Source organism: Ornithorhynchus anatinus, chromosome 7, assembly GCF_004115215.2.
Source record: "Ornithorhynchus anatinus isolate Pmale09 chromosome 7, mOrnAna1.pri.v4, whole genome shotgun sequence".
Classification (NCBI taxonomy): domain Eukaryota; kingdom Metazoa; phylum Chordata; class Mammalia; order Monotremata; family Ornithorhynchidae; genus Ornithorhynchus; species Ornithorhynchus anatinus.
This window is the reverse complement of record NC_041734.1, coordinates 35,840,132-35,979,407: the sequence shown is the minus strand read 5'-3', so window position 1 is coordinate 35,979,407 and position 139,276 is coordinate 35,840,132. Positions and strand designations below refer to the sequence as shown.

Below are 139,276 nucleotides of genomic sequence, written 5' to 3'. Positions count from 1 at the left end.
AAGATGAACTGGCAGGATTTAGTTATAGATTGAATATTTAGGTTGAATAATAATAATAATAATGATGGAATTTGTTAAGCACTTACTATGTGCCAAGCAGTGTTCTAAGCACAGGGGTAGATACAAGGTAATCAGGTTGTCCCACGTGGGGCTCACAGGCTTCATCCCCATTTTACAGATGAGGTAACTGAGGCACAGAGAAGGTAAGTGATTTGCCCAAAGTCATACAGCTGACAAGTGGCAGAGGTGGAATTAGAATACACTACCTCTAAATTCCAAGCCCCTGCTCTTTCCACTAAGCCATGCTGCTTCTAGAGAGATGAGTCAAAGATTAAGTCAAGATTACAGGCTTGGGAGACAGGAAGGATGGGGTGTTGTCTACAGTGATGGGAAAGTAAGAAGAAAGCGTGATTGAATAGGAGGCAGTAGGGACACTTTCTACCTCAGGAGGAAGGAAAAGAAAATGAGAAATCATGAAGGGAATTCTAGATGTTTTTGTGTGTGTGGGCAGCGGGATGGGAGTGGATGGAGGAAAGTGGGTCTAAATAGGCTCCTGGACCACTCAAAACCAGGAGTTGGGAGTCTGTATGTCAAAGCTAGAGCTAGTTGGTAGGGACACAGAAACTGGGCATAATTTTGGTTAGGGGTAAACTCCTTCTCCCTTGAATAAATTCTCTGAAAACTGAGAGCTGATCTCACGTGTTGCTCTAATCCATTAGGGACTGGATGTTGGAGCACCAGACATAATACCTAATGAGTAAAGCGGTGAAACTAATGGCCCTAATGATACCGCTAGCCAGTGGTCGTTACTATACCTTATGGACCAATTGTTACCCAGAATATCATTTCCTGGTAAAAGTAGGTACATAAATCCTTTCTGTATGATTATGCATGAGTTTCATGGGACGGAAAATGGCTCTTTTTAATCTTTTGACTTGGACTTATATAATCACAGTACTCTTCTTGGGTCATGGTTAATGTGTTATAATGGGATATCCATTTTAAAAATCAATGAGAAGAATTTGCATTAAAAATAGAAAGGCAATTAGATTGATTTGGTATGACCTATTTTTAATCATCCCATTATTCATTGGTCTATCAGGACTTAGGACACCTTTCTCTGAAATCTTCCCAGAAAAACCTCTCTATTATGTGTGAATAATAGAGATGCCAGGTTAATTGACTCATCTACAAACTTTTTTCTTACCTTCCTTAGAAAAGCACTGGAGTTGATGTCTTTTCTAACATCAATTCTAATTGTTTCACCTTTAAATCTCATGATTTATCAGTTTCTTGTCAAAGTTTTACAAGTTATTCTGATCCAGAATTTCTAAAAAGGAGCATCTTGTCCTAACCTCTATATAAGTTTTTATTTTAGTCATCACTGTTATTATTATCAGGTTCAAGGAATCCTGGTCCCTTGCAAAAACTATTATTTTAAAGTCACCTATAAAAGACTCAAATAGTCAATTAGCCAAACATGAAAAAGTCAGCTCCCTTTGTCGTGGTACTTTATAATAATAATAACGGCATTTGTTAAGTGCTTACTATGTGCAAAGCACTGTTCTAAGCGGTGGGGAGGATACAAACTGATCAGCTTGTCCCACGTGGGGCTCACAGTCTTAATCCCCATTTTACAGATGAGGTAACTGAGACATAGAGAAGTTAAGTGACTTGCCCAAAGTCACACAGCTGACAAGCAGCTGAGCTGAGATTTGAACCCATGACCTCTGACTCCCACTACTTCTCTATAATGATGGTATTTGTTAAGCCCTTATTGTGTGCCAAGCATTGTTCTAAGTGCTGGGGTAGATACAAGGTAATCAGGTTGTCCCACGAGGGGCTCACAGACTTTACCCCCATTTTACAGAAGAGGTAACTGAGGCACAGAGAAGTGAAGTGACTTGGCCAATGTCACTCAGCTGACAAGTGGCGGAGGTGGGATTAGAACCCACAACCTCTGATTCCCAAGTCCATGCTCTTTCTACTAGGCCACGCTGCTTTTCCTCATCATCCTTTATCTTTTATCATTCCTTTATAATCATCATCATCACCATCATTATTATCCTCACCAATTAAGCATACCAAGTTTGTTCTACCATAAATTTATCCTATGACTAACACTGGGAATTTTCTATCTTTCTTTTCAAAATTCTAGTCCTGTAGTTTACACATTTCACCTGAAATAATTAGTTCCCGCCCTCACACCTACTCTTCTCCTAACATTTTTACCTCCAGTGTACACTGCCTTCCAACACACATATATAGGCACAGATTATGTGAGGCAATTAGGTGTAGTCTCCCAAGGTTTCCAGCTGTTGAAGCTAAACTGCTCCAACTGGACTTCCAGCCTTGCCCATCCCAGGTCCCCAACAAGGCTGATATTTTCTGAGTGGGACTGAAAAGATGCACAATCGAGTCTTTCCTGTCTGTTAGCTATACAAAGTCCCCACTGGGATGCCCACCTCCCTAATCCTTTCCCCCACCTTCACTCTTTCCAACCTAATCTTGAAATGAATGTTGGCATTTCTGTTCCCTCACACTTGTATGTCAAATGGAAAAGTTCTGAACAATGTTTTATGCAAAACTCTCCCTACACTTTGTCTGAGAACCTCCTCCTACCCACATGTATTTCTGGAGTGTGCCTAGTAGCATAATCTTCTATCCAAATTGATTAGAAAATAATATAGATCAGGATACTCACATAACCACTACCAGCAGAATTTTATCCAGTCTGCTTCCCCGCAGTCTTTACTTTTTTACTGAAAATAGATGCATCTCTAGAGTCTTTCTATTGGCAATTTCTCCCTCCTGTAGTTTATCTGATTGTGTGCTGTACTATATGATACTGTACTGAACTGAGATCACAGTAATATGGCTTAATATGTCAAAATCGGAGGAGACTTGTCAGACTCCCCACCATTAACAGTAAAGCAGGGTTGTGAACCAGAGCCAAGCTTTGTCAATCTACTCTACACAGCTAAGCTCATCATTACAAGGGGAAATGACTTCAGTCAACCTCGAGGTGACAGTGGGAGATCAAAATGTAGCTCCTGATATACGCATAACATAGCACGCTATAATGCGAGTAGGACAAAATGTAACAATGTCACCGGCATATTGCATGATGTCATCAGGTCATGTTGTTTCAACACAAGGTGCAATAATGAGCTTCATACTTAGTCAATCATATCTATTGAGTACTTAATAATAATAATTAATAATTATGGTATTTGTTAAGCTTTTACTATGTGCCAGGCACTTTACTAAGCACTGGGGTGGGTACAAGTAAATTGGGTTGGACACAGGCCCTGTCCCATGTGGGGTTCCCAATCTCACTCCCCATTTTACAGATGAGGTCACTGAGGCACAGAGAAGTGAAGTGACGCCTAAAGTTACAGAGCAGACATGTGGCAGAGCCAGGATTAGAACCCATGACCTTCTGACTCCCAGGTCTGTGCTCTATCCACTGTTCCATGCACTGCATATTGTCATCTTGTCAAGGAGGTCGGATACAGGTGAAACTTTGAATGCTCAAAGTGGTGGGCATCTTAGGAGTGTAGGAAACGTGCCAGCTGCCACTCCTGCTGTCTAGTGATATTCACTTACCTTCCTTACCACCTGACATTGGCACTGGCAAAGAGGGATCTGGAAGTTCATGTTGGAATATGGTTCCAAGCCTAGGGGAAGCTTTTTAAATGCAGTAGGATGAGAGCCACAACCATAGGTCTGAAATTATTCACCCAACAGTACCTCAACACTCAAGATAGTGCTTGAGTAGCACCCATATAAACGGGCAAGCAGGTGATTATGAATAGCTGGTTCTCAGATTCAAGATGCACAGAAGAAATTTTTTAAGGACAGTGAGGTCATATCTCAAGCAAGGAAGCAGAGCAGTGGTAACTTGTGAAACAAGGCAGAAGCAGATTGCCTGGTATGCAGCAGTCAGAAAGGGGACAGTTGTTTTGGAGCAAAGGCTTTGGGAAGAATAATGAAGAGGAACAAAAATAGCAAAAGATGCTGAGGCTAATAAATACAGAAGTGTAGCAAAAGATGATCTTTACACACCCAGAATACAGAAGGGATGAATATCAGTCCCACATTGGTCTTCTTAGACATAATTGTACTCACTGATAAAATCTCCGCATCAGTAGAATCATCCTCAAATTCTAAGGAAAGATAGATATTGGGTTGATTTATCATTTTGCCCCCCCCTTGGAGACTTAGCTTAATGTCATCCTTAGGTTAATTTAAAAAAATGTTCTTTTGCAAGTGAGATTGTACCATCTTGGAGTGATCTCACTTCTAAACTACTTCAGTCAGACCAGAAAACCTGATGGATTGATTATGCTATTGAAATGTGGCTGTATGGCTTGCAAAGTGAAAATTGAAATTGAGAGAAATATGAACAGGAACTTTGGATCATTAACCTAAACAATTTCATGTGAAAAAATACTAAAATACTTTTTGACTGAAAAATTACAGTTTCCTCCTCCACGAAAGTTTATAGGGCCCACTGGCATATATGCAACACTTTCTCTCTCTCTCTCTCTCTCTCTCTCTCTCTCTCTCTCTCTCTCTCTCCCCCTCTCTTATAGCAGGATATCCAAGTATATACTGTATGGGAAATGATAAGGAGAGCAGGAAAGCTGGGTGGAGAGAATAAATTATTTACAGACCCAATAAAGCATAGTCACAAACAATGTGACATAGCACTAGATTATCGGAATGGTATATGATAATTCTGCAGCTTGCCAAACTATGACTCCCAAGGCAAATGAAAGGCTTCCAGGAATCTTTCGTTGTTTGGGTTCTTCCAATTAAAATATTGGTTTATGATCTCCCTCTCCTACCTGCTCTTCTAACTAGTTGCCCCAAACAGGATTTAGTTGGTGGGCTCATATGCTTGACACTTGTTGGGAGACAACTGGAGAAGACAAGCAGGTCTTGAGAACAGATGTCAGCAGAGGGTTGTTCTCTTTGACCAAGGTGTTTCCTGGATTGGGACACCAAGAGGCACCCTAAAAATCATAGATAGGATCTCTGATTTAGATTAAATCATTAGCTAAGCAAGAATCCATGTTGATATGCAAACAATGAGGAAGGGAATTTCAGTCTAATTTCCAAATGCTCAGTCTCACTCTAAAATCTCACCATCAGTACTGTAATCTCCAAAATGAAGAACAGTTTACCAAGCACTCAGGTGCTCAGAAACCTATCCCAAAGAGTCATGTCAGGCAGAACTTCTGGCTTAAATCACCCACTGAAGTGACTCCTTCTCAAATTAGTTCTTGTCATTGACTTCTGCTCTTAAAAAACTGTGCAAATGCTTTCTTTTCCACATACATTTCATATGTACATTTATCATCCATTTCCAAATATGAATACCTATGTAAACACTCTGTGAATGTGAAAACGTTAAATGTCAAATATATACCAACATTTAACATTTTCACAATCACAGTTTGGAAGTAATCCAATTTAATAGAGAGCTTTACCATTAATCGATCAATCACATTTATTCAGCACTTACTGTGTAATAAGCACTTGGGATTGTACAATATAATGGAGTTTTTATACATACTCCCTGCACACAAGGAGCTTATAGTCTAGATGGGGAGACAAGAGGTTAAAATAAATGATGGATCTCTACACAAGTGTTGTGGGGCTCATGGTGGAGTGACTCTAAGTGCAAAGGCAGCACAGGAAGACAATACAGGAGGAAGAAGGAGTAGGGGAAATGAGGGCTTAGATAGGAAAGGTCTCTTGGAGGAGATGTGACTTTAATAATGCTTTGAAGGTGGGGAGAGTGACGGCCTGTCAAATATGAAGGGGAAAGGAGTTCCAGAACAGAGGGGGAAGAAGAGAGGGTTTAGTGGCTGAAAGATGAGATCGAGGTACAATGATTAGGTTGGTGTTAGAAGAGTAGAGGGAACATGCCAGGTTGTAATAGGAAATCTGTGAGGTAAAACAGGAGGGGGCTGGGTGATTGAGTGCTTCAAAACAAACGGTAAGGAGTTTCTGTTTGATGCAGAGGTAGATGGGCAGCCACTGGAGGTTTTTGAGGAGTGGGGAAATATGGGCAGAATGGTTTTGTAGAAAAATGATCTGAGCAGCAGAATGAAGTATGGACTGGAGTGGGGAGCAGCTGAACACAGGGAGATCAGAAAGGAGGTTGATGCAGCCATCAAGGTCTTGTCTTGTCTTATGCTCTCGAGTTGTCCCTGACCCATAGCGACTCCAAGGACACAGCTCTTCCAGAATGCCCCACCTCCGTCTGCAATCGTTCTGGTAGTGGATCCATAGAGATTTCTTGGTAAGAATACAGAAGTAGTTTACCATTGCCTCCTTCAGCACAGTAAATTTGAGTCTCTGCTCTTGACTCTCCCATGCTACTGCTGCCCAGCACAGGTGAGTATTGACTTGTAGCAGATTGACTTCCACTTGTTAGCACTGGCCAAGCTAGAAATGGAATGGGTATGCCTCTGCTTGACTCTCCCTCCCATAGTTGAGACTGGTAGAGTACTGGAAACTCTCCAGGTGCAATCATGAGAGGGATAGTAGTCAAGGTAGGGTAAGATAAATGATTGTATCAGTGAGGGAGCAGTTTGGATTCATTCATTCATTCATTCATTCATTCAATCGTATATATTGGATGAAGAGGAAAAGGTGGATTTAAGCACTATTGTGAAGGTAGAACAGAAAGGAAATGGTGACAGATTGAGTATGTGAGTTGAATGAGAGTGATGAGTTGAGGATAATGCCAAGGTTACAGTCTTGTGAGAAGGGGAGGCTGGAGGTGCTCTGTACAATAATGGAAAAGTCAGGAGGTAGACAGGGTTTGGGCAGAAAGATGAGGAATTAGTTCTGTTTTGGACATGTTAAGTTTGAGATGTTGGTGGGACAGCCAAGTAGAAACATCCTGAAGGACATTTGACATAAAATTCTTAGGTTCTAATCCTGACCACCCTTTGTTGTCCTATTGAACTATTGAAATTGAAAGTTGCTGACAATTTTATTTGTAGAGAGCATTTTCCCTGTCTTCTTTAGAGCCACAGTCACTGTTATCCTGCTATAGACATTTTTACTGATATAAAGATATAAATAATAATAATAGCTATAGTAATAATAATTGTGGTATTTGTTAAGCACTTACTATGTACCAGGCACCGAACTAAACGCTGGGGTTGAGATAAGCAAATCGGGTTGGACACAGTCCTTGTCCCACATGGAGCTCACAGTCTCAATCATCATTTACAGATGAGGTAACTGAGGTCCACAGAAGTCAAGTGACTTGCCCAAGGTTACACAGCAGATACGTGATAGAGTAAGGATTAGAACCAATGACCTTCTGACTCTCAGGCCCCTGCTCTATCCACTATGCCATAAGTATCCCCAAATTTACGAGTATTTTTTTCAATTTAAGGCCTACCATTTATTTATTATTACATGTTTAGAATATTTTGATTGCTTTAGTTCCAACAATCTTGAATTCCCAAATGTATTTAGCAACCATCTGTAAAAGGGGACCGTTCTATTTCAAGAGATTATTCTTAATGAGTTTGATCTATTAGTTTACCTTTGAGATAATGCCAACTCTACCAGATACACAACTTTTCTAATTCAAAGGGAAACAAATTAGTTATTATAACTACAAGGTCTCTCTGATTCAACTGTGCAGGATTAGGGTCAATTAATTTCTAAAATGTTCTTGAAAGATGGCTGTAAGTGATTTTCCCTTAGACCACAACATCTTTGTATCTTCATATGTGTCAATTTATTGCTCTTTTCGTCGGCTTTCAGGAGGCACCTACTACATTTGCAGATGATGCCTAATGGAACTTCTGCTGGAAGAATGCTCTCAACATTCTGGTTTGCTTTTCCACTGTTTCTAATTGCCAATAAAATGAGGGTATGCTTCCTTTAATGCTATAGCTTTTCCCCTGACTGAAATGTGAGGTTCTAACTTCGTTTTCTGATGGCTCTGATGATGTTATCAAGGAAATTTCTAAACCGGATTTTCTTGTCTAACCACTCAAGCAACCAAACTTTTAGGGAGAGCTGAGACTCAACTCATGTGTTTCTTTAACATGGGATAGATCCTCCCATTTGGATGATCATTTATGCTACAGTAATCAGGAAGAGTGCTTAGTACATTGCTTTGTAGAGTAAGCACTCAGTAAATATGATTGAGTGAATGGATAAAGAGTAAATATATGATAGATATTTGTGCCCCTCACAAATGTAGCTTTTTTTAATTAAAAAAATGGTACTTGTTAAGGGCACCAGTCTGAGTTCCCATTTTGGTGGAAATGGAGCTTGTTTGTCAGCTATTGGGAGAGGAAGGCGAAACCCTGAAAAGCACTCAGATACTAATAAACTGGCTGCTAATGCCATGTGGACCATGTGAGAACTTTCAATTCTACACCTTTACCTACCTTCTCACATGCACACAATTCCCCACTGCCCTGCTAGTTTCCTGGGTGATCTTGAGCCTAAGAAGGAAGAGAAGGGAAAGGTCTTCCCCATCCTATTAATATTATTTTTCATTATTAATAATAATGATAATAATAATAGTGATGCCATTATTAAAATAGTAGTGGCAGCAGCAGTAATAATAGCAGCAGCATTTATTATTACTATTATTATGGCATTTGTTAAGTGCTTACTATGTGCAAAGCACTGTTCTAAGCACTGGGGAGGATACAAGGTGCTCAGGTTGTCCCACGTGGGGCTCACAGTCTTCATCTCCATTTTACAAATGAGGTAACTGAGGCACAGAGAAGTTCAGTGACTTGTCCAAAGTCACACAGCTGGCAAATGGCTGAACCCGGATTTGAACCCATGACCTCTGACTCCCAAGCCCATGCTCTTTCCACTGAGCCAAGCTGCTTCTCATTTATTTAGCTTCCACTAGGTGAAATGGTTTTAGACTGTATATTCTGAGGGTATCTCTGGTAAAGTAAAGAGTAAGTGCCCTTTGGGAGGATCCAGGAGCCGGCTTCTCCCCCAACCCCTCCTCCCCACCCCACCATTCATTCGGTAGTATTTATTGAGCACTTACTATGTGCAGAGGACTGTACTAAGTGCTTGGAATGTACAATTTGGTACACCACACCGGGCTGGGTCACAGCAGTAGGTGTGGTCCCCAAACTCCAGAGAGATGAAGTGAGCACCAGCAATCACTCCACAAGGCAGGGGTGACTTGATTTCCCATAGGGAGCTTCCCCTCCCTTCCCAGTGTCCCTTGGTCCTGAGGCTATGAGTTGATCGCCCATCTCTGAAAATCACTGTACAAGACACAAATCAGACTAGCCGCTGGTTACTCTGGGGAATTGAAGGAGCACTCCAACTACCTGGGCAGACCACACACATAAAGACAAATACCATGGCCTAGTGGATAGAGCATGTGCCTGGGAATCAGAAGGACTTGGGATCTAATCCTGCTCCACCACTTGTCTGCTGTGTGACTTCAGGGAAGTTGCTTAACTTCTCTGGGCCTCAGTTATCTCATCCGTGAAATGGGGAGCAAAACTGTGATGCCCATGTGGGACATCACCTAGTATGATCACCTAGTATCTACCCCAGAGCTTATTACAGAGCTTGGCACATAGTAAGCATTTACCAAATGTTAAAAAAAAAAAGCAAAAGAAAAAAAATCCTCTGGCTATCTAGTTTAAATTTCCCAGAGCAGAGTACCTTCCTTCCCCAGCAAAAGAGACCCAGAGTGAAACATGGGGTATAGCAAAGGATTAAATGTCTGTCCTTCAGGATAAAAGGTATGAGCGTAAATATGTCTCCATCCCAATCCTGATTTCCAGGCAGGACATACCCGAAAGAGCTGGTCCAGAAGGCCATAGGAAAGTCCTAGAATGCTTGGAAAAGTTGACTGCCTCTTCTGTAATGAGGGGAAACTGAAGAGAAGCTAGCTACTCTACAAGACAGTGAGAGATCCTTGAAGGTGGGAAAGGGGACTTTGTAGAAGAGCCAAGGTCCTTTCTCTAGAGAAACGGGGAAACAGTGTGGCCAGTGGATAGAGCATGGACCTGGGATTCAGAAGGTCCTGAGTTCTAATCCTGGCTCCGCCATGTATCTGGTGTGTGACCTTGCGCAAGTCGCTTCACTTCTCTGTGCTTCATTTACTTCATCTTTAAAATGGGGATTAAGACTGTGAGCCCCATGTGGGACATGGACTATGTCCAACCTGATAAACTTGTATCTACCCCAGCCCTTAGTACGGTGCCTGGCGCATAGTAAGTACTTAATAAGTACTGCCTGGCGCATAGTAAGTACTTAATAAATACCACTAAAAAAAGACACTTTTTGAAACTTGGTAGTGATCTGTTCCACTGATGTCAGAGAAGAACACCTTTAAGCATAAACTGATGAAGCCTTACCCATGTTTCCAGGCTTCTTGAGAAGCAGCATGGCCTAGTGGACAGAGTACGGGCCTGGGAGTCAGAAGGACCTGGTTTCTAATCCTCTGGGTTCTAATCCCGTCTCTTCTACTCGTCTGACTTGTTTAGGTGGTCTGCTGGGTGACTCTGGGCAAGTCACTTAATTTTTCTGTGCCTCAGTTCCCTCATCTGTAAAATGGGGATTGAAACTGTGAGCCCTTTTTGGGACAGCGACTGTGTTCAACCTGATTATCTTGTATCAACCCCAGCTCTTAGAACAATGCCAGGCACATAGTAAGTGCTAAACAAATATTATCAGCATTAACATCATCATTCTTTTTGAAGAAACATCGTGGCCTAGTGGAAAGATCAGGGATCTGAGAGTCTGTGGACCTGGGTTTAAAACTTGGGTCTGCCACTTCTCTACTGTATGGCCTTGGGCAAGTCACTTAATTTTTCTGCATCTCAGTCTCCTCACCTCTAAAATGGGGTTTCAAAACATGACTCTCTCCCTTTTAGATATTGAGTCCCATGTAGTAGAGGGGCTCTGTCTAATCTGCTTAAATTGTGTTCACCCCAGTTCTTGGGAGATAGTAACCTCCCAACCTCCTGTCTCTTCTCTCTTCAGTCCATACTTCACTCTGCTGCCCAGATTATCTTTCTACAGAAACGTTCTGGTCATGTCACCCCCCTCCTCAAAAATCGCCAGTGGTTGCCTATCAACCTCCATATCAAGCAAAAACTCCTCATTATTGGCTTCAAAGTTCTCCATAACCTTGTCCCTGCTTACCTCACCTCCCTTCTCTTCTTCTACATCCCAGCCCACACACTCCATTCCTCTGGCACCAAACTTCTTACTGTGACTTGTTCTCTCCTGTCCTGCCGTCAACCCCTGGCCCACATCCTGCCCCTGGCCGCAAGCCCTCCCTCCTCAAATCTGACATTCACACTTCCCCCCTTCAAAGCCCTACTGAAGGCTCACCTCCTCCAAGAGGCCTTCCCAGACTAAGCCCCCCCTTACATAAATAATATAATTTATTTATATTAATGCCTGTTTACTTGTTTTGATGTCTGTCTTCCCCTTTTCTAGACTGTAAGCCTGGTGTGGGCAGGAATTGTATCTCTTTATTGCTGAATTGTACTTTGCAAGTGCTTAGTACAGTGTTCTACACACAGTAGGAGCTCAATAAATATTAAATAAATGAATGAATTAAAAAATCAAGATTATTATTGCTATTATTAGTAGCCTTATTAAAAGTAATGACTCACTCAACAACTGGTAGGGGAGTGAAGGAGGAGGAAGAGGAGAGCATTGATTTTTTTACTCTAGAGGATAAACCTTTAAAATAGTGTAGCTCCATAATGCTTTGTATCCATCTCATTCTACCAAGCTATTATTTACTCATTTTCAATTCCATCCTTCTACTGAATGTTCCTCTTATTTATTCATTGCTTTGGTCACCCTGATAGACAAGACAGACTTGTTTATGTGGAAAAGCCCCTCTAGCCATCTCACTTATGAAGAGCTTGATGTGACAGGCCTTTAAATAGACAGCATATATAAGTGAATGGGGAAATGGTTGTGAAGTAAAATCAATTCTCACTGAGGTTTTTTAAATGAAAAAGAAATATATAGAAATGCCGATCATCAGTGGACATTAATCTAACTAGTAGAATTTGCTTATACTCAAGTGTAAATAACTTTTTATAAAGCCAATCAGATTATAAACTCGGACCAGCCAAATCTTAATAGGTAGCATCCACGTTTACCAGTCTTCCCTGCTTTCTTCCAACATTCCTTGCCAGCTTGTCTTCATCCCTGGGGGTTGAGAACATAATCATAATAGTAATTATAATTGTGGGATTTGTTAAGTGCTTGTTATATGCCAAGCACTGTGCTAAATGCTGGGGTGGATACAATGCAAGCATATTAGACACAGTCCCTTTCCCACATTGGGTTCCCAATTTAAGGAGAAGGAACAACAGGCATTTCCCATTTTATAGCTGAGGAAACTGAGGCAAGAGAAGTTAAGTCATTTGCCCAAGGTCACACAGGAGGGAAGTTGCAGAGTTATCTGACTCCCAGTTCTGTGCTCTTTCCACTAGGCCACGTTGCTTCCGTATGTCTGTATCGAATCTCTTGTAACCGACTTAAGAAATCCAACATAGAGGTAATTTAAAGTTTTGAGCAGATTTACTGCCTTTACATTACTAGGTTTTGCTCTGATTTTAGTTTTTGTGGAGCATAGCCTAGTACAAAGAGCTTGGGTCTGGGAATCAGAGGACTGGATTCTAGTTCTGGCTCCACCACTTGTCTGGTGTGTGACCTTAAGCAAGTCACTTCTCTGTGTCTCAGTTACCTCGATGAAAAATGAAGATTAAGACTGTGAGGCCCATGTGGAACATGGACTGCATCCAACCTGATTAGCTTGTATATATCACAGTGCTTCGTACAGTAAGTGCCTCACAAATACCATTAAAAAAATAAATAACTTGGGCCAATAGCGGATCTTCATAGCTGCATTAAACTAATTTGGAGAAACATTTGAATACTTAAGCATCAATTCACCCAGGAAAGAGAACCTAATCCCCAGAAAGCACCCTGGCTTGGAAAAACTCCTAGTTCCAGAGAGTTTTCACTCACCTGTGAAGTCAGACTCTCAGATCATCAATTTACATTGGTAAACATTCTCCCGGTGATCTTACGAACAAATCACTTTCATGGGAGGATCAGATTGATTTTGCTGAAGAGTCCCTATTCTCTTATTTTGTGTCAGTCACCCAAGAACAGAATTTCTAAGTGGAATCCATAGACTAGCCCTTTAAAGAACACATTAAAGCAAATCTAAGTGTTTTTACGCCTAAGGCATTGCAGTAGTGCTCGATAAATAATTAATATAAATTAATGGCCAATGAAAGAAACATATCCGCACTAATCTATAATTACTGGAAGAATCCTCATGTATTTTTCATGGAGCTCTCATTTCTTTGCAAGTTTTTTTTTCTTAAATTCAGTATATTTAGCATTTAAATGGCTTTAATGATTATTTTCAATTGCTTTCAATGGTGTGGTGTACGCCTGTCAATTCACATGGCCAAGAGCCCCATGACTTTGAAAGTTGCTTGCTTTTCTTCAGTTTTGGTCTGATTTTCAGATCAACTAACAGTAAGAACGGAGTCCTTAGTAGCAAATTAAAGTCAGATACACTGGCTGGGCCTAGTTCTGTCAATGGAGATTTCATGATCAACTCCCATTGATTTCAGGGAACTTCAGTGGTGCAGGGAGATAGCTAGAGTGTGATTGACAGTCCTGATTATCGGAGGCAAAGGTTCAGAGTTCTCTCACTGTTTATCAAAGACAGGGGTTCTCACATCTGTCCATTTGAGGATCACATTGTTGGTGGGGGCAGGGAGGAATCATTCCCACATACATCCCCTGAGAATGGAGCACACATTCTGAGAGGAGAGGGAAGCAAGGGGGGGGTAGAAAGATGGAGCTGTCAGATTTTCCCCTTCTTTGGAGAGTCAGTCAGTCCAACTTGATTGGCTTGTATCTACCCCAGTACTTAGAACAGTGCCTGGCACATAGTAAGTGCTTAGGAAATAATGCAATTATTATTATTATTATTTAGAATGGGAGCGTGTAACTTCAGCCACTTCAAAAGCAAGGTACTGAGGAAGGCCCAGAAACAGACATGTGCACGTGCCCAGCCCTTCACACTCACATAAACACATCCACATCCACACATCCACACATCTCTTTATACACACAGAGAGATGAGTTGGGGAGGTTCGGGGTAGTTCAAGAGGGTGCTGGTAGCAGACACAGAATAAGTCAGAAGAGTAACTTTCCCATTAAGAAGGAGCTTGAAACTTTGTGTAACTGGAAGTCTTCTATGAGAGAAGGAGCATGACCTAGTGGAAAGAGCATGGGCCTTGGTGTCAGAGGACTTGGATGTATCCCGGCTCTGCCACGTGTCTGCTGTGTGGCCCTTGGTCAAGTCAGTTAACTTGTCTGTGTCTCACTTCCCTCATCTGAAAACTGGGGATTCAGAAGTTGTTCTCCCACTTACTTAGACTGTGAGCCCCTTGGTGAGACCTGATAATCTTGGATCTACCCCAGCATTTAGTACAGTGCTGGACACATAGTAAGCACTTAAATATTATGATTATTATTATTACAACAACAGTGATTTCTGGAGCGTGCTATGAAGAGAACCTTGCTATAGACTCTGAGCTCAATGTGGGCAAGGATTGTCACTCTTTATTGCCGTATTGTACTTTCCCAAGTGCTTAGTACAGTGCTCTGCACACTGTAAGTGCTTAAGAAATACAATGGAATGAGTGAATGAATAGCCCTAACTAGGTTAGTCCTTTCCTTAAAAAGGGACAAAACCCAGAGGTTTCTAGAGCAGAGAAACTGCTCACTCCTACGGAGCCTCTCCAAGCTGTAAGCTTGCTGTGGTCAGAGAACTTGTCTACCAACTCTATTGTATTATACTTTCCCAAGTACTCAGTACAGTGTTCCGCAAAATAAATGCTCAATAAATGCCAGTGACCGATTGACCATCCTCCCAGGGCAAAACCTCTTCTGCCTAAGATGTCAGTCACTCATCCAGAGACAACAGCAGGAACACAGTTATTGACAGAGGAGGAACTGGGCAAGGAAGAGGGGGCTAGGAGAATGGGGAGTCATGGAAAGAATCCATTTTAGGCTCCCAAAAGGAGCAGATGAGGGAGCTCCTTTGAGCCAGGGAGGCCATGGATGAGGCGGGCTGAACTAGCAGAGAATGATCAATGGAGGGTGTGTACACAGAGAAGAGATGCTGAGGAAAGTATATCAGTAAATTCCCATGGATGGCAACTCCCTGGAGTTAACTGTGGAACAAATTCTAAATCAGTGTTAGAAGGTTATGGATGGATTTCATTTGAACTTCTGTTGCACAGCAATGGTTGCAGGGGAAATTCTGAACTAAATATATGCTGTTTTTTCTTAATGAGCAAAGAGTGAGGCCTATGGGTGGCGGACTCTGTTCATTTCTTAATGTTATTATTATTACTGTTCAGAGATTTGCTGTCACAGGGGAGAGTGGCCATCTGATACTCCTCTAAATCTCAGCAGTTACTTCTTCAGGTACAGGATGGGCTAGCTAATCCTAGCTGTTTTCTGAGTCTTCTGGGGGTTTCAAATTTAAGAATCACAGAATGGAGGTAGAAACTACTATTACTGCTGCTGCTGCTGCTGCTGCTGCTACAGCATGGTGTAGTGGATAGAACACGGGCCTGGGAGTCAGAAGTTTACAGGTTCTAACCCCGCTCCTCCACTTGTCTGCTGTGTGGCCTTGGGAAAGTCACTTTGCTTCTCTGTGTCTCAGTTCCCTCATCTGTAAAATGGGGATAGGGACTGTGAGCCCCACACGGGACAGTGACTGTGTCAAACCCGATTTACTTGTATCCACCCCAGCGCTTAGAGCACTGTCTGGCACATAGTAAGCACTTAACAAATACCATGATTATTATTAATATTTTTACTACTAGAAATTCCTTAGCCTGGCTGCAAATAACTATGGGCACTTGGACACTGGGGCTATACCTGAATATCTGACTCAAATCAGTCAATTCACTCTATTGAGCACACACTGCTCAGGGTGCTGTGCTAAGCATTTGGGATAGCGCAGCACAACAGAGATGATAGACAAATTCCCACCCAGAATGAACTTGAAGTCTAGAGGTGATTGGAAAGGTCACTCAAAGTGACTGAAAATGTCACAAATCCCTTGAAGAAGTCTCACTTTAAAAGTCAACACTACTAGTGAGAGTCCAAGAGAAGCTAGAGTCAAATATATTTCCGTGAATACACTTTTAAAACATGTTGATCTTATGTTCTTAATTCACTGTACTAGAAGTGATATAGAAAAAAGTTCCAAATGATCTTCTGTTACCAGCTTAGCAAAATGCATTTTATGAAAATGAGGCTGGAAAATTTAGACTGATGTCAAAGGAGATGAAAGGTTGGTAAAGACAGCATGTTTCAGGAAGAACACGGTGATAGGGATGAAAAAGGACTCAGGCAGGAATCATGTTGAGCAGTAAATCTGTGTCTGTATCTACATCGGTGCAAGGAAGGACATTTTGCTTCATCATTTTCAGGCACACACCAAAATGTTGATTACACACTGACAAAAATAATGCACATTATTTATTAATTTATTTTCTGTCAAGGTTATTGTTCCGGACATGCTGCTGGAATGGAAACTCCTTGAGGGAAAGGAAAATAAATAATAATAATGATGATTGTAACAATGATAATAATAATAACATTAATAATAGAGGAACAACAATGCCTAGTGAAAAGAGCACAGGTGTGGGAGTCAAAGGACTCAGATTCTAATCCTGGATCTGCCAATTGCTTGCTGTATGACCTTGGGAAGTCTCAACTTCTTTGTGCCTCAGTTTCCTCATGTGTAAAATGCAGATTCATTTAGTGTCCTCCCTCTCTCAGACAGTGAGCCTCATATGGGAGAGGGACTGTGTCTGATTGGATTAATTTTTATATCTACCCGAGATCTTAGAACAGTACTTGACCCATAATAAGCAATCTACTATGCTATAATAAATTTAAAAAATAGTCGTATTCATTAGTTTCTTACATTGTACTAAACTCTGTATTATGTGTTGGCATAGATACAAGATCCTAAGTGAGGCTTACAGTCTAAGGGATCATGTCTACTAAATTCTGTTTCACTCTCCCAAGTACTTAATACAGTTCTCTGCCTAGAGGAAGTGCTGAAAAACACTACTGACTGATTGTAAAGAGAGTAGCTTTACCCTTGATTTCATGTATCAGAACCGGTGTGCACCATGGCTGGACTCAGCTAGAACGACTCAAGAGGATTGAACTTAATACTAACGTTACAATATCTCTACAGATGACGCCTCAGCATAGTTCACCTTCCCTGAGTAGTTCCATGATAATATTCCTTCTGTCCTGAAATGACTCACAAGGCTTTGCGTAGGTATCTATAGTATCAGTTTTCTACAAAGTGGTAGAAAATGAGGAAAAAAAAACCACTGCCAGATTTCCCAACAGTCCTCTTTTTCTGTGATCTTCCTTTTATCCCCCACAAAAAAAATACAAAAAAACACACCCATTGCTGACTGGAGTATGTTGCTGGGTGCTACTTAAGAGAGCAGGAAAAATGCCCACGAGCTTTACAGAACACTCCAGAGAATGCATTTCTAAGGGATGAGGAGAGGAGAGGGGCGGGAGGGGAAGGAGACAGAATCTGTGGAAAGAGCCTAACTGAAAGAAAGCCAATAACTAGTCAAGTTAACACCCGGATTGTCAACAGGAAAGTGAAGATCAGACGATCCCTGGGGACTGGCACACCTACAAGGTCAGAAAATCAGAATGAATCCTGCAGTTTGTGATTGTGGACAATAACAATAGCTTAGTCAACGATATATGGGTAAGTGATGATTTCCCCATTTTCTAGACCCATTTGTTGAAAATGCTGTTTATACTAGCCCTAAACTTCTGTGACTTGAGGTGGATACAGTTGTTTTAGAGTTGCACTCTAATATTTTCCTTCTGCTTTTTGCTTTTCAAGTGGCTGATCTGTTGCAAATTCCACATCATAAGTAGAATCTATATTTAAGGGTATCTCAAAGAGTGAAGTGCCTATAACCCTCTGCAGATGGATCGCATCAGAAATTTTTTTCCATTATTTGATGTTTTCTTCATGGAAGCGCATGTGATGTAACTTTGATGAGAACTAATGGTGATGAATTGGCAAGAAATCAGGACTCAGTTTATAATGCAAGAGAGAATCTGTAAGTTGTACTCATTTAGCGTAGTCTTTTAAATTCCCTGATATATGTTATTTAAACACAAAACATCTTTGCAATGCTTATCTGGGAAAGACATTTCTTCATTTATTGTGTATTCATAGAGATAGCATGCTTACTTTCAGTGACCCAGTGGAGAAAAGAAAAACGTCAAATAAAAAAATAAAGAAAATAAGTAAAAAATATGATTGCTAAGACAAATGGAAAGTTGTTCGAAAAAAATTGTAAAGTTGGGTTATAATTTTATAAATTTTGACTTCTTTCCTGGAAAATAAATGTAGTTTTTGTTTTTCACATGACGTAGTTGTTTTTCTTTCTTACTATTTCATCTTCCCAAGTATATTATTTTTTTTCAAAGTCATCTTGTTAAATTATTTGGAAAGTGCAGTATAAGCATGTCCTTAAGACCACATATTTTACAGTGAGTGCAGTTTTAAAAATATATAAATATAATGAGTGAATTGTATTGCAGAAGAATTACTAAGTTGACATATGCTTACATTGGTTTTAAGTGTACATAATGGTGAAAGGGTTCTATATTGTTTTAGAGAAGCAGCGTGGTTCAGTGGAAAGAGCATGGGCTTGGCAGTCAGAGGTCATGGGTTTGAATCCTGGCTCTGCCACTTGTCAGTTGTGTGACTGTGGGCAAGTCACTTCACTTCTCTGTGTCTCAGTTATCTGTAAAATGGGGATTAAGACTGTGAGCCTCACGTGGGACAACCTGATTACCCTGTATCTGTCCCAGTGCTTAGAACAGTGCTCTGCACCTAGTAAGCGCTTAACAAATACCAACATTATTATTATTCTATTTTAAGGAAAGTTTTCCCAATGTATACCACAGTTAGCTTTCTGCAAGATACATTGAAAGGACTATCTCAACTCTTCATAACAATAGCCAGAGTGGGATATTTTGTCAGAGGAGACTTCAGCCTGACATAGTGTCCCCACTCTGTTTAGTCCTTTGAGACTTGGACCTTAAACAATCAAAAAAGAAGCCCTTGGGGATCTGGATTCTAACCCTGGCTCTGCCACTTGCTTGCTGTGTGACCTTAGACAAGTCCCTTAACTTTTCTGGGACTCAGTTGCCTCACTGTAAAATGGAGATTAAATCTCTCTACCTCTGACTTCTACTACGAGCACCATGTGGGACAGGAACCGTGTCCAACCTGATTATCTTGTATCTATCCCAGCACTTAGAAGAGTGTTCCACAGATACTAAGTGCTTAACTTTTCAACAGATTCTGACTAAACTTAATTCTGAAGGACCTGTTAGAATAGCAAGCAAGGATGGAATTGGTCAAATTCTAGACTTAAATCTTAATATAAGAAAAACAATTTATTTCTAGTCCTTGGTTCAGAGAGGTCTCAGTCCCTTTAACACTCTTAGGTATGTGTTGAATTACTTATTAGGAGCAGTGGTAGGATCAGAGCACTGAGCAACAAATTCAGGTCCTCACGCTTGGTGTGAGAGGTTCCTGTCATGCATCAGGTGAGAAGCAGCATGACCTAGTGGATAAAGCACAAATCTGGGAGTCAGAAGGACCTGGGTTCTAATCCCAGCTCTGCCATTTGTCAGCTGTGTGACTCTGGGCAAGTCACTTCATTTCTCTGTGCCTCAGTTACCTCATTCGGAAAATGGGGATTAAGACTGTGGGTTCCATGTGGGACAGGGACTATGTCCTGAATCTATCTCGGTGCTTAGAACAGTGCTTGGCACATAATAAGCACTTAACAAGTACCATAATTAATTAGGTGCTGGGCTTCCAGGGCAGGTGACCTTCCCTGAGCTGCAGGGAGAGGGACCAAGAGGAAATGGGGTCACTCTCAGGTCACTCTGAGGTCACAGCCCAAACCCAGCCTGTCCCACCCAGCTTGGGAGTGTGGGAGCCTGGGAACCTGGAAGATGGGTGTGTCAAGTCCAACCAAATGATCCTGAGCACCCCAGCCTGGGGAAAGAGGGATGTGGTTGTTCATCCACCACCCCATCCCCCTTAAACAACATCACCAGGTCAGACCAATGGGGGAGTTGATCCTAGCACTCAGTCATTGAAAGTACCAACTCTAGACGTGGAGCAACCACGTTTTTGAAAGATGGAAAATCTAATATCCTTAATTTCTCCTCTTATATCTCTTTTGTTCCTCTTAGTAACCCATATGGAGTATGTCTCCATGAATTTGTCCAAACTCCCTCTTGAACTTCCGAATATTTTCTGTCTGAAAAACAAATGTCATAAGCTTGCCACCTGCTGGGGGAAGAAGCATTTATTTCCTTTTGTTGCTTTGGAATCTACCATCTTCAATCTTCAGCAGATTTCACCTCACCCTGACATTGTGGGATTTGGTGAAAAGCAACATAGAAAAGCATGTTGCCTAAAGGATAGAGAACACAGGCCTGAGAGTCAGAAGGATGTGGGTTTTAATCCAGCTCCACCATTTGTTTGCTGTGTGACCTTGAGCAAGTCACTTCATTTCTCTGTGTCTCAGTTACCTCATCTGTTAAATATGGATTATGACTGTGAGTCCCAGGTGAAGACATGGACTGTGTCCGACCTGATTATCTTGTAGCTACCCCAGTGCTTAGTACAGTGCCTGGCATATAGTGTATGCTTAACAAATACCATTACAAAAAGCAAAACAAAACAAAACAAAAACTTCTTGTTCACCTTATCCACAAACTTTATGATATTGGCACACATAAGATTTATTATTCATTTTATTTCCTATTTATTTCAGACATTTATTAAATACTGGAAAGGAACAAAGCACTGTGCTCAATCCCTTTGGGTTTATTATTTCTCTCTGTCTTCATGTTCATTCATTCAATCATATTTATAGAGTGCTGACTGTGTGAAGAGCACTGTACTAAACACTTGGGAGAATACAAGATGACATTACTCAGAAACATTCCCTGACCACAACGAGCTTACATTCTTTTACCAATTGGATTTTCATGACTTCACATCTGCTCATCTTCCCCACGAGCTCCCCAAGAGGCAGGGATCATGTCTCATCCATCTTTGAATATCCCTCGAGAGCCAATAAGGGGTTCTCACAAAGTAGGGGCTCAATCCAGACTGTTGACTTGGATGAAGTTGTCCAACTCTTGTTAGAGATACTGTGTGTCTTCTATTGTGTGTGTGTGTGTGTGTGTGTGTGTGTGTGTGTGTTACCTATACGAATAGGGATGTGAGAGAGGGCAGCTCTTTCCTATGTGACTAAGAAAATTGGGTTGACACTGTGTTCAGCATTGAAGAATGATGGAATGGGCCTTCATTTCTCTGGGAACTGTAGTTGTCTTTAAATACTCTTAAGGGATTTGTACCCTTCTGGATCTAAGTATCCTGGAAATGCATTCTTCAGTAGTCCCTTCATCCGGCAGTCCCCACCAGTTTGGAAATGGGTCTTAAAAGGAAACAGAAAAGCTCATATTGGCCCTTTGGGTTCATGAACCACCTCACATTTAGAAACCACGCATACCTCATGATCCTCACATCTAACCAGAAATGGAGCTTCCTTGGCAGCTCCTTTTAAAAGTTGGATTTCATCGCCCATATCTATTCGCTTTTAACATCATTCTTGTCATCCATCATCTGGCACAGAGACTTAGGGGGGTACTCAGCCCCTGAGTCAGAGACAGTATGAAATAGGCTTTGCTAGCAGAGATCTCAAGTGAGTGTTTTCCCTGTGCACTGAGTGTTACCACACAAAAGTGGTCAGAGGACATTTTGAAGTTATTCCCTCTTCTCAGTCTAAGTTTCAGTAATTTGGATAAAAGGGCAGAAATGGGCTCTTCTTATGGTTGGCAGCTATAAAAGGGGATAAAGGCTTAAGGTCATATAGGGCAAATGAGAGGCAATGTGAATTTTTTATAAACAAAAGTAATTCCATTTTGGACCTACTTATAAGCCAAAGTGCTAAGGGACTGGAGTCAGAACGAAAATATTTTCTCAGAAGACCCACCACAATTTCATTTCTATGCTAATTCAGGTTCTGAATTGTAGAGATGCTCTCTGCTCTCAGGCTATTTGTGACAGACGCTGTAATGGTTTCATTATTGGTTTCCAATGCCATTGTTGTTAACATGATTGATGAACATTGAATCGATAACTTTATCATACAGTCAGAAAGGGTGCATACTACTGCCCTGATTGCTCTAGTTACTCAGGCTAATTTCCACAATTAGTATTATTTATCAAATTGAAGGTAACCAAAACACGAGAAGATGAAACATTACGAAAATATCTGCTGGCCTGTCCGTAGAAGCTACAATATGACTCTCATGTATCTGGCATTTTGTTACTCATTGCTTCTGAACAATAATCCTTTTGTGCTATTTAATTCCAAGTACAATCCTATGCTAGTTGTATCATTCATTCATTCATTCAGGCAAAGCCAGGCAAGGTTATCAAACTATTTAGTAGTAGAAATGATAGTAATAATAACATTTATTAAGCACATACTATGTTCAGAGCACTGTTCTGAGTACTAAGAAAGAGTACACAGGAAATTAACTCACAGTCTGTGAATATTTTGGTGGAGGACTGGAGACGGCACATCGGGAGCAATGAAACAATAAAACACTGAAATAGCGTAAGAGACAAGGAAAAATATACCATACATAAAATAAGAACAATAGTCAGTAGGATGTTAGGTCTAGAGGAGCAGAATTTCAGATTTCTCATGATTCAGAGCCATTCACAGGAATGGCTACTCTAGCCACTAGCTTTCCTTAAGTTTAATTGAGGCCTGATGCTCCAGGTGTTGCAGGAGAATTGGTTCTCAAATATAATACTGTAATATTATTTGTATTTGTATAGCACTCACATCAAATGAAGCAAGGTTCTCTTTACACCATGATTCTAGTAATTCCTGAAAGAGTGCAACAAGCCAAAGTTGGGATAGAGATGCTAACCAGGGCTTCACTTGTCCTTTGTCATTGAGAGTTCATAGCCCTGGCAACTCTAATTGCCAATTCAGAAAGTAAAAATATAATGTTAGAAATTGTCATCTTGGTAATAAGCATTTATTACATGCCAAACACTGTGTAACTAAAACACTAAACTCTGTGGTAAATATAAGAAACTCAGGTCAGACACAGTCTCTGTTCCAGAGTCTAAGTAGGAAGTAGAGCCGACATTGAGAAGCAGTGTGTCCTAGTAACTAGAACATGGGCCTGGGAGTTGGAAGGACCTGGTTCTAATCCTAGCTCTGCCACTTGTCTGCTGTGTGACCCTGCACAAGTCACTTAACTTCTCTGTGCCTCAGGTCCCTCATCTGTAAAATGGGGATTAAGACTGTGAGCCCTGTGTGGGACAAGGAACTGTGTCCCACCTGATTAGCTTGTATAGTAAGCCTTTTTCAAATACCATAAAAAAGATATAATAATAATAATGTTGGTATTTGTTAAGCGCTTACTATGTGCCGAGCACTGTTCTAAGCGCTGGGGTAGACACAGGGGAATCAGGTTGTCCCACGTGGGGCTCACAGTCTTAATCCCCATTTTACAGATGAGGTAACTGAGGCACCGAGAAGTTAAGTGACTTGCCCAAAGTCACACAGCTGACAAGTGGTAGAGCCAGGGTTCGAACCCATGACCTCTGACTCCAAAGCCCGTGCTCTTTCCAGTGAGCCACGCATTTCCACTGAGAAAACTGAGGCAGAGAGCAGTTACGTGACTTACACAAGGTGACCCAGTAGACAAGAAGCAGAGCTGAGACTGGAACCCAGGTCTCCTGACTTCCAGCCATACTGATTCTCAAAAATATAATATCCTTTTTATATTGGGCAACATTTTAGATTTGGCAACACCCAACATTCTTATATTACTCTACTGGCAGGCTGAATTTTCAAATAAGCTTGCTATGACATTGTATAGTATACTCCCCAGCAATAATAACACAATACCACCAAACATTTGAAGTCATTACAGATTTAAAATGTAAAATTCTGCAGTCTTTTGATTCATGGCATGGTTTTTATTGCAAATTAGCACTGAAGCTATGTACTGGCTCAAGGTCCCTCAAAAAGTCAGAGATGAACGAAGATTCACAGCCAATGACCTTGTCTCTCGAATTAGGCCGTGATCCATTAAATCATATGGCCCATTAGGTTCTAAGCCAAAACCCAAGAGAGGACAGATGTCAGAAAGTGAGTTTAGTGCTTAGTCAAGAAATTTAGATAATTCCCTGATTAAGTTTTTTCAGAAAAGCCAGAGTACAGTAAATCAGATGGGAATAGTCTTCCCTCAAACCAACACTGGTTCTCACAGTTCAAACGACAGGTGATGATCAAGAAGTCAAAGTGGAGGAAACTAAAAGCATATTGGTCTAACATGCAGTTGGGACCAAGATTGTGGAAGAGAATGGATAACTTGGGAAGATCATCAGGCAGTGAAATAGAGAAAAATGCCCTTAGGCCAAGGGAAGCAAAATGGGAAGAAGACTAATCATACTGAAAAAGCATCATTTCTAATAGGATGAAGGTTTATATTTCTGAAGAACAGTGTTATCTTTGTTCACAGAATTAATTCATTCAATTATATTTATTGACTGCTAACTGTGTGCAGAGCACTGTACTAAGTGTCTGGGAGAGTACAGTATAACAATAAACAGAGATATTCCCTACTCACAGTGAGTTTACAATCTAGAGGATACAGAGTTTAAAATTCATTTTGTGATTGACAAGAGAGGATTCTTCAAGAAAGGGTGATATCACCTGCTTCTTCAGAGGATCTCAAGAAATTTATCAACCAGGATCAGCAGTGGTACTAGTGTTCTTTCTGGCAGATAGATTAAACATCTGGTGCAGTATGGAACTGGAATCCAGAACTTTCCTACTGTTCACAAAATGTTTGTATTCAAGTACATTACCCAAATCCAAATTCAGAATCTGGAACAATTTCACCAGTGCCACACACAAACCATACTTAAATGGCTAAACACTTATTCTTAATGGTATTTGTTAAACAATCCATCAATCATATTTACTGAGGGCTTACTGTGTGCAGAACACTGTACTGAGAACTTGGGAGAGTACAATATAACTGAGTTGGTAGAAACGTTCCCTGCCCACAATGAGCTTACATTCTAGAGGGAGCGCTTACTATGTGCCAAGCCCTAGACATAATTATCAATGACAATGTCCTGAACCCCAGGTTGTTTACCTACATTGCAATAATAATTATAGTAGAGAAGCAGCGTGGCTCAGTGGAAAGAGCCTGGTCTTGGGAGTCAGAGGTCGTGGATTTGAATCCCAGATCTGCCACTTGTCAAGTGTGTGACTGTGGGCAAGTCACTTCACTTCTCTGTGCCTCAGTTACCTCATCTGTAAAATGGGGATTAACTGTGAGCCTCACGTGGGACAACATGATTACCCTGTATCTACCCCAGTGCTTAGAACAGTGCTCTGCACATAGTAAGTGCTTAACAAATACCAACATTATTATTAATTGCTTACTATGTGACCAGCACTATTATAAACTCTGGGGAAGGTACAAGTTAATCAGGTTGGACACAGTCCCTGTCCCACATGGGGCTTACACTCTTATTCCCATTTTACAGATGAGGTAACTGAGGCAAAAGAAACTAAGTGTCTTGCAGAAGATCACACAGCAGACCTATGGCAGAGCCGGGGTTAGAACCTAGGGCCTTCTGACTCTGAGGCCCATGCTCTATCCACTAAGCCATGCATTGTAGGGATGCTCACCCCTGCTGAGCTCCTCTCTCATGTCTATGAGGAGAAAAGATGGCAACAGTATGCCACGTTTAAGAACACAACAGTGTCAAACAATATGACTTCACAGTAGGCTGAACAAGATCACCGCCACCGAAAGAGTGGCTTGTGGGCCGGAAATCAGGAGAGAGGTTACTTTTCTTGAGCAAAGACTTTGGGAACATGCTGGAACCAAGAGGCAGGGTTGAAAATGGAGGTCCAGAGAAGACAAATCTACTGTGCATTAAAGATGTATCAGTACATCTAAGCAACATGAGAAGGCTAAACTCACATGCATGGACAGGATCTTTTTGTCAGTGGCATCATCTTTGATAATGACAGACCGCTCTACAGTACAGAAATACAATACTGGGTTCTGAGCAACTGTGGCAATCATTCCCATTAGGAAAACAGCAGTTAAAACTAATTATTATAATTGTGGTATGAGTTAAGTGTTTACTATGTACTAAGCACGTTGCGGGCAGGGATGTGTCTGTTTATTGTTACATTGTACTCTGCCAAGAGCTTAGAACAGTGCTCTGCACACAGTAAGCGCTCAATAAATATGATTGATTGTTCTGAATGACTAAGCACTGGGGTAGGTACTGAGGCTCATGCTCATTCTCCTCCCACTAGGCCACAAGAGGACAGATGGTACTCACTGCTAGCCACAGGGCAAAGGAAGCAGCAGAGCTCACAGGCTGCTTAGGCAACAGCTGGCAATCAAACTGAGTCCAAACCAATCAGGGGGGCCCATTAGCCAACGCCGAAATCCTCAACTTTCCCCTTGAACCCACTCTCCATCCTGACTTTCCCATCCCAGTTGACGATACTATCATCCTCCCTGTCCCAGATGCCTGCCAGATTGGTGTCATCCTCGACTTTTACACGATCATTCAATTTTCATCCAGTCTACTGCCAAATCCAGTGGTTTTTATCTTTACAACATTCCCTGGATCCACCCCTTCCTCTCCACCTAAAACATTACCACCCCGGAACAAGGTTTGATCTCCCCTTGGCTAGACTGTTGCATTACCTTCCTTGCTGGTCTCCCTTGCCTCCAGCATCTCCCACTTTCAGCTGAACTCCACACTGATGCACGGATTATATTCGTGCCCACATCTCTCCCCTACTCAAAGTCTTGCACGGCTGGTTGCCTGTGTCACTTTGCAGGAAACACAAACCCTTCACAATTGGCTTCAAGACTCTCCACCTTCCGGCCCCACTTTACCTGTCTGCTCTCTTTTTTTATAGTACTTGTTAAGTGCTTACTATGTGTCTGGCACTGTTCTAAGCACTGTGGTAGATAAAAGGTAATCGAGTTGGACACAGTCTCTATCCCACATAAGGCTCACAGTTTTAATCCCCATTATACAGATGAGGTAACTGAGGCACAGAGAAGTGCAGTGACTTGCCCAAGGTTGCACAACAGATGAGTAGGAGAGCCTGGATTAAACCCCAGGTCCTTCTGACTCCCATGCCTGTTCTCTATCCACTAGGCCATGCTGCTTCTCTTCTCCCACTATTCCCCAACTTGTTTGCATGTAGTAAGTACTTAACAAATACCATTATTATTATTATTATTATTATTATTAGGGAACAAGCCAGTTCAGTAACCTGTACTATTCAAGCACCTAGTATAGTGCACCACACCAAAGGAATGCTTGAAAGCAGCATGGCTTAGTGGATAGAGCATGGGCCTGGGAGTTAGAAGGTCATGGGTCCTAATCCTGGCTCTGCCACTTGTTTTCTGTGTGATCTTGGGAAAGTCACCTCACTTCTCTGTGCTTCAGTTCCCTCATCTGTAAAATGGGGAGTAAGACTGAGCCCTCTGTGGTACAAGAACTGTGTCCAAACCAATTATCTTATGTAATAATAATAATAATTATGGTATTTGTTAAGCACCTACTATGTGCCAAGCACTGATCTAAGCCCTGGATCTACCCCAGCACTTAGAAAAGTGCCTGGCACATGGCACTTAAGAAAATACCATTATTATTATTATTATTATTGATAATGCTACTTAGTCCACAACCTCATTGTGGCTTAGTGGAAAGAACACTGACTTGCGAGTCAGAGCACTTGGCTCTAATCTCAGCTTTGCCATTTCTCTTTTGTGTGACCTTGAAAAAGTCACTTAACTTCCCTGGGCCTCAGTTTCCTCCTCTGTAAAATGGGGATTCTATACTTACTCTTCCTCCCACTTAGACTGTGAACCCCATTTGGGTCAGGGACCGTTTCCAACCTGAATATCCTGAATCTACCCCAGTGCTTAATACTGTGCTTGGCACACATAGGAGGTACTTAAAAAAATACTTATATTATGATGATGATGATGATGATGATGATATGATCATGAAAAATGTCAATCTGTGTCCTATTAAACAAAGAGCTTTTAGCAGAATGGTAACATTTGTAACACTATCCCTTTGGTAAGGCAAATCACCCTTCCAATTGCTGAAACTTGGAGTTGTCGACATCTGGATCATTTATAGCAGTGTCGGTTGAGGATTTTTTTAAAGGTTTTTTTTTTCCTGGAGAACACAGCCATTATGATGGAATAAAAACTTTAGAGAGGGAACACATCTGATTGCTCTTGATTGAAATAGAAAATTTTCATTTTCATTGAGGCCGTGTTCCTTATAGGCAGATGATTCAGCTCATTCATAGAATCCAAATAAACTTTATTTTGACTTCTCTCATGTTTCAGACAGGAGCTGGGAACCAAAAATGCAATAGTATTTATTGAGCATTTACTGTGTGCAGAGGACTGTACCGAATGCTTGGGAGAGTACAATATAATAATAAATAGACACATTCCATGTCTGTAACCATCTTACATTCTAGAATAGTGGAACCAAAGTAATTTTAGCCTTTAACTTGCATGTGATAAACTTAAAGCTTCTGGATAGCAGGGATCATGTCTACCCACTGGTTTGTTTTCTCTCAAGTGCTTAGTACAGTGCTCTGCACAAATACAGGACTCAACAAATATCATTAATTGATTGATTGACATGTGAATATATCCTGAATTTTTTAGTTTTTTGGGGTTTTTTTGAGACAACAGTTCACATGACCTAGTGGTAGAGCATGGGCCTGGGAGTCATAAGAACCTGGATTCTAATCCCAGCCCTGCCCCTTGCCTGTTCTGTGACCTTAGGCAAGTCACTTAAATTCTCAGTTCCTCAGTTACCTCATCTGTAAAATGGGGATTAAGTCTGTGAGCTCCAAGTGGGACAGGGACTGTGTCCCACCTGATTAAATTGTATCTACCGTAGAGGTTAGAACAGTGCTTGAGACATAGTAAGTGCCTAATAAATACTATTATCATTATTATTATAATCATCATTATTATAATAAACAAAATGGTGTATAAGCAGAATTTCCATAAAATGGTTATAGGAGAGGTACTGCTAAAATAGTCTTAGTCTCACTGGATTCTTTTTGATACTACTGCTTGACAGAGAAGATTGCCCTAATGCATACTATATTCTTACTATAGCCACGCTGGATAAATTCCATTTCTTTCTTTGCCCAGTCACTTTCTTTTTTCCATACAGTTTTGCAAGATAATTGCTATCAGACAGATAACTGCTCTCCCCCATTTTAAAGCCTTATCGAAGTTACATCTCCTCCAAGAAGCCTTCCCTGATGAAGCCCTCCTCTCCTCTTCTCCCACTCCCTTCTGCACTGCTCTTACTTGCTCCTTCATTCATCCTCCCTCCCATCCCCATAGTACATATGAATGTATCTGTATATAGCTGTAATTTATTTACCTGTTTACTCATTTATTTATATTGTCTGTCTCCTCCTCTAGGCTATGAGCTCAGGGAATGTGACTTTTTGTTGTTATATTGTACTCTTCCAAGTGCTCAGTTCAGTGCTTTGCACACAGTAAGCGCTCAATAAATACAATCGAATGACTGAATTGCTGAAATCCTATTCTATTTAAAAGTCATTGATGAATGAGTTATTTATTTCAGATTACTTTGAATGGAATATCAGTTAATCTTGGCAGTCTACTTTCAACAAGGATTGCCTAAAATACAGCTTTGAAGACCTCATGAGGCAGTTTTTATTTCAGAAAGTTCTCAGGATGATATGGAGCTAATTTGTGTAATAGCTGGGTCCCATTTGCAGCCTCTCTGGCTAATTCAGGCCCACTTTGGACTCAATTATCTGTATAGTTCATGCCCTAAAAGTTGGTAGATTGAGACCAGAGGGGAGTATGTGGTTTTTTATTTTCTAGGTAATTTATAAATTGCAAAATAATATAGTGCTAAAAAAAGCAAATAAACTCAGTGGAAAAATGAAAACTATGCTAGAAAAATATGACCTTGAGGTAGTGTGGTCTAGTGGAAATAGCACAGTCCTGGGGGTCAGAGGACCTGGGTTCTAATCCCAGCTCCCCTACTTGTCAGCTGTGCAACTTTGGGCAAGTCTCTTCACTCTACTGTGCCTCAGTTACCTCTTCTGTGAAATGGCGATTAAGTCAGTGAGCCCCACATGGAAAAAGGACTAGGTCCAATCTAATTAGATTTTATCTACCACCAGTGCTTAGAACAGTGCCAGGCACAGAGTAAGCTCTCAGCACAAGCACTTAAGCTTAAACACTTAAGAAGCAGTGTGGCTTGGTAGTCAGAGGATCTGGGTTCTAATGCCAACTCTCCCACTTGTCTGCTGTATGACTTTGGGTAAGTCACTTAACTGCTTTGTGTCTCAGTTCCCTCATCTGCAGAATGGTGATTCAACACTTTTCTCCCTCCTACTTAGACTGTGAGCCCCATGTGAGATCTGATTATCTTGTAATGACCCCCACACTTAGTAGAGTGCTTAGCACATATTATGTACTTAACAAATACCAATATTATTAACAATTACTATTTTTTTTAAAAAGTTTCTGATCAATGCTGAGATGAAGCAAAAATAAAAATTAATGGTAAAGGTCAATCTAATTTCATGGGAAGTGAAGCAAGGTTGATTCCTACACTACTTCCAGTCTGCCCCATTAATGAAAGATTATTGGGTTCATCCCGAAGGAAGGAAGACAATGTAGAAGAATCCTCATTCTCACTGATTCTCCAGCTGTGAAACTCTCTGTCCTTTGTCTTTCATTCACGGCAGCAGCAGAGGTAATTTTCTGGAGCATTCAGGAATGCATTCTTCAAATCACTCATTACAGTTTCCTGGCTATTCTGCCTTTAAGCCCTGATCTCTTTTGAAAAATCAGTTCAGCACACTGATACTTTGAATTTGTATAGATCTTTCTAACTTCTCCAAAGAGCTTTCATATTACTTTTACAAATAAGGAAGCTGAAACGCAGTGCAGTTAAATCACTTAGACTAGGTCACACAATAGAGTAGCAGAGATTAATCAATCAGTGGTATTCATTGGGCACTTGTGGTGTGCAGAACACTATTCTAAGCACTTAGGAGAGTACACTATAACAGAGTTGGTAGAGACAGGACAAGAACTCAGGTCTCATCCTTGTCAGGCCGGAACGTGTACGGCTCTAGCTCATGGATGGAAGATAAAGGAAAGGAGATTGTTTTGAGTCCTGTGTTATAGAAACCCTCTTTGATATACATATTTTGCATTTATGGATTTTTTTTTTTCAAAACAGGCAGCTGTAGAGGCAGCGGAGCAGCTAGGGCAGAAATCTACTAAGTGTAGCTCATGAATGCAATCTGTACTCTGGCATGCATTTATTGACATATAATAATAGTAGAAAAACTCATCAACTGAAACTTTGGGAACAGATGATCCAATTTCATATTCATACCGGAAGCTTCCATTTGTAGAACACATCTGTCTATTCTTTCTCCCTCATCTTTCTCCTCTAGACTATAGGCTTCTTATGGGCAGGAAACATTTCTGCTAAATCTATTGTACTGCACTCTCCTAACCACTTAGTACATTGTCTCCACATAGTAAATGCTCAATAAATACAACTGATTGATCTTTCCTTGTGATTTTCTACCAGGATTATATGTATCCTGAACTGGCAATTATAACTGCCACCAAATCTTTGTCCCTTTTTAAAATATAAACTTGAGAATCATAAAACATTATTACCCTATAAAGGAGTATTCAGAAGTTTAAGAACCATTTGGTTAGAACTTTGAAGTAAAATTAAAGAGAGCAATATTCTAGAAGTCCTCTTACCCAGAGACTTGTGACCTAAGGAGGTAACCCTGAATTCTTAATAAAACTATACCTTGACTTCATATGGTATTTTCCATTATCCAAAGTGTTTTGATGTTGCTCATTTTCCTAATTAGGAAATTATTGTTCTTATTTTGCAGATGAGGAAACTGAGGCCCAAGATGACCTATTAGGTTAGTGGGAATTGAAGCTTGGGTTCTTGACTCCTAGGCAGTCTGTCTCATTCCACTAAACAGTGAGGCATTGAAACTGCTGAAACAGGTTCAATTATAGAAAGGCACTTTTAATTATTTTGTTGAGCACTTACTATGTGTCAAGAACTGTTCTAAGATCTGGGGTAGATAAAAGTTAATCAGGTCAGGCACAGTCGCTGCCCCACATGGGGCTCACTATCTAAGTAGGAGGGAGAACAGACAAATTTACATTTTGCAGCCGAGGAAACTGAGGCATACAGAAGTTAAGTGACTTGCTCTAGTCACTGAGAAGGCAAGGGAAGGTGTCAGGATTAGAACGCCACTCCTTTGGCTTCCGGTCTGTGTTTTATTTTTATCTGTGCCAGCCTGACTCCCATATCATATCTAACTCGGGATTGTGCCTGTCCATAGTAAGATTATGTAAAATGATTTTTCCTGAAAATAAATAAGAAATGTCTTAGCTTTGGGGGAATTTTCTTTATTACTGATTTTATTTATTTATTACTGCATTTATAAATGAAATGATTTTGTTCAGGTAATATAACTGAAATATTCTCATAAGATTTCTACATATCGGATGAACTTCAATTCCTTTTTTGGATAAATGAGTGTAACAAACTCATTCACATAAACAGTGATACACTTGGAGTCCCTTTGTAATTCCCTCATCACTGGGTAAAAGCCAAATTTAAAAAAAGTTTCTTCTCAGTGTCACCTGCACATACAGCATCGAAATAACAATTTTTCCCAGTCCTGAGGGAATTACTGTAAAAGATTTCACTGCATTAATTAAGCACTCTCATTACTTTCCATAATGAGTATTTCCTGTTGCACTTGTGGTTTCAAAGTGTGCAGCTGATTGTGGATATTAAACTTCAGAGTGATTTATTGTTATGATCAAATTGATAGACCTGAAAGTGGAAATTCTGCATTATTATTTCAATATCATTGTGATATTTCCTCCTCTATGACTGTGGACTTTTCAATTTTGATTGCCAAATTGCTATGGTATATAATTGCCTTTAGTGGCCTTGACCTTTGCTTTCCTCCTCTTAAGAGAGAGAATCACACAGAAAAAGAAGGCGGAGCTTTGAGCACTGAAGTATATCAAAACCTTCCTCTGGAGAAGTAATGAACAAGGCAAGATTACCGGGGCAAAGTGGAGACCTCTCTACTGTGGTATGTCTTCAGTTTTCACTTTTCTATTCTGTGGTGGTTTAGAATTAGGGTTCTACTTGTAACAAAAGGTAAAAGAATCAGGCTAAACCTCTTTTCAGTCTTTAAAACTGGGCATCATTTGTCTTCATTTTAAATTTTTGGAAATTTGAAAAAGGTTTATTTAACATTTAAGAGTGATGCTTTGGAAAATTAAGGAATGAATGGCTTTAGTGTCAACTGTGATGTTAAAAATGTAATTTGGCTAGCAGTTAGAGTATATGAGATGTAATTCTAATTCCTCCAATTTATGGAAGATCAGAGTTCCTCTGAAATGCTTGTTACCCTTGGTATCATTGAAACATTCCCAGCCTCAGTTTTTCCAGTTATGAAAAATGGGCTTTCAGAAACACATCTGTAAATCCACTGATGTAAAATGACTCGACCACTACTTTTAGCTGCAATGAGAAAGCTTACATAGAAATTATGTTCAGATTTTTAATCAAAAGATAAGGAATGTAAAATATAGCTTGAAAATCTGCAGTGAAGATATTATGTCAGCCACTGATGATAGAATAAGATGTTTTTAGATGCTTTGTGATTAATCACTTTCCAAATCTTAGGAAGTTCATCAAGTTATATGACTAACCCATAGATTATATGTTACTAAAAAAAAAAGCCTTTTGCAAATGAAAGTTGGAATAACTTGCATGAAGGACAAACCTAGGATTCAATTAGTGGTTCTCCAACCCTGTTTTTCTCCAGCCATGGAACCCTAAAATAGAATGTCACTCCTAAAACCTGGGATAAGGGTTGAGGTTAGAGCTGCATGCTGTGGCTTGAGCAATTTCAGTTTACTGCAACATGACTATCTTTTGTATTATTTAGTGGCACGTCAAAAGCCCTGGAACCCTTTAGAAGTTTGGATGAATAATTTAAAGCTCTTATTTACTTTTTTACATTTAATATTACTCATGGTCACTTTTCTGGGTGTTAAGGTTCTTAAGCAAGTCAAAGAATAAAACACCTCCATTTAGTCTAGCATATAGATGCTGATAAAGATCTATTTCTTCTTGTGGAGTTGTTCCATTCTGTGATCTCTTGAAGGGGAATGATTTTGCTCAATGAATTCTTTCAGATAAAAAACATTCATTTACTAAACTGTGGTTTGGAAGCCTCAGTGTTTAATGCTTTGGAAAGTAGGAATTATCCAAATATATTTTCCCAAGTGTTGACCTTTGGCCAAAGCCATGTGAGGTTCAGCTGTTTCCATTTTGTTAATTCCTCCTGCTTAAGTTCTCAAACTTCAGCCCAGGTGAAGAAGTATGCTCTGTGCATTGTGCTGCTAGGTGATCCTAAGATTCCTGGGGCAAAAGAAAGATCCAAGGGCAGTTTATTATCTCAGTTTCTTCTAGCTGGCAAAAACAATCAAACAATTATATTTGAGTATGTACTGTTGACAGACCACTGCATTAAGTGGTTGTGAGAGTAGAATATAACAGGCACACTCCCTGCTCACAACGTTTACAGTCTATAGTCTTACATCTACAGTGGCTACTGAGATGTGACTGAACTATTTCTTAGCTGAAAGGTAGACAGAATAAATTTAAGAAAAGTATTCTTTTGCATGAACCAATAATATAGAAAGGGTGACATGGTGCACATATATGCATACAATAAAAGTGTAAGAAATTAACTTATTATGTGCACAAAGAGGTAAACCTGAGAATGTTTTTGGAAAAGTGAGAGAATACTTAGAGTTCTATAGAGGGAAAAGATTTGATCAGTCCATAGAAACACCTACTTCTCTTCAAAACATGGGGAAAAAACAGAAATACTGGGGGAGGTAAAGTGAAGAGGGAAGCAAACATGATCATCCATCCTCCCTATCACCATATTGAGCATCATAATCATTAATAGCACAGACAGCATTGGTTGACTGCCAACAGTGAGTGTGTGGGGAACACTATTCTGTTTGGAAATACTGTTTTTGTTTATATGGTATTTCAGGGCTTACTATGTGCCAGACACTATTCTAAGTGCTGGGTTAGTTACAAGTTAATCAATTTGGACACAGTCCCTGTTCCACATGGGGCTCACAATCTTAATCCCCATTTTGCAGATGTGGTAACGGAGGCATAGAGAAGTGAATTGACTTGCCCAAGGTCACACAGCAAACAAGTGGGAGAGCCAGGATTCTATTCTATTTCCCAGGTTGATACTGTATCTACTGGGCCACACCTCTTCTCACTTATAGTGGTCTTTGCCCACGAAAACCTGGATTCTAATCCCACTTGTCTGCTGTGTGACTTTGGACAAGTGACTTCACTTCTCTGTGCCTCAGTTACTTCATCTATAAAATGGGGATTGACTGTGAACCCTGTGTAGCCTATGTATTGAGTGCTTAGTACTATGCTTTGCCCACAGAAAGTGCTCAATAAATATAATTGAATGAATGACATGGACGGTGTCCAACTTGAATAGCTTGTACCTTCCCCAGAGCTTGAAACGGCGCCTTGTACATAGTAAGCACTTAACAGATACCATAAAAAGGGTCACAGATGCCAAGAGTGATGTGTGTATGTGAATTTATATATTCATAGACATACCTCTCACACATTCAGAATAAAACATAACTTTATGAAGGAGGTGGTAAACCCAGTAGACAACACTCATTTTTCCAGGGCTCTCCCCTGCAGAGATCTCAGCATGATAACCATCTCCCTCCTCTGGCCCTGCTCCACAATCTCCAATTTGCCCACCCTTTGCCAATGTCCAGCCAGGCACATCAGCACAACATGTCTGGGGTTGGGAAAATGAGCAAAATACTTGAAATTATTTTCAACTTCTCCCCCTGCTTCATACCCCATTTCCTTCACAGAGGGATTAAAAATAAAATAATAAAATAGCACATGGAGAGGTGAGGCACCCAAATCCCTAGGACCATAAAATATAAGATGGTGGGCTCCATCTGTGTCCGGCAATAAACTATAACGTAAATGGGAGGCTCATAGAAAGGCTTAATTACCTTTTCATGCTTTTAAACTAAGCTTGTTATATTCAGAGAATAGATCTACCAGCTCTGTTAAATTTTACTCTCCCATGCACTTAGCATAGTGCTCTACACATGAGTGCTCAATAAATACAATTGATTGATCAATTGACCAATACTTCAGTTGGTGTTTTTTTTTAAAAAAAAAAAAATCAGTTTTCCTCCACCTCACTGAATGCTTGATCCTGGGACCTCTAACAAAACCTGGAGTAACAAATGAACTTCCAAAATAACTGCTTTCTCTTGGTAGCTTTTGAAAATGTCCGTGCTTGCAACTGTAATGAATGATTGATTAGTCATTGGCTATGATAATCCAGAAGCAACTTGAGGTCACTGTTTTAGGCATGAAGATCCTTGGTAACCATTCTTACAAAATAAAATCAATGTGGCACCAATTTCCTCCCCCTCCTTTCATTCAGTTCTAAAATAAAGAGTCTTAAACCTGCCCAGAGCACAAGAAATAATACATTAGGGAATGGTCTAGCAGAAACAATTCAAAAGTGTCTTATCACATCTTTTCTATCTCTGATTTCTCTTTCTCTGGTACATGACTTTACTGTTAGGACTGTAATGAAACCCTTGCTAAATGTGATTCCTGTGATAAAATCAGCGACTCACTAAGATTCTTCTTCACCTGGGATTAACAGGGCTAAATTCTGCTCTGCTGCCATCATGCCCTGTGGCTGTGGGTTTCCTTTAGTGGTACTTGACTCAGGGAGTCATATGAACCTTCAGCCTGGATCTCTTCTGTGATGCCCTAATTTGGTGGTATTGGAAATCCTGGCAGAAGACAATATGGGAACAGAGAATACAATTTATCTGGGGACAGGAGGTTCTCTGCCAGCAAAAGAACTCTTCAGTTCTTAACTCTGATTTTGCAAGTCATTCTCCCCGTGACTTATGAAACACAGTTGAAATGTGGTTTCCTCCGGTCTTGGGGTTTGAAGCAAAAAACCCAGGATTTCAATTGGAGGGTAAAGGTGCTTCCAGCCCATGATGTGCCCTTACACAGTTGATTTACAATAAATCCCAAGGCAGCCAGAGACCCAGGACTTGGAAGAAGTTGATGGATGGTTGGAGAAATCCATTACAGTCTACATATCTATCCGAAGGTCTACTTCCTCTGTCCAAGAACTTCTACAGGAATTCATAGGGGTGGAAGAGACAAGCAGCTCCCGTGACTGAGTCTACATAGACCAAGTCTTATATCAATTTAGAACATGCTTCAGAATCTGGGTATTTCTTAGCAGGTTGAAAAAAGCATTCCTAGCTAGCAATGGATGATTGTTTACTTGAACTTTTAGTCTCCAGAAATTGAGGTACTGTTAGAAGAAGGTGAGGTTGGGAGGAGCTGAGAGTAATGGGTAAAGAGAGCTACTATGTAATGAGTCAAAACGTGTTAAAGCCCCCTGTAGGCTGTAAAGTCCTTGTGGATAATGAGCATATCTACCAATTCTGTTATATTGTACTCTCCCAAGCACTTAGTACAGTGCTCTGCATACAGTAAGTACTCAAATACAATTGATTGATAGGTGGAGAACCTTGAATGTTTGATTCAGAAGTAAATGGGTACCCCCTGGAAACTTTGAAGAAGTGGAGAGACATATATTAATGAATGTTTTCAGAAGATGACCTGCGCAACAGTGAATATTGTAGGCTGAAGGGAGAAGAGGTAGGGAACTGGAAAACCAGTGAGGAGAATAACATAGTACTGGAATCATGATATGTTGAAAGCTTGAAACCAAGATTTGTTCATTCAATCATATTTACTGAGAACTTATCGTGTGCAGAGAACTGTACTAAGCACTGGGGAGTGTATAATACAACAGTAAACTGTACTAAGCACTGGGGAGAGTATAATACAACAGTAAACAGACACATTCCCTGCCCACAACGAGCTTAAATTCTAGAGGGGGGAGACAGACATCAATACCAATAAATTACAGATATGTACATAAGTGGTATGGGTCTGGGAGGGGGGAAGAGCAAAGGGAGCAGTCAGGGCGATGCAGAAGGGAGTGGGAGAAGAAGAAAGGAAGGGCTTTAGTCTGGTAAGTCCTCTTGGAGGAGACGTGCCTCCAATAAGGCTTTGAAGGGAGGGAGAGTAATTGTCAGTCGGTTATGAAGAGGGAGGGCGTTTCAAGCCAGAGGTAGGACATGGGTTATGGGTTGGCAACCAGATAGGTGAAATCGAGGCTCAGTGAGAAGGTTAGCATTAGAGGAGCCAAGTGTGTAGGCTGAGTTGTAGGAGAGTAGCGAGGTGAGGTAGGAGGGAGCAAGTGGTGGAGTGCTTTAAAGCCAATGGTGAGGAGTTTTTGTTTAAGGCAGAAGTGGATGGGCAACCACTGGAGTTTTTTGAGGAGCGGGGTGACATGCCCTGAATATTTCTGTAGAAAAATGATTTGGGCAACAGAGTGAAGTATGGACTGGAGAGGGGAGAGACAGGAAGCTGGGCAATCAGGAAGGGGGCTGAAGCAGTAATCCACACCGGATGGATGAGTGATTGTATTAACACAGTAATATGGTAAGATGGTAGCTGGATAGAGAGAGAGAGAGCAAATCTGTGAAATGTTGTGTTTACATTACTATTCACATTAATTATCTTTATTTTCACTTCTTACATCATTCTTTTGGAGTAGAAGGAGGGAGATATCAATACCATCTCTATTATACAGAGGAGGGAACAAAGTCTGAGAAGTTGATAGATTTGCCCATAGTCACCTGTCTTCCCTCTTCCTCTCCTTTTCCTAATGTCGCTCTGATGTGAGGGTGACTTCATACATATGACTATGAACACAGCCAATCACAAATGATTACATTATACTCTCCCAAGCACTTAGTACACTCCTCTGCACAAAGTAAACACTCAAATACGATTGATCAGAACCAAGAAAGTTCATTTATACTTACTGAAGTTTATATAATCTAGAAACTGTAATTATTTCTGTGTTGGTTTGAGGATGTAGGGAACACTCGAAATTTTCTCAGATTCCCCTACAATTAACCTCCATCACACCCTATTAATTTTGCTTCCAATGCTTTGTGTGGAATATTGATGAGAGTTTGGAAGAGCTCAAAATGCAACATCTGTAACCAACATCATTCCATGTATTGTACCCCTCATACTGTTCCACTAAAGTCTCCCCCTGATCTCAACTTGAATTATTGATCTAGTGATCTGGTTCTGTTTCTTATTCTGGATTTTCTAATCTAGAGCCTAAATGAGAAAGAGAGATGCCGGTGAACAACCTGAGAAATTCAGGGTTGAGTGGTAATAATGGCAGTTGTAATAATATTTTTCAGTAGCCTATTTCCAGCAATTCTAGTTAAAATCTTGTAGACCATGAAAAGAAATGAGAGCCCTGGTAGTTTCCACAATCAACTCTCTCCATTTTAATTTTGGCAGTGGTGATTATGGTGTTGCGCTGAAAGTCCTATGACATTGCTTCTGCGTTTTTTGTTTTATGGTATTTGTTAAGCGCTTACTATGTGCTAGGCAATGTTCTAAGCTTGGGGTAGATACAAAATAATCACATTGGATACAGTCGCTGTCCCACATAGGGCTCACAATCTTAATCCCCGTTTTACAGGTGAAGAAACTGAGGCACAGAGAAGTGAAGTGAGTTGCCCAAGGTCACACAGCAGGCAAGTGGTAGAGCTGGGATTAGGACCCAGGTCCTTCTGACTGCCAGGCTTGTGGTCTATCCACTAGACAACACTTACATGTTTCAAAGGGTAGCTTCCTCAGTGGAAGAAGATATGGTAAGAAGGTCATTGTACTGGCCTTGCCACCTGTAATGAAGGCGGTCTTATCAGTTCATTTCATTGATGTCATGGTACTATATATATATGAGGCCATAGAGCTTCTTTAATCAATCAATGGTATTTATTGAGCACTTACTATGTACAGAGTTATGTTCTAAATACTTGGGAGAGTGTAATAAAAATTACCAGACATATTTCCTTCCCAGAGCAAGCTTACAATCCAGATGGGGATAAAGACATTAATAAATAAGAAATTGATAATAGACAATTTAAAATACATGTATGTAAGTGCCATGGGGTTTAGACAGTAAGCCTGTCAAAGGGCAGGGACTGTTTCTATCTGTTGCCGACTTGTTCATTCCAAGCGCTTAGTACAGCACTCTGCACATAGTTAGCACTCAATAAATACTATTGAATGAATGAGTGGAATATCAAATGTCCAAAGGATACAGATCTTTAGTGATGAGTATTACTCCTTGGGTTGGTGACTGTCAGCATATCATTGGATTTATCCACCTTCATCACTCCAAAACTGGATACCTATATGTCTAGGATTGATTGTCATTGTGGGCAGGGAATGTGTCCATTTGTTGTATTGTACTCTCTCAAGTGTTTAGTACAGTACTCTGCACATAGTAAGTGTGCAATAAATTTGAGGGAATTTGCATGTTCTGTCCAGTACTTAGGGCTAATTTTTATTAAATCATGAGGAGCTGCATGGTACTGTTTAATCTCTTGCTTTTCTGCTCATCTTCACGAAGCAAGTTTTTTGGTCAGCCATTTCCATAGTCTTGAAGCTTACCTACTACACTATCCTCCTCTTCGTATTGAGTGGTCTTCAAGTAATGGATGACTGGTATTGAAATACACCAGCATTATAATTGTACAACAATTTCAATCTCAGTGGAATTTCCTTGATTTCTGAGGAAAAAATTATGCAACAGTTAAAGAAGTTTAGACTGTAAGCCCATCAATGGGCAGGGACTGTATCTGTTGCCGATTTGTACATTCCAAGCGCTTACTACAGTGCTCTGCACATAGTAAGGGTTCAATAAATACTATTGAATGAATATTACCATTTGCCAATCTATTCCATGATTTAACTGAAAGGACACTTTATTAACAGCCCCTTTCATAATGTACATGAATTAAGATATTTTGTAAGATAGCACAAACCATAGTCATCTTACAACAGTCATCTTGTCTTCTATCTTAAAACTTTGTAGCACTGATTGGGAATACTTTCTCACATTTGAAGGATTTATTCTTTTGTTTTAGAGGCCAACAGTTTTAGAATTTTATATGTACTCTTATAAAATTCAGAACTGCTGTCTTCCTGAATATTCTACAGACCTGGGATAAAGCAGGCTATCAACTTGTTTGGAGTGCCCCAAAGATGGATTTGAAAGAAGAGATAACACTATTCTAATCCCAGCTTTGCCACTGGTCTGCTACATGACCTTGGTCAAATCACTTCATATGTCTGAGTCTCAAGTTACCTCATCTGTAAAATGGGGATTGAAACTGTGAGTCCCACATGGGACAGAGACTCTGTATAGCCCAATTTGTATTAACCCCAGTGCTCAGTACAGTGCCTGGCACTTAGTAAGTGCTTAACAAATGTCATATTTATTATTATGAAATCAGACTTCATTCAGTGACACTTACTTTTAGTCCCTGAATAGGTTGCTAAACAACCAGACCTTCTTAGCCTTTTTACAAAGGCTATAAAAACTTCAAGCCCATTTAAGACTGGAGACATAGATATATGTTACTAAGCATTTGGGAATGCATCCATCACTAAAGGAGGATACACCCACATCCTTCATAATAAAGACCTAGGAATAATGATTATAAAAGCCCCATTTACTTGTATTTAACACCTAAAAATATTGGCTGAAAAATGTTTCTTTAATGGTTTTAATGAGCATTTTTAGTTATTTTTGAACAAATGAGATTTTCTTTTTTCTGAGAATATTTAAAAACTACTAAATTTATAGATGTGGTGAGCATATAGGAAGTGTCGTGTTCTCAGGTCCAAATTCTGTTATTTGGTTGTCCAGAGAAAAGACAAAAAAGGACACTTCGATGCATGTAACACTGTTTATATTGTCTCAGGCACTCTCAGTAACAAAATGATGCTGTGCTGACTCCCATCCCCTCTCAGCTGCACCTGGAGAGTTTCCAGTCTCGACTATGGGAAGGAGAGTCAAGCAGAGGCATACCCATTCCATTCCTAGCTTGGGCAGTGGCTAGCAAGTGGAAGACAATCTGCTATAAGTTAAAACTCCCCTGTGCAGGGCAGCAGTGGCATGGGAAAGAGTCGAGGGTGGAGACTCAGATTTACTGAGCGGACGGAGGTAATAGTAAACCACTTGTGTATTTTTACCAAGAAAATTATATGGAATCATTACTAGAATGATTCATTCATTCATTCAATAGTATTTATTGAGCGCTTTCTATGTGCAGAGCACTGTACTAAGCACTTGGAATGTACAAATCGATAGCAGAGATAGTCCCTGCCCTTTGACAGGCTTACAGTCTAATCGGGGGAGACGGACAGACAAGAACAATAGCAATAAATAGAATCAAGGGGATGAACATCTCATTAAAACAATAGCAAATAAATGGAATCAAGGCGATGTACATCTCATTAACAAAATAAATAGGGTAATGAAAATATATACAGTTGAGCGGATGAGTACAGTGCTGAGGGGATGGGACGGGAGAGGGGGAGGAGCAGAGGGAAAGGGGGGAGAAGAGGGTTTAGCTGCAGAGAGGTGAAGGGGCGGTGGTAGAGGGAGCAGAGGGAAAAGGGGAGCTCAGTCTGGGAAGGCCTCTTGGAGGAGGTGAGTTTTAAGTAGGGTTTTGAAGAGGGGAAGCTAATTAGTTTAGCGGAGGTGAGGAGGGAGGGCGTTCCAGGACCATGGGAGGACGTGGCCCAGGGGTCGATGGCAGGATAGGTGAGAACGGGGGACGGTGAGGAGATGGGAGACCGAGGAGCGGAGTGTGCAGGGTGGGCAGTGGAAAGCGATAAGGGAGGAGAGGTAGGAGGGGACAAGGTGATGGAGAGCCTTGAAGCCTAGAGTGAGAAGTTTTTGTTTTGTGCAGAGGTCGATAGGCAACCGCTGGAGATTTTTAAGAAGGGGAGTGACAGGCCCAGAGCGTTTCTGCAGGAAGATGAGCCGGGCAGCAGAGTGAAGAATAGACTGGAGCGGGGAGAGACAGGAGGAAGGGAGATCAGAGAGAAGGCTGACACAGTAATCTAGCCGGGATATTACGAGAGCCTGTAGCAGTAAGATAGCTGATTGGGTGGAGAGGAAAGGGCTGATCTTGGCGATATTATAAAGGTGAGACCAGAAGGTTTTGGTGATGGATTGGATGTGTGGGGTGAATGAGAGAGCCAAGTCAAAGATGACACTGAGGTTGCGGGCCTGAGAGACAGGAAGGATGGTCGTACCATCCACAGTGATAGGGAAGTCAGGAGGAGGACAGGGCTTGGGAGGGAAAATGAGGAGCTCAGTTTTGGTCATGTTGAGTTTTAGGTGGAGGGCAGACACCCAGGTAGATATGTCTTGGAGGCAGGAGGAGATACGAGCCTGAAGGGAGGGGGAGAGGACAGGGGCAGAGATGTAGATCTGTGTGTCATCTGCATAGAGATGATAGTTGAAGCTTTGAGAGCGAATAAGTTCACCAAGGGAATGAGTGTATATGGAGAACAGAAGAGGGCCAAGAACTGACCCTTGGGGAACCCCAACAGTTAGAGGATGGGAGGGGGAGGAGGAGCCTGCGAAGGATACCGAGAATGACCGGCCAGAGAGAGAAGAGGAGAACCAGGAGAGGACGGAATCCGTGAAGCCAAGGTGAGATAAGGTGTGGAGGAGAAGGGGATGGTTGACAGTGTCAAAGGCAGCTGAGAGGTCAAGGAGGATTAGATGGATGTGGGGTGTTCCGAGAGAGATGTGTCTATGGCTTTGCTATGGGTTGGACACTACTCGACAGCATGATAACAACGTGGATCCCCATCTCTACTCACCCAAACCTTAAACCTGTGGAATCCTCATCACCCCCTGAAATGCACCAGAGCCATTGTGTTCTTCTTACAGGACTCTCCCCAACAGAATGAAACAAAGTGCTATCTGATGATACACCCTGAGGTAGCTGTATTGCTCTGTTATATTGTACTCTCCCAAGCCCTCAGTACAGTGCTCTGCACACAGTAAATGCTCAATAAATGCCACTGACTGACTGACTAAGTGGGGCCTTGAACCTGAGAAATCAAGGAAACCTTAGTGGTATATGTGACCATCTAGGCCTGGGGTGGAGCCAGCTATTCAAATGGCTGGCGTTCTGTCAAAATGGATCAAATATCCACTGTTGGATTTATTCTTAATGCTGTGGGAAGCCCTTTTTTCTGCTTCCATAAACTAAGTGAAATGAACTCTTGCTTTCTCCAACATATTTCTCCACAGGTCGGTGGGCACACCCTCAGATTTCCTTGAGCACCATGAGAAACAGAAGAAATGGCACCTTAGAGAGCACCAGGGCTCTATGTTCCAGTATATCTCGCAGTACAGATGTTTCATACAGTGACAGTGTAAGTATTGGTATTAAAGACAAGCCATTCTATTATTATCACCCATTTTAAAAAAGTAATTTTGATCACTAAGAAACAAATGAGAAGTATCTGACTCTTGAGGGCTTACAACATTCATTTTCAGATACATATTAAAACTCACCTCCTCCAAGAGGCCTTCCCAGACTGAACTCCTCTTCTCCCTCGACTCCCTCTGCCACCCCCCCCTTTACCTCTCCGCAGCTAAACCCTCTTTTCCCCCTTTCCCTCTGCTCCTCCACCTCTCCCTTCCCATCCCCACAGCACTGTACTCGTCCACTCAACTGTATATATTTCCATTACCCTATTTATTTTGTTAATGAATTGTACATTGCCTTGATTCTATTTAGTTGCCATTGTTTTTACGAGATGTTCTTCCCCTTGACTCTATTTATTGCCATTGTTCTTGTCTGTCCATCTCCCCCGATTAGACTGTAAGCCCGTCAAACAGCAGGGACTGTCTCTATCTGTTGCCGACTTGTTCATTCCAAGCGCTTAGCACAGTGCTCTGCACATAGTAAGCGCTCAATAAATACTATTGAATGAATATACTTTGACTATCTTAGCAAATACTGAAGCTTTATTATTGTCAAATATGAAGATTTCTATTTTGTAATCATAGTGGATTTACTGCATTAACCCCAAATCTATTTAATACATTAAGGGTAGACCAAAAATCCTCCCCCAAAACATTGAAAAAATGTAAGTCAAGTCATTTTGGCAATGTAAATATTAAGAAAAATCTAGTGCATTTATCTTAATTCTGCTTATCAATCTATTAATAGCATTTACTGAATGCTTATTATATGCAAAGCACTATACTAAGCACTTAGGAGAGTACAATGTAACAGAGTTGGTAGACACATTCCCTGTCCACAAGGAACTTACAATTTAGAGGGGAGACAGACATCAATAGAAATCAATTATTGGTAAGTACTGTGGGCCTGAGGGTGCCATGAATAAAGGGTGCAAACCACTCAGTTTAAATAAATTTAGTCTGCAAACACCTCCTTTATTCTATAAACTCCTTGTGGAATTTATCAACTTATCAACTCTATTGTACTGTACTCCCCCAAGCACGCAGTCCAGTGCTCTGAACACAATAAGCATTCAGTAAATACCACTAATTGATAATACCACATGATTGCCGATACTGTTACTGTCTTGGGAATTGATATCTGGAAACGCTGCAAACCGTTTACTAATGCATACTTTTTTTCGACTAGGGAATTTTCCTTCTCACTTTGTAAAGAATCTAGAGGTTGAGTAATTGTGCCTTTGTTCATTTTTTGTCAGAGTGCTTCATTCTTTCTGCTTAGTCTACCTCAACACTAAAATTCAGATATTTTAAATTTGGGTTTGATTCTGAAGTCTGTTAAGATAAACTGAGCTCTTAAGATTTCTTTGAAAGTCGACAAGTAGCTGTCATTGTCTAATTCTCATTTAGTTATTTGAGTAATTTACAAAGGGTACAAAAGAATGATTATATCAAGGAAATCCTTACTATGCGCTCATCATTTTATGCAAATCATAAAGATCGACTCTTTTTAAAAAAATCCAGAATTTTTGAAATTTAAATCCAAATTTTACCCCAAATAAAAATTTCCATAAACCTAATAATTACAGCCCAAATCATTAAATAAAATGAATTGGTCTAAAAAAGAAGCAGTGTTCCAGAAAATGGTTCAGGCACTGGTTTAGATAGTGAACACTTTGCATGAATGGGAAAAATGTTAAAACTGGATCAGTCACAATTTCTTTCATGTTTCCCTAAGGATTTGTTCAACTTTATTCAAGAACATTTTAAGAAGAGAGAATGTGTCTTCTTCACCAAGGATCCCAAGTCCATGTAAGCAGCAGTATTTTTTATGTTAAAGCTAAGTGGTTTGAAAAAAAATGTGTAGTAGAATGTGACTAGGACATTCATTCCATTTGACAACTGTGCTTTCTGGCTGAATATCAGTGAGGGTGTGGAAAGGGGCAAGAGCTCTTTCCTTTGATTCCAAATTCATTATGACTAGGAAAGAGGTCCCCTTTTCCTTAAGTATTGGAATAGATTGCTTTCAAAGGAGTTATTCTGCATTAATCAAGTTAATGCTGCAGGAATTTGATCCACACTTGAATAATTATTTCCCAGACCCAGCCCTGGCTTTTTTTAATGGTGTTTAAGTGCTTACTATGTGCTGACACTGTATTAGGGTAGATAGAAGCCAGTCAGATTGAACACAATCTTTGACCCACATGAGGCTCAAGTCTTCATCCCCATTTTACAGATGAGGGAACTGAGGATCAGATCAGTTAAGCGACTTGTCCAAGGTCATACATAACAGACAAGTCACAGGCCAGAATTACAATGCAGGTCCTTCTGACTCTCAGGCCATTAGACCACGCTGTTTCTAGAGAGCTTTAAAATGATTAGGAAAAAAACCCTACTAATATTTCTTGTTTCTCCCTTCTACAATTCTTTCTCTGCTCCCTAAAATGTTAACAGGAGTGGGAAGAATCCAGGGAAAGATTTCTTTAGAGTAGAGGAACTGATCAGATTCCTGATCACACAATTTATGAGAATTCCCCATTCCCCATGAAGCAGAAAACCAAGACCTGGCTTATATTTGACATTCCTTGATACTAGGTTTAAAGATGAGAGAAGCAAACTTCAAATAAATTTTGAATTCCAAATCTGTTTAGCAAAATCCCCTTTTTCAGTTTCTGTGAGATGAACTGTTTCCTAAACTTTGTCAATGTGGTTAAGAGAAGCACTGCAAAGAGTTTCTGGGCATCTGATAGTAAGGGAGAAAGGTGGGAGAGAAGCACATCCTTAACTTGCCTTTTACCAAACTCAGGAATACTCTATGAAATAATTTGGATTTCTTGAAGATAAAGAATAATGAAAGAAAATGGGTTTGGTACCTATTCAGTGCTCGCAGTGAACTTAATTATGTGTCTCTCATTACTGTGTAAGCTCCTCGATGGCAGGGAATGTTTTTCATGCTTCTGTTGGACTTTTCTAAGCATTTAGAACAGCATACTGAAACCAATGAGTTTTCCATAAACACTTTAGCTCCTTTTCCTCCTCCTCTTCCCCTTCCATCTCTTCCTCCTCTTCTCTTTATTCTACCAGTATACTACTATTCCAACAACTACATTACAGATCCAAAACAGAGATATTGCTCTCTAAGACTACTTTGCTTTTCAGATTCCTCTGCTAAAATGAGGGGATAGTCCCCTTTTTTTTTTTAACTCATTGAGGGCAGGAAACGTCTACCAACTCTGTTACATTATAATCTCCCAAACACTTAGTACAGTGCTCTGACAGTGTAAGTACTCAGTGAATACTATTGATTGATTTAACTTTGTTATCCATTCTTCTACTATCCAGTTATAAGATATGAACTGAAATTCCTAGCCTGCACCTGATGTTTCTCTTTTCATCCTTGCCCCTACTTCTGCTTCAATCTGCTTCCTGTCTCTATCCTTATCCCTACTGCTTCCACAACTGGACACTCTCTCCAGGGCCAATTCTGCTGTTCTTTCTCTCCCTAGTAGTTCAAGATACAGTTTCTGAGATTCCAGTTCCCTGCTCCTATTCCTAGACTACTTTTTCCCTCTCCTTGGATGCTCTTTTCTCTTTTTTTCCTGCCTTTCATCTTGCCTCCTGACTCCGGCATGAGTTCACCTTCTAAGCCAATTACCATCTGTGTTGAAGATGCTGCACAATCAAAGCTCTGGAATGTGACCCAAATGTAGATTGCTTTATTTTTTTATATACAGACTATATTATGACTGCAACGTGATGGGGGTAAATAGCTGCCTAAAGTTTTGAGAACTGGATTAGTAAGCAAAGAAAGCCAATAGTCTTCATTTTAATGCCTGTTTCTTAGTTTCATTTCTTAATTGAGACTTGGAGCGCTCTCCGACTTATTCACTCCTTTAGTTTTATTAATTATGAATCCCTCTGATAAATGAAAAGCCCACCCACCATTGGGGAAAGAGTATTATGAAGAAAAGAGAATTCGCCAGTGTGTGAGGGTATTGTCTTAGTTCCAACTCTAGAAAAAGACACTTCTACGATCAGAGAAGAATCATTAAAAATGGAAGAGATCCTGGATCTGATACTCAGTATGCTATGATTTTATAATCCAGAAGGAAATGTAATCAATCAACCCATCAAATGTGTTTTATAATGGACTTACTCTGGACAGAGAACTGAAGCGATTAATAAATGTCATAACTAACCAAGCTAACAAGCTCCAGGAAACTGTTTCATTGCCAACCTGGCTGTTGAATCAAGTCATATGCAAGCTATTCTTTGCTGATGGCTAGAAGCTGTACTCAGCCCAACTGAGATCAGGGTATTTTTCCAGTCTCCTATAAGGGGCAGTCCTGGTCTATATTTGCATTTAAGGGATCAGTAATGGACAGCTATGGTGCTGAATAAGAAGGTCCTATTGTTTCAACACACCCCAATTCACATATATAACAATTACATCTCTTCAGAATGAAACTACAACCGTGATTTTTAAAATGATATTTGTTTAGCACTTACTATGTGACAGGCACTGCTCAAACTCTGGGGTAGGTCAAAGTCAGGTTGGATACAGACCCTGTCCCACATAGTCTTAATCTCCATTTTATAGATGAGGGAACTGAGGCACAGAGAAGTGAAGTAACTTGCCCAAGGTCCCACAGCAGACAAGTGGCAGAGCTGGGATGAGAACTCAGGTCTTTCTGATTCTCTGGCCTGTATTCTATCCACTAGGCATACTCATCAACGGTATTAATTGATTAACTGAGAGCTTACTGTGGGCAGAGCACTGTATTAAAGGCTTGGAAGACTACAGTGCAACAAGGTTGGTAGTCACGTTCCCTGCCCACAGTGAGCTTGCGGTCTAGAGGGGAAGACAGACATTATTATAAATAATTTGTATTAATGAAATACAAACAAACATGCAAGCATCTTTAGCCCTCATTTCCACAAATTTCACCTAACCTTTAATGTTTTCTGGGCACATGTTGACTATTAATGATATTTATTAAGGCTTTATTACATGCTGAGCACTGCAAGAAACACTGGGAAGATTGCAATCAACTGCTGGGATTTTTCTCACTTTCTCTTCCTCTCTTTGTCTTCTTGATTCTCTCTGCTTCTATCTCTGTCTTTGTGTGTCTTTGTCTCTCTATGCCTCTCTCTTTCTCTGTCTTTTTGTCTTTGTCTTTCTGCCTCTGATGTGATGAGTGATGTGAGTTGTCATATTGACCAAGCGGTATTTATTGAGTGCATTCTGTGTGTGGAGCACTATTCTAAGGGTGTGGGAAACTGCACATTAGCAGAATTGAGTGTGTACTAAGTGCACACCCCACCCCCTTCCTCTCTGCCTGCCTGGCTTCCTCAACCTGCCCCAGAGCTCTCAACAGAGTATTTGGCCACTGACCCAGAGACAAGTGGAGAAAGGACTGAGGAGACAAGGAGGGGCAATGGGATTGAGGAAGAGGGGAGGTGGGGGATAAGATGGGGAGAAAAAGGGAAGGAGTGTGTGTAAAGGAGTTCTCTCTCCCTGTCCCTCCCTACCCTCTCCCTTCTCCCCAAGCCCCAGGTTCTACATTTGCAAAACTAGGTGGGGAATGGGGAGGCCAAACCCTGCAAGTAAGGTAGAAAAAGGGTCAACTGACTGTGGGGAAACAGTGTGATCTAGTGGATAGAGCACAGGTCTGGGAGACAGAAGGATCTGGGTTCTAGTCCTGGCTCTGCCACTTGTTTAGTCAAGTCACTTAATTTCTCTGGGCTTCAGTTACCTCATCTGTGAAATGGGAATTAAGACTGTGAGCCCCAAATGGAACAGGGACTGTGTCCAACCAGATTACCTTGTACCTACCCCAGCACTTAGAACAATGCCTAGCACATATTAAGTATTTAACAAATACGATGAAAACAAAACAAAACAAAAGCATGCCAGTCTGCAGGAGCTCACAGTCAGGGCCCAGGAGAAGGAGGAGGCAGAGAAGGAGGAGGAGGAGAGAGCTGGCAGTTCATCTGTCTCAGAAATGGACACTGCAGCAAGAACATTGCTCCCTCCCTGTTTAGGGAGAAAAAAGCTCATTGGAGACATGATCTAAAGAGAGACTCTGAGATGTATTCAGTGGAAGAAATGTCTGCACTGGACTCGTGAACACTTATTAAATACTTTTAATGTTGGGGATGATTGTGAAATGCCAAAATGAATTGCCCAGTCATCAGGCACTGTACAGATTTGAACTCTTTTCCTCCTCAAGTTTGCCAAGTCACATCCCTTCCCAACTCCTAAGACCTCCTTAAAAGCCAAATCATTCAGGAATCTCACAGTAACTAATCCCAATTTCTCTGGTGATACTATCACATCAACTACCCTTGGCTCCTACATAAATATCTTTTATGTATCCCATTGATTTATTCACTTTTTTGCTTCCATTTTTAACAATAATAATGTTGGTATTTGTTAAGCGCTTACTATGTGCCGAGCACTGTTCTAAGCGCTGGGGTAGACATAGGGGAATCAGGTTGTCCCACGTGGGGCTCACAGTCTTAATCCCCATTTTACAGATGAGGGAACTGAGGCACAGAGAAGTTAAGTGACTTGCCCACAGTCACACAGCCAACAAGTGGCAGAGCTGGGATTCGAACTCATGAGCCCTGACTCCAAAGCCCGTGCTCTTTCCACTGAGCCAATTTTTAATAAATGGTATCTGTGCTTTTATTCTTGCCTCTATTGTATGCTTAAAACATGTGCCCATCTGTCTCCCCCATTAAAATCTAAGTTCCTCAACTGTACATTTTATACCTTTTATTTATTTTGTATATTCTTAGGCACCTAGTACTGTGCTCTGCACATGGTGGCTACTCAATAAACATGTCTACTGGTTGAAAAATGACTAAACACAAAACCCAACCTTAAATTATAGGACATTTTGCACACTTAATTTCCAACAGTTCTGGTTGTTGAAAACTTTCTAATTGGCTAATAAGATAATGATAAAGTATTTGATAAACTTAAAGTGCTAAGGAATGCTTAACAATTATTAATTTATCTTTTGAATTTTTAAAACAGACTTGAGCAGCAGCCTTAAAGAGAACATTAAAAAAACTAAACAAAAAATCTCCAAACCAAGAAGCAGTGATGATGGCATAGCATGAAAATATTTTTATTGTAAAATTGTAATATTGCTTGCCTAGACATTTGCCATAAATTCTGGGAAGACCCTACAATACCTGTCTCTATGTAGGCTTTAGAGAAACATAAAATATTGATGAACTGATCTGATTATTTTTTTCATTTTGATTTCAACTAGGGACAACATATGTAAATGTGGTTATGCTCAAAGTCAGCATATAGAGGGCACTCAGATTAACCAAACTGAGAAGTGGAATTATAAGAAGCACACCAAGGAATTTCCTACTGATGCCTTTGGGGATATTCAATTTGAAACCTTGGGAAAGAAAGGAAAGGTATGTAGCTCTATGGAAATCCCTTTGCTAGCCACTGCATGATTCTTTTGTCAGAATTGGTCTGCTCCTCCTTGTGATTTTGAGCAACTATTTTCAGGTGCAGGTTGAATAGATCCAGATGGTGACTGGCAGTATGCCTACTTTGGGATAATATTTTGGGTAAGACTGAACATTATCTGACTAGCTTCTGTCACTGGCCCCATCTGGCCAGATTTTGACTGGTTGACTAATCACATTGGCTGTGAGTGGTGGAGAGCCTGAAAGGACCCAACCTTCTGCTTCCAGAAGGAGAGTAGGACTGCAGATTTGATAGGCCCCCAATGCGACCTGCCAATCAGGAGACTCAGTGACAAAGGGCCTTCAGAATGGACAGTGGTTTCTTCAGATTCCAACGTCTTCGACACAGTGCTCTTTCCACAAATCCATTAGATAGCCTGATTTTCCCCAGGCTGATTTGAATCACAAGAGGAATTTTCCATTAGGAACATTCTTTCAAATTCTTGATGCATTCTATCCATTTCATTTACAGCACTGACCACCTGAATTTGCATGTTGACATTTACTGTGAGAAAAAAAAAGCTTCATTTCATCTAGTGGAGCTAATCCCTGACTTCCAGTACCCTATCCCATAGTATTTGATATATTACCTCAGCCTGATAATCACTTCTAAAGAAGTCAATTAAAGCTGAAAATGGAAAATAGAGACAATATAAAAAGAATGTTCTTTCAGAATTAGGTAAAGAAGGAAGGGTTTAGGAAGAAAACATTCAAAATGGTAGTAATGTCCCTGGAGTAGAATTCAGGTTGGTACATTTTGGGTTGGAAAATCTGTAGTAGCATTTTACCCATATTCAGAAAATTTTGATGTTTCAATAATAGAATTAAAATAATGCGGGAATACTAAATTGGTAGAGCAAGGTGTTCTAAAATTTGCACAAGCCTGAATTCTATCCTGAGCAAAGTGAATTATGATTCTAACCGATGACATCATTGAGAAGCTGCATGGCTAATGAGAAGCAAGGTGGCTTAGTGGAAAGAGCATGGACTTAGGAGTCAGAGGTCATGAGTTCTAATCCCAGGTCTGCCATCTGTCAGCTGTGTGACTTTGGGCAAGTCACTTTCTTGGTGCCTCAGATACCTCATCTGTAAAATGGGGATTAAGACTATGAGCCTCACATGGGACAACTCCATTGCCCTGTATCTACCCCAGTGCTTAGAACAGTGCTTGACACATAGTAAGTGCTTAACAAATACCAACATTATTATTATTATAGAGTACAGGCCTGGAAGTCAGAAGGATCTGGGTTCTAATCTTGGCTCTACCACGTGTCTGCTGTTTGATCTAGGGCAAGTCACTTAACTTTTTTGGGCTTCAGTTACCTCACATGTAAAATGGAGATTTAGAGTGTGAGCCCCATGTGGGACAGGGACTGTGTCTAACCTGAATGACTTGTATTTATCCCAGTGCTTAGAACAGGGCTTGGCACATAGTAAGTACTTAACATTTACCATAATTATTCATTATTATTAAGTACCATTACTATTGTCTTTTTGCCTCTCCATGAAGTACATCCGCTTATCGTGTGACACGGACTCAGAGACCCTCTATGAACTGATGACCCAGCACTGGCACCTGAAAACACCCAACCTTATTATCTCAGTGACAGGAGGAGCTAAAAATTTTGCCCTGAAGCCACGTATGCGCAAGATATTCAGCCGGCTCATCTACATCGCTCAGTCTAAAGGTTAGAAATTCTCTTCTCCCAGGGAGAAAATCATTTTTTCCAGTGGATTCTGAGTACATTGTTGTAGCCTATTTCAGTGGAATGCTGTGGATCCTGGATTTATTTCATTGAAAAAGTGAAGTTATAAACAAGGCTACGTTATCCTTATCTGCACAGCTTTTGGCATGTCAAATAGCTTCTCTTATAGTGACGTACCTCCATGAGCATAAAGGGTAAAAAAAAAAATCCTTTTTCCTCTTCCCCTTTTTGTTTTTTGGAACAAATAACCGGTAGATCAATGGCTCTAATGAGATTTGCTTAGAGAAGCAATGTGGTCTAGCGGATAGAGCATGGCCTGGGAGTCAGAAAGACCTAGTTTCTAATCTTGGCTCCGCCTCTGGTCTGCAGTGTGCCCTTGGGCAAGCCACTTAGCTTCTCTGTGTCTCAATTCCCTCATCGGTAAAATGGGGATTAAGATTGGGAGCCCCAAGGTGGACCAGAGATTGTGTCCTACCTGATTTACTTGTATCCACCCCAGTGCTTAGAACAGTGCTTGACACATAGTAAGTGCTTAACAAATACCATCATCATCATCATCATCATTATTGTTGGCACACCCATACCAACATCATAAACCCCTCAGACCACTATATTCCAAATGTGAGACCTTGATGGAGGGTTTATTTTACATCAGGCAAGGACAGCCATGTAATAATAATTATGATGATGGTATTTAAGTGCTTACTATGTGTCAAGCACTGTTCTAAGTGTTGGGGTAGATACAAGGTTATCAGATTGTCCAATGTAGGGGTCACAGTCTTTTTTCCAGATGAGGTAACTGAGGCACAGAGAAGTTAAGTGACTTGCCCAAAGTCACACAGCTGACAAGTGGTGGAGCTGGGATTCTAACTCATGACCTCTGACTCCCAAGCCCATGCTCTTTGCACTAAGCCACGCTGCTTCTTCAGGTACACAGTATTCAGTGCAGCATCTCCCGGCTTAGGTAGACAAGGGTAGACAAGGGGAAACCTGAACACAACATTAAGATAAACAGCAATGGCTCACCCAAAGCAACTGGTGCAGCCATCATTTTTCAATGAGGGCACTTTCTTTTCATTACTATGAAGATAACACATAGTAAGTGTGTGACTGTGGGCAAGACACTTCACTTCTCTGTGCCTCAGTTACTTCATCTGTAAAATGGGGATTAACTGTGAGCCTCACGTGGGATGACCTGATTACCCTGTATCTCCCCCAGCACTTAGAACAGTGCTCTGCACATAGTAAGCGCTTAACAAATACCAACATCATTATTATTATTATTAAGTGTTTAACAAATACCATAAATAATAATAACATGAAGAAGATTCACTCATTCAATTGTATTTATTGAGCACTTACTAGGTTAAGCACTGTACTGAGTGCTTGGGAGAGTAAATATAACAACAGATACATTCCCGATGGCATTTATTAAGCTCTTAGAATGTGTTAAGTGCTGGGGCACATTCAAGTTCCCCAGCATGAAGCAGCATGGTCTAGTGGATAGAACATGGGCCTGGGAGTCAGAAGGACCTAAGTTCTAATTCTGGCTCTAGCACTTGTCTGTGTGAACTTGGGCAAGCCAATTCACTTATCTGTGCCTCAGTTACCTCACCTGTAAAATGGGGATCAAGATGGTGAGTTCATTGTGGGACAGGATCGGTATCCAGCCCAATTTGCTCGTATCCACCCCAAGGCTTCATACAGTGACTGGAACATAGTAATTGTTTAATAAATACAATTATTATCATTATTATTGAGTTCCCATCCCAGATAGGGCTCACATTCTAAGATATTAGAGATGAGGCAACTGAAGTTCAGAAGAGTTAAGTGTCTTGCCCAAGACACCAAGCAGGTAAAGGGCAGAGGCAGGAAAAATTAAAGCAGATCTCCAGACTCTTCATCTTGTGCTTTTTCTCCTGGGCTGGTCAGCCTCCGTGAATTGCCATAAACATCCTACCTGTTTGACAACCCCATAACCTCAACTCATTTCTCTCATTCAGCACACATATTCAGTCTCTCACCAAATCCTGTCATTTCAACCATCACCATATCGCTAAAGTCCACCTTCTCCTCTCCATCCAAACTGCTACCACATTAATCCGAGCACTTATTGCATTCCACCTTGACTACTTCATCAGCCTCCTTGCTGATCTCCATGCCTTAGGCCTCTTCCCACTCCAGTCCACAAGTCACTCTGCTGCCCAGATCATTTTTCTACAAAAACGTTCAGTCCATGTTTCCCCACCCCTCAAGAACCTCCAGTGGTTGCCCGTCCACCTCCCCATCAAACAAACTCTTTACTATTGGCTTTAAAGCACTCAATCACTCAGCCCTCACGCTTTGCTCCTCTCATGCCATCCTACTCACTGTACCTTGATATTAGCTATCTCATCGCTGACCTTTCACTCACATCCTGCCTCTGCCCTGGAACACCCTCTCTTTTTATATTCAAGAGACAATCACTCTCCCCGCCTTCAAAGTCTTATTAAAAGTACATCTCTTCCAAGGGGTCCTCCCTCACTAAAATGTCACTTCCTCTTCTCCAACTCCCTTCTGTGTTGCCTTTGCACTTGGATTTGCACCTTTTATTCCCTCCTCCCCCAGTCCCACAGCACTTATGTACATATCTGTAATTTTTTTATTTGTATTTGTGTCTGCCTTCACCTCTAGAATATCAGCTTGGAGCGCAAAGAGCTTTTCTACCAACTCTATTTTGTTATATTCTCCTGAGTACTTAATACAGTGCTCTGCATACGTAAGCACGATTGATTGACTGATTAGATTCTTTCAGGGACTTTTGTAAAATCTAATTTCAAATGTAGCCCCCCTTCCTAGGCCACGTTGTTTGCTTTTTGAATCAGCTTCCAACTTTCACTTCTAGGTTCATTTGTGATAGGAGGGGTAATGGTTTTGGACCTAGTCATGGCCTATAAAAGTAAGGCTATTTTGTGAGCAGGGATTGTCACTGTGTATTGTTGTATTGTACTTTCCTAAGCATTTAGTACAGTGTTCTGCACACAGTAAGAGCTTAATAAATACTATTGATTGAATAAATGAATAGTAAGTGCTTAACACATGCCATTAAAAAGAAAGAAAAAGTCTTCCTCTAATACCCTAAATACTTTGGGCTTTCACTTCCTTTACAAGTTGCTCCCAGGTAAGCAGATGGTCTCAGCCAGGATGAAGAGTATGCCATTTGAAAGTTTACCACTGAGTTCTAATAATAATAATTATCGCATCTGCTAAGTGCTTACTATGTGCCAGGCACTGTACTAAATGCTGGGGTGGGAACAAGCAAATTTGGTTGGACACAGTCCCTGTCCCACCTGGGACTCACAGTCTCAATCCCCATTTTGCAGATGAGGTGAGGCACAGAGAAGTGAAGCGATTTGCCCAAAGTCACACAGCAGACAAGTGGGGGATCTGGGATTAGAACCCATGACCTTCTGACTCTCAGGCCCGAGCTCTAACCATTACTCCATGCTGCTTCTCACTTCCAGCGACTGTCTCTCATTCACAGGGGCATGGATCCTGACAGGCGGGACTCACTACGGCCTGATGAAGTACATTGGAGAAGTGGTGAGAGATAACACTATTAGCAGGAACTCAGAAGAGAACGTAGTGGCTATTGGCATAGCGGCGTGGGGAATGATCTCCAATCGGGACACCCTAATCAGACACAGTGATTCTGAGGTAGGCGAAATCTATTGTTATTTGAACAAGGGATTAGAGAGAGGTTTGGAAGCCAAATACAGGGAGACTGTGGAGCATTTAAATTGCTTTATAATAATAATTATGGCATTTGTTAAGTGCTTACTAAGTGCCAAGCACTGGAGTAGGGACAAGTTAATCAGGTTGGACAAAGTCCCTGTCCCACAAAAGGTTCCCAGTTTTAATCCCCATTTTGCAGATGAAGTAACTGAGGCCCGAAGAAAGTAAGTGACTTGCCCATGCTCACAGAGCAGACATGTGGTGGAGCCAGGATTAGAACCCAGGTTCTTTTGACTCCCAGGCCCATGCTCAATATGTGTGTTACTCTAGAGGGAGTTTAGAATGTAAGTTTATAGAACATAATCATGAATCATGTGTCCAAACTAATTAGCGTCTAGCTACTTCAGCAGTTAGTACTGTAGAGAAGCAGTGTGGGCTACTGGATAGAGTACAGGCCGCGAATCAGAAGGACTTGAGGTCTAATCCCAGTTCAGCCACTTGTCTGCTGTGTGACCTTCAGCAAGTCTCTTAAATGCTCTGTGCCTTAGTTACTCATCTGTAAAATGGGATTGAGACTGGGAGCCTTTGGTGGGATATGGACTGTGTCCTTCCTGATTATACTGTCTCTAACCCAGTGCTTAGTCAGTGTCTGGAACACAGTAAGCACTTAGCAAATATCACAGTTATTACTACACTGTTGTTACTGTTAATATTATTATAGTGTCTGGCACATAGTTAACACCTAGGAAGCAGCATGACCTAGTGGATAGAGCACGAGCCTGGGAGTCAGAAGGTCATGGGTTCTAATCCCAGCTCCACCACTTGTCTGCTGTGTTATCTTGAGTAAGTCACTTCACTTCTCTGGGCCTCAATTCCCTTATCTGTAGAATGGGGATTAAGACTGTGAGCTCCGCATGGGACAGGGACTGTGTCCAACCCAATTATCTTGTATCTGCCCCAGAGCTTAGAACAGTGCCTGGCACAGAGTAATTTCTTAACAAATACAATTATTATATTATTGTTATTCTGAAGTGTGGAGTCTTGAACACTTCACCTACACTACTTAGGCACTCTGATGTCAATTTGAAATGTTTTTCCCAAGTGAATTTGACATTAAGAATGTATTAGGCATTTCCCCTGATACAGATTTTCTGTTTGTAAAATAATCAGTGCATATTTAATGTTTAAAAGACAAGTCAGACTCGTGGGGTTATGCATAATGCATGGGATTTTGAAACTGTTTGCAGATAAGACAGAGACAGATGGATGAGCTCAAAGGGATAGAGTGTCATTTGTATAGCTTTTCTCTCTTGAATTTTATCAAATAAATGGGCCTCATGATTCCTATCTTTTTTCCATCCACAATGAATACAAGAAGGATTACAACAAAGGATTCCAATGAACATTTCCCTTTTCCAATATTTGTCAAAATATCGGCACTTCATAAATACTGCATTTTCATATTATCTTCTGATCCTTTTCATTTATCAGTAAGCAGTGTAGTATAGGCTAGTGATCACAGACAGCATAACTCTAAAAGACAGATTTTCTAAGTATAGAAAACATTATCTACAATAGAAAGCATTGAATTGAATGCCAAGATTTTGCTCTTTAATGAAATTCTGTGACCTCAGTGTCAGTTTAGAAAAGAGCACAACTCATTTTGAAATTTTGAAGTTTTTGTACCTAATATTCACTGAGTGATGGATGATAAATCCGTGAGGCTGGATAGTTGCCTTATGAACGCTTATTGCTTTTCCCTTTATTTCTTTCCCTTCAAATTTGGCAACTTGCCTTTGTTTTGAAATCAAACAGACACTGAACATTTCCCAGGCATATTTAATGTCTTCATTAGTGCCAAGAGAAAAAAGAATTGTAGAAAGAAAAGTGATTTTTGCATGGTCATATTTTAAATGATTTCATTACCAGTTATGTCTTCACTAAATTGGCATTCCTTCTCATCTAGAAGGGTTCTAGCTAGGAAAATAATTCTACAGAATTAAACGTTTTCATTTGTTACTTAGCACATGGGTGGTAGCTCCCTGCCAACCAGGGCTTGCATTTCATTCAGCATGCACTAAGTTGGAAGGTTTACTTGGGAAATAATATTTAGTTCTGGCCCACAGCCTTAAGTGTATCTTCTCCTCTAGAGCAACTCCTGACACCCTCCTCAGTAGACCTACCTAGAGGGGAAATCCCTTAGGCAATGAAAAGGCTATTTTATGGAATCTGAATTATTCAAACATTAAAATGTAATTGCAATTCTGATGGAAAAAACAGCCAAGTATCCAGAATCTTTGCCTGAACTTCACATCATAATGGGCCTCACCCGTTATCTGTCATTCTAAGCAATATTTTTGAAATCTCACAACTGGTACAGTATAGGTGAGCAAATTACTTTAGGTCTGTTTGATTTCTATCTGAGTGCCCCAGTCCCAGATGAAGGGCTTGATTTATGATCTGATAACGAGCCACATTCTCTAATTGGTTCCAGCAGCCTGGCATAGTGGATAGAGCAGCGGCCTGGGAGTCAGAAGGTCATGGTTTCTAATCTCTGCTTTGCTGCTGGTCTACTGTGAGACCTTGAACAAGTCACTTCACTTCTCTGGACCTCAGTTACCTCATCTGTAAAATGGGTATTGAGATTGTGAACTTCATATGGGAAACAGGGACTGTGTTCAAACCGATTTGCTTGTATCCACCCTAGTGCTTAGTACAGTGCCTGGCACATAGTAAGCGCTTAACAAATACCATCAGCAGCAGCAGACAGGATCTGATCAGTTTGGGCTATCTGCCAATTACATGATGCAATCTGACCCAGATGAGGAGGAGGGAGAATCTGGGCCATTTTCCCTTTGCGTATTGCAATGCTGCCTCCTGGCTCCATGGGAGAGGTGTCATGTTTTGCCACCATAATTCCCAGCCCCAGGTCTCCTACCCCTCTGGAGGACCAAAAGGACATACTGGGGGTGGTCGGGGGGAGATCTGTGGATATGAGGCCAGGACTGCCACTCCTCCAGAGGATGGAGAGGATTCACAGGAAGGCTCTCAGGATATTGTGTCACCACTGCTGCTCCTCCAGAGCCCAGAGAGGATGTGCAAGAAAACTCCTGGGGTGAAATGCAGCCACTGCAGCAACTCCTGAGGACAGAGAAGACAGGGAGGGGGCTTCTGGGCTGTCATGCCACCGCTGCAACCACCGATCCTCTGGAGGACAGAGAATAGGCAAGGAGAAGAAGTATGGCCTAGGGGATAGATCACGGACCTGGGAGCCAGAAGGACCTGAGCTCTAAGGCCGCTCTCCCACCTCTCTGCAGGATGACCTTCATTCATTCAATTGTATTTACTGGGTGCTTACTGTGTGCAGAGCACTGTACTATATGCTTGAGAAGTACAATTCGGCAACAAATAGAGACAATCCCTTCCCACAGTGGGCTCACAGTCTAGACCTTGAGCAACTCACTTCATTTTTCTGGGTTTCAGTTACCTCATCTGTTAAATAATAATAACAACAATTAATAATAATTGTGGTACATTAAGCACATACTATGTCCCAAACACAGTTCTAAGTGCTGGGGTAGATACAAGTTAATCAGGTTGGTCACAGTCCCTGTCCCACATGGGCTCACATTTTTATACCCATTTTAAAGGTGAGGTAACTGAGGCACAGAGAAGTTAAGTAACTTGTTCAGGGTCCTTCTGCCTTCTAGGCCTGTGCTCCCTGTACTAAACCATACTGTGAGCCCCATGTGACATATGGACTGTCCAAGCTAATTACCTTGTATTTACCCCAGCATTTAGTGTGGTACCTGGCATACAGTAAGTACTTCATAAATACTATAAAAAGATGGTTGGAGGGAAACACCTATTGCTGTGGTAGGGATAGGGGTGGGAATAGTAAACCCGTTGTTGGGTAGGGATTGTCTCTGTCTGTTGCCAAATTGTACTTTCCAAGTACTTAGTACAGTGCTTTGCACACAGTAAGCACTTAATAAATAAGAATGAATAGTGGAATGCCCCACCCTATCTCATCCCCAGTTACTGCCCCTTGTTGCGAATATGGAGACTATGTAGTCTAAACCACCTAGGCAATGGAATAGAAACTGAGATAAGAAGACCGATTACCAGCTCATCTTGAAGGACTTCACCTGATAAATCACAGCTCAAAATCTTCCTAATCTGTCATGGAATCGTCACAATATATTCGTAACATTTTCAGGAATATTTTTCTGCCCAATATATTATGGATGACTTCAAGAGAGATCCATTGTATTGCCTGGACAATAACCACACTCATTTACTGCTGGTTGATAATGGCTGCCACGGCCACCCAACAGTGGAAGCTAAGCTGCGGAATCAGTTAGAGAAATACATTTCGGAGCGAGCTATCCAAGGTGAGTCAGAACTTTGCTAGACCGTTAATCAAATGGTGACAATAAAATCAAGGCTTTTGGGTAAATTGTATGGGTCAAAAAATTAGCCTTGATGGCAGTTCGTCTTGATGGTTGCAAGTTTTCATTATGGGTCTGAGCTATCCAAACACTGTCTTTGGTTTTTCTACCTTACTTTTCTACTTCAGTTCCATATCTATGCAGGGGCTATCATATTTACTTATATAACTGTCCCCTAATAAGCAGTGAATGTAAAAAGTGACAGAACTGTGTCAGGATAGGAAGAACCACAGAGTCATTGTTATACTGTACTCTCTCCAGTGCTTAGTATAGTGCTCTACAAACAGTAAGTACTCAATAAATACAATTGAATGACTGAGTCAGAATGGCTTGTTTAATCACTGCATGACTGTTGTATGAAACACTAGCCAGAGTGCAATAAAAGTAAAAGTGGCAGTCTCAAATACCCTCAATTTTCTCTTTCTATTCCCTCCTTTCCTCCTCCTTTTTACCTCTTTATTCTCCTGGTCCCCTTATTACTAGATTTAATTACCTATGTAGCAGCCCCTCCCTTATTTTGGAGTTGCCAAAAAAAATTACCAAAAGTGGAGCAGTTATGGGAAGAAATATGATACTTTTTAAGACAACCAGCAATAAGGAAGATTTGAGACCTCCTTATGGCCATCATGTGCAGTACCTGTCACAGGTGTCAGGTGTGCATGGGGCCACCATGAATTATTAAATGAATTTCCCTCTGGAAAATTCTAATCCTAGGGTTCATCCTCTAGATTATAAAATCGTTGTGGGCAGGGAATGTGTCTGTTATATTGTTACATTGTACTCTCCCAACTGCTTAGTACAGTGCCCTGCACACAGTAAGCGCTCAATAGACCCAAATGACTCAGTGATTGACCTACTACTGGGTGTCAACCTAACACAAATAGAGGTTGTAGCCTGCTGACAGGATTGACATTTTGCAGGCACATCTATTAATCCCACAAACAAGCCACTCCAGACAAGCCATCCTGTCTGATTGACAAACTGCCATTAAGGTTTTGCTGATGAAAAGGGAGGACATCCCACATAGAGGTGCTGAACTCTCTTACTAACCTTGTGTGGATAAATCCAACCCCCAGATGACTTTTACTATGCCTTGTTAGAAAACACTTTACTACTTATCATAAAAGCCATGAACCCCCTTGGGATTGTTAAAACTCTGTCTTTAATAACTTTTACTATGGGTCAGAGGACTCACTAAAGGTGCAATACCAGAAAATCATGGAGAAAACAATTACAGAATGTTTTCTGGGCATGGAAATAAGAATGTGTAGTCGGCAAGGAAAGGACCACCTCAAGTCTATTTTTCCCAGCCCCCTACAATTTTTATATATATGATTGCTTATGAATAAAGTTCTTGCCTGCTAGGCAGATGTCTGTATCAAATGTACAAGTTGTTTTATACAGTAATGAGTTCTGGGGCCCAAACCCAACACATTTTCTAAAAGCCATTCAAGTTTTCAACAACTTGGACTCATTTGACCTTTGGAATTCCCTTTTCAGCTATTAAAATGCATGCTCATATAAGTGAGGAGATGCCAGTAAAATGAGTTAGAGCTTCAACATTATAGTTTGTAAGGTTTCAGACTTAATGTCAAACCTCATTTCTCTATTATTCATTCCCAAACTTTTTGGAGAAGAGTTTTGGCTTTGGTTTTTCTCTAAAAAGCCTTAATAGGCAAATCAGAACAGGTGTTGCAACATGGTGAGATAAAAGGTTAACTATTCCAGGCTTTGGCATTATGGGAAAAGAAGGAAAATTTAGGATTTGGGGGCAGGATTTTGAATTCTTGTCTGGGGCTGCAGTAATGTCTATATTGCTCTTTTATAAGGTCCAGAATCATGCTCAAAATTTGACCCTTGCCATCAATTAAAACCTGTAGCAGATTTGCTTCATTTGGAAAAGGCAACATTAAGTGCTGTATTTTACACAGAGCAGGGCAAGAGGAAACCACTTTTAGATGCCCCAAAAACTCACCCAGAAACCAACTGAGACTTGTATTTCAACTGATCCCATAGAAAGTGTTGATTAAAAAGTAAAACCAAAGAAGGGCATACTTCATTTGCCTCTTTAAAACTGTTCATTCTTTTCAAGAGTTATAATCACAGGAGGGAGAGGCTAGAGATGACATGAGAATAACCAGAGAAGCGTATAGAGTCAGAGTCAGGAGTCTAGCTGAAGTTCTTGTTTTCTCCTTTGTTTCACAGATTCAAATTATGGGGGCAAGATTCCAATTGTGTGCTTTGCGCAAGGAGGTGGAAAAGAAACTTTGAAGGTGAGTTGACTTTTAGCGTGGGTATAGAGATTTGGGATTATGATTTTACAAGAAGCAGCATGAACTAGTGGAAAGAGCATGGGTCTGTGTTCTAATCCCGACTCAGCCATATGTCTGCTGTGAGACCTTGGGCAAGTCACTTCATTTCTCTTTGACTCAGTTACCTTATCTGTAAAATGGGGATTAATGCTGGGAGCTCTATATGGGACAGGGATGGTGTCCAGCCTGATTAACTTGTATCTACCCCAGTTCTTAGTATAGTGCCTGACGCATAGTATGTGCTTAACAAATACCACATTTTATTATTATTATCAATTTAGTAAACAGTAGATCAATATCAGAATTTCCAAGCTTGTTAGTATATCGATGAGTGTATGGCACTGTATGTGCGTGTTTATTATCAGTTCATCCCTCAATGCTAAGTTTAGTGACATCAATATTAAGATACTTATAGTGTCATTGTCAGATGATAATCTTATCAATAATGTATCATTGTTTAGATCATAGTTGCATTTAATATATCCTCTTAGAAAGTGATGAACTCTATTTGTGATTATGAACTCATCAACATATTGTCCAAACAGGCATAGGCCTGTCCTCACTCCTATTTAGACTGTGAGTCCCATTGGGGTCAGAGATGGTTTCCAACCTGATTAACATGTAGCTAACCCATGCTTAGAACAGTTCTTGACACATAGTATGTGCTTAACAAATGCAACAAGCAACAACAATAATAATAATAATAATAGGTCATTTGTATGTAATTTACCAATTGCCTGTGGCCCAATGATTTTACCCACATTTCAGTATCTTTGAGTGCAAATGCATGGAAAAACCAGCTTATCAGATTTTAGTACTACTGTGATGAATCTATCTAGATTCATATACAAATCTTTGTCTTATTGATGTCAGTGAAAATGGGGCCACATGCTTTAATGACTGTGGGACAGAGCTTTTATTTTAGAGGTAAGTGTAAGATATTAAATGCTCACAAATAACTTTGGACAGATCTGTAATGCTCGAGACAAGCAATTTGTCTGATCCTATAGCCTATACTGGCAAATTTTCATTCCGAAAAAAGGTGTATCGTGCACCTGTTTCTATCCTGCACTGTTTCCTTAAGCTGTTCCTCCTCAGAAAGTTTAATTTCTCCCAGTTCTGCAATGTCGACTCTGTATGCAACCTGCTTATCCATAGAACAACTGCAAGTTAGTGCCTGGGGAGCAGAATAGCTCTATGTCATCAATTGCTGTTGTGTCATCATCCACAGACTGTGATTCCATTTCTGTCACTAAAACCACTGAGATGTTGCCAATCTTAGTATTATAGGGTTATTCAAATAGTCCAGAGTTGGAGGGTCAGGAGATTGCTTGTGGCAATGGTGAACTGAAGGAACTGGAATTCATCAATCAATGATATGTATTGAACCCTTACTGTGTGCAGAGCATTGCACTAAGTGATTGGGGAGTATAATAGTAGACAACAATCACCTCCTTCAAATAATTTACAATCTAGTGGAAGAAGATAGACATGAAAATGATTTATAGATAGGAAGAAGGAAGAGGAGAGATGTACATGAGTTAGTCCTTAAATAAGAAACTGAGATTGAAAGCGATAGGATGACACCATGGCCTAAGGACATGGACTTGGGAGTCAGGGAACAAGAGGTCTAGTCCTGACTCTGCCACTCACCTGCTGTGTGACTTTGGGCATGTCACTTAACGTTTCTGTATCTCCATTTTCTCATCTCTGAAATGGGGATAAAATATTGGTTCACCCTCCCTCTTGGATTGTGAGCCCTGTAGTTCATTGTGAGCTGGGAATGTGTCTGTTTACTGTTGTATCGTACTCTCCAAAATGCTTAGCACAGTGCTCTGCACACAATAAGTGCTTAGCAAATAAGTCTGAATGAACTGATATATTTTTATATTGCACTCTCCAAAGCAGTTAGCACAGTACTCTGCAAACAGAAAACACTCAATAAATATGACTGACTGATTGACTATGTGAGTCTAAATATGACTGACTGATTGACTATGTGAGTCAGAGATTGTATCTGATCCTATACTTACATGGTATTTCAATCAATGGTATTTAGTAAGTATTTATTATGTGCAGAGCACTGTACTAAGCACCTGTGAGTGTACAGTCTAACCGAGTTGGTTCCCTCACCATGTTCCCTCCCCTCAAGGAGCTGACAGCCTAAGGGAGAAGCAGCACTTAGCATAGTGCCTAAAGCAAACTACTTAAAAAATACCATCATTTGTGGACTTCTATTATCAATTGTAGTGGGTAGTAGAGGAGGATGAGGTGGGCTTCAGAAGTGAGGGCTGGAGAGGGTGGAATGGTGTGAAAGCGACATTGGAGTAGAGGAGCTTATTAGTGAGAGAATCTGGTATTAATCCACTACCAGTGGTAGAGTTGTATGTAACTCATTAATTTTTAAAAAAATATTCAATATTATTTTTGAAATATTCCAGTGGTAATGAGTGGATTTGAAAGGGCTCACATTTAATTAGATATTAATCCATTCATTTTTTAATTATGCAATATGAACTTACATCAGAATTCATCCTGACCAAACTTCAATTTCTTAGAGTGCAATTAACCCCTAAATTTCTCCCCCAAGTGAATGGGTTTTCTGTTCTATTGGAACTCATCTGAAAGATTTAGAGGAATGTGCTGATGGTCCACTATTTTTCTTCATTACTGAGCTTGATTTGAATTCTGGTTATAAGTTATAAAAGCTTTCAGAATTCAGGCTAAGAATCCACATGTTCATATAGTAAGCCCCCAATTAATACAACTGATCAATTGATAGATTTTCATGGGTCATGTGTTTTGTCCACAGGCCATCAATATCGCTGTAAAAAGTAAAATTCCCTGTGTGGTGGTGGAAGGCTCCGGCCAGATTGCTGATGTGATAGCGAGTCTGGTTGAGGCAGAAGATCCCCTGGCATCTTCAACGGTCAAGGAGAAGCTCTTGAGGTTTTTGCCCCGGACTGTTTCCCGACTACCAGAGGAAGAGACCGAAAGCTGGATCAAATGGGTGAGTTAGGACAAAGGAAACAGGTGATGGGATCAGAGAGGTTCAAAGGAATCTATGAGTCAGAACAACTGCCAGCTATCAACAATGAGGCTGAGGGTGCTACATCTACGGTTGTAGGAATTGGAGTCTTGACCAAGAACCTGAAGAGAGAAACGGTGTGGCCCAGTAGAAAGAAATTGGACTTGGGAGTAAAAGAATCTGGGTTCTAATTCTGGCTCTGCCATTTGCTTTCAGTGTGACCTTGAGCAAGTCACTTAAATTCACTGTGGCTTAATTATAAAATGGAAATTATACTGAGACCCTTGTGTGGAATGGTGACTGTGTCCAATCTTATACTGTATTAACCCCAGTGCTTAATATAGTACTTAGCACATATTAAGTGCTTAACAAATACTACATTATTATATTTGATTTACTAGCACCCCTAAACCACTGTCATGGGCAGCTATTTTTTAGAAACATATTCTAATGGCAGGGAGAAAGAGCTTGGAATAATGTCATTTTTAGAAAGATTGGTAGCAATTTGCAAAAGAACCATACCTGATGAAGAAACCATTATTGTGGAAGAATTGGATTGCTTAATTAGCAGCCCATGATTCAGTTCAGGATCTCTCTGTCTCTCCCATTCTCTCTCTCTCTCTCTCCCTCAGTCTTTGTCTCTGACTTTAACTCCCCTTTATATTTTTTTCTTACTTGGTCAATTACCTCAATATCAAGGCCATCTCTGAAAGATGCAAGAGTTTATTAGCTGTTACAATCATTAATGCAAAGTTTTAAGAAAATCTTAAGTTACCATCCCCTCTGCATTTCTCACCACTTCACTGTTAATGTGGATATTTAATAGTTGTATTCCAGGTCACTCAGTTCATTAGACAGGTCTGGCACATTAGTAGCAGCACCCCAAAATGTGTCTATAAAACTTGGATTGATAACTGGGCATCTTTTAAAGAGTCTGGGCTGCCACCTGGAAGCACTAAAGTGAGGGGGGATGGTAGTTTGCAGAAAATCAATGATCTTTCTGCCCTGGCCATGTCTTGCAAAGTGACATTTACACCATGATTCCTACAGGAAAAGCATGCAAGGTCTAGTAAAAGTAGGCAGATATAATTTTTCTAATGGGGTTTTGGCATCCTCTTTTCAAAAGTGGTCATTCAGGAACTCATCAGCAATACCTAATCTACTAAGTTGGATACTCCTAGAATAGAAGCAGTCATTTATTTCTGATTTCAGTGTGCCCAGCTGATGACATATATTACTAATTCTTCGTAAAATCATCCTAAAGATATATTCCACTATATCTAAGGGAAATTAGGTGAATGAAATGCCCGAGGAGCAAGGAGAAAATATATTGTTTTGTGGGCATACAATTTATAGGAAATTAACATTAAATTGCATCAATTTCTTTTAAGTAACTTCACATAGGTGAGTACTTAGCTCTCAGAATGGACCTTTCTGACTCCCTGTAGTATGAAATTTGCAGCGTGGCTCAGTGGTAAGAGCACGGGCTTTGGAGTCAGAGATCATGGGTTCAAATCCCGGCTCGGCCACTTGTTAGCTGTGTGACTTTGGGCAAGTCACTTAACTTCTCGGTGCCTCAGTTACCTCATCTGTAAAATGGGGATTAAGACTGTGAGCCCCACGTGGGACAACCTGATCCCCCTGTGTCTACCCCAGCGCTTAGAACAGTGCTCAGCACATAGTAAGCGCTTAACAAATACCAGCATTATTATTATTATTATTAGGTCTCCAAAATCACATGGGGTATTTTTCTCAGTCGGAAAAAGTACAAACACAGAATCATATGGAAAATTGCGGCATTAGGAATCAAGATTTGGACTGTGAGCTCATTGTGGGCAGGGAATGTCAGTGTTTATTGTTGTATTGTACTTTCCCAAGCACTTTGTACAGTGCTCTGCACACAGTATGTGCTCAATAAAATATGATTGATTGAATGAATTAATTTAAGGAACAGGTTAACATTATTTAGGAATAAAATCAGGCATTCACCCTCCCACCAGAGTTTTTTTTATTATTATTGATGGTCTTTTGAGAATTGAAATATCAAAAACATTGCTATACCCTCTAGAGTCACTGACCTCTTGAGGCCAGGAGCAAAGGATTAAAGGTGCCCGAAGTGAATTCATTATTTTTAGTTCAATTCTGAGGCTTAAGACATTCAAAATAGGTATCTGAAATTTAGGGGCAATTAGTTTAACCCCTTCATATGAATTTCATGGTGTCCACTGCAGCTCAGCTGGCCATCACAGACACCCCCTGCACTCAGACAACCCACTCTGCACTATCTGGACCAACAAGCCCAGCCCTGCCCCTCGGGAGGGAGTTCTTGCCTTATTGCTGGAGGGAATCCCTTCCCCAGATGCTTCTGGGAGACGGGTAGCTCTTCAGGGCTAGGATGGAGAATGAAAGGTAGGAGGGAAATGGGGGCAAGAGCTTCAGTCAGGAGCAGACAAAGGAATTGGACCCCCACCCTTCCTCTTTCAGAGACACTGACCCAATCCCTATGCCCAAAGCAGCACAGCCCAAACCTGTCACAGCCATGGGAACAAGAGTGATAGTGTCCTGCTCTCAGCTGGACAGAACTGGGTCCACCTGTCCCTGGAGACACCGACAGCCTCAGTGTGGAAGCTACTTTAACTGGGAGCCCCTTGTGGGACAAGGGGCTATGTCTAACCTGGTTATCTTGTATCTACCCCAGGGCTTAGTATAATGCTAGGCAGCAATGGGCCTCTGGTTGAGGGTAAGGGTTCATTTGAATCCACCACCACTGGACGGACCTTGTTCAGAGGTGGAATAAGAGGCAAATAAAATAGATACACAATTAATCGAGCTATGTAAAAGTGTGTTGAAATGGCTCTGGAATGTCTCCTCGCACTCCTGTCCTTCAAAGGTTTCACATAGTTTTGCTTTTGTGCGCAAAAAAGGTGCCCCTCTTTGTTTTCACTTCTTTCTTCAATATCAAGAAATACATGAAGTACTTTGTAGGGAAGTCAACAAGCCTTTTGTGTGTTTAAGCAGGCAGTGGCAGTCCTCTCCCTGAACAGGAAGAATGCAGAGGATGCATTATCCAGTTTACCAATCTGGCACACTAGCTCCTTTTTTTTTCCCCCATCATATGTGTTAAGCACTTAATATGTGCCAGGCACTGTTCTAAGCTCTAGGGTAGATAAAAGGTAATCAGGTTGGACATAGTGCCTATCCCACACGGTGCTCACAGTCTTAACTCCCATTTTGCAGATGAGGTAACTGAGGCACAGAGAAGTTGAGTGAGTTGCCCAAGATCACACAGCAGACAATTGGCAGAGCTGGGATTAAAACCCAGGTCCTTCTGACTCCCAGGCCCGTGCTCTATCCACTAGGGAATACTGCTTCTTGTCATTATGCCGCTGCTTTTTTTTACTCGCTGCTGCTACCTACTTAAATTTTCATCCTCTCTTCTCCTTTGCAACTGCCTGGGCAAAGGGTGGCCCAAACTTCAGTCATTCCAATTTCAGTTTCCACCTCTTCCTCTACTCTCCCATTCCTTTCCTCTGAGCCTGAGTTGGTTTGCATGTTAAATTGAAAGGTTAATCAAGCCGGGACTAATAAAATGTACTCTGTAGAAAATTGCTTAGAATTTAATTCCCAAGTTCCCTCCTCTTTCTGTTTGGGATTGCAATTTCATTAGAAATGAATAGCAAAATGCTTTGTCCCATGTAACTGCTCAATACCTGGTAGTTAATGAATCAACTCAAGAGTTCTTCTAGACTGTGAGCCCGTTGTGGGCAGGGATTGTTTCTGTTGCTGAACTGTACTTTCCAAGAGCTTAATACAGTGCTCTGTACACAGTAAGTGCTCAGTAAATGTGATTGAACGAATGAGTTACTGAACCGAAAAAAAAGTAGATGGGATAAATGGTCCATCTTGCTCCAAGATTCAAATCAAACAGCACACTATTATATTTCACCAGCCATGTTTATGAACTAATATTTGTTGGGGTTTATTCTTACAGAGTAATTAGAGGATAAGTGAACACAGTGAAGAAAAATAGTTTGATCCTGGCTACCTTTTGACTGATTAGACAATTATTTCAAAAGAGAATTGAGACATTGGGAAAGACAACTTAAAGAGGAAGTTTTTTGTTAAAATGATTGAGTGAACAAGATGAGAAAAACTCCTAATGGCTACCCCTTCCTTAATTTCCCTACTACTAGCTTCAAAGCTTTCCATATTTTGTTTTTTTATACCTGCTCTCTTTACCCATAGTGCTCTGTTCAACCCCTTTGCTCCACCCAAACTCACCTTGACACTACACCTGACTCTCAACCTTCCAGCTTCTGATCCTGCAGAATTCTTCCTGGAGGTGACAGCTAATTGAAAATGTACCGATAAAGAGACAGGGTTTGGCAAACTGAAGGAGTAGTGTGTTTTTAGGGTGAGGAAAGGACTGAGCAATGGATTGGGGTGGGACATCTGAGCATAAATTAGGAGGAGGAAAGAACATGGCAGCAGGGAGAGAATAGAATAAAGTTGAATGTGCTGAGAACCTAGCAACCCTACTAAAAGTGTAGGCGACAAGCTGGAAATGGCCTGAATCTTTAGTAATGCGATTCAGTTCCTGTGCTGTCAGAAGGCAGAGCTTTGAAAATTTCTACCCACCATAATTTTGGAGAAATGTTCTCTCTCTCAACATGTCAGACATAGCATCTTTTATTATGAGAAATTGTTCTTTTTCTAGATAAGGGATGGAATTAAGCTTTTGGGGGTTGAGCAGGCTCAGGTGTTGGCATATCTGCTTCCTCTGGGACCTTTGCCCATATATCTTCTGAAAATATTGGGGAATTTTTATCCAGTTCTAGCAACCCACGTGTAATTGGCAAGAGGAAAATTCATTACAATGCGAGTCCCAGGTATTTATAGAGATTAAGCAAAACCATTAATTTTGAACTGATATTATTAATCAAAGCCCTTATTATTGTATTTCTTCAACAATATTAGAATTTGGAAGCATGGGTTATATGTAGGCTAAGAATATGTGAAGGCAACCTCCCTGCTGTTTTATGAATTGGGATGGAAAAGTACTTTTCAAGTCCATAAGTTTCCCACCATGCCCCAAGAGCTTTAGAATAACAAACACCATTTTTATTTTTATTTGTGTTAGCTCAAAGAAATCCTTGAAAACCCTCACCTACTGACAGTTATCAAAATGGAAGAAGCTGGTGATGAAATTGTAAGCAGTGCAATTTCCTATGCCCTGTATAAAGGTGAGCAACAACATTGTGTTCTCTCACATACAGCTTTTCAGGTGTCCTTCACTTTTTGACATCTAACTTAGGATTTCTAGGTTGGGAGGCTGAAAGGACTTGATATAATTTCTCCAATTATGTTTGGCAGGTTGTGAAAGGATATGAAATGGAGGAAACACATAGTAAGATTTCAACAAATACCACTGATTGGGGAAGGATTGTTCAGTCAGGGAGAGGAAACTAGCAAAAAGATAGAAAATGAAGGGTGGAAAATGAATCAATCATATTTACTGAGCACTTACTGTGTGCAAAGCACTCTACTAAGCACTTTTGAGAGTACAATACAACAGAGTTGGTAGACAGGTTCCCTGCCCACAGCGGGCTTACAGGCTAGAGGGATAAAGAACAACTTTTCTGCAAGGACAAGTGCAATAGTGGCATCTCTCAAGGACTGGGCTTTTTTCCTTCATCTTTGTTTATCTTCATAAATGATGCAAGAGTATGAGTGCTTGTGAAATCTCTAAAATTCTCAAATGGCTTCAAGCTCTCCTGGGTGGGAAATTCCCATACATCAAGGAGTGAACTCTAGGAAGCCTCCATGCAGCTGGGTGAGATGGCAGAAAAGTGACAGAAGAGCTTCAGGGGGAGCAAAAACAAGGTTATTCTCCTAGGGAAAACTGATCTAAGAAAGAGCATCCATCTTGCAAATTGAATATGACATAAGGCTTAATATATTGCTTTTGATAAAGGCAGTCATCATTTAGAGGGATCTTTAAAATTTCTCCGAGTGTTTTATTCACCTGAAGGCACCCCCATTCCCTTGGTTAATGCTAGCTTGTGGTAAAGCTAATGATTTCCCTTTATCCCTTCCAGCCTTCAGTACCAATGAGCAGGATAAGGATAACTGGAATGGACAGCTGAAATTGTTGCTGGAGTGGAACCAGTTGGATCTAGCCAATGATGAAATCTTCACCAATGACCGCCGGTGGGAGGTAAATAGGGAAGTCGGTTCTTAAGTCACGGGGTCATGTCAAGGTTATTTCCAGAAATCATATACAGAGCTTTTAAATGGGTGACATTTTGAGGTCTTTATATTCAACCTTTTAAGGGACCATCTCAGCTCCATCTACCATGGATAATCAAAAAGAAAGGTATTAACAAAGTGCATTAAAATATTTTTTCTGGTGCTTCTTAAGCATTTACTATGTGCCAGGCACCGTTCTAAGCAATAGGATAGATACCAGGTAATCAGGTTGGACCTAGTCCCTGTCCCACAAGGGGCTCACAGTCTTAATCCCTATTTGATAAATGAAGGAACTGAGGTGCAGAGAAGTGAAGTGACTTACTCAAGGTCACACAGCAGACAAGTGATATATATATATATATATATATATATACATATATATATACTATCCCTCATTCTATAACACCTAGGTTGTGTATCAGGCTGAGCTCAGAGGAGAAGATGACCTCCTTGATCATTTCATCAAGGAAAACCGAGCTCTCCAGACACTGTCAAGCTTCTTTCTTTAGGGTTTGAACACAGCTGGGCTGCCAGCCTCATGTGTCCTCTTGAGTCGTTAACTTCAGAACCCTTGTACTGCAACTCTCTGTAGGCTGTAGATCTTCCAAATTGCACCTAGTCATAAAATACAGACTTCCCCTGGATGCAGTTCAGCCATTTATTAGGAAATAAGTGAGCTACAATCCTTCCCTGCCTCAAGCTTTAAAGGCCATCTGAAGTCTGAAGGAAGAAAGCTGGGTCGTCAGTGGTCGTGAACGAAGTTAAAAAAAAAAAAAAAGCCTAGTTGCACTTTGGATAACAGTTAATTCCTCAGTTCTTGAGATGAGGAATGCATTCATTCATTCAATTGTATTTACTGAGCACTTACTGTGTGCAGGTCACTACTAAGCACTTGGGACTTAGAATAAATAAATGGACATTCCCTGCCCACAATGAGTTCACAGTCTAGAAGACTCTTATAGTCATTCTTCCTGCTCAATGAACACATCTAAGATGAAAGTTAGAGACATTGCAAGTCACATCAATATCCCTGCCTCCTGCCTAAACTAAAAGATCAGTATCAAATTGTATGGTCTGAATGAAAGTGACAGATTGAAGGGCAGTTTACAGCAGACCAATAACTCAAAAATAAAATTACCTTGGCAGCAACTTTATTAGATAGATTAAATATTGGCATCCACACTGGTAAGAGATAGTCACAGAAGAGAGGTGATGCAGGAGAAGAAGAAAGAAAGCATTCAAACTGTAGGAATATGCAGCATGGCCTAGTGGACAGATAATAGGTCTGGGAGTCAGAAGGACCTAGGTTCAAATGTCAGCTCTGCCACTTGTCTGCTGAGTGACCTTGGGTAAGTCACTTCTCTGGATCTCAGTTTCCTCATCTGTAAAATGGGGATTAAGACTATGAGCCCCATGTGGAACATGATTGTGTCCAATTTGATTAGCTTGAATCTAACCCAGCACTTAATAGAGTGCCTATCACATAGTAAGTGATTAACAAATGCCTTTAGTAAAAGAGAACCCTGCAAGAATCCCACAGTTAAGAGCTAGATTTTAGTCTATTACTACAGTAGTAATACCAGAGAGAAAACACAATCAAGCAATCACTAGTATATTGAGAATTTGTTGTGTGCAGAGCACTGACTAAGCACTGGGGACAGTTTCAGATTGGCTGGTCCAACTAAAATAGGTGGTGGGGAATGGGGAGGGCACTCCACAATAAAGGAAAATTTCAGAAGACAGCATGGAAAAATTGATTTTTTATTATGATTTAGAAAGAAAGGCATTTGCACAGATTTGCTTCATTTGGACTTCACTTGTGATTATTATTTTGTTCTTCTTTCTTACTAGTCTGCTGACCTCCAAGATGTCATGTTTACAGCCCTAGTAAAGGACAGGCCAAAATTTGTTCGCCTTTTTCTAGAAAATGGATTGAACCTAAGGAAATTTCTCACGAATGAAGTCCTCACAGAGCTTTTCTCCAACAATTTCAGTTGCCTAGTCTACAAGAACCTGCATATTGCTAAGAATTCATACAATGATGCCCTTCTCACTTTTGTCTGGAAGATGGTGGCAAACTTTCGAAGAGGTGCAAGAAAGGATGACAGAAATAGCAAGGATGATGTGGAGATACAGCTTCATGTATGTTCCTAAAAAGTTTGTAAGATTTCTTGACTTTCTGAGCACTCCCTGAGAAAAGATGTTCTTCCTGGGTTTCAGTGATACAGAATTTAAATATTCTCTGAAAGATGAATGTTCTCATGCTTTGGCTTCAGTGATCCTTTGTATTCTGACATGCTCTGTGCTATTTTTCAAGTTAACCTATGTTTTGTCTTCATTATTGAAACTTTAAACCTAACGGTCTATGGAGATAGGCTTCTATAGTTTGGAAAGAAATATTTAACTTTGTTTTACAACTGAAGTAACTTGACATGGTGTGATTCATTGGTAATCTAGGATCAGGGACTCTAAGGACAATTAACAGTCTCATTGACAATGATAAATACTGTGAGAAATTTCCAGATGTAATGAATGAGTGTTTGCTCCTTGGAAATCCCATGGGAACACTTGGAGCCCTTTTTTTTTTTGAGGAGGAGGAGGAATCTGGTCCATGACTTGGGAATAAAATATCCACCAGTATGAGTTTCTCTCTAAAACAAGAAAGGAAGGATCCCAGAAGAGCAAATACCTGAGATATGAAAAGTTTAACAGAAGATTTTTTAAGGGCCTAACCAGTCACCACTTTTGCCCATCATTAATGATCCATCTTGCTCACAATGCTCCAATCTTGTCTATCTCACCATCAATGCCTTTCCCATGCCCTTCCTCTGGACTAAATCTCCCTCTCTCTCCGTATACTGCAGACTACTACTTTTCCCACCTTCAAAGACATTCATTCATTCAGTAGTATTTATTGAGCGCTTACTATGTGCAGAGCACTGTACTAAGCACTTGGAATGTACAAATCGGCAACAGATAGAGACAATCCCTGCCTACTGATGAGCTTACAGTCTAATCGGGGGAGACAGACAAAAACAATAGCAATAAATAGAATCAAGGGGATGTACAGCTCATTAAAACAATAGCAATAAATAGAATCAAGGTGATGTATATCTCATTAACAAAATAAATAGGGTAATAAAAATATATACAAATGAGCGGATGAGCACAGTGCTGAGGGGAGGGGAAGAGAGGGGGGAGGAGCAGAGGGAAACGGGGGGGAAAAGGGGGCTTAGCTGAGAGGAGGTGAAGGGGGGGTAGAGGGGCAGCAGAGGGAGCGCAAGGAAAAGGGGAAGTTCAGTCTGGGAAGGCCTCTTGGAGGAGGTGAGGTCTAAGTAGGGCTTTGAAGAGGGGAAGAGAATTAGTTTGGCAGAGGTGAGGGGGGAGGGCATTCCAGGACAGGGGGAGGATGTGGGCCACGGGTCGACGGCGGGATAGGCGAGAACGGGGGACAGTGAGGAGGTGGGCAGCAGAGGAGCAGAGGGTGTGGGGTGGGCAGTAGAAAGACAGAAGGGAGGAGAGGTAGGAGGGGGCAAGGTGATGGAGAGCCTTGAAGCCTAGAATGAGAAGTTTTTGTTTCGTGCGGAGGTCGATAGTCAACCACTGGAGGTTTTTAAGAAGGGGAGTGACGTGCTCAGAGCGTTTCTGCAGGAAGATGAGGTGGGCAGCGGAATGAAGAATAGACTGGAGTGGGGAGAGACAGGAGGAAGGGAGATCAGAGAGAAGGCTGACATAGTAATCCAGCTGGGATATTATAAGAGCCTTTACCAGTAAGATAGCCATTTGGGTGGAGCAGAAAGGGCGGATCTTGGCGATATTATAAAGGTGAGACTGGCAGGTCTCAGTGATGGATTGGATGTGTGGAGTGAATGAGAGAGCCAAGTTAAAGTTGACATCCAGGTTGCAGGCTTGAGAGACGGGAAGGTTGGTCATACCATCCACAGTGATAGGGAAGTCAGGAAGAGGACAGGGCTTGGGAGGGAAGATAAGGAGCTCAGTTTTGGACATGTTTGGACATGGACTTATTAAGGTCACAACTCCTCCAAGAGGCTTCTTTTTGCCTCCTCCCTCTACCTTCTGCCTCATCCTTGCACTTGGATCTGTACCCTTTGAGCACTGGGTATTCACCCTCAGCCCCAAAGCATTTACGTACATACCCATAAATTATTTATATTTATGTCTGCCTCCCCTTCTAAACTACAAACTCATTGAGGGCAAGGGACATGTCCTCCAACTCTGCTATATTGTTCTCTCCCATGCATATAGTACAGTGTTCTGCACAAGGTAGGTGCTCAATAAATATTATTGATCAAGAACAAAGCTAATAGTATGGTAAGAGAAAGCATTGGTGATATTATGGAAAATGGTGCAAAAGCTGAGGAATGGTTTGCTCAATAGTTCTTCCACTTCCATTCTTGTGACAAAAGAGGTTCGAGGAGGGGTAACTCTCTAGAGAAATTTCAAGTTGATGAAATCCAGGTAATTAAAAAGTACTTTGTAAAATAACTTTCCATCTCCATTTTCCCCTCAGGATGTATCTCCTATCACAAGGCACCCTCTACAAGCTCTGTTCATCTGGGCAATTCTTCAGAACAAGAGGGAGTTGTCAAACGTCATCTGGGAACAGGTAATTAACTCAGCCCTGATCAATTCACTGCTACTCCATATATACCACTGTGCTCTCACCTTTGGCCTTCCTGACTAAAACTCCAAAGTCTAAAAGATTTTTAACTGTGAACCGATATTGATTGGATGAGGCTTTTCTCTTGAGAATTCATCTAATCTGAGGCTGGAAAGAGAGAATAATATGTTAGGCTTACATTAGTCCTGGACCAGCTATAATGCTACTAAATTAGTTTGGTATTTGATTTCAGAATTGAAGGTGTCATTACAGTATAATAACCTTGGCTCTAGAAGAATTAAGTGGCCCAAATCTGCTTTTCTTGGTACCAAGTGTCTTCACTCACAACAGGATATCTGAAACTCCTTTTAGATGGATCAGGGAAGAGGCTAAGGATATATGGCATTCTGTTCCCAGAGACAGGTTGGTAGTTAGCCCATTTCCCTCGATACAGTTTAGTTGGGAATGAAGTTTTCAGGTTTAAAAAAAATAGAATTCTTAAGGGATTTTTTGTGTTTTAGGTGGAGTAAAATTAGGTCTAAATTTCAAAAGTTTCCAGTTTTATTTTAACTTTCATTTTTCAAGCTCACAGACAACCTATCTTACATGACAAGTGTTTCTTTTGTAATATTATTTCCTTCTTTAGATGCAGATGGCTAAATGAGTGCTTGATGTCACAGCCACTAGTGGCATTCATGACAATGTTTTGGCTGGTTTAGCTAATCTAAAGGATAGGACTACAGTGTCACTGTAAAATGTAGCAATAGCCAAATCTTTGTTCCTTCTCGCACCTCCTTGCCCTTACTGTATATTCTGGACTTGGAACATAAAGAAGGAGAATGGAGAGAAGGAGGGAGAGGAACCTGAACTGAGTGATTTGATTTGGTTTGGTTTTCTTACAGCTTAATCATTTCCATTGATTCTGGTCCTGCAAAACCAGCTGGATGGACCTGGGCCAGTCAGACCTCTACTCTGCAGCTGCCAGGGAAGAGAAAGAGAAAATAGAGTTATTTGAAGAGGTTATTAGGGGCCAGGGAAAAGTTGTGCTAGAGAATATAAAATGGTTTCCAGGTGGAGAGCTAGCATTCCCCCACCCCTCACCTGTAGAAAGTGATTAATCAAACCTGTAATGCTCTGTCTTCTTTCCCAGACCCGGGGCTGCACCCTGGCTGCCCTGGGAGCCAGTAAGCTCCTGAAAACCCTGGCCAAAGTGAAGAATGACATTAACGCTGCAGGGGAGTCTGAGGAACTGGCCAATGAATATGAAACAAGAGCAGTAGGTAAGCTCACAGCTTTTTTTTCCCTCTCTCTCTCTTTCTCTCTCTCTCATTTGTTAAGCACTTACTATGTGCCAGGCACTGAACTAAGCACTGGAGTAGATACAAACTAGTCAGGTTGGTCACAGCCCCTCTCCCACATAATGCTCACAGTCTTAATCCCTATTTTACATATGAGGTACCTGAGACTAAGTGAAGTTATTTGCCCAGGTCTCTTCTCTATCCACTATGCCATGCTACTTCTCATGTTAAAGCACCAGTCTGTGGTAGGCTCTAACCCTCACTGATTTTCAGAGCAAATCCATCAGTCAATTAATTGTATTTATTGAGTGCTTACAGTGTGTTGTGCACTGTGTGAAGCACTTGGGAGAGTACAGTAGAACAGAATTGGTAGACATGTTCCTTGTAACAACAAGCTTAATAATAATGATGGTATTTGTTAAGTGCTTTTAGTTAAGTGCCAGGCACTGTACTAAATGCTGGGGTGGATACAAGTAAATTGGGTTGGACACAGTCCCTGTCACATGTGGGGCTCACAGTCTCAATCGCCATTTTACAGATGAGAGAACTGAGGCCCAGAGAAGTAAAGTACTCGTGCAAGATCACTCAGCAGATAAGTAGCACAGCCGGAATTAGAACCCATGACCTTTTGATTGCTAGTCCTGTGCTCTATCCACTATGCCATGCTGTTTCTCTCAGTCTAGAGAGGCGGACAGACATTAATATAAATTATGGATATGTACATATGTGCTGTGAGGATGAGGGAGGGGTGAAAAAAGGGAGCAAATCCAAGTGCAAGGGTGAAGCAGAAGGGAGCGGGAGAAGAGGAAATGAGGGCTTAATCAGGGAAGGCCTCTTGGAGGAGATGTGCCTTTAATAAGGCTTTGAAGCAGGGGAGAATAATTGTTGGTTGGATATAAAGAGGGAGGGCTTTCCAGGCCAGCAGTGAGAGGTTGGTGGCTAAATAGATGAGATCTAGGTACCCTGAGTAGGTAAAAGGATGAGGTCTTTATAGAAGTTGTGCTAAGAGGAGCATACTGTATGCCGTTAACTACTGATTTCAGGGACAGGGCTATTCCAAGAAAGGTCTTTGCTTCCTGTGCTCTTGTCATTATTGCTACTGGCCAACAAAGTTGACAGGAAAAACCCAATTTCCAGAACTTGGGTTTTGTTGCTTAGGGGAATTGTAGCTGGAATAAATATTTGGATTTCTAATTTGTAACCCCAAGGGCTGCTGAAAAATATTGTAAAATGTGATTTAGTATTGGAATTTCTTCTACTTCCACCTCCCCACCCACATCCTGTGGTATCTTTTATTGGGAAGAAAATGGTATGTGCCTTTGTGGGATTTACAGTAGAGTAGCATCTCCAGCACGTGGAAAATTCCTGGTGCAAGAGATCATTGTTTTTCCCCTAACAATTTCAATATTCAGTAGACTCTACCAGCCTAAACTCAGATTCTCTTTTCATGGAATCCATAAAACAAATACATCCAGGTAGATAAGAAAGGACAAGAGTAAAGGTATAACTCTGCTTGACAAAACGAGATCAAGTCTGGTTTTTTTTTTTTAAAAAAAGGAAGAAAACCCAAACAAAATGGACTACACACCCCTAACTAAGGTTAAGTCCCCCCTCACAGAACTTTACTAAACACTTGTTCATGGCAGGGATTTCCCCTTTTAACCTCTGGAAAGACTGTCCCAACTCTAGTTTATTTGTTTTCTTGGAAGATTTGAGACTTGTGCATCTGATTTATGCTTCTCTCTGGTTTGGTAATTTATTGTTTGTGGGGACTTTATATCGCCCACTTTTTCTATCTTGTGTCAACTCAGGAATAGTATCAACAATGTTCTCTTCTATTGTTCTTGCCTTTGAGTTAGGAAGGTTATAGATAAGCTAGGTAGGGCTAGCATCAGACATCAGAAAATAATAACAAATGACACTATCATAATTATTAAGCACTTACTATGTGCCAAGGATTGTATTATTGTATTATTATTAAACACTAAGATTACTATGTGCCAAGGTAATCAGGTAGAGCACAGTTCCTGTACAGAAGAAAGGGAGAATAGGTATTTAATCCTCATTTTAAAGATGAAAAAAATGAAGTACAGAGAAGTTATATGAGTACAGTGGTTAGGGCATGGGCCTGGGTCAGAAGGTCATAGGTTCTAATCCCAGCTCTCCCACTTGTCTATTGTGTGACCTTGGGCATGTCACTTCTTTTCTCTGTGCCTCAATTACTTCATCTGTAAAATGGGGATCAAGACTGTGAACCCTATGTGGGACAGTGGCTGTGTCCAACCTGATTTGCTTGTGTCCACCCCAGCATTTAGTACATTGCCTGGCACAAAGTAAGCACTTAACTAATTATTATCAATTTACCCAAAGTCAAAAATCAGATAATTGTCAGAGCTGGGATTAGAACCCTGGAGACCAGTGCTCTTTCAACTAGACCATACTAAGAGGGAGCTCAAAAGGTCTTAGATTACTTCCTGGCAGATGTCATCAAGAAGACACTAATCTTACTGGTTCCTGCTGGTTCAGAACCACTCCTGGGCTACCTGAAGCACTGCTGGTTTCCTCACCATGGATGGGTAGGACCCAGATGTGGGTTTCAGTGTGCCTCCAGGGAAGGTCACCTCTGACTGGGGCTTGTTCTTTCTGTCCCTTTGTCCCCTGTGCTGATGCTGTAGAGCTGTTCACTGAGTGTTATAGCAGCGATGAGGAGTTGGCAGAACAGCTATTGGTCTATTCCTGCGAAGCCTGGGGCGGAAGCAATTGCTTGGAACTAGCTGTGGAAGCCAGGGATCAACAATTCATTGCCCAGCCCGGGGTCCAGGTAAAACAAAGAAACATTTAAGGGTGGGAGATAAATGGGGAGGGATGTAATAGGGGCTGAGGAGAATATGACTGGTGAGGTGCTGTGGAGTTAAGGAGAACTCCAATCAAGCATATCAACAAGTGCTTAGTACAGTTCTCTGCACACAATAAACAATAAATATGAATGATTGATCAACAGAAATGCCTTTTAAGCAGGCACTGCAAGAACCTGAATCTATATCAACAGTATTTTTAGCAACTACCTGACTCAATCCTTCACACTAGACACCTATATTAGTAACACATGACAGTAGAAGACCTGGTCTCTTAGAGTTAAATCTATGTAATGGATATAATATTATGTAATTGCTCAATATGCATTAAGCAAACAGCACATTTTTACAGTTTGGTACATTTTAAATGCTGCAGAAAAAACCTGGGATTTATTTTACATGCTAGGAGGTCATGTTTAAGGCAGTATGATTCCACATGGTAAAGCCCAATATTTATTTACTAGCTGGGATTTCTTTTTATTCTTTTCTAAGTAAATGTCACCCAAATTGGAAGTTTTAGTGAACTACAAGTGGTGGGTGGAAGGGTTAGATGAGTGAAAATATCTGGTTTTTTGTTTTGTTTTTTACAGGATTTGGGGGAGAGAGCAGTAGGGATTAAATTTAGCAGTCTTTACTTTCAACTGACCTGAGTTCATATCAAATAATCAATCAATGTTATTTATTGAGCCTTTACTATGTGCAGAGTACTCTACTAAGCACTTGGAAGAGTACAATACAACAAAGTTGGTGGATATGTCCCTACTCACCGACAAGTCTAGAGGGGGAGGCAGACTTCCATATAAATAAATAATAGAGGAGTACATAAATACTGTGGGGCTGGGGGTTGGGAAAAAATGTAGTCAATCAAATACTATTCAACCTGGTATAATCCAGTTTCTGTGGCAGTAAGAAAACTATGGAACCTAGGAATCAGTTTCTATAATTAGTTTTGGCATATCATAAAATGAGTTCATTACTGTGGTTTTTATGTTAATAGAAATAAGTGCGAGTGAATTTGGGGGAGGTGGGGAAGAGGGCTACTAGTTGTCATGTGTCTTGTTCTTCAGTGTGACTGGCAGGCTCTCCAGTTTGAATTTCCTTTTTGTACAGAATTTCCTTTCTAAGCAATGGTATGGAGAAATTTCACGAGACACAAAAAACTGGAAGATTATAATGTGCCTGTTCCTAGTGCCATTAATTGGATGTGGCTTCATCTCATTCAGGTAATGACCTATATTATCTTGAAGGGAATAACTGAAGACAAATATGTGAATGAAAAAGGTGTGTGTGTATGTCTGATAAATGAGCAATTATACAAAAAGAATGATGTCATCAGCACTGAAGCAATTCTCACTGAATCACAGCTAAGTGGGATGTGCGGCGAGAATGGATGACAACAAGATTCCCAAGTAGATATTCTAGGGTCTACTGAAAGAGAGCAGTTGCAAACTGGGAGCAGAACAAATACTTTAAAGATAGAGTGAAGCTCAGAAGCCTGGATGAGAGGTGGCATGCCAGTGGAATGATGGGATACCAGGGCAGCTGGCATGGCGTGGTGGATAGAGGATGGGGCCTGGGAGTCAGAAGATCTTGGTTTCTAATCCTGGCTCTGCCACTTGTCTGCTGTGTGATCTTGGGCAAGTCACTTCACTGTGCCTCAGTTACCGCATCTGTAAAATGAGGATTGAGATTGTGAGCCCTATGTGGGACAGGGACTGTGTCCAACCTGATAAACTTGAATCTACCCCAGCTCATGTACAGTGCCTGGCACATAGTAAGCACTTAACAAGTGCCAGTTATTGTTATTATTATTACAAGCCTGATGGGCAAAAGTTGGGAAATGGTTTGTTCTCCATGAGCAAAGACTTGTCAATATCCGGATACCAAGAGGCAGACTTGAAAACAGACTGGGGCCCTGCATAGGCCAAACCCTTTATATGGATTTACCTTTATGTGCAAGAGCAGTAGGATGGAGTGTTAATCATGCCTCAGTCTTTTCAGCCACAGTTACATACATAGATAAGATCTCACTGTCACACTCCCTCTCTGTCTTCGTGTATGCGGGTGTATGTGTTTTCTACATGTAGATGCCTGGAAAGGGTTTCAAATCTTGTAGTCACCAGGCTTCTGAGGGTTGATCAGGTTTACCAGGTAAAAAGATTCTTAGCTAGCTTCCAGATATTGGGCAGCTCTGTCTGAAATACTCCATTGAATCTGGAAAGGAAGCCCTTTCTGAGCGCTCAGACACGCTCCCTCCCTCTCTCTGACTCCAGCAGTGAGGGCTTGGTAGGAGGGCAGAATCCTGAGGACTGACAGTCACAGTGTGTTCCAGAACTAGAATGCACTCTCTGCCCTCATGGACTCTGGCTGTCAACTGACAGCGAATACGTGGTGGGGCACCAGCAATTTCTGGATCTGGCTGACAGCCCTGAGTTCCCAGAACAACATGGAACTAGGGATCTTGATTTCACATCTCCAGGAGCTGGGTTACTAGAGGGCAGGAATCAGGTGAGAGACACAGCTGCAATCTACCTCAGATAATGATTGGATGGATATAGAGAATGGATAGAGCATAGGCCTGGGAATCAGAAGGAGCTGGGTTCTTGTGCCACCTCCACCACTTGTCTGCTGTGTGACCATGGGCAAGTCACATCACTTCTCTGTGCCTGTTATCTCATCTGTAAAATGGGGAGTTAGACTGCGAGCTCAATGTGAGACATGGACTCTGTTCACCGGATTAGTTGGGATCTACCTTAGTGCTTAGTACAGTGCCTGGCAGATAGTAAGTGCTGAACAAATACCATTAAAATAAAAGGGAAAGAGCATGGAAATCGAAGGTCGCAAATCTGTGGTGAATACAGAGCTTCAGACTCCAGGTTGTTCCTTCTAGTGAATATTGGATAGTCCAATGCTTGACTGAGAGATTCATTTCAAGATAGAAGCTTTGAAACTTACTTATGAACTGAAGTCTTACTTAATTCAGTTTTCTTGTTTTCCCAGGAAAAAGCCCATTGACAAGACTAAAAAGGTCTTCTGGTATTATGTAGCCTTCTTCACCTCGCCTTTCGTGGTCTTTTCTTGGAATGTGGTCTTCTACATCGCTTTCCTTCTGCTTTTTGCCTATGTGCTCCTCATGGATTTTCACTCCGTGCCTCATACACCAGAACTGATACTCTACGTGCTGGTCTTCGTCCTGCTTTGTGATGAAGTGAGACAAGTAGGCAGCCAAGGGCAGCTAACCCTTTTTTTTCCCTAGGGGGCTTTTTCTTTAGGCAAAGACAACCAAAGCCTGCATCCTACACTCAGAAAGAATTTTCATTTGGAAAAAAACCATCCCAAACATTTCTCTGTGTCATTCCAAGTACACCAAAATGGAAGGCATCCCCTATCTAGGGTTATCATGCCGATAAAAGCTCCTAATACTGTCCCATTCACCCTTTGGGCTCTCCATAAATATTAATTGATATTGAATGATAAGTGATCTAATGGTGGTAATGGGTTTGGAAGAGAAAATATCTGTTGGATATAAATCCACTCATAATCAGGAGTACATCATATCATTACCAGGGAAAGTGCCATTATATGGGCGGAAGGGGGCAAGATGATTTTAAAATGAAGTTGAGAATTTAGGCCTGGTGAGATTATGATTTTATGTCATAGTGATCCCGAGGGATGCACTGATTTCTTATAAAACATTCATTGCATTTAACTGCAGAGACCTTTTTAGGTCTTTATTCAAATTGGTAACTCCGTTTTCTTGGAGCTCCCTTCCCAGTGCTGTTTAGAGCAAGTGGAAAGCCAAAATTCCAAATTCATATAATTGACACCAAAGAATCTTCTTAGGCCAGTGAATCTCAAAATTTCCTTCTCATGATCCCCACTGAGTCAGCCAGTCAGTTAATCGTATTTATTGAGCACTTACTGTGTGCAGAGCACTGTATGAAGCACTGGGAGAGAGTACAATATATAGTAGACACATTCCCTGCCCACAATGAATGCAGAATGGCTAGAGAAAGGGAGCTATTTGATAATATTGTAGGGCAATTGATCAATCAATCAGTAGCATTTATTGAGTGCTTACTGTGTGCAGAGCAGTAATATTCTTCCTTGAATCAGGCTAAATTCTGTGCTCTCTGCAATGTAAACATGGATCAGCTCCAGAGAGGTGGAACAACTGATAGCTGAGAATGGAAACTGAGACAATAAATAGTGTATTGTACTGTCCCATGTGCTTAGTTTAGTGCTCTGCACAGTGGATACACTGGAAGCACTCAATAAATACCTTTGATTGACTAACTGATACTTCTTTGTCCTGATATCTTCCACTGATAAGAAAGTACTTTATGGAGTTTGGTTAATACTCTGTATATAGATTAGGTGTATTTCTGCCTACAGGTGGGCATGGAATTTTAGGAAATGATTAGAAAATAATCCCAAAGGCAGAATTTGGGCACTATATAAATTTAAGGTTCAGCCACTTGAGGAATATGGCATACATAACTGTTTTCCTCATCTTAGGAAAGGCATAATGTATCTGGAGAAGATGAAAGATGGGAAGTCAAGAGGTTTAAGGATGTAGAAGGGTTTCCTTCCTAGGGTAGACTGAAAAGTTAGAATACCATTTTCCAAAGATGAAGGTTAAACAGGGATATGATTTAATTTGACAAAACCTTGAAGCTTGTGGGCTGAACAATCACAGCACTGTTCACCAAATCCCACAACACCTGAAATGAGGGGGCACCCACTGAAATTTTAAAGTGGTAGGTGAGAAACAAATGAAAGGAAATACTCTTTCAAACTGCAGGAGCTTAACATTTAAAATTCACATTCATGAGCAATTGTACAAGGACAAAAATATAGGGCAAAGAGGGGCTCCATGATGTGTTATGTTGTGATAATAATAATAGCAATGCTTGTTAAGTGCTTACTATGTGCCAAGCACTTTTCTAAGCACTGGGGTAGATACAAGTTAATCAGGTTGGATACAGTCCCTGTCCCACATGGGGCTCACACTTTGTCACCATTTTACAGATAAGGTAATTGAGGCTGAGAGAAGTTAAGTGAATTGCCCAAGGTCACAAGCAGACAAATGGCAGAATCTGGATTAGAACCCAGGTCCTTTTGACTCCCAGGCCAGTGCTCTATCCACCAAGTGCTTTCCACACAGGAGATGCTTAGTCAATATGATTGATTAGTGGTGGAAAATGGGACTAGAGAGGGAAAAATTAATGGTGTTAGATAATTTATCCCTATCCATTAAGATTAATTCCAGGGAATTGCACAATTGCACAATTGTTCTCTCAAGCATCTTATTTCCATGTTAGACAACAGAATTCCCGGGTGGCCAGATCATTTATCTGGCTCCAAAATGTCACTGCATATTTGTTTATTATCATATGCTTTACATCAATATTTAGTGAGCACCTTCTTGGTCACTAGAGTAATATAATGCACTTGGGAAATATGCACAAGAATAGTACACAGTTCATATGCTTGTGCATTTTATAATCTACTGGGGAGATGATTATAAAATATGGACCTAGAGGAAATAGAATATAATCAATAATGAATACACAAATACAAACATAAGGTGAATGAGGTGGGCAGAGAGGCTGAAGGGTTTTTTTATAGTAGACTGAGGGAATAAAAAATATCTCATATGAGGTCATTCTGGCATTTATTATGCACTCACTGTGTGCACTGTACTAAGTGGTTGGGAGAATACAGTCTCATAGAGTAGGTATTCATGATCAATCAGTCAATGGTATTTTTTGAGCACTTATTGTGGACAGAGCAGTATATTAAGCACTTGGGAGAGTAGAATATAGCAGTGTGAGTAGCTGTGTTACTTCCCACAAGAATCTTATAGACTACACATGGCTTTTTGAAATATCTAAAAAAAAAAAAAAAGAGAGAAACATAGGGCAGCAACAGTGAGGTGTGGCTAAAGGATTTCTGCTAATCCTTTATTTCAAATGATAGATCTCTATTTTAACATGTCATGTTTATCTGGGGAGAATTTTCTGCACTGTTTTTCTTCCTCTGCTTTTTGAGGTTCTAGAAAAAAGGCAATGCTAGGTTGACTTGGTAAAATCATATATCTCATATCATCTATCTTTCTGCCACTTTCTTGCTATGTGACTTTGAGCAAATCAATTCAGTTCTCTGTGCCTTAGTTCCTTCATCTGCAAATGGGGATTCAATACCTGTTCCCCCTCCTACTTAGATTGTGAGCCCCATGTCGGACACATGTCACATGTCATGGTCACAGGTCATGAGTTCGACTCCCGGCTCTGCCGCTTGTCAGCTGTGTGATTGTGGGCAAGTCACTTAACTTCTCTGTGCCTCAGTTACCTCATCTGTAAAATGGGGATTAACTGTGAGCCTCACGTGGGACAACCTGATTTCCCTGTATCTACCCCAGCGCTTAGAACAGTGCTCGGCACATAGTAAGCGCTTAACAAATACCAACATTAACATGACTATCTTGTATCTACAGTGCTTTGTACAGTGTTTGGCACATAAGTGCTTAACAAATATCACAATTATTATTACTATAATTGTCATATGGCAGAGGCATTCCATTTCTACTTTCTTGTCCCTTTTTCTTAACCATATTTAAGTGCTTAACTATGTGCCAGGCACTGTACTAAGTGCTGAGATAGATACAAGCAAATCAGGTTGGACCCAGTCCATGTCCCAAATGGGATTCACAATCTTAATCTCCATTTTACAGGTGAGGCAGCTGAGGCACAGAGAAGTTAGGTGACTTGCCCAAGGTCACACAGCAAATGGTAGAGCTGAGTTTAGAACCCAGGTCCTTCTGACTCCCAGACTGGTGTTCTGTCTACTAAGCCACGCTCCTTCCCCTCCTACCATCTCCATTCTTAAGTCTCTGGTAATTCACATCAGGGGGTAATACCAGTCCAAAATCTGAGAATCCCAATAAGGCTCATACTTACTTTTACGGTTAAATATTAATAGAAACAAACACTACTTTAATCAGAAATCTCTTTTTACCAGTTCCCAGAGCTTGACAAGAAGCAAGATGCTCCTTCTTTTGTCTGCCATTCATTTTCCCTGCCAAGTATCATTTAAATGAGTATTTTTTCACTTGAGATCCTTCTTTTGAGTTTCTTTTCTTGTTTTATTCGTGTGTGCCTGGCTGATTTGCCAAGAGCATTTTAAAGGCACAAAAAGAGCACCAGACAATTCCCAATTTGGCTACTTCAGGAAATAGTGAGAATTTGAGGCTGTAGGAGGGTCAGTAAACTCAGATGAGCAGACAGGAGGATTACACTACCTCTTTATCTCCGCAAGTTGCACATCACCCCCATACCATCTTGCTGCAGGCAGCTAGGCTCTATGGAAATCTCACTTTCTAATCTAGCAAAAAGGGCAAGAGCTCCATGATTTCATGGAAATGAAACCTAGAAACAGCTCAGCCTTTTGGAAAGTGCAGTCTGGGTGGCCAAGCATGAAGATGGTTATGATCGTTGGCCAGAATTACAGTCCACACAGCCTTTGGAAGTATTCCAAAGAGGTGTCCCTGGAAGGTTGCCAGTTAACATTAATTGAGCTCTTTACTGCCACCTGGAAGATCTAATTTGCCAGAGACTAGTCAGTGGGTGTTCATGTTGATTGTAGATGCCGTGAAGATTGCTAACATTTCACTGCAGAGAGAAATGTTGTATTGATGGTTCACTTTTGCCCCAACCCTTGGCTGCATTCTTAGGTGTCATGCTGGATGGCAGATAGGAGCGGAGGCATATGGGAAAAGCCAGAATGTTAATCTAACGTCCTTTTTTAGGCTCAAATCTGCATGAGCTATATTTCTGGAGAAGCAGCAAGGCCTAGTGGATAGAACATGGGTGTGGGAGTTAGAAGGACCTGGGTTTTGATTCAGCTCTGCCACTTTGCTGTATGAAGTCACTTCACTTCTCTGGGCCTCAGTTACAATCTTCATTGTAAAATGAAGATTAAGACTGTTAGTCCGATGTGGGACAGGGACTGTGTCCAACTTGATTACCTTGCAACTACCTCAGCACTTAGGGCAGTGCCTGGCACATAATAAGAGATTTACAAATACCATAAAAGAAAATCTAACTTTGGTGCCTTGGTAGCACTGTGAGAGTATTCACCACACTGGAGGGACTAACTCTTTTGGTGGTCATTAAACAAGGAGTCCTACCTTGAGACATGCTCCAAAGTCCCAGCTCTTAAATCCCTGCCAATATAGACCAAGAAGTGTGTTACTCATAACAGGAAATGAGGTTAGTGTCAGAAGGAGGGAGGAGCCAGGCTGCATCAGGAAGAAAGTTGTGGAATAGCCTTTGTTCTTCTTTTTCCATCTCCCCTTCATTTAATACAATGGAAAAGCATACAAGGGTATTTCTTCGGTGCTTGGAACAGTACCTGGCACATAGTAAGTACTTAATGTGCCATAATTATTATTATTAGAGGTATCATCTTTCCTGGAGATTTAAAAAAATAAGATAGATACCATCTGCCTTTTCTCCCAATAAGAGGGACCATAGTCAGGGTCGAAGAGTCTATTCACCATTTTTTCTGACACTGGCTCCAAAATACTGTAAGCTCGTTGATTAGACTGTAAGCCCATCAATGGGCAGGGATTGTCTCTATCTGTTGCTGAATTGTACATTCAAAGCGCTTAGTACAGTGCTCTGCACATAGTAAGTGCTCAATAAATACTATTGAATGAATGAATGAATACACCCAAAGGAATTAGTTGATGGAATGGAATCCAATGGAAATTCCACCTAAGGGTTTTAACTTTTTCTCATGATCCTGTCTTCCATGAACGTATTCAAATATTTTTCTAAACCAGTGCTATTTTCTACCAGTAACATCTGTCAGGGATATCAATTTTATATGGGCATAAACCCCCTGTCCACAAGGAGCTTTGCAAATTATAAATTCTTCTTAGGAGAGGTCTACTGATGACTAAAGATTGGAAAAACCTAATGAGAACAGTTGTCCATAGGCCAGCTAAAGCATTCAGTTGTTGCAGCTATTAAATTTAGCTTGGAGGTTATAGTTACCCTGATCACATAGGATTCACCAACTGTACATTGAGGAAAGATTTTGGAGGTAAGAAACTAGAGAAAACCACAGGAGTAGGAATAATGGCTTGAGAATAATAAAGTTCACTGAATGGGAGCAAAGGCCCTGTTCTCAGGGAACCAGCTCTATTATATTGTACTTTCCTAATCACTTAGTTCGGTACTCTGCACGAAGTTAAAGCTCAAAAAATCCAACGATTGATTAATTCTCCTGGAAGACATGTTAAGATTTAATCTGTTCTCATTTGGGTAGGGATCATGTCACCACTCTGTTGAAATGGACTCTCCCAAATGCTTAGAACAGTACTCTGCACAAAGTAAGCTCTCAATACCACTGATTGATTGAATTGAAAATCTTAAATACCGCAGACAGCAACTGAGGAGAAAACAACTGATTGAATTTATAAGACCCTTTGCTTTTTGGACTATGTTTTATGTCTAATTTGGAGTTGAACAGTTTCCTAGACAATAATGGAGCCTTGTATTTGTAATGAGCCGGGCATAATATACAGCCAAACAGAACAAGAAAGGGATGTTTCCCCAGAAAACACTCTTGTGATTCAGGTCACCTGACACAGGGAGGCACTGTCCCGCCTCCCAAGTGTAGATTTACACATTTCCACACTGCAAGAAATTTGCAATTGAACAATTCCCCAAATCAAACAATTTTACAGGTCCACAGCACTTTTAATTAACCTAGATGACAGAGCTGAATAGAAAGGAGATAGAAATTAATAATTTTAGATCATACTCTACCCTGATGCATTACTTCAATTGTTTTCCTAATGAACTCAAGCACCTCTAAACATTCACCTTTATGTGGATAACACCATTCATGACCAGGATTTCATGTAAAGTGGGTAAATCTGGAAAGGAAAAGTTCTTGTATACCTTGATGAACTGGACCTTCAGGTATTCAGAAATTTATGAAATATTGAAAAGATCTTTTTTGTTTGAATGGCTCTGATCTGAAACAGGAAGAATCCATCTTAAAGGCCTTTGGAACCACCTGCAAAATATGAAAACTTTCAGAACTCAATTTAATTAATAAAATCCTTAGCATTGGCATGGATTTCTTTTAGAAAGTGATGTGCATTTTGCATGGAAAGCAGTTAATTGCTTCAACTGGGTTGAAATGCACAATTAGTGATCTGCTGGTAGTTTTCAGATGAAAATGAAGGCTGCAACTTGGGAAACTCATCAATGGAAAGGCCTGGAAAAAAGGGTAATGTCTGGCCATGAAATGACCTAATCAAACAAATCCTTTACCAGTATAAGTATGAATGAGATGGAAAGGTACCCAAAGCATTCTATCAATGTAAAATCTAAGCTCCTTGAGAGCGGGTCAGGGGTTGTGACTACTAACTGTTGCATTCTCCTGCATGCTTAGTACACTTATTCATGCTGAACAGATTAAAGCACTCAACAAATACTATTGATTGATGGAAAAACAATGGTTCCAATGATGGTAGAAGTGATTGCTAATGAAATCTCCTTTAAAAATGAACACTATTCTCAGGGAGTCTTAATTGCAGATCTTGTAAAACTAACCAAAGATTCTAACCTGCCTGGGAATTTGATTCCTTCTGGATCTTGGAGTATGATTTAAGTCATTTTTTGCCCAGCTATGCTAACTAATTAATGTGAGTACAAAAAATGAAAAGGTGATTCTGTTATTAAGGTATCCAAAGTCATGGTTCATATCTCTCTTCCTAATGTCAAAACAGTCTGGAAATATTTTGCCTTGTAAAGCACACAACCAGTTGGAAGGGCTAAAAATCACATGCTGAAAATATTGATGACTGCTTATCATTTGCTGAGCTTTTTCTTTATCTTCTGACTGGTGATACATTCAATTATCATGATGATTTGTTATTAACTGAATTAAGAAATGCAAAAGAACAGAAATAAAATCAATGTATATTACCAGTTGATGTTTTCCAACTCCCTACTGTCTGCTTCTTATCCTTGCAGTGGTATATGAATGGAGCTAAATATTTTGCCGATCTCTGGAATGTTATGGATACTCTTGGAATTTTTTACTTCATAGCTGGGATTGTATTCAGGTGAGTAATCTCTGATTCTTTACTGAATTTCATGTTACTGAGTCTCCATTGAATATTTATGGAGTGGTCTGAACTAGTAATGAAATGTTCAGGTTTAGAATAGGCTGAGTTTTCCTTGAAGACCTAGTGGTCTTTTGTCATAAGATGTCAATTGCCAGGCAATCCAAATCACTCACTTTGCCCCTCCATTTTCTAGGACAGTTCCAAGAGCAACCACTTTCCTGGGGCTTCCAGTTTTCCTGTGATCCTGACTCTTGTATGGGCTGCATTAATACCCTTATTTTCCCAGGGCTAATGGATTTTGTGGAGACCCCACCAAGTAATCCATGATGTCATTGTATCCCACTTGGTTTGATGACAGGTGCTTTCTCCCTACTTTGACTTATTAGAGATCCTTGGCAGCCTGCCTTATCTCCACCCTGGCCCCCTGCCCTGTCATGGCACCCATTAACAACCACTAATCACCCTTTAATTAGTACCCTATCAATTAGATAGTTGATAGGACTATAAATTATTGCTAATGGAGCAATTAGCACGTTGACCTCTGGAGGAGTGGAGAAAGTTTGGTCCATCCAGTCATGCTTAAGGGTGGCTTTTGGAATGGTAGCAGCAACTTGCACCGCTGGGGATGACATTGTCTAGTATTTGGAGCCTCCCTTTAGCCCAGAGCTCCTGGACTTCAGCCCATGAGTCTCTTTGTTCATTCAGCACTCCTGGTGTGGGCCATGACAGAGATTCAAAATGGATGCCTTAAACTTCCTGCTCTGGATGTGACAGACACCCTGTTTCCTTCTCTAAAGGATCCTTAAGAAATGGTGTAGGAAAAGGAGAATCCTTAAAGAGTCAGCCTGTGGAAAGCTAAATCTTCCCAAGGCAGAAACATTATCCCATTTCCCTTGTCCAGTGTGAGCACTGACCCATGAATACATCCATATTTCCATACCAGTATACCTGAAGAGGGAGGAGGGGAGGGAGAAGAATGAAATGGGGGGGGGGGGGGCGAGAGAGAGAGAGAATGAGAATGTGAATGAATGTATGCATATATATATAAGCGCAAGCCCTAGGCCAGGCCTTTGGAATGGGAAGGAAGACAGTGCCTATTACCTGAATTAATCTAATCCTCCAAGATTTTCCAGTTGTATTTTTTAACTTGGAAGCTACACAAGCACTGCTATTATAAGGACAAATCAATGGTCCATCCAACCTAGGGTTCAGACTCCAAGGGTCTCAATAGGATGCTTGAAAGAACTCCTTGACATCTATACGCAGGTGCCTATTAATTGAAGTTGAATAAGTGTGGATTCGATTGAAAATTTCACTTCTTTCATTTTTGGCTGAATTGCTGAAATAATTTGGTTCTTCCTCAAGTCTTCTCATTTCCCTCATTCATTTTTCCTTTATATCCTCAGACTGCACTCTTCTGATAAAAGCTCTTTGTATTCTGGACGAGTCATTTTTTGCCTGGACTACATTATTTTCACTCTAAGGCTGATCCATATTTTCACAGTGAGCAGAAATTTAGGACCCAAGATCATTATGTTGCAAAGGATGGTAAGGGTTGATTGTGTTTGCTCTGGGGATAGTTCACAATTTTCTTGTTAGAGACCTTTTAAATAATAGAACAGATAGGGGTTGGTTTCATATATATATATATATATACACACATATATATATATACACACACACATATATATACATATATATATATACACATATATATACACACATGTATTTATGTGTCTCAGAATTGTTTTACCAATGAAAGTTTATCACAAGTAAACTAAGGTGAGTCATTTATTGTGCTCACTGTAGTTAGACATCACAATAACAATTCTAACAAATGACTAGCACCCCTGTAGGAGGTAAATAGTTCCACATAAGTCAAAAAGCCACAAGAAGTGAGAATCGAGTCAAAAATATTAGTTACCAACAACAGCCATCAACAGTGTCCACTTAGATTATTTTTATGTTATGGGTATGCTTCCTAGCATTCAGTTCTTTTTTCTCCATGCCTAACATTCCCCCTACTAATATTAATCTCACCTCCAATAATTTATTCACTTCTTGAACCCACTGAAATTTTTCGGTTGTGATCAGATCTCTTTGGCAAGTAAGAGGCAACCAAGTCCCATCTCCATAGATGAATGTGTGATTAGGTTATGAATATGATGCTGACTGTATTTTCATTTCTTTATTTCCCAGCTAATAGATGTCTTCTTCTTCCTCTTCCTCTTCGCGGTGTGGATGGTGGCATTTGGGGTGGCCAGGCAGGGCATCCTGCGGCATAATGAACAACGCTGGGAGTGGATATTCCGATCTGTGATCTATGAACCTTACCTGGCTATGTTCGGCCAATATCCCAGTGATGTCGATGGTAACTCGATAGAAAGAGTGGACAGGGTCTCCCATAGTTTTTGTGGGGATTTCAGGGTCATCCTTCTCTCATCTTCTGTTGAAAGAGAATGCAATTCCCTTCCTAGTGGTCTGAAAATATGATACAAGTGTCCCTTAGTAAAGCAGATAGTTTAAAAAAACCAAGTATCTTATTCTTACCTCTATCAGTGACAAAGATGTATCTGAAGCAAGAGACATCAGCAAATATTTGATGGATGTGGATTGGGATTACACTTTTACATTTTAATTTTATCCCACTGACTTAATTCTTTCAGTTTTGACCTAGATTTTAATTTTTTGTTTTTTAGGACTTGATCTAATTTGCATAAAGTTTTAAATCCCATAAAATATCCAACTCACCATAATCAATCAACCAATCAATCAGTGGTCTTCACTGAGTGCTTATTTTGTGCAGAGCACTGCACTAAACACTTGAAGAAAACAATATGACAGAGTTGGTAGATACGTTCCTTGACTAAAAAGAGTTTACAGGCTAGAGAGGAGATTACAGCCCAGACAGAGCTTACAGTCTAGAGAGTGTACAAAATCATATACAGAGTGGGAAAAATTTAAATGTGCTTGCTTGTGGTTTCATGCTGTTCTCTCCCAATGAAACTCCAGTTATAGAAAATTTCAGGTCTCCTCGCATTCAGCCTTGCAAGGTTTCACTGTGGTGCCCTTTTGTACAGATATTCATCTGTGCCTAATTCTGACCTGATTTCCTTTATATTGTGGTATTATTTATTTTTGGCATTTCTTAGAAGTAGGGAGGCACCCATCTGGATGTTATAGGCTGGTAAGCCTTTTATTTTGTAAGAAAGATTTGTGTCTCAGCAAATCTCCTTGGAGGGGAATATTTAGGTGTCAGTTTGACCAGAAAGCATGTTTAATCTGTTTGCTGTTTTCATTCATTCAATCATATTAAGCGCTTACTTTGTGCAAAGCCTTGCATTAAGCAGTTGGGAGAGTACAAATGAACAATAGTTTATGTTTTCTCTCTGATACTTTAAATAGGTAAAAGAATCTTTCTCAAATCATAAGGATCAAAAATACCCCTGTTCTATTTTTCTTCTAGATCCCTTTTTGACATTAAACAACAACATGCAAGTTATGCCCAAATTATAATTTTCCTTTGGGTCAACAGCTTGGGAGTTTTTAAAGGAAACGTTAAATGGAACTGATATTTATTATTCTATTCTGGATCTGCGGCACATAAAAATGCTCCAGATGCTTTTTCAAAACCAATTGCAAGCATCATTGAAAAAGACATATTATTGTTAATTTACTAAAAAACCCACTTTTTTAACAGGGTATCATAAATACCTGGCTACTTAAAGGCCTGGGGTCATAAACAAAGCAAGCATTTCTCTGCCTTCTGGGTAATGTCCTCATCTCCCAGGTGCAATTTTTCTAAGACTTTGCTCAGTTTCTTCCTCGATGTTTTTAGCACATTCCTCATTATGTTCAAATTGATGAGACACATCCTATTAGGAACAGCAACCCTCTGGCTTTCCACAGAAATGATTGCCTTATTTTTGTCTTGCGGTGTTCTCAGGCACAACTTATACATTTGACCACTGCACCTTCACTGGGAATGAATCCAAGCCTCTGTGTGTAGAGATAGATGAAGACAAACTACCCCGCTTCCCCCAGTGGATCACCATTCCCCTGGTCTGTATCTACATGCTCTCTACAAACATCCTGCTAGTGAACCTGTTGATTGCCATGTTTGGGTATGTACTGATTTCACCCACTCATCTGAGAGTCTCTAAACAAGGGTCCAGTTGTCTCAGTGGAACTTTGGGATCTTTAAGAGGACAATGTAATGTTCCTCTATAGACAATACATTTGAGCTATTAAATTGTAAGTTTCTCAAGGGATCAAATTTTCAACTTTAATTCTGCTTCCATATAACTATCCACCCCCACCCCCCACCCTCCCAAAAGGCCTGACCACATTGGAAATCCAATAACTGTTTGGCTGTGGTGGCTGGCTGAAGAAAAACACTCATCAATCTTCCCTAGATTTGATGTGCCCATTGTTTGAAATTTTAGCCCTATTTCACGGTAGCTGCGGGCTCATGAGTCCTAACAGCCGCCTATTTGCAGTTTCTGATAGTCCCATAATTTCAGCAAATACATTGGTTCAGTTCTTTCCACCTCCTCAGAATCCTTTTTTCTGGTCAATACTAACAGTAAATTCTAGGGCTTTTAAATCAGTTTGACTATCTCACTTTTCCAAATACTGAATTTAAATTAAGTTCAAAGGACAAAAACAGTAGAAACTTTTTCCTCCTGTTTATGTTTGTGCTTAATGAAGGTAAAGAATGGTTGAATTAATATTTCCTAAATATTCACCACAGAAAAGTTTCTCTATTAAAACAGTGTCTGTCTTCTAAAGGGTTCACAATGTTTTACTATGTAATAATGTTGTGCATTTGTATAGTACTTTTGTCTATCAAGGCATTTTCACATTTATTTGTCTTCACACCATATCTTTGAGGTTGGCAAAAGTATTATCATCTCTAATTGAAAAATTGGAAATTGAGAAATTCATGAGTTGCCCAAGGCCTCACAGCTGGCCAGTGGCAGACCTGGGACTCGATTCCAGGTACTCTGACTGCCAACTCCATCAAAAGAATAATAATAATTGTGAAATTTGCAAAGTGCTTACTATGTGCCAGACACTGTACTAAACACTGGGGTGGATACAAGCAAATCAGGTTGGACACATACTCTGTCCTACATGGACAGATAAGGTAACTGAGGCACAGAGGAGTTAAGTGACTTCTCAAGTTAAGGGTCGCACAATAGACAAGTGGCAGAGCCAGGATTGGAACCCAGGTCATTCTGACTCCCAGGCCTGTGCTCTGTCCACTAGACCATGCTGACTCTCTACTGTTTCCCCTACATAATGTCGCTCACATATATTAAAAAATGAAGTCATACCTGCTCTTTACAGTTAAAGGTAAACTTTAAACAGCTGGATGTAAATAGAAGCTATCATCCCAACATTTAGAACTTTGGAAAATTTGTGACTGTAGCACTAGGTTTGGGTCAGCCAGGATGGTGTGGAACCTGAAAATTGTTTCCACAACTATAATTTGCTGCCACTTTTGTGATTCCTCCTGTCATCGGTATTTGTGTTACCATATTATTTCCTTCCTCTCATGCCTTAAATTATTGTAGACTATGAGCCCTGCTATAATGTGAGCTCCTTGACGATAGGGATCCTGTTTACTTACTTTCTTATACTCTCTCAAGTGCTTAGTACAGTGCTCTGCACATAAAATGCTCAATAAGTGCTCAACCTCTGATCAATAGGTTGGGTTGGTGACTATATTTTGAATGATCATCCTTGTACATATTCTAAGTACTTAGTTCAGAACTCTACACAAATTAATATGCAAGCAAGTGCAATTCATAATTGTATAGCAATCACAATAATGTCTGTATTCCTGAAAAGTCATTTTTATGATGTTTATTCAGCATTTACTATGTGCCAGGCACTGTACTAAGCACTGAGATAGATTGATACAAGCTAGTCAGGGTGGACACAGTCCATGTTCCACATGAGTTCGCAGTTACAGATGAGGTAACTGAGGCCAGAGAAGTTGTGACTTGCCCAAGGTCACGTAGCAGACAAATTTTCATGACTAACTTTCCATCCCCCTCTTTGTGCATGGAAACAAAGATGTGAGCACTGTTGATGTATTTACCTCTTAGAGCCTCAACCTCTATTTTCATATCTGACTGTTGACTTCCCAATCTTCCTAAAGTTTCATTACTAGGGCAGCAGTTCTTCTTATCATCATGGGCCAGGTTGATCTGTCTGCTGCGCTGTATCTCAGCAGATATGTTGCTTTATCACATTGATTGAGATTCTGCTTCATTTTATCTTTGAGATTTTTTTCTGCTCTCTCTGCTTTCAAATATGTATCATTTTCCTGGTGGATTGGAAGAATATTCATACTGTTATCAGTTTCCATGTATCTCAAAGCATTCTGAAGCATGGTGGCATAGTAAAGTTTGAATAAGTCTTTATCTACCGCATACAACCTTGTTGCTCCCATGATGATGATGATAACAGTAGTAGTAGTAATAATATTTGTTAAGGACTTACTATGTGCCAAGCACTATTCTTAACACTGAGGTAAATACAAGATAATCAGACTGAACACACTTCTTGCCCCATATAGGATTCACAGCGTAAGTAGGAGGGCATAGGGTTTAATCCCCATTTTACTGATGAGGACATTGAGGAACAGAGAAGTTAAGGGATTTGCCCAAAGCCACACAGGAAATAAATAGAAAAGCAGGGATTAGAGCCCTGTTTTTCGATTCTCTGCTTCCCAGTGATAATAGGAAAAGTCTAGGAAGGGCATTTTTAACTTCGACAAGGCAAGCCATATTGTTGCAAAATATGCAAAGGCTCTTGTCTGAACTTCCCAATCACTCATTACCACAAGCAAGTTTATCGAAGATGTTAAATCCACTTTTAAGATCTACACAAACAGTATTATATACAGTTAATATGATCGACTTCTTCTATATTGATATACTATTCTGGAGCTACATATTAACAAGAACCTTTCTATAGTGTTTCCAACATTAGATCCTAAAAGGACCGGGAACAGATAGATGTCAAAATAAGGCAGTCCCTTAAATGCCCCTTGGCACTGCTTATTCCTGCGGTCATCAGGGTCTCTGGTCCTGCTACTCTGCTATGGCTTGGAAATCTTCCCTTGATTTTTAGTCATTTAATTGTTTAGCCAGACAAAACAACACTCTTATTAATTCCAAACTCAGTGTTAACTGGGGAATTTTAAAGCATCAACTGCGGTTCTTTCTAGATGGCATTTAATAATAAAAGCGAATGAATGTGAGGGCCTGAAATGGCTGCACATTAATATTATTGATCATGTGCTCTGTGTGGTAGAGCAAAAGCGTGCAATGAAGGGAGAGTTCAATTCGTGTACAGAAATGGACTCAGAGCACAGCTTTACTAAAAGACTGTGTCAGCAGCAGCTAAAGCAAGCACTAATCAGACAATTACATGGCATGGGCACTAGGACAGAAGGCCTCACATGAAGCTCCATAACTTCAGCGCATTCAATCAATCAATCAATCAATTGTATTTATTGAGCACTTACTGTGTGCAGAACACTGTACTAAGCACGTGGGAGAGGACAACACAACAATATAACAGACACATTCCCAGCCCACAATGAGTTTATAGTAGAGGCATTCCCTATTTCAGAAGGAATTCATGTTTTTCCCACAAGCTCACCCAAACCAATCAAGACAGAATGGCCGAAATTGCATTAAAAATAGTAGGTGGGAACACAGGATTCATATTTACCATCAAAGGAAATGATTACCATGTGACCTTAGGCACTGAACTTTACTTGTTTGGTCTCTCCTTTGCATGATGGGGTGAGAGAAACCTGATTATTATTATTATTAATAATAATTATTACGGTATTTGTTAAGCACTTACTATGTGCCAGGCACTGTACTTAGCTCTGGGGTGGGTACAAGCAAATTGGGTTGGACAAAGTCCCTGTCCCCTGTGGGGCTCACACTCTCAATCCCCTTTTTATGGATGAGGTAACTGAGGCACAGAGAAGTGAAGTGACTTGCCCAAGGTCACACAGCAGAGAAGTGGCAGAGCTGGAATTAGAACCCATGACCTTCTGACTCCCAGGCCCATGCTGGGATTCCTTCCCTCACCCTGACTGCCAACTGTCCCAAATTCTGACCATCCTTAACCCTTTCCCTCCCTTGATCCCAGCAACCCCCAATCCTGGGGTGAGGAGTAGAGAACTTGGAGAAGGAATGCAGTCAAGGATGGGCAAGGAACAGGGAGTTGGAAAAAGTAGCATGGGCTAGTGGATAGAGCCCAGGCCCGGAAGTCAGAAGGACCTGGATTCTAATCCCGGCTCTGCCATTTATCTACTGTGTGACCTTGGGCACGTCACTTAACTTCTCTGAACCTCAGTAACCTCATCTGTAAAATGGGGATTAAGGATTGATATTAAAGTGAAAAGCTGGGTGTACTACTAAATCAGACAGGTATATAAACAGGGGGTTAAGGTGTGTTTGAACAATAGGTGTGATTACACCACCTATTTGATTGTCCTCCATCCAGTTGTGTGTCTGTGTCTGGCTGGCTGCTACTTGCTAGCTCACTGTCATATAGTTCTCTTCATTTTACAAACCAAATAACAAGAATATATTCTGCCTCCACCCTTTCATCACCCTCTATAGGCATAAATTCTGCCCTCAAAGGTCAGCTAAACAGAGAACAGGATACAGATATTTAAGTCTAGAGTGGATTGCCAGTTTCTGACTAAAGGATTTAACTATTTACCTTGGTATATACACTAAAGGGCAATGTTTTATATCCATTTCCAGAAATCAAAAGACTTCTAAAGGAAGTGTTTTGAAATAAAGGGTATTTCATACAGTCAGAAAACTTAATATCTGGATAGCTGTGAGCCCGTCACTGGTCAGGGATTGTCTCTATCTGTTGCCAAATTGTACCTTCCAAGTGCTTAGTACAGTGCTCTGCGCATAGTAAGCACTCAATAAATACTATTGAATGAATGAATGGCTATGTTGTAACTCGGCACCTCTGAAAAGCACAGTGGCACAACACGTTGTCAAATTTACTGACACCAACTCCTCCTTCCCTTTGTACTTTTAAATATAATCTATCATTGTTATTGTTTTTTTTCCAAAAATGAGTATTGATGATCTCTCAGATACCTAAAGCTTCTGTTTTGTGATTTTCATTTATAGTTATACCGTGGGAACTGTGCAAGAAAATAATGACCAAGTGTGGAAATTCCAAAGGTATTTTCTGATCCAGGAATACTGCAGTCGGTTGAATATTCCATTTCCCTTTGTGGTTTTTGCTTACTTCTACATGGTGGTGAAAAAACTTTTCAAGTGTTGCTGCAAGACAGATCACAAAGAGCCATCTGCATGTTGTAAGTATACATATGTGTCTATCGGTCTTTTAGTATTGATGGAGGACACGATTAACGGGTCAATCTTCCCACTGTAAAAATCCCACCAACTCCCAGAAATGATTCCTGACATGGTGCTCACCTTGTGGATTTCAGTAGTTGGAAGGAATTTTCGTAAGATTCTTCTTCTCAACCCTCTCACTCAAACACTTATTTACTCTTACACCCTGACACATTTGCATTTTAGAAGAATTTTAAAATAAGTGTTTTTTTTTAATGGTATTTGTGCTCTTACTATGTGCCAAGCACTGTACTGAGAACTGCATTAGCTGCAAGCTGATTAGGTTGGACACATTCCATGTCTTCCACGGGGCTCACAGTTTTAATCCCCAATTTATAGATGTGGGAATTGAAGCCCAGAGAAATTAAGTGACTTGCCCAAGGTCATGCAGCTGGAGTGGTGGAACCCGGATTAGGACACAGGTTCTTCTGACTCCCAGTCCCTGCTCTATCCACTAGAGAACACTGCTTTTTGAGCTAGAGTGCTCCGTCTGATGTAGTGAAGATGCTTGTCAACCTGCCTCTATCACCCTCCCACAGGCTCAAATTGCTTATTTTTGTGACTTACAAATTAATTTACAATATAAGGAAATTTATCCTGCTAGACTATGTTGTCTTTTAGAGAAGTTAGGCTTATCACTTTAGGATGGAAATGCATTTGCCACATACAGCAGCAGAGTTTTCAGACATATATATTATCTTTTGTCTATGTTTTATCATATACAAAGGTAAAAGTTCTTCCTCAGAAAAGACATTAGGAGGGATGAAATTGAACTGGACCAGATAAGAAATCCATCTGGAATTCTGACAAAGCACAAAAGCAAGGAGTCCTGATTTTTTAATCAGTTTTGCTTGTGATTGCTCAATTTTTCTGATTTCCTAGATGTTTTTGAACCATTTTATAACAGGGTAGAGTGGACCAAGATCCTCTGGAATAAGATTTGCAAAGACATTTAACCCTCAAACTACATTTAATACTGCAATTATTACTATATTTGCTGTTGACACAAATCCTCTGCTATTGGAGTAAGAATTTCTTCACACTATTAAGTTGAAGAATCTTGTTGACTAGTTTTTCTCCTTTGTTGTGATACTGTTGTCTTTCTGGTTGAAGTTTTATACAATTCAAGCTTGTTCCATATGTGTGTGTATGTATGTGTATCTGGCAAGAGATGCTGGTATAATTATTTTGGCTTAATTTAACTTCCATGCACTCAATTATGATTAATGATGAGAGACTGTTAACCCCATTAAGACACTGATACAATGCGAAAAGAGAGGAGTTGCTAAAAAACAATGTATGTATATGTTTTGTGGATAACATTGATGTCTACAGGTTTAAATCAGCCTACAATTAAGACATTGACTATTCACACTCACAGATTCATTGTCATTACATTTTCCTGTCCAGCAGTATAGCTGCCTCTCTAAACTTTCTGAGTTAATTTGGAAATTGAATTAGAAATCTTGAAAGATCAAGCTCAGAGGAAAGATTTGCCATTTCCTTTGTTTAATAGGAACTTTATGTGTTGGTCTGGTCATTTAGTTTCATGTGCAAACATTAGGACAGAAAGAAAAATGTGTAATAAAAAAACTCTTAAATCAAGAAATCAAGTAAATTACCCTTTCAAGTCACAAAAATGAGTGCTGGATTAAATTTATGTTTTAAGTAAAAATTTGTTTCCCTCTTTATCCTGATTATTGCCATAAGAAAGCTTATCAGTATTTCATGATTTGTATTTGACTTGTCACTATTCAATAGCATTCAAAATACAGTAGGAGACCCGAAGTTCACTATGAAAAAAGTAGCTTAAAATTACTAGTGGCTGGGTTTATTTTTGCATATTAAGAGACAAGGAAGCCAAGGAGGAAGCAGCATCGTCTAGTGGTTGAGCATGGGAGTGGGTGTTAGAAAGGACTGGGTTCTAATCCTGGTTCTACTTGTCTGCTGTGTGACCTTAGGCAAATCACTTCACTTCTCTGTGCTTCAGGTAAGTCGACTATAAAATGGGGATTAAGACTGAGAGGCCCATGTGGGACAGGGATTGTGTCCAGATCAATTTGCTTGTATCTAACCTAACGCTTAGTACAGTGCCTGGTACATAGTAAGCACTTAACAAATACCACAATTATTATTATTATTATTTCAAAGAAGTAAATGACATCATCCTAATGACTCTTTCTTAATATTCCAAGGTTTCAAGAATGAAGACAATGAGACTCTGTCCTGGGAGGCTGTCATGAAGGAAAATTACCTTGTCAAAATCAATACCAAAGCAAACGACTCAACGGAAGAGTATGTCATCTTTTTTCTCTCTGCTTTGATAGACTTGCCCTTTATACTTTTAGCAGGTTGAACTTATTTGCACAAACCCCATAATGAGAACCTTCAGAAGGAGATCAAGAGGATATTACTCAGCCAATTCTTTGAAGGTTTGACAGAGATCAATGGTGAAGGAGTTTGAAAGCAACCATTACTCTGTTCCTCCACTATCTTCTTGGCAAAAGACCAGCATGGGGTGGCCCAGGCAGTAGGCCTTCTAGATGAGCAGGAACAAATGATGATGATCTATTTGGAATGGAAGACATAAAGCAGAACAATACTTCCAACTGTGGTCACAAGCCACAGAATAGGAAAGTCACATTCTGGCGTTATCCAGACCCCACAACTATTTGAGAGAGGCTGGTTGATTAATCTGTCATGGGTTTGCCACAGATGACCAATTCTGTCATAGAACACACACCTAGTTCTATCTGCAGGCCTGTCCTCAATATTCTTCCTTGATAGTTTTAGTTCTTTGGATAGGCAGCCCCAAACAACAGCTATATTACCCTCAAAAATCAGCACAAGACCAGAACTGTGCACCAACTTTTAAAAGATTGCTCTACCTCCTTGCAGAAATTCCTTTGACTGTAAAATGAATGGATTCAGCATTTGTTTTTATTCTCACAGCAAATATTGATATTCCTCAAAGTAAATGCATAATTGGCTAGTTGCTGGTGTTTATAAATGTCAGGTCTTTCCCAAATTGAGCCAATCTTGTATTTAATAAACCACCTTCCCCACCTCCAAATAAATGCAATCTCCCTTTCCCCAAATCTTGCCCTTCTTTTCTGTTAAACACACTTTATTTCCAATAGAACATGACCAGATGTTTTGATTTAGGTGAGGCAGTACTGAAATTTCATGGTCTCTGCCACATCTCACATCTGGCTCTTGGAGGCAAATTTGTGCCTCAAAAAGTCCAAAGGGAAAAATGGGGCCATCTTACATATCTCAGCCAATGGGAAGGGACATATGGGGACGGGGCAGAAGAGAGCAGAAGTGAGGGAGGCTGACTGCAGCCTCTGGTAAATTCTAGGTCCATGGGTCCAAGGTTTCAAATTATATGCTTGCTGGTAAGTCTAAGTCTGAGATAATGACAGCTTGGGGCTGGACCCCTCAGGGCTCAGGTGCAGATCTGGGGCTACTGCCCTTCACCATCATCAAAAAGCAGTAATAATAACCACTGTGGTATTTGTCAAGCTCTTACTGAGTGCCAAATACAATACTGAGCACTAGGATAGAGTCAAGATAATAATGTTGGATACGCTCCTCATCTCACATGGGGCTCAGTCTAAATCAGACAGAGAACAAGCTTTGAACACCCAGATTTTTTAGATTAGTAAGAGCCCATATCGCCAAGATCCACCCTTTCCTCTCCACCCAAACGGCTATCTTACTGTTACAGGCTCTCATAATATGCCGGCTGGATTATTGTGTCAGCCTTCTCTCTAATCTCCCTTCCTCCTGTCTCTCCCCGCTCCAGTCTATTCTTCATTCTGCTGCCCGGCTCCTCTTCCTGCAGAAATGCTCTGGGCATGTCACTCCCCTTCTTAAAAACCTCCAGTGGTTGCCTATAAACCTCTGCACAAAACAAAAACTTCTCACTCTAGGTTTCAAGGCTCTCCATCACCTTGCCCCCTCCTACCTCTCCTCCCTTCTCTCTTTCTACTGCCCACCCCGCACGCTCCATTCCTCTGCCGCCCACCTCCTCACCATCCCTCGGTCTCGCCTATGCCGCTGTCAACCCCTGGGCCACATCCTCCTGCTGTCCTGGAATGCCCTCCCTCCTCACCTCCGCCAAACTAATTCTCTTCCCCTCTTCAAAATCCTACTTAGAGCTAACTTCCTCCAAGAGGCCTTCCCAGATTGAGCTTCCCCTTTTCCCTCTCCTCCCTCTGCTCCCCCTCAAACCCCCTTCACTTCTCCTCAGCTAAGCCCTCTTTTCCCCCCTTTCCCTCTACTCCTCCCCCTCTCCCTTCCCCTACCCTCAGCACTGTGCTCGTTCGCTCAATTGTATATATTTTCATTACCCTATTTATTTTGTAATGAGATGTACATCCCCTTGATTCTATTTATTGCTATTGTTTTTGCCTGTCTGTCTCCCCCAGTTATACTGTAAGCCCGTCAATGGGCAGGGACTGTATCTGTTGCCGAATTGTACATTCCAGGTGCTTAGTACAGTGTTCTGCACATAGTAAGCGCTCAATAAATACTAATGAATGAGTGAATAATCTTGGATCAGTTGCTGTCACTTGGGTAATCTCGGTGGTGACAGAAAGAGGCACTGCAGAAACTCTTCTCTTTACTCCTTTCCCTTATGCCCTTTCTCTCCTTTACCCTTCCATCATCTCTGTCCCCTTTCCTCTTTAATGACTTCAGGCCCTGCTCCGCATTAGTCCCTGGCCTGTCTAAGGTGACTAGAGTATTGATTTTCTTACAGCATTACCCATTTCTTCCCTTCCCCTCAAACAGCCCCATGTTGTTCTTCCTTCACTTCCTTATAATCTCATTTAATCCACTCCTCTCCCTCAAATTCCGTCTGACTCAAACCCCATCTTTCTTAACTCTGAATCTGGCCTGAAGCTAAAGCTTAGAGAGGGCTCTGAAGTGGTTGGTGTAAAGTTGTTGGGGGCCTTAGAGTCACTGAAAAGTGGACATTTCTAATCCAAAAATTAGGGAGTTTGTTGGAGGTAGGGGCTTCTAACTGTGGGAGTTGATCGATCAGTCAGTGGTATTTATTGAGCACTTACACTGTGCTGAGCACTGACCTAGGCGCTAAAAAAAAAACAACTGTGAGCACCACGTCGGACAACCTGATCACCTTGTATCCCCCAGCGCTTAGAACAGTGCTTTGCACATAGTAAGTGCTTAACAAATACCACAATTATTATTATTATTAGAGAGAGAACAATGCAGTAGATACCTTAACTACTGGTTTTAAGTTGCCCCTGATATGACAAGGGCATGCCAGTGAAACTATGCTATGCCACAGGCTGAGCCTTTGATAGCCACTTCAAGCAAAATTTCCTTCTCCTCTCCCTTAGACCTAGACAGCATGTCTGGGCTTGAAGGTGATATCAGAACTTGTGTGTGCAACTTGAACTGACAGATTCTTGGAAAGGCTCTATATAATTTGAAAGGATACTTATAGGATTTGCTATGCAGGTCATGGACAAAATAATCTGCCCTTCAGATCTTTCTATTTGATATAATCCCTTTCTGGTCATTATTGTCATCAATGGTATATATTGAACATTTATAATGTGCAGAGAGCTGAACTAAGTACTTGAGAGAGTACAATATAACAGGCACATTCCCTGCCTACAATGAGCTTACAGTCTAATGTAGTTTTAAAAATCCACACTTGGTTTTTCATACTCCATTTTGGCTCCCACAGAATATTGTTTTTGAATAACTGCAGTTTGGGTTTTGTTTGCTCGTTTGTTCTGGTGGCAGTGATTGATGCTGACTGATGTCAGAGACACCCACTTGGAATGGCAGGCTGGCTTGCTATCCCTAGCACAGGGACAGACTTGAGTTTCCTGACAGCGGGACCAGTTCACTAGTTTTCATAAAGAACTAAATATTCTACTAGACATAAGGTGACAGAGAACTTCGAACCACCACAGTTATATTTCCTGCGCAGAGTAAATGACCTGTGGATTCTGTAATTCATTCAATTGTATTTGTTGAGCACTTACTATGTGCAGAGTACTGTACTAAATGCTTGGAATGTAGAATTAGGCAACAGAATTAGACAATCCCTGCCCAATAACAGGCTCACAGTCTAAATGGGGGAGACAGCAAAGCAAAACAGAACAAAACAAAACAAGTAGTCTGGCGACAAAAGAAATGCAGAAGCACAATGCATTCTGAGTGCAGGGTGGTGTGTAACACTGCTGTAGCAATGAATTTAAATGGTGACTCATTTTAATTTGGCTTGAGCAACATATAAATAACATGATCAGAATGTTCTTTTTCCCCAGAACCTTCTTGAATTTCATCGTTTGAAAGGAACCCAACTGTGCCTAGCTGCACCTGCCCTTAATCAGTGGTATTTGTTGAGGACTTAGTGTGTGCACAGCACTCTACTAAGTGCTTGGGAGAGTACATTATGACATTTGGCATATGTATTCCCTGTCCACAGGAAGTTTGCAGTCTAAAGGACCCTTAAGCCTTTGTTTTACCAACCGTGCTTTGTCAATCATGGGAACTGTTATTAATCCATTTATTGAAAATCACCAGTGATTGGTTTACATTCAGAGTTAGGCTTTCGCTTCCTGATATTTTGTTCGGACTTTCTGTTGCTGAATAGAGTTTGTGTCTTGATGTTTCCATCCAGTGCTCTGAGCTGTAGTTCACCCTGCTTGTTCCACAAGGGTTTATCGGGTTATGACATCCTCCTGACAGTTAAAACTGACACTAGTGAGGACTCATAAGGACAATTCAGACTTCTCATACACAGCCAGCCGTCCAGATAGTCAAGTTGAACTGAGTTCCAAGGATAATTTCAAAGTTTGAAGCACTTGCCTCTATCATTCAACGGTTGGGAATCTTCCCCTGTCCTTCTTCCTCTTTGATCTAGTCAGTCAGCCAATTGTTTTTATTGAATTCTTACTGTGTGCAGAGCACTGTACTAAGCGCTTGGGAGAGTACACTACAATAATACAACAGACATATTCCCTGTCCACAGTGCAGTTAGTATGAGTCAGCCTCCCCACTCCTTCCCCATCTTCCCTCCACCAGTGGTAATGATATTTAGGTTTTCCAGCTCTAATAAGGTAGTGATGCAGGAGGTAATGGACTTTATTTTGCCAAATAAAACACTCTGTTTAACCCAAAGGAGCAAATGAGAAAGAAAGGGCTTTTAGTGGTCAAATGCACTGTTGACTCCAGCTAGTCACTCAGCAGCATGCCCATAAAATTGAGTTAAATTGCTTTTCTGATATTTTTCATCTCTTTTCAGAGTAAGGCATCGGTTTAGACAACTGGATATGAAGGTACTGTTTCAGTTATTACTGGCAGCATGTGTAGCTTTTAATCCTTGCTTTAATCGCCATCTGAGATTTTGAGAAATGCTATCAGGCTAAAAAATAATTCTATAGTTTAGAAAGTCTATGTTTCTCTGCTCCCATTTCCAAACTCAGAATAGTCCTGTCCCTACCTTCACAAATGCAACTCTGGCCAGACTGTTCTATTTAGCACATTTTCCTGAAATATTAGTCAGGGCTGATCAGGACAATCCAGAGTAGAACAACTTCTCAACTTTTTTTTTTTTTTTGTCATTCCCAGTAATCCACCTCTGCAGATTGTTGCCTTATGTAAATATAGCACTAAATTGCAAGTACAAGTGATGGACTTCATTACCATCATAAATCACCAAACCATTTAATGAAAGCCTCTGAGTAGAAGAATTAAACTAGGATATGAATTTATTAAGGTCTCTCTAACTCACAAGAATTTGTGAGAATAAACTTGGATACTTGCTTTGAAATTGCTTTGGGAAAATAAGTGCTTTACAAAATCAAGGTGTTATAATTAAGTTTACCTGATTTAATCAGATTTGGATCAATGAATCATTTATTGTGCAATATTTAGAAATCCTTAGTGACCTCCTATCAGAAAACTTTATACTTTAATTCTTCCAATTTTGTTCAGTTTTTCTTAATGGTTAGACTGTTCTTCCACAGTGGTGATGATATTTGGGCTACCGAAAGATTTCAGTTATCTCTGCTATACCTGTTCCTTCTTATCAAGGACATTTGAGAGTTTACTTTATATTTGACAGAGACAATGAGAAAAGTTTATTTGCCAGGGCAAGCTGAATCATAGTTTTGTGTTGTAACTTACAATATGATATATCCAGATCATAACATCAAATTCCTGTTTGACCTTGTTCTCTTTAAATAATGTTGTGGAAAAAAACCATGGATGGAAAGAAGCCCACATATTACAGTTAATATGGGCCAAAAAGCCGTTCTTGGAAAGCTAATTATGTGGAAATCATATTAGTGATATGCTATAATATTAAGTGCATAATATATAAACATAATAACTTAAAATAAGACTCATCCATCCTGCTTAACTGAATTATGTATAGAGGTCTTTTATTACATCTTTTAAAAATCACTGACACTCATTTTTGGCATGCTCATTTTTAGGGTTTTTTCATTGTTTTGCCTTTTATTACTTGCATATGAAATTAAATATTACCATTGCATTCCAAATCAGCAGTTTGTCCTATTACCTGAGTTAGCTAATAATTACTTGTTAACAACCTGCATCCACAAAGTAAGCAACAGTGCATGAATTGAGTCTGTGGATATTGTATACATTACTGTTCTTATATAACAGTCATTCCAGAATAACTGAATTGTGCTTTGTACTGATACAGTTTATTGCATGTTTATTCTTCTCAATAGTGTGAGTGTGATTCTAGGAGATGAAAGTTTGGTTTCTACAAATTAATATGAATTTCCTTTTTTCCTTTTCCAAGTTGAATGATCTCAAAGGCCTCCTGAAAGAAATTGCTAATAAAATCAAATAAAATCATATGGAAATCTAGAAAAAAAGCTAATTCTAGTTTGGTGAGTTACTGTAATATTTTTAAGTCTGACATCTCACATGAAGCTATACCTGCTAAATTTCTTTCGACTTTGTAAACCATGTCCTAAAATAAGTAGAGTATGCAGTATGGGAGAAAGTATCTTTCCTAATGATAGTTTGTAGTCCAAAGGATTATTCTTCCAAAGTCTGTTCTACTCCATGATTGAAGGTTAGCTGCTTGTGAAGGCTGCATTCACTTTTTCAAGCCTGTGGAGTACTGTTTTTATTTCTGGTAGAATTATCCAGTCCAGGTATGTTCTGAGTTCCTCAGACAAAAGATAGAAAAAATACATTATTTATCAATTTTTTCCTTAGTTTGTGCAAAAAAGTTTCAGCTACCATACACAGCCCCTGAAAATCCACAGAAATTGTTGAGTAATTCAGCCTGTTTGTTTGGAATGTGTCAGCAAGACCAGCAAGCAAACGAGGTTAGAAAGTTAGAAGGAAGACTCAGCCCCACCAGTGCTTTAGATAGAGATGTGGTGCCACTTTGCATTTTGCAAAGGCTAAGTGCACTGTCTGAAGGAACTAAAATGAATGGAAATTCTGCATCTATGTCAAATCTACTGACTGAGAAATAACTGTGCCTTATTTCAGCTTTTCAATTAGTAATGTACTAGAGTCTATGGCCTTTGATTTAATTACCCCCTGGTTTTTTGAAGCTCTTGCCATGGGTCTCCCAGTAATTTACTGAGGAACTAGAAATTAGAGAAATAATCTCCAACAGGTTAACCTATTTTTCTTTTTTGAAATCAAGGAGAACATTTTAAAAAATGGAACAGAAAATAAAAACTGGGGGAGGGAGGAATTGGATGAAAATTTAGTTTTGTACATCAATAGGCTGGGATCTAGTCTGCCTTTGCCATGCCCTCTGCACTTAAGCTCTCTTTGGGGCAAGGAATACGCTTGCCAACTCAGTTGTACTCTCCCAAGTACTTAGTACAGTGCTCTGCATACAATAAGTGTTCAATAAATACCACTGGTTGATTTGCTGGGTGACTTTGGATAAGTCATTTAATTTCTCATTCATATATTATTGGTCTTCTATCCCAAAGGAAATCAGTATGGCCGAGTGGCAGGAACATGGGTTTGGGGGTCAGAGGACTTGGGTTTTAATCCTGGCTCCATCAGTTGTCTGCTATTTGACCTTGGGCAAGTCACTTAACTTCTCTGTGCCTCATCTGTAAAATGGGAATTAAGACTATGAGCCCCATTTGGGACAGAGATCGTGTCCAACCTGATTATCTTGTAATAATGTTGGTATTTGTTAAGCGCTTACTATGTGCCGAGCACTGTTCTAGGCACTGGGGTAGACACAGGGAATCAGGTTGTCCCACATGGGGCTCACAGTCTTAATCCCCATTTTACAGATGAGGTAACAGGCACCGAGAAGTGAAGTGACTTGCCCAAAGTCACACAGCTGACAAATGGCCGAGCTGGGATTTGAACCCATGACCTCTGACTCCAAAGCCCGTGCTCTTTCCACTGAGCCACGCTGCTTCTCTGTATCTTCTTTTGTATCTACTCCAGTGTTTAGAACAGTGCTTAGCACATAGAAAGAACTTAAATACCATAATAATTATTATTATAAATATGAGACAATGGTATGAGAGTGCTTTAGGAAATAAAAGTTAGAGACCTATAAGGTATTGTTATAACAACCCTACTTCTCCAAGGTGTTTTATCCCTCTAGTTGGGAAAGCTATTAGATAAAAAAAAAAAAGAGAGGCTCATGCTCATTTGCTTTTTTTTTCTTTCCTTTTGCTTCCATTGAAACCACTCAGGCGTTTGGGTTTCAGGACAGGAAAAGAATCTGATAGTCTCCCAGAGAGATAACTTTCAACAGAGGGTGCTTAGTAGAATTAAAGCACTGATACCTTTCTTTTTTCTGGGATGATGATGAAAGAGTCCAAAGAGGAACTTCTGGCAAGGGGACAGAAGAAAGCTAGTCTTACTAAATTTGGGGAATTACATATCCTAAAAAAGCAAAATGGGAGAATGCCTGATTGTATGCCTTCATGAATGAGAGAATGAAAGAAATCCCCATTGATTGACAAAAATTCCCAAATTTTGTTCGGTTTTTGAAATGCACAAATTATTCTTTAAGAGCATACATTTAATATAAAATATTAATTTTCAATAGGCCCTGGAGATCAGCAGGCAGGACAAAATTAGTTGTCTTGTATTAGACACTATCTGATTTCTCTTCAGTCTGCCTCCCAATTAACAAACCCTAATTAACATTCTGGGTGCTTTTTTGAGGGTCAATGCACACAAATAGCCAGGATAAGTATCACTTGCTTGTCCTACTCAGGAAGATGAAAGGAAACATCTATTGGAAAATCAGGTACTTTGTAGATTCTGAAGTGATTTCTTTAGAAAGACTGGCATGCTCCTAGTATCTCTCTTTAAAAATTCAACTGGGAGTTCCAATGGGCTATACAACATTGTGTTTGGAAAATCAATCTTATTTAATGACATCTAACTATATGCAAAGAACTGTCCTAAGCACTTGGGAAAGAACAATACAATAGAATTAGCAACTCATTTCCTGTCCATAAGGAGCTTACATGTGGATGCTAGCAGGATAGCATCCCCCAAAAGAAAGAACTTTACTTGAGTATAGTTCCTAAATATGAAATAAGCTTAGCATTTTTACATAACACTAGCAACCATATTGATGAAATCCTTAGGACAAAAGAATCTTAAAATATTTTAAATGGTATTTATTGATGCGTTGAGAAAATAAATGTCTACCATACAAGTTATTCTGCTTTGCCAATTTTTAACAGAATGCATTTCAAACGTTATCTCTTGAATTGGCTAATTTTTCAGCCTCAGGAAACCTTGGTTTTTGCTTATTTTGTTGAAATTGGTTCCATTTCCCTTATATTGTCTTCTATAGGCCTGTTGATGATGGTTGCATTTTTGCATGTGACCCATCCTTTACCCTTTATCCTTAGGGTAAATTAGATGGATACTGTACAAGCGATTTAAGGTGAAGCTTCATTTTCCTGACTGAAAGGGGAGTTGGTTGTCAAATGATATCCTAGGCATCCTATTACCTTTTATCAATCAATCAATGGTATTCATTGAGCACCTCCTCTGTGCAGAGCATTGTACTGTTTGGGAGAGTACAATAGAGTAGAAGAGACACAATCCTTGCTCTCAACAAAGGTTTATCAGCAACAAATAGATTAAATTATTGGATGGAGTCCAGCTCAACAGCCAGTAATGGAAAAGTGAAGTCTAATTTGAAGGAATTGAAAAATTCATTCTAAAAATGCCCTTTTTCCTTCTTAATACAGGTTCTAATTACTAAAAGGAAATCCTTTGGTGACCATCACCTGTGAAAGATCCTGGAAACATTCACCATTCACCATCCAAGAAGAGAGTTAAAATCTTGGTATATTATTAGTGAGAATGTTGTACGTTCTATGTTATGGGTAAGAGTTTTAAATCACTCATGTTTTGACATCTCAAAATGTTCAGCCTGTTCCTTTATTTTTATACATGAAATATCTGGCACTGCAGATAACACCATCTTTAGGAACAATTTTTGCACATACACATTGTAGATGTGATTGTCAATCATGCATCAGTTTTATCCACCACATGGGCACACACTTGTAAAGTTTTACCATCAGCGGAAACAACTTCAAATCCCAAGTCAGCTTTGTATGTCTATCTGTGTCTTTCCATCTCTCTCTCTCTCCCTCTCTCTTTCTCCATATGCAATGCAAGAAAAGCAGGAGAGACAGGGACAGGGAAGGTATTTTCCATTCTATATCTGTCTGCTGTATCATTTCCTCTCCTTTTGTAGTACTATGTCACTAGTAAGTAATGCATTCTCTAAGGCTTTTCCAGCCACTGAATCACTTTTCAACATGTGAACATCATAAAACAGCCTCTCTCTCTATAATACAAATCGAACATTGTAATAGCCTATCCCCCTACTTTTGTCCTGTGGATGGTCACATCTCACTGGAATGCATTTTTGAGCAATTGCATTCATTTGCCTAGCACTGATGATCATCAATACTTTATTGTCTGGACAATAATAAAGCCTGATTTCAGTTTAACTGATCACCTACATCAAAACACCAGGAATAGCAAACTTCAACAACTCTGAGGTAAAGCTGCATCTGTGAGCTTTGTTATGCTGACCTGAGGATGATCTGGAAAGCTCCAACTATTTATCTTAAAGAACCATCTGAAAAATCTCGATTAAAACATCTTTTTCACAGACTGTAAGAATGATAATAACTGTACTATTTTTAAGTGCTTGTCATGGGCCAAGTACTGTGCTAGGTAGAGGGGAAGATACAGGATAATCAGATCAGATTGTCAGAGCTCCTGATCCAAACAGAGCTCCCACTCTAAGGTACAGGGAGAACTGGTATTGAATCCTCATTTTACAGATGGGAAACTGAGGTACAGAGCAATTAAGTGTCTTGTCTAAGGTCAGAGTAGGCAAGTGTTTGGCAGGTATTATTTACCAGATCACTAGGTTTACTTCATTTGGGGCCACCTAAGAGGCATATTGATATTTAATATGCTCACTGAGTGCAGTGCACTGTTATAAGCCCTTGGGAAGAAAAATGGAAACAACAAGACATTTCCAGCCCACAAAAAGTTTAAAATCAAACCATGATTTTAACCATGACTAAACCTTGACCAGCCTGGTTTCCAGCCTAACATGAATCCATCAGTGGTATGTGAGAGCTTACTGTGTGCAGAGCCTTGTACTAAGCACCTGGGAGTGTACAATGTAACAATGAGACACATTCCCTGACCACAATGAGCTTACAGTCTAGAATATCCTCATAAAATGCCCCATACATACCTGGAAACAACTCAAGCTGATTGACCACATGTTAAAGAACAAACTTGGATGGGAATATATGCAAATAAATTACTTTGTTAACAGAGAACACACAAAAACATTAAAACTCATTAAAACAGAGTTAGAATGATATAGAAGCATGTTAGAAAGATGGAAAATCCAAATGCCGGTTTTCCCATTCCTCTTCCCAATATAACCCTCTGCTGTGTGCAAAACGGTGCCTGGAATTAATGGAAACTAGGTTGGTGGGAGATGGGTGATTGGTACCTAAGGGAATTTAAAATGGATCTTAAATCAGCTTTTCAACTTCTGAATAGGCTGTAAACCCATTAGGTGAATAGGAAAAACCTAGGAGAAAGCTATTAAGAGATCATCTATTTAGGAAAATTGCTAAAGTACCTACCAGAAAGCTGGATTTTAATTTCACGTGGGAACCACTGAAATGTGTATTTATAAAACTGTCAGATTTCAACCAAGGAAAATGACAGAATTGCACTTATACACAAGTATGACCTGCAAATTGAATTTTAACCTGCAGAGCAAAGGAGTTTGGCAAAATTGGCTTGGCTTTTAGGTATTCAGAATTGGCTTGTAACCTTCTGGACCAATCATCTGGATTTCAACGTTGTTCATATTGGTTTTGAAGAGTCAAATCATCTCCCTCATCCAAGGCAAAATAATGTTTGCATCATTGTGATACAATGCACCTATCAAATGCCCTCAGAATCTTTGGGCTGTTTCCCGGGAACAGAGGAAAAAATTGACACAGTGCTCTAGTAGCTTATAAAAATACTACCATGGGCATGGAGGGCACCATCAGATCCCTTTAAGAATATCCCAGGAAACTAATTTTCCTTAAACCTCATCTTTCTAAAGTTCTTCCTTATGTTCCTATTCCTGCTGTTTCTTCCTCTTCCAAACATGTTCACTCCATGGCAATCATTCCATTTAAATTGCTAAGAACAAAGGTAAATATCTCTATCTACTTGATATTTAGAACAGAAAAACTAGACAATCCTTCCATATTTGCCTGTGTGGAAAAGCAAGTTTTATGTATGCTCTGACTGATCATTTGCTCGCTTTGTAGAGTGTGTATGTTTGTAACTGTAGCTAATGAAATATCCTGTCATTTATGGTACAGTATCTCTAATGAAAGGTGCTACATCCCCTTGTACTGTACTGAATGTGGTAGACAGACCCGAATCCAAATATCTGCAATATGTATTTGTCTAATTGAGGATCAAGTGCACCTTGACTTACCTGACCATACTTATGAATTAAATAATGTAAGTAAAGCATTGCTTCCTGGATTCTTTTGAGACATTCAGAGTTTCAGGCCATTATTTTCAAAATTCAATTGCTGTTCTTTTCAAGGTAAAGGTCACTTTAGGATTTACCACTCTCCTTTAACATTCCTCTTATCAGTCATTCTGTGGCCTCTGAAAAACCTAGATTTAGGGTTAAACTGGGTGGTCTAGTAGACAGAACTTGCCCTGGTCTCGCTGCCAATTCTTTTAATCAGGAGCCTTTGGGGAAATTAGCCTTACGTTGTGAACAGTGCTCTCCTTCAGTCAATTCCCACTGACTATACCAGGAAATGTGGACTTACACCCAAGGATCACCCATCCCCACATTAAATGTATGTTTCTTTTAGTTCTACATAAAGGGAATTTACTTGTATTATATTTGTTTTAGCTTCTCTCAAACTGACAAAGTTTCAGGGAGACAAGCCCATCTCGTTCACCTTCCCTTGCCTCCTCTCTGAGTATCTGTTCCCATTCAATCCCTTGCAAAATATATAAAGTCAGACACCAGGGTGCATTCAGTAAATAGGCAATGCTGATGAGCCTGGTAGTTCAACTAGAGGGAGAGGCTACAAGGGTAGAGACTTAGGGGATTGTATTTTAATATTTTAACCCAGAGAGCCAATATTCCAAGGTTTGGGGGCCTTCTTCCCTATGCCCTTCACACCTGCAGACTACTGTGCTGTGTTTCAAATTCCCTCTTTGTCAGAGTGGATAATTCAATTTTTTGTAGTAATAATAATAATGGGTATTTGTTAAGTATTACTATATTTCAATCACCCTTCTAAGCACGGGGGCAGATATGAAATAATCAGCTCCCAAGTGAGGTTCACAGTCTTAGAAGGAGGGAGATCAGGTATTGAATTCCCATTTTGCACATGAGGGAACTGAGGCAGAGAGAAGTTAAGTGACTTACCTATGGTCACATAGCAGGTAAGTGGTAGAGCTAGGATTAGAATCCAGGTACTCTGACTCCCAGGAACATGCTCTTTCCACTAGGCCAAGTTGCAGAGTGTTGACTGGCCAGGGGATCTAGAGCCAGCGAGAGGAAGGACTGAAGGAAGCAGAAGGGGGGGTGAGCAGCAGATCATGCATCAGAAGGGCTCCATCTCAGCTGAGAAATTGAGTACTGTGGGACAAAAAATCAGGTGGCAGGAGGAGCCTGAGAAGGCTTTGTCAAGCAGGAGATGGAGGAGGACAGGATTCCCCGGAGAAGGAGCCGTAGCCACACTGGACCCATCTATTAGATTCCCCCTTGGCAAAGCCTTCGGCCCCTAAAGCTAATGGGTGGGCCTCTTCTCTGCAGTCACCATGGTGGTGGTCACCATGATGGCCAAGCTCCCCATTAATGTCCCTGCTACCCGTCTCTGACACGCTCTGTCTAGAGGTAGGGTAGCAATCCTTGAGCCACGGAAAGGACTACAGAGGAAAGACAAAGAAGGCCTTGCTTCACTCGTCAGGGGTCTTTTTATGATTTTGTTAAGTGCTTACTATGGGCCAGGTAATCAGGATGGACACCATCCATGTCCCACATGGGGCTCACAGTCTTAATCCCCATTTTACAGATGAGGCCCAGAGAAGTTAAGTGATTTGCCCGAGGTCACACAGTAGAAAGTGGTGGAACCATAACTAAGAACCCAAGTTCTTCACTCCTCCAGACCTTTGCTCTAATCACTAGACCACGCTGCTCCTAGATCAGGATAGGACCTTCCTAGCACTGTGCGTTCAAGTCCTCCCCATTGGATTTAAAGCACTCAGTCACCTTGCCCCCTCCTACTTCACTTCATTACTCTCCTACTACAACCCAACCTGCACACTCTGCTCCTCTAATGCTAACTTTCTCACTGTACCTCAACTACTCTCTGTTCCTTCAAAATCTTATTGAAGGTGTATCCCCTCCAAGAGGCCTTGCCTAAGATCTCTTTTCCTTTTTTTCCAACTTTATGCATTGCCCTGACCTGCTGCCTTTATTGATCCCCACCCCTCCCAACCCCATAGCACTAATGCACATATATGTAATTTATTTATATTAATGTCTGTCTCCCCCTTTAGACTATAAGCTCACTGTGGGCAGGAAATATGTCCATTATATTGTTAAATGACACCCTCCCTACAGCTTAATTCAGGGCTCTGCACGTAATAAGGGCTCAACAAATAAGACTGTTTGTACTCTTCCAGCTGCTCAGTACAGTGTCCTGCACCCAGTAAACACTCAGAAAATGCAATTGATTGGCTGTTGCAGGGATAATGGTGTAAAGGGAGGGTATGTGGGCAGGAAGAGGCATGGGCCAGGGGCGAGCACCACCAATGACTGCAGGACTCACAGGCCCAGGCTGGATGGAAGGATGAGCTACTACTCCCCTTCCCTCCCTCTCCAGTCCCATTCCCACCCAAGAGAAATCAGCTTGGCCTAGTGGGTAGAGTGCGGGCCTAGGAGTCAGAGAGTAATGGGTTCTAATCCCAGTTCCGCCACTAGTCTACTGTGTGACCTTGGGCAAGTCACTTCACTTGGCCTCAGTTACCTCATTTTGCAGAAAATGGGGCTTGAGATTGTGAATCTCGTGTGGGACAGAGACTGTGTCCTACCTGATTTGTTTGTATCCACCCCAGTGTTTAGTACAGTGTCTGACACATAGTAAGCGATTAACAAACACCCAAATTATTATTATTAGGTCAGAGTAAGTCCAACACCTCCAGCACATCATCCAGATCACCCCAATTCCCAGGTTTCCCTTTGCCAGCTTCCTTTCATTCCCAAACCACCCCAGAATGGGTGAAGCTCGCAGGGAGCATGTGGGACTGTGAAACAGCCACATAGAAACTCGATCCTCAAGGGAGTACAACTGAAGAAGGTCATGTCCTTCATGGGGCAAGAGTAGAGTATTTCTTATATTTCCAGCCCAATCTTTCAGTCAAGCAATGATATCTACTGAGTGCTCACTGTGAGCAGAGTCCTCTACTAAGAGTATTACTACTACCATTAATAGTAATGATTACGGTATTTGTTAAGTCCATACTATGTGCCAGGGTTTGTTCTAAGCACTGGGGTGGATATAAGCAAATCGGGTTCAACACAGTCCCTTTCTCATGTGGAGCTCACAGTCTCAACCCTTATTTTACATATGAGGGAACTGAGGCACAGAAGTCTGTTAGACATGACGCCTGACTACCAGTAGCTTACAATCTGTTTCACATCTTTCTCCCCTTCCCTTCACATATGCACACAACCACACACACATTCATCCAACTGAATTCTCTATCGCCTTTTTGCATTCTACTTACAGGCAGCAATGCCAGATGATGATGATGGCGATGATGAATCAATCAATTGATGGCATTCACTGAGTGCTTACTGTGTGCTGAGCACTACACTGGTACTTGGGAGAATACAATAGAGATGGTGATGATGTTGGTGAAGTGCCCTGTCTTACTCGCCCCTGCATTTGGGTCTCATGGTCTCCCTCTGCTGTGAGGAATCTTGGATTCACCAAAGCCACCTTTCTCCCAGGCAAACAATCCCCAGGGACTTGCTCTCTTCTTCCAGATCCAGGAATGATTTATCCATCCCTTGGTGGTTTTTTGGGATTGTCTCTTCTTTATTTCAAATTCTTCATTCCATTTTCTGTAGTATTTTTCAGTCCACTTCCCTATTTTCCTCTCTCTATCTACATAAAGACACAAAATCTGAACTAAATCAATAAATCTAATATGAGCCCCCTATATAGGGAGTAAAGCCAAGACCAAACAAATCTACCTTGGATGGTGCTTCAGTAGTGAAATCCCTTAGTATATCTTATAAAAGAGGAAGGGTCTCAATAAGATGAGGAAAAAATATGCTTCTTCCTATAATTCAAATAAAGCATTGACAAGGATAGTCAGTACACTAGATAAAGTGTAATAGCATAGAAATGAATCAGAATAGAGTATAAGCCCCTCAAGAGAGTGGACAGTGCTTTTCATTTTTATTGTACCTCTCGAGCACCAAGTACAGTGCTCTGCACAATGTTAGGTGCTCAGCAAATCTGGCTATTGCTGCTGCTAATGATAATGCAAGGATTAATCAGGGAAGAATCTTCTTGGAAATTGGAAAATATTATTATTATTATAATAATGTTGATATTTGTTAAGCGCTTACTATGTGCAGAGCACTGTTCTAAGTTCTGGGGTAGATACAGGGTAATCAAGTTATCCCACATGAGGCTCACAGTCTTAACCTCCATTTTACAGATGAGGTAACTGAGGCACAGAGAAGTTAAGTGACTTGCCCACAGTCACACAGCTGACAAGTGGCAGAGCTGGGATTCGAACCTATGACTTCTGACTTCCAAGCCCAGGCTCTTTCCACTGAGCCACGCTGCTATTGTGTAAGCAGAATGTGGGCAGGGAATATGTCTGTCAGCTCTGATTTATTTTAATAATACTTGCGGTATTTGTTAAGTGCTTACTATATGCCAAACACTGTACTAGGTGCTGGGGTAGATACAAGGTAATCAGGTCCCACATGGGGCTGACATTCTAAGTAGGAGGGATAAAAGCCATTGAATTCCCAGTTGGCAGATGAGGTAACTGAGAAGCAGCGTGGCTCAGTGGAAAGAGCACGGGCTTTGGAGTCAGGGCTCATGAGTTCGAATCCCAGCTCTGCCACTTGTCGGCTGTGTGACTGTGGGCAAGTCACTTAACTTCTCTGGGCCTCAGTTCCCTCATCTGTAAAATGGGGATGAAGACTGTGAGCCCCACGTGGGACAACCTGATTCCCCTATGTCTCCCCCAGCGCTTAGAACAGTGCTCGGCACATAGTAAGTGCTTAACAAATACCAACATTATTATTATTATTATTAACTGAAGCACAGAAAAGTTAAGTGACTTGCCAGAGGTTAGACAGCAGGTAAGGGGCAGAGTCAGGATTAGAAGCAGCGTGGCTCAGTGGAAAGAGCCCGGGATTGGGAGTCAGAGGTCATGGGTTCTAATCCCAGCTCTGCCACTTGTCAGCTGTGGGACCTGGGCAAGTCACTTAACTTCTCTGTGCCCCAGTTCCCTCAACTGTAAAATGGGGATGAAGACGGTGAGTCCTACATGGGACAACCTGATTACTTTGTATCTACCCCAGAACAGTACTTGGCACATAGTAAGTACTTAACAAATACCAACATTTATTTTATTTATTTATTTTTAGAACCCAGGTCCTCTGACTTGCAGGCCCGAACTTTCTCCATTAGGCCATCTGCTTCCTGAGGGCTCTCCCAAGTACTTAGTACAGTAAGCACACAGGTAAGTGCTCAATCAATATGATTGATTGATTAATAATGGCATTAGGCGCTGACCATCTGCCACGTACTATGCTAAGCAATGGGACAGACACAAGATTATGAGATGTCTCATGCAGGGCTCACAGTCTAAGAAGGTTAGCGGGCAAAACTATTTTATTCCCATTTTACAGATTAGGAAACTAAGATGCAGAGAGTGGAAGTGACACTGCCCAAGATCACACAAAAGTTAAGAGCCACAGCTGGCATTCAAAACCCAGGTCTCCTGTCTTCCGGTCCCATGTTCTTTCCACTAGACCACTATGCCTAGGAGCGGAGACTTAAGTTTTATCACTGGAGTCAAGGTATTTTAGTTCCCAGCCTGGCTTTTCACTGTGTCACATATGGTGTGGATTAAGCATCAGTTATACTCCATTAGGTCAAGCAATTGTATTTACTGAGCGCTTTCTATGTGCAGAACACTGTACTAAACACTTGGGAGAATACAATACAAAAGAGTTAGTAGACAAAGACCTCACAGTCTAGTGCGACGATAAAATCAACAAGTCCTTGATTATCTCTCACTGGTTTGAAGCGTTACTAGTGAGGGAAGGAGAAAAGGGAAAAGATAAACTACAAGTTCACATCCACTATATCAAAATCATTGATTTTATATGTAAAACATAAAGCATTTCATTTGCCAGCAATATGATCTGGTAGATAATAAGATGGTGACTGATTGCAGAGGGAGAGGATAAAAAGTAATACTACTACTAATAATTATACTTAAGCGCTTATTATGTGCCAAGCACTGTTCTAAGTGCTGGGATACATACAAGATCATCAGGTTGGACACAGTCATTCATTCAATCGTACTTCATTCATTTACTCATTCAATCATACTTATTGAGCGCTTACTGTGTGCAGAGTATTGTACTAAGTGCTTGAAAAGTACAATTCAGCAGCAAATAGAGACAAACCCTACTCAACAATGGGTTCACAGTCTAGAAGGGGGAAGACAGACATCAAAACAAACAGGCATCAACAGCATCAATATAAATAAATAGAATGATAGATATATACACATCATTAATAAAATAGAATAATAAATATGTACATATATACACAAGTGCTGTGGGGCAGGGAAGGGGAGTAGAGCAGAGGGAGTGAGTCAGGGAGATGGGGAGGGGAGGAGGAGCACAGGAAAAGGTGGGCTTAGCCTGGGATGGCATCCTGGATGAGGTGAGCTTTTAGTAGAGCTTTGAAGGGGGGAAGTGTGCTAGTTTGGCAGAGGTGGGGAGGGAGGGCATTCCAGGAGAGAGGTAGGATGTGGGCCAGGGTCACTGGTGGGACAGGCTAGAAGGAGGCACAGTGATGAGGTTAGCAGCAGAGGAGCGCGGTGTGTGGACTGGGCTGTAGAAGGAGAGAAGGGAGGTGAGGTAGGAGGGGGCAAGGTGATGGAGAACTTTGAAGTCAATAGTGAGGAGTTTTTGCTTGATATGGAGGTTGATAGGCAACCACTGGAGATTTTTTTTTGGGGGGGGGGACATGCCCAGAATGTTTCTGTAGAAAGATAATCTGGGCAGCTGAGTGAAGTATAGACTGAAGTGGAGAGAGACAGGAGGTGGGGAGGTCAGAAAGGATGCTGATGCAGTAATCCAGGAGGGATAGGATGAGTGATTGTACTAACAAGGTAGCAGTTTGGGTGAAGAGGAAAGGGTGGATGTTGGCGATGTTGTGAAGGTGAGACCAGCAGGTTTTGGTGATGGATTGGATATGTGAGGTGAATGAGAGAGCGGAGTCAGAGATGACACCAAGGTTGTGGGTTTGTGAAACAGGAAGGACGGTAGTGATGTCCACACTGACAAGAAAGTCAAGGAGAGGACAGGGTTTCCTATGCAGGATACTGGACATAATAATGATAATAATTATGGTAGTTGTTAAGCACTTACTACGTATCAATCACTGTTCTAAGCGCTGGGATACATACAAGCAAATCGGGTTGGACACAGTCCCTGTCCTAGGTGGGATTCACAATCTCATTCTCCATTTTCCAGGCATTGTACTAGGTGCTGGGTGGATACAGGCAAATCAGGTTGTGCACAGCACCTGTCCTACAAGGGGCTCACAGTCTTAATCCCCATTTTCCAGATGAGGTAACTGAGGTGCAGAGAAGTGAAGTGACTTGCCCAAGGTCACACAGCAGACAAGTGGTGGATTTGGGATTAGAACCCATGTCCTCTGACTCCCAAGCCCGTGCCCTTTCCGCTAAGCCACTCTGCTCCTCATGTGATCTTTGATAGTAACTGTGGTATTTGTCAAGCACTTAGTAAGTGCCAGGCACTGTACTAAGCGCTGGATGACACCCTGGAGATATGAGCAGCCTTATTTAGGGATGCACTGCCTAACCTGAGTGGGAATGGAACCAGAAATGGCCCCTTGAAAATTGTCTGTTTTGCCTGACTCAAAACTGACTCACCAAGAGACAGTGCTTATAGAATTTTTATCTTGTGGTGCAATAACAGCCATTTGCATTACTTAAATGCAAACAAAGCAGCAGGGACTGATTATCCTTCAGCAGTCAGTCACGCACTTTGTTTGTGTGTTTAGAACATTATGCTTTTTTTTCCTGAAAGGAGCAATTATCCTAAACTATTGAAAGGACAGGAGGAGGTTGTATTAAGTCCCCACTGACATTGATTTTCCATTATTAGTGAGTTGGAGATTTAAATGAACCTAAAATCTTTTTTTTTTATTGCCATCACTATTAGATTACATCAGTAGTGTCCTCTCTGAAAACAGAGGACAGTGATACAGACGTAGACACCTAAAAAATATTTAAAATGCCCAAGCTGTGGGCTTGGAACCAGAGTTTGATTAACAAAAAATAAGGTGGGAAGATTAAGAAAAAGGTTAGTATATATTTTAATGGGTCATTTTGTTAAACTAGGCAATTAGAATAAGGACTCTAGTTTGTATAATGGTAGTGAAAGGAAATCAATAGCTTAATTTTAGTGTAGATGGAAATAAGGGAAATGTACCATATTATCTCTGCATTTAAACTAAGCACAATTTCTTCCTTTCTGAACGTTTCAGAGATGTGAGAGGCAAAAAAAAATTGTATTTCTCCATGTTTCTGTTTATGGCTTTAGGATCAGTTTTCATCTAGGTCTCTGATGAAACTCACGAGATTATAAATGCTATCAAACTAGAAGAAAATGAAAATTCCTCCAGGGGAGTGTTTCTTTGCTTAGGATCTGCTCAGGCGAAGCCAACAGCAGAGAGGGCAGGAAAAATCTAAGGCTATTAGAGAAATGGATTTGATTCAAATCACCCTGTCAGTTTGTTTCAGCGAGATGGGGAGTTATTCAGATGCCTTTGCTTTGAACTGTTTCTTTCAGGAGCACTAAATTGCAAGGAGTTTTATGTGGTTTTCTGGAAAAATGCAAAGAAAGATTTGTGACACATGCAACGCTTACCCAGCTGCTTTCTCTTCTCTGACTACCCTTTGACCTCAGAGTTCAATTCTCCACAGGAAGAACCCTGTGAAATCCCCAGACCCACTGAGGCTCCAAGTGGTGTTTAAATAAGTCCTGGGCCAATACGCTGTGTAGCACTTAACTATTCAACCCATCCTTCCCCCACCCCCAAAGCATGTACCTCTCAATGATATTCATTAAGTCCTTACTATGTACTAGACACTGTACTAAGAACTTAGGAGAGCATCTACTCCAGTGTTTAGAACAGTTCTTGGCACATAGTAAGCACTTAAATACCATTATTATTATTAGTAGTAGTAGTACCGTACAACAGAAATAGCAGACATGTGTCCTGCCCCTGCAGACTCTAAGCTCGTCCCTTTGGGCTGTGAACTCATTGTGGTCAGGGAATGCATCTACTGATTATTATATTGTATTCTCCCAAGCTTTTAGTATAGTGTTCTGCACTTGGTAAGCGCTTAATAAATACAACTGAATGAATGAAACACCCACAAGCAGTTTAAAATCCAGAGAAAAGCCTCATTCTTAAGATACTATAAATAGGTACTCATGCACAATATCTATATGTTGCTCCCTATCAGTCATGTATCTTCATGTCTGCCTACTCTACTAGACCATAAGCTCCATGAGGTCAGGAATTATGCCTACAAGTCCACTGTACTCTCCCAAGAACTCAGTACAGTGCTCTGTATTCATTCATTCAGTTGTATTTATGGAGCACTAACTGTGTTCAAAGCACTGTACTAAGCGCTTAGAAGAGTACAACAGCAAAGAGACACATTCCTGCCCACAATGAGCTCACGGTTTAAAGGGGAGACAGATGTTAATATAAATAAATAAAATATAGATATATACATATGTGCTGTGGGGATGGGCAGGAGGATGAATGAAGGAGCGAGTAAGAGCGGCACAGTAGGGAGTGGGAGAAGAGGAGAGGAGGGCTTAGTCAGGGTAGTCTTCTTGGAGGTGACGAGCCTTCTGCAAGGGTAAGTGCTCTAATCACACCATTCTTTTATATTGTAGTCTCCCAAGTGCTTAGTACATTGCTCTGCATATAGTAAGCACTCAATAAATGCCACTGATTGTTTAAATGATTGATTACTAATTGAGAGAAGGACTTAAATTTAGGCTCTACCAATGTCATCTTCATTAAACTCTCTAATATTTTTTCTCTGGAAATACAACTGCACCTCAGTTCCTCTACATTATGTCATTAATAATAATGAATTAATGATTTTTTTTCTTCAGTGGATAAAAAGATTTCTTTTTTTGGTAGCACATAGGCCCCTTTGAAAAAAGCTCCAGATTGTCTGCCACAGCTGTGTTTTTCAGTCTTTTCTTCCTGGTCCCAGAGATTAAATCATGGGAAAATCTCCAAAATTTCAGATTTGTCACCAGAGAAGAAACATGGCCTACTGGAAAGAGCACAGTCCTAGGAGTAAGAGGACCTGAGTTCTAATCCCAGATTCCCCACTTGTCTGCTGTGTGACCTTAGGCAACTCACTTCACTTCTCTGTGCTTCAATTACCTCATCTGTAAAATGGTGATTAAGACTGTGAGCCCATGTGGGATATGGTCTATGTCCAGTGTGATTAATTTGTATCTAACCTAGCACTTAATATGGTGCCTGGAGCATATTAAGACCTGAACAAATGTAATTTAAAAAAAGAAAGAAGAAAACAAGGTTTTTGTTTAACAGTTGTAGTGTGATAGTGGGTTGGTGAGGTTGTCTATTCCTGCCCCACTTTAAATCATAGACTTTCAGAATGGATGCCAGATTCTGTTCCTGGGAGATCCAGTTTGAGTCACAGCAGAAAGGCTGTGTCCCAATCCATCAGTGGCATTTTTTTATTTACTTATTTTTATGGTATTTTTTAAGTACTTACTTTGTGCCAGGCACTGATCTAAGCGCTGGAGTAGATACAAGCTAATCAGGTTGTACATATCTATGTCCCACATAGGGTTTACAGTTTTATTCCCCATTTTACAGATGAAGGAACTGAGGCACAGGAAAGCAAAGTGACTTGCCCAAGGTTGCATAGGCAGACAGGTGGTGGAGCCAGGGTTAGAACCTAGGTCTTTCTGACTCCAAGGTCCGTGCTCTATCCACTAGGTCATACCGTTTCCCTGTTGAGTGCTTACTGTGTGCAGGGCACTGTACTAAGCGCTTAATCCCGAGTCACTTTCCTATTTATGGACCTCCATCTGAAAACCGCTCAGCACATGGTTTGTGGAAAAAAGCTGCATATTCTCTGTAAAGAATAATTTCTGTGAAGAAAGCCTCAAAAGACTCTGAGCAGGAGTTAATAAAGGTGAAATTCTGAAATTAGTTTCTCCAGGAGAAATAGGATTTATTGACTAAAGAGGCATGCTCTCTATCAAAAAGAGCAATTTATATGCTTCCTAGAAAGAATACTAGAAAATAGTGCAGAGGAGAGCTACAATATCATATTATGCATCTTTCTACAACTGAAATATAAATATTGAATGAATTTATACAGATAATTACTCTGATTAATTACCAAGTCACACATTTGGGCAGAGATTACTGTGGCAAGCTTCCTTAATATTACCTGCCCTTAAAATCATCTTTAATCATACCTTGTCAGTCATTTGCTCTTAAATTGCAGGAAGAAGACAAATACATTAAATTATATGGTTACTTTGGGTTGAGAGTTATTCACTTCTCTGGGCCTCAATTTCCTTATCTGTAAAATGGGGATTAAGATTGTGAGCCCCAAGTGAGACAGGGAGGTGTTCAATATGATTAGCTTGTATCTACCCCAGCTCTTAGAACAGTGTTTGACATATAGTAAATTCTAACTAATGCCATATTATTATTATTATTATTATTAGTAGTAGTAGTAACATGGTCACATGAGAAACAGCATGGCCTAGTGGATAGAGCATATACCTGGGAGTCAGAAGGACCTGGGTTCTAATCCGGGCTCCACTGCTTGTCTGCTGTGGGTGACGGGGGCAAGTCACTTCACTTCTCTGGGCCTCAGTTCCCTCATCTGTAAAATGGGATTAATACCGTGAGCACCATGTGGGACATGGACTATGTGTAACCTGATTAGCTTCTATCTAACCCAGTTCTTAATACAGTACCTGGCACATAGTAAGTGCTTAACAAATACCATAAAAAACAAATAGAATGCCTGCCCTCCTTAATAAATTGTAAACTTCTTGAGGTCAAGGGCCCTGTCTTCAACTAGTACATGGCTCTGCACACAGTAGGCAGTTATCGGGTTGGTAAATTGGGGGGAGGCTGCACATCAGGTTAGAACTCCGAGGTAGACTTCCTTTTCTGGAAGTGGAATTTGCTGGGCTCCATTCATTCATTCATTCATTCATTCATTCATTCATTCATTCATTCATTCATTCATTCATATTTACTGAGTGCTTCTGTGTTCCACCATTTCCTCTGATCTAAATGGCTCTAAGACAAGGAGTTGCTCAGAGTCGGGTAGAAGGCTGACAGAGTAGAAGTAAAGGAACAACCCTCATTTGATCACAGCTGAAATCCTAATAAAAACAATGATGGCATTTGTTAAACGTTTACTATGTTCCAAGGACTGGGGTAGATAAAATATGATAATAATAATAATAATAATGTTGGTATTTGTTAAGTGCTTACTATGTGTCAAGCACTGTTCTAAGCACTGGGGTAGATACAAGATAATCAGGATGACACAGTCCCTGTCCCATAGAGGGCTCACAGTCTTCATCCCCATTTTACAGATGAGGTAACCGAGGCACAGAGAAGTAAGTGACTTGCCCAAGGTCACACAGCTGACAAGCAGCGGAGCTGAGATTAGAACCCATGACCTCTGACTCCCAAGCCCGGGCTCTTTCCACTGGGCCAAGCTCGGATCAGACACAGTACCTGTCTCGCATGGGGCTCACAATTTAAATGAAAGGAGAATATGTATAATATCTGCTTTATAGATGAGGAAAGTGAGGCCAGAGAAATTAAGGGACTTGCTCAATATCATGCAGCAGGCAAGCAGCAGAGCTGGGGTTAGAGCAGCATGGCCTAGTGGGTAGAGCACAGATCTGGCAGTCAGAAGGACCTGGGTTCTAGTCCCGACTCTGCCACTTGTTTGCCGTTTGATCTTGGGCAAGTCATTTAACATCTCTGTGCTTCAGTTACCTCATCTGTAAAATGGTGATTAAGACTGTGAGCCCTTTATGGGACAGGGACTGTGTCCAACCTGATTAATTTGTATCTTTCCCAGTGCTTAGCGCAGTGTCTGGAACATAATATGCATTTAACAAATACCATAAAAAAGAGGTCTACTGACTTTCAAGCCTGTGCTCTTTCTTATGAGCCATACTGCTTCTTACAACATAAGAGTAAATGCTGGAAAGGATTTCACAGCCAGCTCTCTGAATATGCCCAAAGTCTACATTGGGGTCATTGGTCACACAACAGTCCTTTTTATATCCCCTCCCCCTAACCCCCCCACCCACACACGAGAATCTCACTTTCAATAGCTTTGTCTTTGAATACAAAGAAGAACTCTATCTCTGTGGTGATTTAGGGACATTAATTCTCTAAATAATAATGTTGGTATTTGTTCAGCGCTTACTCTGTTGCCGAGCACTGTTCTAAGCGCTGGGGTAGACATAGGGGAATCAGGTTGTCCCACGTGGGACTCACAGTCTTAATCCCCATTTTACAGATGAGGGAACTGAGGCACAGAGAAGTTAAGTGACTTGCCCACAGTCACACAGCCAACAAGTGGCAGAGCTGGGATTCGAACTCATGAGCCCTGACTCCAAAGCCCAGGCTCTTTCCACTGAGCCACGCTGCTTCTCTAATGAAATGAAATGAAATGAAATGAAATGAAATGAAAAGTCTGTGTGTCCTAAACCAATCAGAGATGCTGGTTAATGGATTACTTTCTGCAGCATAGTTGAAATCCCTCCAGCCAATATGTGGGCTTAAACAGATACATTCCAGACCTGCTGTAATAGCAAATATAAATATTTAAGTTTCAAAGTCAACTCTTTTCAAAGAAAATGAGGTGAAATGTGTTTTCAGGATTTTCTGCAGTTTTGTCAGAAAGTCTGCAGCTGGGACCTGTTCATGGACAATTAAACATAGTACTAGAAACTACCCTGTTGTCTAGTCTTTTTTCTTAAAGAACATAATTGAAAGCTATAAACCTTTGTTTAGCACAACAATATTAACTATATTCACCATGAAGTTCCAATCTAACCTGCTGCAGAGAAAATAACCTAAATTTTATTGGAAGGATTTCTTCAATTTCCAATTTGGCAGGAAGTTGCACAGGTGTGAACTATCTGCTTCCATCTGAGAAATAAATTGAACCTATTTGAATCAAGTAATAAAAAGAGATAAGGATATTCAGAATTGTAAGGTCATCTACAAGCCTTCCAAAGAGGTTTGGAAGTGCTTTCAGGGGTTAATTATGCAGTAGTGGTTTAGGATTTTCATATTTTAATGAAAATGTATTTTTTAATTATCTGAATTTCAGTCATAAAGAGAAGGAGGGTTCTTTCTAGTGAGTTAACACAGAAGAGACTTGATTGTTCTGAGGCAAAATGGTCTGCAAATTAACATCTAACTGAATGTTATTGCATTTCTTAATTTCCTCTGCTATTAAATGGAGTCTATCTGCTTGTTGTGGCAATTAGAGCAGACACAAAGAATCCCCTGAGCTCTGAAGCCCCACCCTTGCTTTAGGAAGAAGCCCAGATCCCAATCCTAAAGCTCACATCTTGTAAATTGTCTTTTCATTCATTCATTCAATCATATTTATTGAGCGCTTACTGTGTGGAAAGCACTGTACTAAGCACTTGGGAGAGTACAATGTGACAATAAACCAACACATTCCTTGACCACAAGGAGTTTATAATCTTCAGTTATTTAGTGATATAGCACAATCCTTTCAGAGCCACACCATCACCAGTGTTCACTCAGCACCCAGGCCCAAGCACTGTACAGAGCAGTTGAGGTGTATACAAATGATTTAATAGCCACTTTTTTGCCATAAAGGACTTTATGGGGGAGGTAAGCAGACCAAACTGCTGAATATACAGTTGGTAAAAGAGTACAGACCCAGGTATTTATGATAGAAACTCATAGATTATGAGCCCCTCGAGGGACAGGGTCTGTGTCTAATTCCCACCTTCCTCTATCTCAGCGCTTAGTACAGTCCTCTGTACTCAGGTTATGTTTAATAAATATTATTACTCTTGCTATGAAACAGATGTAAATTAAGTTAACCAATAAGCAGAAATACACGACTGAATAATGATGATAATAATAGCAATAATAGGGAAGCAATGTGGCCTCGTGATTAAAGCATTGGCCTGGGAGTCAGAGGAGCTGGGTTCTAATCCTGGCCCTGCCACTTTTCCGCTGTGTGACCTTGGGCAAGTCATTTCACTTCTCTGTGCCTCAGTTCCCTCATTTGTAAAATGGGGGTTAAATCTCTGAGCCCCACGTGGGACATGGACTGTGCCCAACCTGATTAGTTTGTATCTACCCAGACCTTAGCAGAGTGTCTGGCACAAAGTAAGAGCTTAACTAATACCATTAAAAAAAATAATAATAATAACTTTTGTTACTTGCTAACTATATGCCAGACACTGAACTAAGCTCTGGGATAGAGACAAGACAATTAGGTTGGACACAGTCCCTGTTCCACATGAGGCTTACAGCCTAAGTAGGACAGCAAACAGGTATTGGATCCCCATTTTACAAATTGGTAAGGGTAACTAATGGGTCACCATTGTGAGAGATGTGGAGGTTTGTCAGGGAATATTTCTTGGAGGAAGTGAAATATTATGAGGCTTTGGGGGTAGGAAGGGACAAAGTTGGCAGAACTGAGCTTGGAAGGAATTCCAGCCAGAAGATAAGAATGGACATTCTGCTATTACTGGGGCAGTTTGTTCAGTGAGGTACAGTTGTTTAGGATTGAGATCATGAGCTGGGTTGAAACAGCAGAAGAGAAATAAAGGGGAAGAAAACTGGTGGAAGAGCCCTAAAGACAATGTTTAGACGTTTGTGTCCAGTGGGTGACCACTGGAGGATCTTGAGCAGGGACATGTTTTCTGAACAGCAGTTTTCAAAAGATATGTGCAGCTTTATGAAGGGAAGACTAAGAAGGAGAGAGTCTTGAGATGAGGAGATCATTAAAAGAAGAAGAACAGAAATTTGGCCAGGAAGCAAAGAGAACTTACAGCTAACATTGGGACTTGCAACTCACATTAGCCTACTAGTGTCACGTAAGCGTGCATTGGGTGGGGGAAGTAAGGACAGAGACATAATAATAACAATAATTGTGGTAATTGTTAAGCACTTATTTTGTGCCAGGCAATGTACTAGGTGCTGGGGTGGATACAGGCAAATCAGGTTGGACACAGTTCCTATCCCTCATGGGGCTCACATTTTCCATTTTACAGATGAGGGAACTGAGGCACAAGGAAGTGTAGTGACTTGCTCAAAGTCACAGAGCAGACAAGTGGCAGAGCCGGGAGAACCCATGCCCTTCTGACTCCCAGGCCTGTGCTCTATCCACTAGGCCATAAAATATTACAAAAGAAGAACCAGCCCCATTTAGAGGCAAACAATGAAAGTCGGTAATGACACTAATGTTGCAATCTTTTGGGACAGGGAGGACTGCTGGTGGTGATGACAGTGTTGGGGAAGTTAGGAAGAGAAGATTTAGATTGGGAGAGATAAAGAATTTGGTTTCTGCCATACTGAAATGGGGTTGATAGTGCTGGGAAAGTTAAATTTTGTGTCTACCATTTTGAAATGAGTCTTGCCAGCTCTGTCACTGAATGAAATGATTGGGAACCATCTACTTTGTGTGACCTTGAGCAAGTCACTTCACTTCTCTGTGCCTCAGTTACCTCATCTGTAAAATGGGGAACAAGGCCGTGAGCCCCATGTGGGAAAGGGACTGTGCCCAATCCAATTTACTTATATCACCTCAGCGCTTAGTACAGTGCCTGACACAAAGCAAGCGTTTAACAAATACCACAATTCTTGTGAATGTTTACATTCTTCCATTTACCTCAGAGACATTTCTGATGATGATGCAGATGAAGGCATATTTCTTCTTAGTCTTCGATTGGAGACTCCTCTTCTCAGGCACTCTTGCTTATACTGTTTTCTGAAATGCATGGAGATTAATTACTTTTACTCAGGGACTCTTGAAAACAATAACATTTAATTTAACAATATCTCATTTTTACTGTCTTCCCAAAAATAAATTTTGGATGAAACAGCTGAATACGTTGAGACACATGGTACACATACTTCAGCAGCTATAATAGGAATAGCTAAAAAGATCATTATAGAGCCAATAAGAACAGGCTTAGATAGATCGCTTATATTAAACCTTCTAGTTTTATTAGACATGACAGAGCTCCACAACAATATTTTAAAGATAATTACTTTTTAGCAATGATCAGTGCTTACTCTATAGCTCTGCTGGCAGTGCTTAATTGGAGCCAGGAGAAGCAGAGAAAGGAATTTTCTAGCTCCGCACCAGCAAGCTCCAAGTAAAAAAATCAATAGACCTGTGTTACAGGACATTATTTTATAGTTATCTGCCAAATATCCTCTTCCATTCTCTTACAATTACTTTTATTATCATACTTGATTTAATGAGACCATGGTGTTTGGGAGCCAGAAGGCAGGGCACATAGTTGACTCTAGAGAGCTCTCATGGAATAGAGTTCAAACCAAGTTGAAAAGTAACAGAATAGTGAATGTTTGTGAAGATCACCTTACAATGGAAGTGCTTCAGATTGCAAGTCTTTTTTTTTTTTTAATCACAGCTGTAGTCCCAGCTGCAGAGAGAAGTCTGAATCAGGTTCAAGGTAGGGGCAACAATGCCATCCTAGTGGAAAGAATATGGGCCTGGGAGCCTGGGAGTCAGAGAAGCTGGGTTCTAATCCTAGCTCTGCCACTTTGCCTGCTGTGTGACCTTAGACAAGTCATTTAACTTCCCTGTGCTTCAGTTTCTTAATCTGTTTAATGCGGATTAAATGGGGATCTGTTTAATGGGGATATTGGTTCTCCCTCCCCAGTAGGCTGTGAGTCCCAGGGGGACAGGGGCAGGATCCAATCTGATTATCTAATATCTATCTTAATGTGTTTGGCTCATAGTAAGCACTTAAATGTCATTTTTAAAAAGTTGTAAAGAATACCATACAGGCCTCATCTTCCCTCCCAAGCCCGGTCCGCTCCCAGACTTCTCCATCACCGTGGATGGCACGACCATCCTTCCCGTCCCGCAGGCCCGCAATCTCGGTGTCATCCTTGACTCGTCCCTCTCGTTCACCCCACACATCCTATCCGTTACCAAGACCTGCCGGTTTCACCTCTACAATATCGCTAAGATCCGCCCTTTCCTCTCCACCCAAATGGCTACCTTACTATCACGGGCTCTCGTTATATCCCGGCTAGACTACTGTGTCAGCCTTCTCTCTGACCTCCCTTCCTCCTCTCTCGCCCCGCTCCGGTCTATTCTTCACTCCGCCGCCCGGCTCATCTTCCTGCAGAAACGATCTGGGCATGTCACTCCCCTTCTTAAACAACTCCAGTGGTTGCCTATCGACCTCCGCTCCAAACAAAAACTCCTCACTCTAGGCTTCAAGGCTCTCCATCACCTTGCCCCTTCCTACCTCTCCTCCCTTCTCTCTTTCTACCGCCCACCCCGCACGCTCCACTCCTCGGCCGCCCACCTCCTCGCCGTCCCTCGGTCTCGCCTATCCCACCGTCGACCCCTGGGTCACGTCCTCCCGCGGTCCTGGAACGCCCTCCCTCCTCACCTCCGCCAAACTGATTCTCTTTCCCTCTTCAAAACCTTACTTAAAAATCACCTCCTCCTAGAGGCGTTCCCAGACTGAGCTCCTCTTCCCCCTCTACTCCCTCTGCCATCCCCCCTTTACCTCTCCGCAGCTAAAGCCTCATTTTCCCCTTTTCCCTCTGCTCCTCCACCTCTCCCTTCCCATCCCCACAGCACTGTACCCGTCCGCTCAACTGTATATATTTTCGTTACCCTATTTATTTTGTTAATGAATTGTACATCGCCTTGATTCTATTTATTTGCCATTGTTTTTACGAGATGTTCTTCCCCTTGACGCTGTTTAGTGCCGTTGTTCTCGTCTGTCCGTCTCCCCTGATTAGGCTGTAAGCCCGTCAAACGGCAGGGACTGTCTCTATCTGTTGCCGACTTGTTCATCCCAAGCGCTTAGTACAGTGCTCTGCACATAGTAAGCGCTCAATAAATACTATTGAATGAATGAATGAATGAAAGGCATATGAAAATTCAACAGCTGAGAAAACTGGAGAGGTTGGGGAATATTAAAAAAGAGCACAGGGATGCACAGGGGGGTGAGAATTAGGGGAAGATACAAAGGCGGGGAAACACATGCCCTGTTTCTGTTACTCCCCCAAATATTTGGAATGTGGGACAAGGACTTTGTCCAATGTGATTACCTTGTAATTACCCCCATGCTTAAAACAGTGCTTAACATATACTAAATGCTTAACAAATACCATTAAAAACAAATGAAAAAAGTACTTAGTTCAGTTCTTCGCAATCAGTAGGCACGCAGCTCAGTAAATCCAATCAGTTGTGGAGCAGGAAAGCGGGTTCTGATTGTGGTTGGCAAGATTGGCCCATGTCCAAGGCCAAATAACTTAGTATGCCATACTGATAAAGCTAACAAAACTGCTACAAATGAGGCCATAACAGACTTAAGGAAAAAAGCCGCCTACTGGGGCTATACTGAACAAAAGTTATATCTTCACATCTAAGTTGCTTTTGCATCTAAAATGTCTATTTTATTTTTACTTTCATATTTGAAATGCCAGTGTCCAATAATCTCCTGGGAAGTGACATTGAGTATCCTAGTATCCCTGAATGGGAAGAAAGGGATTCAGTTATACTTTTTGAGCGTTTATGGTGTGCAGAGCACTCTACTAAGTACTTGTGAGGGTACAACATAGAGTTGGCAGACATGTTCCTTGTCCACAACTCATCTGTTGTGTGACTTTGGGCAAGTCACTTTACTTTCCTGGGCCTCAGTTACCCATCTGTAAAATGGGAATTAAGACTGTGAGCCCCATGCAGGACAGGGACCATGTCCAACTGATACCAATCTTGTAACTACCACAGCATTTAGAACAGTGCCTGGGACATAATAAATGCTTAAATAACGTAAACAAAACAAAAACAAAAAATGAGCTTAGACTCTAAAGGAGGATGCAGACATTAATATAAATAAATCAATAAGGGAAGAAATGTGGGGAAAATTTGTCTGACTGTCCTTGGTTCCTTCTCTGATTCCCCAGGGATGGTGTCTCCCCCAATTAGACTCTCCCCCGATTAGACTGTAAGCCCGTCAATGGGCAGGGATTGTCTCTATCGGTTGCCGAATTGTAATTCCAAGCGCTTAATACAGTGCTCTGCACATAGTAAGTGCTCAATAAATACTAGTGAATGAATGAATGGTCCAGAGGTTGCCATTCCCCAGCAATGATCTTTCCAGGAAATGACTCAGAATAAGGGGATGGGGGACTAAGATGATTTGGGATTGGTGGGAAGAAACTCCTAGGAGTCTCTATTCAGCATTTGGTCCTTGTATAAAATAGAACAGCATGGTTTCAACCAGAGCCCCTAGGATTGTTATATATAATCCACTGAGCCCTCTGAGATATCAGTCCACAATTTCTGTTCTTGGTGTGGTGGCAGCTCATTCCACTCCTGGACCTGTGAGCCCTAGTTCCCCAGCTTCCATTGCAGAGTTTTCGCTGGTACTGGGCCTAGAGATAAGTGCAGCCATTTTAGGATGTTAGCTGAGAACCAGAGAACAGTTCCCAATCTCTTGTAAAAGCCAAGAGATTCATCGTTCAGCCTGGAGATTTTCTTGGAAGGATGTGGAGTAGAGTGGTCAATGGCCAGGGTTTAGGTCATTTTGAATTCTTGCCCATGGAGATGTTTTGCCCTGAGATCCTTACAATTTGGAACACTCTATCAAAAATGTTGACACAGCTCTGTATATTTCACTACGACATACTCATCTCCACAGCTCACTAGACCTGCAAAGCCTAGGTGATCATTAAAATTTATGGTGGTCCCATTAGCACTTTTCAATGCCATTTTCTCCCCAAACTTCTAACATTTTAGCCTTTCCACTCATCACA

The 139,276-nt window shown here is 40.8% G+C and overlaps 1 protein-coding gene and 1 non-coding gene across 2 annotated transcripts; one reads left to right on the top strand and one right to left on the bottom strand.

Annotated features, from left to right (window-relative positions):
- Positions 1 to 6,421: 6,421 nt before the first annotated feature.
- On the bottom strand, positions 6,422 to 6,558 carry LOC114813394. The gene has a single exon (XR_003761116.1). It is a non-coding gene; the product is annotated as a small nucleolar RNA SNORA7 (small nucleolar RNA).
- A 38,206-nt stretch (positions 6,559 to 44,764) lies between these two features.
- Positions 44,765 to 115,666, top strand: TRPM8 (transient receptor potential cation channel subfamily M member 8). Its single transcript, XM_016227669.3, has 25 exons — positions 44,765 to 44,884; positions 46,678 to 46,751; positions 52,226 to 52,382; positions 53,950 to 54,127; positions 57,669 to 57,841; positions 62,079 to 62,253; positions 64,516 to 64,583; positions 67,435 to 67,632; positions 72,791 to 72,893; positions 73,749 to 73,867; positions 75,751 to 76,041; positions 78,431 to 78,526; positions 79,671 to 79,800; positions 82,494 to 82,639; positions 83,784 to 83,896; positions 85,674 to 85,890; positions 93,731 to 93,822; positions 95,232 to 95,373; positions 96,025 to 96,196; positions 97,772 to 97,949; positions 103,020 to 103,210; positions 105,446 to 105,545; positions 110,542 to 110,575; positions 112,072 to 112,162; positions 115,490 to 115,666. Exons 1-24 carry the CDS (start codon positions 44,795 to 44,797, stop codon positions 112,120 to 112,122), a joined length of 3,288 nt encoding a protein of 1,095 aa, XP_016083155.1. The 5' UTR covers positions 44,765 to 44,794; the 3' UTR covers positions 112,123 to 112,162; positions 115,490 to 115,666.
- The last annotated feature ends 23,610 nt before the right edge of the window (positions 115,667 to 139,276 follow it).

What these genes read in the sequence shown, in the direction of transcription:
- TRPM8 (XM_016227669.3), top strand. Translation starts at nt 44,795, where the DNA reads ATGAGAAACAGAAGAAATGGCACCTTAGAGAGCACCAGGGCTCTATGT. An exon ending in ATGTTTCATACAGTGACAGT is followed by an intron (nt 44,885 to 46,677) that starts GTAAGTATTGGT and finishes TGTTTCCCTAAG; the next exon opens with GATTTGTTCAACTTTATTCA. An exon ending in TCATTATGTTGCAAAGGATG is followed by an intron (nt 95,374 to 96,024) that starts GTAAGGGTTGAT and finishes TTTATTTCCCAG; the next exon opens with CTAATAGATGTCTTCTTCTT.